Source organism: Nipponia nippon, unplaced genomic scaffold, assembly GCF_047370975.1.
Source record: "Nipponia nippon isolate SJK-2023a ecotype South Korea unplaced genomic scaffold, ASM4737097v1 scaffold_3, whole genome shotgun sequence".
In the NCBI taxonomy this organism is placed as follows: Eukaryota; Metazoa; Chordata; class Aves; order Pelecaniformes; family Threskiornithidae; genus Nipponia; species Nipponia nippon.
This window is the reverse complement of record NW_028262347.1, coordinates 94,266,467-94,410,645: the sequence shown is the minus strand read 5'-3', so window position 1 is coordinate 94,410,645 and position 144,179 is coordinate 94,266,467. Positions and strand designations below refer to the sequence as shown.

The 144,179-nt window shown below is 38.2% G+C and overlaps 1 protein-coding gene across 8 annotated transcripts; it reads right to left on the bottom strand.

Annotated features, from left to right (window-relative positions):
• Nucleotides 1–67,040: 67,040 nt before the first annotated feature.
• On the bottom strand, nucleotides 67,041–143,392 carry CCSER2 (coiled-coil serine rich protein 2). Of its 8 annotated transcripts, none has more exons than XM_087766269.1 (13): nucleotides 143,136–143,247; nucleotides 142,130–142,313; nucleotides 127,667–129,140; nucleotides 126,501–126,703; nucleotides 105,135–105,225; nucleotides 101,752–101,914; nucleotides 100,926–101,121; nucleotides 93,322–93,405; nucleotides 91,408–91,494; nucleotides 89,726–89,824; nucleotides 80,782–80,866; nucleotides 76,089–76,128; nucleotides 72,090–72,286 (listed from the first exon to the last, which is right to left on the bottom strand). In XM_087766269.1, the coding sequence occupies exons 3-13, from the start codon at nucleotides 129,099–129,101 to the stop codon at nucleotides 72,223–72,225; spliced, it is 2,547 nt and encodes an 848-aa protein (XP_087622395.1). In that variant the 5' UTR covers nucleotides 129,102–129,140; nucleotides 142,130–142,313; nucleotides 143,136–143,247; the 3' UTR covers nucleotides 72,090–72,222. The 8 variants fall into 8 exon arrangements, with proteins under 8 accessions (XP_087622390.1, XP_087622394.1, XP_087622393.1 ...); XM_087766270.1 differs by having other exon boundaries at nucleotides 126,501–126,700; XM_087766271.1 differs by lacking the exon at nucleotides 76,089–76,128 and having other exon boundaries at nucleotides 72,052–72,286.
• Nucleotides 143,393–144,179: the final 787 nt, after the last annotated feature.

Here is a 144,179-nt window from a genome sequence, read left to right as displayed (position 1 = left end):
GAAGCTGTGCTAAAGCTCTAATTAATATGTATTGTGCTGAGCAAAAAGCACACCAGCAAAACAGGCCTGTTTTAAGCCTATTTTTTAATCATATTACATTCAAGACATGCTCCCTCTGTTGTGTAGGCCCACACAGTCACTTAGGGCTTCCTGCCTGCTTCAATTGCTGGCTGTTTCCCAAGTTTTCACTCCCTTCTGTCTTATTCTATACCCATGAAGACAACAAATGAGCTATTTCCACCATCAAGAGAAGCTCCTTGCTGAGTCAAAAGAATGAGCCCTAGTTAGAGAGGAAAATACTCTCAGACACAGGTGTGGAAGTGACATCATAATTACAGTCACAATAGATGGCCTGCAAATTGCACAGCGTTTGTAATTAACAGTGCTCTATAACGAAGACCACTCTGTGTGTGATTGCAACCTAATAATGCTTCACAGCTGCATGAACAAAGCTTTATTTCACTGAGAAAATGTAGATCAAATATTCACAGAAGTAATCTACCCTAGAGTGTAAGATTCCCGAGTCACAGATGAAATTGTGGGTTATTTAAATACCAGTCAAATGAAATTTGTTCTTAAACACTTGTTTTCCACAGAACATGGAAATCTTGCTGTTGATTTAAAATCAGTACAGGGAGCATTTGATTTATATAATAATACAATAGCAATAAAAGAACTACTCACTGAAGGTGAATTTCAAATTCTGTCAATGTTTTCAGCATTCAGTTGGTTTTCAAGTAAAAGAAATCAAGGGGTTTTTTTCATAGCCCAATGTGATAAATTTGCCTCTTAACTGATTCACTCAGAGTGCTGCCAAAACTACCATTGTTTAGCAACAACCAGCCTCATGTTTGATGCATGCAAAACCATAATGTGCGACAAGAGTGTGTAACTGCCTCTCTAAATACATATATACCAACTTTCTGGTCACCTGAGATGCCAGGAGACATATTTCATTTACAAGGAATGAGCTAGGTCATCCTTATCCTCTACTTACCCCCTCAGACTTCCATTTTTTCTGCACATTGCTCCATTTGAGGGTTTGTTGGAAGCCATGCCTCTTATAGTCTGCATCAGCTGCTCTCATTCTGCCCCTGAAGAGCTGGAAAAACAGCTACAGCAAAGTCAGCAGTATTAAGTTGGTCATTTTTACCTAGCACCACACTATTAAACACATCTTCCAGATACATCTAGATTTCTAGATCCCATCATATTTAGTACATCTCCTTATTCACATACCACCAATTCTTTCCCCTTAAAATTCAGTGCATCAGTATTGATCAGTCTGACTCCCAGTTTTGACCGGCTGAGTGCTGCCAGCATGTGCTGGATGAACAGTCCCTTCAGCTGGCCCCTGGTGACACCAGGTATGACTACACTATATGATGGTGGTTTTCTGTAATTACTTTACAGCAGACTGATGGTTGAATTCTGCTCTGTGCCCAGCTCCAGGCCTTTGGTTTGCACCCTGGTTTCTGTTCTCACATACTGATTCTGAGACTGTATCTTGTTTCCAGCCCAGTCCTATCTGAACCGTTTTGGCCTGGATCCCTTGCAAACCAGCAGCTTATCCTATCCATTTATTCTCATTTATTATCTCAGGCAAGTCTAACCTTTTGTTTTTTCCACTAATATTGTGGGTAGCTCTGTCACTTTAGTTACTCTTTTGCACTATGCTTAATAGGAATAAGAAAAAAACCCTTTCCATTTACCATTTACAATAGTCCCTGTTTTCCAACAGAAAAATTAAATGTCAGGAAATTGAGCCCTGACAATAACAACAACATAAACTTGCAATTAAAGAGATTAATTTACAAGAATCTTGCAAAAGTAATGCCATATGTGTGCAAAAGACAAATTGCAGATGAGGTTTTTTGTTGATCAGATTAAGATTGTTGTTTGTTTTCACTTCAAACAGATGTGATTTTTTTCATATTCAGTGAAATAAGTCATAGAAACAAAAGCAGCAAATCTTTCAGGTGAGAAGGAAATTGGAGCAGTTTCTTTAAAATCATAAAACACCTTTACCACCAACTCTACCAACTCTGAACTGTTAATTTTCTAATCACTGTTATTTTCTTCATAGCTTTAGACAACGGCTAGCTTCTTGTTTCTCATAACCAAAAAAGAAACGTATTTCTCAAAACAACCCTCCTCTTTTGCTTTACAAAGTCAATTTTGGAGTTCAGAGTTTCTTTCAGATCCGTAGTGTCTTGAAGGCATTAACTAACCTCTATGCCTTAGAAAACATCAGATTTACTGAATATTTTCCATCAGGAATCTTTTCCTCTATCTCCAGTGCTTTGTAGGCTGTTCCCTGTTAAAACTGATAAAGAAAAATCTTAGTGAGTATAAGCAAAAATAAGATTAGAAAAGCTGACAAATTTTCTATTGCATCCTAGATATCAAAACAATGTTTCTTTGGTAAAAGGCAGCTTGCAGATCGGTTAATTCTCTGTTTAAGGACCTGATCATTTACCCTTGTCCTCTTTTTTTTTTTTTAAAAGGAAATCAGCTTCCCTTCCACCCCATGAAAGCATGCTTCACACTTTCCCTCATAGCATTTAGCTTTCCCTGTGTGCCAACTCTAGCTTAAACCTGACACGTATTCCTGGAGTGAACAAATGACTGAAGAACAACAACAGTCATGACAATCTGAGTTAAACATATTCCACACAGAATTCAACTCACTTTGGAAGACTTAAGCCTGAAATTACATTTATCAGTTGTTGATTTTCTCTGTGAAATAGTGAAGTCTGAAGACTTTGAACTCTGTCGTAATTTATAAATTGACTGATTTTACAGCATTAAGTTCAACAGAACAACTTTTTTGCGATGTACTTTCTACTAAAAATGTGCCTTTTGCTATGCATTTGTGTTCTGCTTCCTTCAACAAGAATCCTGTCCTTTCAGCAATACTAGTAAATGTCAGAGATTCTAAGCAATACTCTAGTCATTGTGCAGGGAAAAGATTCCTACTGAACAGGACCGTCAGAGATGTCCAAAGTAGAAAGACATCTAAATCTCTGAGAGGGTCCTCCTAGGCCAAAAAAAGAGAAAATCCAAACATTAAGGGAAAATAACCAAGATATATCTGAGGATACAAGCCTCCTCCCTTTGGCTCCTACAAAAGGTTGGAGGCATTTACTTTCAAATGATCCATTGTGCCCATGTCTTAGAAATTTGCATCCTCTGACCTTCTTGCAGCTTCTTAAACGCCTTCCTTTGATTCTGTCTACAACACTCCTCTTTAGTTTCAGCTGAATACTAAAACACTGACAAGTATTTTGTTAATATACTGACAGAGGATTAAGCATCTCCACCTCCCCACCACTGCAGCAACCACAAAGCGGAGTTTTCTTGTTAACAGTGACCGTGAACAGATGGGGCTAACAGTGCTATATACTCAAAAGACCTCAGTCAGTGTTGCTCAGTACAGGTTTTGAGCTTGTTTACAGGGACCCTAAAGTAAGTACCAGAGAATTCCTTATTCCTGAAGACAGAAAAGTTCTGCAGCAAGTTCCTCCTCTCCCTAACTCATCTCAGACTCAATCTTAAGGGTCTTTTCCAACCTAAATGATTCTATGATCTATGGCAGAAAGGACAAGAGGCAGAGTTGCAGCAGCCAGTGCAGGTTTTATCCCAGAGTTTACAAGTCACTTTGCAGAAAGTAGAAAGCACTTTAAGGTTCTGCTAGTGCCAGAAAGTCACCATTAACATCAGTTTTTAATACATCCAGGGTTAATAGAATTGAGGAAATTTCACTGTAAAGATGTTACATATTTGCTCGTTTCCAATTCAAATGTTATTCTGATGAGGTCAGGGCCTAATTGTACAAGGACACTGAGGCTTGCAGAACAATGATAAAAACATGACCTGATTTCTTAAGAAAAAATAACACCAATTAGCATTTGTATCGCACTTAGTGTCAAAGTATCCCTGAGCACTTTACAAAGCACATCTCTGGACTCTGCCCCATGATGGTTATTCAACAATCCTTGAGGTTAGCAGCACAACTGCATTATGCACCAGCCCTTCATCCTCTTTTAAAGGCAGCTACTCACAGAGCTGGACAGCGCTGGCAGAGCCAAGCAAATGAGACTAAGTGAGTAGCAAGCAATATTGTTGCATTTATGAAGCAAGCAAATCCAACAGCCTCTGAAAGCTGCTGGGGCTATCTGGCATTCTCCATACCTCCCACAGGAACAACTTCCTATCCCCTGTCCCTTCAGCAGTACAATACCCTTGCTGGAGCAAGAGAAGTCAGCTAGGTCTACAGAATGCCCTAGCCATAATCAGCTTTGCACAGCTCATTGTGAGAGAAAACAAAACACAACAGGGATGGAGGAAAAAAAGCTTGGCTTATCTACCTTGATTTTGGTGGTGTTCTGCCAATTCATGCCAACCTAAACCTTGGCCAAAATAGTTTTAAATGGTAGCACAAAGTTAAAAGGAAAATGTGGTGTCTGGTCACACTGAGGGATTAGTTTTGTCAGAACAAAGCCTGCTATTGCTGATTTAATGACTTGGCAAAAGCACTGTAAATAAAGGCAACACTGAATCTGCCAATTCCCAGCTTGTCAAGCTCCTCAACAACCAACAAACCACAAAAGTAATTACAGACAGTTAAAATACAAAGAGCAGGAGACCATTTTCTAAAAGGCACAATTACTGTGTCCCTAGAGGCTGGGTTTAAGTCTACACCCTGAATTAATTTCCATTCATTTCCATCTGAAATTTGTTTGGCTTTCCCAAGATGTAAGTTTGAGGTGTTTCCTATTTATCTGAGACTTCATCATGAAGGAACTTGCAGTATATATTTCAGTGACATGTTTAAGTCCCTCATTCCCATGAGATTTGGCAATGGGCAGCTTTCTGTGAGGCAGGCTTCTATCCAGCCCAAAATAAAGACCTTGTTTTCAGCATCTTAATTTATGGTGTGCAGTATCAATGCGTTTTGCTTTGTCTCCAAAAATTAACTCTTCATTTGCAGGGACATGTTGAGAATCCTATGAATCTGTGATCTACAGGGCCTGAAGATGCTCCTGTGAGCATCTAATCTTGTTTCCTGTATAAAAATACTATGAATTTCACCAAGTATCCACAAGTGCTTGTGTTCCTCAGAACATTTATTGATTTCTGAATAGAAGTACAAACACATGTTCAGCAGGGAACCAAGTTTGAATCCAGCTACCTATATTTTGTAACAATAACAGAGGGAAATGAATGAGATATCATAGCCCTTTCACATTGCTCATGCAGTGGAAAAAGTGTTGCGTTTATGGGAGCGCTCTTGTTCTCAGGAATTGTACACCAAAAGACAGGGAATGAGAAGAGATGAAAATCATCCAAAAATTATTAAAAATTAAAGAATGTAATAATTTCTAGCCATTTAATTGCTGGCTGGAAAGCCTACAATGGGAAACACTAGCTCCTGTCCAGATTTGCATGCAGCAACCTCTGCGTGTCCAGTTCCTCTCTGCCCCAATGCAACTCCTGGCTGCAGCCTCAGTGCAGCTGCCTGCTCAGCCACAACTGCCGTGCTGTACCTGTGCTGCTCAACACCCTGAATGCTGCTGACTGAGGGGCATTCACACCATTTAACTTTAGGCATTCCCAGTTTGATACCTCACCTCCATATACAACTACGGAGAGAGGCAGGTTCCTAAAATGGGTTCTCTGTATCACCCTCCAGAAGCCTCATTTTCTGCCGGGGTTCTTAGGAGCTATTCTAAGAACATCCTTTATTGTTCCACTTTTCTGACTCTTATGTAGAATACGTATCATTCTTTCACAGTGGATAATTTATTCAGAGGCATTTTCCAAGTCAGAGGAGCTACTCTCAGCCTCAGCTGAGCTTCTTGGTAAATTTGTCCTATGCAGAACAGCAAATACAAAGAGGACAAAGCTGAGAAGTGTTCGGCTGCAACAGTAAAGCACACTCTGGGGCTATACAAACTCCTCAGCCTCACTTGAACAAAAAGAGTTTAAATTTAGAGGGGGAGGGAGTCTTTTCTAAATCTGGGAACAGATGGTTCCTATGTGTACTGTACTTTCAGCTATGATTTTCCCAAGGCCAAAAGGAGCCCAGACAGATGCTGATTTGGAGAAGTCCAGACCATTTCTGCCATTCATTAACATGAACAAGTGCTGAACAGGGTAGCAACCACAGCCATGTTGTTTTCACCTCTGTACACAGGGAATGCACACATAACACACAAAATGCAGATGCTTATGTATTGTCTATAGAAATAACAAGGTCATTCTCAGGAATCACTAGGAATCACACTGCCAGCATTATACATCTTCACAGTGAAAACTGCTTTGAGCCCAGGCAACACCATGGATCATAACCAAGGCCAGCAATATTACAACACTTTCTTGTTTCCTACTCCAGCACACAGAAGTAACTGAAGTTTCTATAAGACCTGTCCTTTCCAGACATTCTCAAGACACAACCAGAAATCAAAAATTTCCAGTTTCTGTTTATGTCCTCGAGGTTCAATCCTGCTAGTGTATATCTGCATACTTCAGTAAAAAGCTCCATTAAAGCTAGGTAGATGTATGTCAGATGAGCGTATGACATGTTTCTTTCTTCCCCTTATGCATCCTTACCACAGACACACCAAGCACCTTTTTGAGAAACTTCTGTTTTGCATAACAGTTATAAACGACATTGCTAAAAAAGCAATCTTCATTATTCACAGAAGCCTATATAAATTACTAGGCTAGTCTTTCAGTTACCCGGTGTTATTTTCTGCAAAGAATATACAAGTTAATATGACCTTTTATGGCATCTACCCTTAAGATGTCTCCAAACTACGTTGGGATTACAGAATTTGATACCTGCTGAGGCAGATTAAACATTTCCTATTAGAATGACCTGCAAAATTTGGGATATGCCCAGGTGTTCCCTAGAAATTCTTGTTCAGTGGCTCCCAGCTTTTTTTCCCTCTCTGCTGATTTGCAGACCCTTAAGCACTTCCCTTTGGATCCTCCAGTGTCAGCATACTAGTAATATCCTTGCGTTTCTTAATTACCTTTCTCAGATCTCTTAGAAGCAGCTAATAGACCTCCAGGGATCCATAGAGCACAATCTGAAAATGATGAGTTAATAACCTTGTAAGGACAGACCCTTAAGTGATCGCCCTTCAAAGTAGAACATACTTTAATAACATTGGATGTATTATATACTAGTTGCCTATTCTTCTATCTTGCATAACAGAAATAACAACTGCAATCTCTGTAATCCTTTGAAACTACATTTGTTTAAACTGTCACAAAACCTGCCCAAAGCACATTGGGGAAGTCAGGGTCAGCAGAATGGTGAATCCCAGGCTCAGTAATTATACACAGCTACAGTATGCAAAATATACCTGATGGTAACATTTATTTTTATATGGCTTCCTTCATGAGGAGGGTTACAAAGCGTTTCATGCAGAGCCAGTCACTCATAGTTCAAGCAACCAGGGAGGGCACTGAATGAAACCTCATTTCAAAAGGAAAGTAATATAGATTTTAGTACTGGAAGTTTTAATGGTAATGCACACTAGAGAGAAATAGCACTTAGAAAAATGTACTAATGATACTGTCTTTTCAATAGAGACATCAGAGCAATGATTTCTATGGCACTTTTGATCCTGGACTCTGAAGGTGAAATTTTCTGTTCAGGAGCTGATGCATAAGTTTTTATGAGGCTCTCATTAGCCTTAGCTTGAAACTTTCAGTGGTGCACACGCTTTTGCTAGACACTATGTAGAGGTAAATTTGAGGCAGATGAAGTTTATTAAAAAACAACAACAAACTACAAAACCAACTCATCCACTCAGGAGTTTTTTATCTGAACTCTTATTTGATTATTCACAACTGTTCTCAAACCCAAAGGTACACTCACCTGGAACATCATGTGAAGTATGTTGCAGACACACAAAACTCTGGTTTGTAAAATGAAGTCTAGGCAACAGACTTGGCCAACAGGCAAAATCCAGGGTAGCTTTCTACACCATTGGGACACTGACTTGTGAGAAAGAAGCAAACGAGAATTCAAGACCACTTCTTGAGTGTGCAGAGAAACAGATTTTCAGGTGTTAATCCTCAACACCAGGTGCCCAATTAACAAGGTAATGGTCTGGTTGTGACTTTAGCACCTCAGCAAACAGCAAAAACAGTATTTGTGTTCTTTTAAGTCTTAGTCCTGCTTGTGGGGGCTGAAATCTTTAAAAAACGTGGTCCTTGCTGACTAAACGAATAAATTGTGTAATGTTGGCTATAATCTGCAGCAGAAATGTGTGTCTAAATTATACACAGAACAAACTCAAATGCCATCTATGTTTCAAATGGTTTTCAAGAAGGTATTTAAAGATTTCTATGAACAATTTGCAAAGTGAAAAAACCCAAACTTGTTTCAAAAGTTCTTTGATGCACACACCAGCTCTATCTCTACATTAAGTTTTCATACCTTGTCGTGGTTTAACCCCAGCTGGCAAGTAAGCACCACACAGCCCCTTGCTCACTCCCCTGCCATGGGATGGGGGAGAGAATCAGAAAAGCAAAAGTGAGAAAACTCGTGGGTTGAGATAAAGACAGTTTAATAGGTGAAGCAAAAGCCACCTGCACAAGCAAATCAAAACAAGGAATTAATTCACTATTTCCCACTGGCAGGCAGGTGTTCAGCCTGGAAAGCAGGGCTCCATCATGCATAACAGTTACTTGGGAAGACAAACGCCATCACTCCAATTGTTCCCACCTTCCTTCTTCTCTCCCCAGCTTTATATGCTGAACATGACATCATAGGGTACGGGATATCCCTTTGGTCAGTTGGGGTCAGCTGTCCCAGCTGTATCCCCTCCCAGCTTCTTGTGCCCCCCCAGCCTACTCACTGGTGGGGTGGGGTGAGAAGCAGAAAAGACCTTTATTCTGTGTAAGCACTGCTCAGCAGTAACTAAAACATCCCTGTATTATCAGCAGGCAGCACAAATCCAAAACATAGCCCCGTACTAGGTACTATGAAGAAAATGAACTCTATCCCAGCCAAAACCAGCACATACCTCCATACACAGAGAGAGAGAGCAGATGGCCAGTGCAGACAGAGTTTTCAGTAGGGGTGTCTCAGTCTCTCAGTCATAGGGTTATCTGAGCAGCATGTGCCATTCCCTGTTTTACAGAAACATCCAAAGCCCAAAGATCAGGATTGCTTAACTATTTCACATAAAAGATGAGGAAGAAACACAGACAATATAGGAGTTCATTGAATGATGCTGTTACTTGGCAAGAGCCGTCTGTCAACCTGCCACTGGGATGCCTGCTGAAGAGTAACGCAAAAACTGCACGTCAGCTGCTGGATCTAAATGACAGCAGGAGATGGTTTGGGTTTAGTTCTTCATGGAATAAACAAACCCAAAGTATTTAAACTTTTAGCATGCACTTTCAAACTGCTCTCTGGCCCCTTCCTTTCACAGCAGAGACTGTGTGGCAGCAATCATATAGTTTGTGATATGGTTCATCACCAAAAGGCTACTACCACCAAGGGCTCTCCCTCTTTAAACCAGCACAGTGGCTTCCCTCTTCACCTAGAGTTATGTAGTTGCTCTAGCTAAAGCTGCATTAGCACAGATGGTGAGAGTAAGAGATGAAGTGGAAGCACCTTCAATAGTAACTTTCAGCATTCACATCTGTGCTATTGCACCAGGGGTAGCTGAACAGAGGAATGATTTTGGAAAGCTGCCAGTCTAGGCAAGGCTATAATGAAGGGACACTCACCGTAGATGTTTCATTATGCAAGAGGTAATTTATCACGAGTTGGCTGCCATCACTGTCATGGTGATAGACAGGAACACAGAGGATCTCAGCTGTAATATGTTTTTCCCTTGCACTGAAGAATACCAGGCAGAGTAAATAAATATAAACCGTCCTTAGCTCAGGGGTATCTGCCATCTACCGTTGGTTCACAGCAATAATGCTTTCAAAGACATTCACGATTGTTATACTTGCCATTCCTTCCTGTCCATCAACCTGCATTTCTATTAAGCTTAAACGATAAGGAAAGTGGAAAAGGGATAATAAAAGAAGGGAAGGGGAAATTTTGAGCTTAAAGGCTGAGCCATTTTCCCCCAAATGACAGTCTCCATTCAGAATACTGAATGTCTCTGTGAACATGACACACAAGCATGTACATGCCATTTTGTGGGTAGCACACAAAACTATGCCAAAAGCTTCAGCTCCATAAACAGAGATTGATATTTAAGAATAAAAAAAATAAGCAGGTTCATCTGAGGAGTACTTTAGAGCAGGAAGGAAAGTACTTCCAATGGCTTCTCGGGCTATTCTGATGCCGGCAAAAGACCTGTTTTCACAGTCCTTCTGTGAAAACCTGAACACCATTTGTTCTGTGCTGCACATCATGTTAGAGAGCTTCTAGAGCTAAAAATAACACTTTTGCCTTTCAGATTTTTCAATTGGCTGAATTCTGACTTCCCAAGCATCACTTCTCTTTGCAAATTTAACTTGGTATAATGTAGATGGAAATAGCGCAGAAAGCTTCAAACCGCCTGGCTCTGAAGGAACTGAAAGAACTTAATCTTGGAGGTGGGAAAGGAGGGAAAAAGAAATGCTTTGTTGTAACAAACTCCTCCTTGTTCAAAAGACTGTACGACAGCTCAAAGTTTTGACAACACAGATGCATTTATATCTACTTGTGATGAGAGTTCCCATCAGCTCAAACCTGGCATTATGCCTGACTGGTAATTCATTACTTATTATAATGTAGAAGCACTTTTAAAATCATAGCAGTTCCTCTTTAATGTTATCTTTCCCATCTACCCTGAACATGCCAACCCGCTTATGTGCCTAAGTGGAGATGTGCACACTACTGAGCTCCAGGGCTGTATCCCCTAGCTGGTGAAAAGAAACAGCACGTTTATTCCAAATAGGCACCTGAGATAGGTGCTCTAAATTGTACTCTGAAGCAGCCTCTCTCCCCATCCACTACAGAGATAGCCAGGATACGTAAAATGAATAATGAAGGAACAAAAGCATAAAGCAGGGCTCCACTCAAGAATTAATGTGCTCATTTTAACTCAACAAGCTCGAGCTTCCCTATTTACAGCCTGAATTATCTCCTTTAACACTGAAACAATAGAGGGAGAATTCTGTCACTGCTTTCTTCATGGTAAGCAGACAGGTGTATGCTGCTTGTTGGAGGGAAAAATGAGTCTCCTAATGGGATAATATAGTTTGGATTATATTAGTTATGGAAAAATTGAGATGAGAAAGCCTCAAGGGCATAATTATCAGGAGACACAGGGCTGATTACTACAAAGTGCTGGGCATCTGCAGTTCCAGATGAAGTCACTGGGTGTTAAATATGCTTTATAATATGACCCCCACTGTCCTTTCAAAAGTAATGGACAAAAGGTAGATTTTCCTGCAGCTACACAAAGTTTCCTTCACTGAGTACTTTTTTAAATGTACATTTTAAAAACATGCAGTTCATAATTCTAGCCATTTAAACCTCTATGAGTACACAGAACAACAACAGTACAATTATTCATAATCCATATATAGAAAGCAGAAATTGCATGCACTACTGCATATTCATACAAAGCAACAATATTATGGATACATTCCTTGAATGAAGATCAATTCTCTTGAACAACACAATGGAAAGAAAATTAGAAGTAATGAAAAGATCAAACAACATTCAAAGACTTCCACGTATTTCTCAAATTAAAGATCAGAGGAAAAGCTCTTTTATGTCACTGGGATTTTCCAGTGTGTCTAAGGGACCAGAACACTCTGTACAATTTAGCGGGACCAGCGCTTTATTCTGATAGTAAGGTAAACAAAGGATCATACGGTACTAGCTGCACCTACCAGTGTGCTTGAAAACCTGTACTATTATCCTATAGTGAAAATAAAATTACTGCAGTGTAAAGGAACAAGATAAAATCTTGGTGATCAAGAGCATTCTTGAAAAACCTTTGCACCTGTGCCAAGGGAAGATCTCTGCTGGTATCATCCCAGATAGGAGCCCAGAGCAAACAGGATGAAGCGCAAAAGGCGGAAGTTCTAGCAGAAAGTCCATCAATGATACTTTAAGTGACTCAAACTGTGAGCCAAGAAATGAATAAATTATAACATCATCAAAGACTGCACTCATATAGGTGACAGGTTGCTAAATTAATACTTATTTTATGTTGGGGAAGCTCATTACCTACAGAAATGTTTATATGCTCTCTAGCAAAAAGATGCACTTTCTTTTTTTAAATTACTGTTATTGGCATTTCTACTGATGGGGAAAAAATACAGAACCACGCAAAACTGCCAAAATCACTACGTAACACTTCAATGTGTCCATCAGCTAATGCTAATCTATAATTGAACACTACGTAGGTACTCAGGAAATCCATTAATCTATATAGATTGTTCCTTCAGGATCAGCGCTTCAGGTTACTTTACATAAGGAAAGGCATTCAAGGTCTAGGACACTGTTAAAAAACCCATGGATTTTCAGAAATACTTACTAGGTATTCAAGAAAGACATCTGACAACTAGGATGCTTGGTAACTTCAGAAAGAATACACTCACTGAAGATGTCCACCATAGAAAAGACATAAAGGACTTGACTGATTTTCAAAATCAGTCAAAATTTGTTCAAAACTGTGATCCCAAGGTTTAGCTCTAGCCATTTCTTTTCTTTACACAGATGGTCCTTCTGTTCGACTGTGAAACAAATTTGGCGAGGAAGGCAAATATGTTAAAACTCCATATATGTTTTAACAGTTTTAATGTCATTTGCTAACTGTCTCTACTTACCAAAATGAAGTTGTAGGGTAATAAAATTGAGACAAAACCAAGAAAATCGCAATTGAAAACAAAAAAAGGAAATTTTATATCTAGAGTAGGGAGGTATTACTTTTGCTTCCTCTGAGTTGAAATGTTTTGCTCTGAAGCCCTACAACTCCTATCTACTTTTGAAACGAAACTCCCAGCATTCCCTGACAATAAGTAAAATTTCAGAACAGGTTCAGTGGTATGCCCAAATGACAAGCACAAGGGAATAGGGCACCATTGGTACAATTGGGAACAGATGGAAATGCTGTGCAACACAGCAGTAGTCCTTAAATTTATTGAAAAACACTTTTCTTTGCAATACTACGTTCTAAATCAATAGTTATCTTTCCCAAAGACTCCTAATTGACCAATGAGAGCATGAGCTTGGCAACATACGAGAGGAGAAAAACCTTGTTTGAGGACACAGAGAATCATGTGCATGTGTGACAGCAATCCAACAGAGATTTTATTAATGGCAACATACAGATTTATTGCTGTGCAGCTGAGAACAGAAAGTGCTCCAGTCTGTGTACACACATGGTAGTTGAGAAGAGTCTTTCTTAGCACGTCAGCCAGCGCTCACTGTGAATTGTGGCTTGCTTGTTACGATGGATGGTTCAGACTCACTAAGATAAGCACACTGGCTGGCCAACCCTACCTGGAGATTATCTAAACAACTATCCCAATATGTCTACTGTCATTGGAAAGAACTAGAGCAACCAAACTTCTGCCGCTTCCCTTGGATTAAGACTTCAAGAAAACTTTATGAAAACAGATTTCCAGTGTGAGCAAAAAGGTGATACCAAATGACTACCTGCCTCACAGATCTGCTGAGAACTTGGGGATGAGGACTGATAAGCAGACAGAGTTTATTTTCCTTATTAGCAGAAATAGGAAATAAGGCAAGATGGAAAGGCTATATGCCTTAAAAGGGAAACATGTTTACAATGCCTTGAGTACAGGCCCCATGAGAGCACTCAGAATTGGCACTCTGAGCTAAAGGAAACTCAAATTATTAGTCTGCTCTGAAAACAAAAACTTATGTGCTTTAGCCTAAAAAATTAAAATACTACATAGTCTGCAGGACAAAGCTGAAGTGTATCAGCTAATCTCTTACCTTCTTTATGACTCTTTAAAATCTTAAAATGCTTAAGAGTTAAAACTAACTGCTTATCCGATGCTTTACCTGAAGGAGACCTGCCATTTCATGAGACCTATGCATATTCCTATATATGTCTAACTAGTAGGACATCTCTAGAAAATACTATTTGTAATAGTTAGGAATGCTAGCGTTCATCTGTTCCTTGTTCCTTTTCTGCTTTGCAGTGTTTTCAATAGCAGACTATATCTGAATTTGATTTCCTACTTCCACTGGTCTGCTTGGTACTCAGAGAGTCAAAGTCACCACTGAAATCTTGGCAGAGGCCAAGCTTTAAGGTGGAGTAATTCATCAGTAATGCAACCCATTAGAATTGCAGATAAACTGCTTTAGTGCTGGATACGTTTATGCAAGTTGTATAAGAGAACTTTGTGTCATTGATTTATCCTTTGCCAACCAGTTAAGCCCTCTGGAACAAAACACGGACTTTCCAAAAGCTACTATCATTCCATTCAGCAACACAACACCTGTGAATGAGAGTGAATGCTGCTTTTACAGGTGTTCTTCCTTACCCTGAAAGGGAAAGGAATACAGATTATTTGTATTGAGAATTTTTACTATTTACTTTTATTTCATTTCTTGACTTCACAAAAGCATTAATTCATTGAATTTTTAAAGTCAAAAGCACTGATGAAAGGGTATCACCCTTTACTGTACTATAAAGTGCCGCCTGCCGCCCTCCAAAGGCACTGCTCCAAATTAAAAGATGATTAGACTCTCTAAGGTGACCTTATGCAACAGTAGTAACGTGTTTACTTTCTCTGCCTTCCAAAACAACCTTGCTCAATTTAGAAGTAAAGAAAGATGGCCCTGAAAACTCAAAACAGTTTTCTGAGACTCCAACTGAGTCTTTCAGGCTTGTGCATCAGCAACAACAGTAAAGATAGGGAAACAGTTAATGATTCTCAATGAAGATGGCAAATAGTTAATGATTCTAGGAGCTACCTGCAAGCAGAACAGACTCCAGCTCACTCATCCACAGCTGTGCTGAATGTGCAAGGCTGTCAAATAAAAAGCAGTAAAAGTTTATTTTTGTCACCGAAACGATCAGGCATAATTCACAACACACAGATACTTCAGAGCTGCTCTGCAAGAAAGTGACTTCTCTGCAGCTTAATTTCATACAGCAATAAACCAAAGATTTTCTCTGCCTTTTTCCTGAAATGGCACCCATTATAGGAGATATATGTTAGCACGGGCAATAACTCAAGAAATACTCTCTGGGATGTGAGGCCGATTGGTTTTATTTTAATGGAGTTCGACATGATCCCTAAAAGTTGGCTTCAGTCATGGCCAATGCAATTGGCTCCCTATACTTGGGAAAATCTTAAATTCCCCTCCAGAGCAAAAGACTAACCTGCATTCCCGGCAGGTTCACAAAAGATTACCAAGAATCAGCATTCTTCCACCTGAGAAAACAGAGCTAGAGGAACACGCTACTGAATCACTAGTTAATCTCCTACTGAGACAGGAGCAGAAGTAGTAGTTGTCAAACCTGCTTTTCTACCATTGAGGATCAACGCTTTTGCCATCACAAAACTCGTCCTAAGAGAACCTGGGTGAAACTGCAAAGTTGAAAATGCAGCATTGATTGGATTGCACTTCCAAATGCTGCTAGCAACCCCTGGGGACTCAGCACTTGCTGGACAATGGTAGCTGCCATTGTCCAGAATAAAACGTCTCTAAATTACAGCCATTTTTTATCTACACATCAAAAGTCACAGGAGTGTCTTTTCCATGACATCACTTATCTACTTTTGTGCCATGCTGCTCCTAGCAGCAGGAGACAAGCTTCCCCTCACAGTTTAGAAATAGCCACTGGAAAAGTGTGCTGCTGAACAGAAATTAAAACTCTAGTAGCCATTAAACTGGGAAAAAAATACATTAATTTTAAGAGATAAATATGACAGTGCTTATTCCACCTTTTTCTACACAACACTCATTTAGGTCCTCTTAACAAGATGCATGTTTCTTGCTCACACCCATACTCTTTGACATTCAGATACAACCCCAGCCTGACTCCAAACTGGTGCTTGCATCAGTGGGCTGTGGTGTATTTTGAGACTGGTCTTTAACCCAGCCCACTGAAGAGGGCATACACTCTACATTTCCATGTGCTGCATAGGTGGAAAAAAGCATTTCCAACAAAAGAAATCTATTCTTTTGCTTTTGTTGCTAATGTCTGAAACAAAAGGTCACATGGAACGCACCATGTGGAGCAAAATAAGGTATGTCAGCTTTATTTTTTCATTTTGGTAACTAGAACAAAACTCACACACACACCCCCACACCAGTTGTTTTTTTGTTTTTTTTTAATTAACTAACAATCTGCTCAATTTTAGAGGCGGCTACCAAAATTAACTATACTACCACTAATTACTTTCACATGGCATTCTCTTAAGCACAGGTGCGAGTCAGAAGCAGACCTGGACATTCATTTTCTTGTTATTTTCAGACAAGCAGGCCTACCTGCCTAACTTTATTCACCACCCTTGGGAGGTATTCCTGCTGCCTCAGTTTTAGGATGCCAAAAGGTAGCCCCTGTGAAGAGATTAATTTCCATGCAGATAAGGGAAAGAAAGAAGTTCTCCTAGAGGGTAGTTCAGAGCAGGACCTGTAACTAGGCCCTCAGAGTACTGCTTCTGATAAAGCTCTTTCCTCCCACTGAGTAATCAGGGAGAGTAGAAAGGCTAACTTCTTAAATTGTGTCCCTTAAATTAGGCAGTTTCAGTATCTTCTTATGGCTAAAATAGAACATTTTGGGTTTTGAAGCTTTTCCTGGATTTTTTATCCTTGAATTCAATCAAAACCAATCTATTTGCATAAAAAGCCCATTTGAAAATAACTAGCTAGAAGTGCCAATTGTCAGCCCTGGAGGTGAAGTATTTTTTATGAGCAGTATGGAGTTCTCATGAGCAGAGGCAATGGAAAACTGGCCACATAGTCACACTTTCAGTACACTTCATGCATGCCTGGCATGTAAAGACCACCTAAAGTGATGGGAGGGAAGGATTGATTTCAATACTCTTTGAAATTGTACCATCTCTGCTAAAAATGGTAAGATAGGTATGAATCTGTATCAGCATGGACTGTCCTTTATTAGGAACTAGGAAAAAAATATTTTTATTCATTTCCCATAGAATTTTAAATGGTAATTAGCTTCACAGATACCACAAGGTATGTAATGCAACTTCTGACTATTACCACCCTGTAGTAATCAGAATGTATAAGAAAAACAGGGAACTCTATGGTAGAAACTTTTATGTAAGTCATGGTTGGTTTTTTGATTGTCAGAGTGAAGAATAAATGCAGTAACTTAATGGGAAAATATAACAGCCATTATGTACTTAACAACAGCTCATGTGCAGTTTCAGACTTGAGAATATCCTCATCCCGCAAAAGCAATTAAATACATGCTTATCTTTAAGTAATCCCACTGGAATCCACTACATACCTAAAAAGTAAGCAGTAATCATGAAGCAAAATGTTACGCCTCATTCTGAAAGAATATTTCTATAACTGAATGTCGTAAATGAGGCAAAGGAAGAATTTCATTGTGCATGTTTCACTGTTGAAATTATTTGCCTAATCTTTGAACTATTAGTTTAAGTGAAGTGTGTGTGTATGTATCTACACGAAAGAGGACAAAAAACTGCCTTGCCTTCATCCTGGAACCCATTCGCTTACATGTTGAAAACCCCAGAGTTTCTGGAATGTGAAGCATGGATTACAAGAGACCTCTGAATGAGAACAAAATTAGGGGTAAGAGAAGTATTTTACAATTATCCTTCTCAAGTACATTCCTAATTCTGATTCTAGGTCATCTTAAAGTCCACTTACTGACACCCTTGGCTTTTCCTCGATATATCAACTCTTCTGAGAAACAACTGTTTTGTTGCACATTATCCTGTTCAGCTGTGGTTTGGTACAACCACTTCCCTTTCTCATAGCACAGCCAAGATAAACACCAAGCATCTCTCTAGCTTTTCTGTGATAGAATTACTGGATGAAGAACTGTGTGAACAGTGTGTGGACATCTTATTTAAATAATGGCTGAGGGAAGATCCCTATGATGGATGAGGTGCTCAGTGGACTAGCTTCTCTAATAACTCACTGAACCCAAACAGCTCGTGATTTTTTTTCCTCACAGAGCTCAGAAAACCATACATAATTCTGTCTTTCAGTTGCTTTGAGAATGAACCACTGGGGGGTTAACAGAGGGTGGTAAGTTGATGTTTCTCTCATAGGAGTTTTTTGATAACAGCAAGTGTAGAGAATACCCAGGATTACAGAAAGGTTTCTAGTCTGGGTTATATGAGATGATTACAGTCAGCATTTTTTATGCACTGAACAGATCGTTCACCTAGGCAGTAAAGTTTGGTGAGAACTGAAAGAATCATTCTTTTGACTGCTGCTTGGACACAGCTGAGGTCAGGGCTATAGCACAATGTCCACTTTGATGGCATAGTAACAACATTTATGTCCTTGCAAAACACGTACCTTCAACTCTGCATCACAAGACTCCTGCCTGCTGCATCTGGGCAGCCAATGTTGCTGTCTGTAACCTAGAGACAGTAGAGAACAGGGTCAGCACCATCAGCAGTGTGAAACAAAGAATGAATTTTTCATTATTCAGAAATTATATTTATAATAGAAAACTGAGAATCAGACTTGTGTAGATTCTAATGAGTCATAAATCAGGTCCAGAGTGTCACAGTCAGATGCTACCGTGGTGGTTTGATCTTGTAGGTGGGAATAGCAAGTTCATGACACTTGCTGCCTTCCCTATCTGTCCAGGCAACTTAAAACTCCTCTTTGAAAGGAAAGTGACAATTGTCTGATAACTAGCTTAGGATTTTGAGTTACTAGGAATCACACATACTGCTAACAAAAAAGACACAGGGTAACCACCTTAAAGACAAGGGTGCTTAGAGTTAAAGCTCCTCACATGTGCCAGACTTGTTTTTCCACTCCTGCTACAGCAACACACATCTTGGGGTTTCCCCCTCCCTCCCCCTTTTATCATATTTTAAAAGGTACTGAGTCTGTTAATTAGCATCGAAGAAACCATGCAAACTACCCAAAAGCAGCTTTTCTGCCACTGATCACTGACAAGCTATTAGGGCTGACATTTCCTTCAGCACAGTATTCCTTTGATTAATGCAGCTGCACAATTATTTTTTTCAAAATTTGTATAATACTCTCCCATGACAGGAATTGATTCTAAATATAAGACAAAGATTAAGAAACGGTGGACTTTCAGTATGGGGAAAAAAAGGTATAATGAGGTTCACAGTCACAGTCAGGGAGGCTGTTATACTGGCTGTGAATCTTGGACAGTTTATTACTGACTAAGGTAATAGCAAGTATCTCTTAAAAGGCGGAGGGGGTCAGCAGCACTTTCCTGTGATGAGGGCCTGTTGTTAAAAATGCTCAGAGGACAGGAGAAGCATTTCGCTTGTGGCAGACCACATGCAGCAGTTCTTCTTATCAACTGAACTAGGAGAAAATGGTAACTGGTATGGCAAATTCCTTGCGGGAACTAAGACAGTCAGAAAGCAGCAGGCGGTGCTGCACAGAATGCCTTGGGCTCACAACCCGCACCTAATGCACCCTTACTCCCTCTCCCCTCCGGTGTACTGCCATGTTTCTTTTCTCTCATCTTTTTCTCTCCCACCCCTACCAAATGCTAGGGTCCTGTAAGATCCGGGGTCCCTCTTTTTCTGATAGTTAAATCAGGTGTTCAAAAATAGCCACAGCTCTCTCTGAACCAGACTTCACATCAACCCTTAGGACACTGCCGTACAAACCATGTCTTTACGGGCCATATATTCACATCCCGTTTTGTCCTACTGCTGCCCTTCCAATGGCAAAGTGGGAGGAAAACAGCTGCCCTACCCACTGCAGTCATGCTACAACTCACAACACGATAAGGATTCTGGTTCCTTTCCCTCCCTGCTGAAGTTCTTTTCTCTCTTTTTCTTTTGCCTGTCTGACTTGGGCGCAGCATAAAAAGGCTGCCTCCTTGACTGATCCCTTGTACCATCTCCCAGCTCTCTCTTATGTGAGACTGCCAACACTTCTTCAAAGAACTTGCACAAAAATAAAGCACTTCTTCAGAGTTTCAACCTGAATTATTGAAAATAAGTTGCTATTTTTTTATTTATCTTGTTCTCTGCTGAGTCAAGCTGCCTCCAGCTGTCTATCCCAAAGCTCAACGAAAGCTCCAGCCTCCTTTGAACAAAACAGATTTTCTTGTCTTCATTCTTATATACACGAAATGTAACAGAAACTTCACAGTTATTCTGCACTTTGTATTTTCAAGTCTGAATGAATTTGCCGTATGAAACACTCAGCCAGAGGGGTTTGGTCTGGATATTTATTTTCAGCTTTTCTTTGGCAAAAAGATACCACCCTCTCTCCATGCAAACATGATCCCTTGTCCAAAATCATCAACTGGAGATGTTAGACTGAAAAGTGGAGCATTTGGTTGGTTGTTGTTTCCAAAGTTTCCTATATGGTTCATGGTAAAACCAAAACCCTCTGATGACTCTGCCTGGGATTCTTGAGGAAATATATCATACATGACCTTGCAGTATGTTTGTGTCCATCTGTCCTTCTGCTCTCATTCCTTCCTTTCCTCAAAGTGTATTTTTAATCCATTACCCGGTTTGAAATATAAGCAGTTCCAAAAAGTTGTATGAAAAAGGCAGCCACATAGAAGAGAGTCTTCTTAGCTGTAAAGTCCTAGACCCCAATGAATTTTTTTCTTCCCTACATGCTAAAGATATGCAAGCTATAAAATCCACTCACTGTTTAACACGCAGAAAATCCAATCCACACCAAGGATTGGCCATGGGACCCAATTTTAGAAGACTAAAATTTCAGAATACACTTCACTAGACCCACTGTTCATTGAGCTATCTGAGAAAGGCCATACTATGTCTGACACGCGGGCATGTCTAGCAACCTACTATGTCTACGGACAGGGATATTCCCTTGAGAGAGACAGCTTCAAATTCCTTTTCACTTCAGTCCTAAAAGTGAAACCTAGGACTTCCCTGTCCACACCAGGTAACCTTGCCACCAGGCTTCTAGCTACTGTTTTGTTACAGCGTCTGTCATTTTCATTTGCTTCTGGATCTGTGTAATTTCCTGGACACTAATGAATTTCCGTGAAAGGTTTCAGTTTCAATGAAACAGCTTTTTCTAATGAAAAATGACACTGACAGAAATTTTTCTGCCAGCTCTCACATTGGATAACCTTCAACAACTCAATTGACCTCTTTGTTTCTCCATCTTGAAACAGGGTAATAATACTGACCTCTTTCTTATAACCCTCTCTGAGATCTATGGACAAAAGCATCATGTAAGAGCAAAGTATCATTATTATTTATTATTCTAAGCATCACAGGGATGATGAAGGAAAAGCAAAACACTATGATATTCACTGAGGTAACAAAATAAAGCCTTTCCTCTGGCAACACTTTTTAACTGTTACAGCTCAGACTTTTGTTTTTTCCTTTGGATATCTATCTAAAGGGTTGTTATAATTCCCCAATATAAAAACTGAAAAAAAAAATACTTCATCCCTTAAAGTAGGCAAAACAAACAGGAAAAAAGAAGTATTATTTTGTAAGCATACAAACAGCCACTGATACTTTTGTCTCACAGCAAGATTTTTTGTTTCCAGCATTTTCTTGAGCACACAAAGAATCAGTCATGAAAAATATCTCCATATTGCAAACACCATATCCAGAATTTTACACTTTAGAGGTAAAATTCCTTGGTATCTCAGAATAAAACTTAAATTCTAGTAACAAAAGCAAACTAAGCACTCAGTATCCTGTCAGTCATCTATCATCAGCAAAAAATCCACACAGAACAATGTTTTATGGAATAAATTTCCATATCAATAAAGTATCTATGTACTTAAATATCATTCAGCAGAGATTACCACCCAAAGTTATTTCTCCCCACATTTCAGTGAGATTGTAAAATTTTACAAGGCACAGAAATGTTCAAGACACAAGAAAAATTCCACTCCCTTCTGCAGATAGCTCTGGAGGTACAAAAATACCACCTAGGCTAGTAGTGATGACACTTTCTAAACACCAGTCCCATCAGGCTGAAGGGCCTGTAGTCACACTGAAATTGAGAGCTTCTCTGTAGCACCACTCTGTTAGAAAAGGTTAGATTTCTCCATTACATAAAAGGAACTATTTTTTCCAGGAATTGTTCATCTACTGTGTTAAATTCTCTGGAAGATGAGCTCTGGCAAATGTTGTTGCAGTGGTTTAAGACAGACCCTCTTCTCACTGACTGTACCTGTCCTGGGATTGTAGTGTGACCCCAGAGATGCTCCTGTGTGGGAAACATCAGCACCAGCCCTGGCTGCTCCACTTGAAATCCAAACTGTTACCTGAAAACACCAACAAGGGCAGCTTTCCATTCAATGCCCAGACCATGAAGTGGACTGGAGAAGGCACAAGTGCAAGTCTCATCCTTGCCAACATGGCTATAGGAACTGGGACCTCTGGAAGAAAGGCAGTAGCAAAGTCACAAGAGTGTGGTGACATCTGAAGCCCTCACTGTTTGGTGACATCAAGATAGATCAACTAGCAAAGATTGAGGCTGAGTGCTGACAAGTCCATTCATTAGTTTGCGATACCAAAGAAAGCACACACCATCAAATCTCAAGAGAAAAGGCCTACTTTACTCAATACAATCCTGACTTCGCCTGGAACGGGACAGAGACTCCACCTTAGATTAGTACTTTATGTCATATTTTCTTGGTGTTTCATAATGATCAGGACTTAAACATATGAACTCTTACTTGTAAAACCTCTGCACAGAGATGGTGCCAAAAATGTCCCCAAATCCCTGCAAAAATAATAGGAATTTACATGTATCAAAATACATTTTGTAAGTGCAAAGTTCCAGCTTACATGTCAATATAAATATAGAAAGCAAGAACACCTAGCAAGTAAGGAAAGAACAGTATTATATTCACTGACATTCAGGCTGCTGCAGTAGGTTTCGTTCTGATCTTCCCTACAGTTCCACCGTTTTTAAATCAGCCAAGTACCAAAGTATAAAAACCCTTCTAGAATCAAGGGAAATAGGACAAATTATGTCTCCTTTGCTACCTACATCTTCCTTTGCTACATCTTCCATTTCCAGAGTCTTTTTCAATTAAAAGGCAGTATAGCATGACCGTAAAAATTATCACAGGCTCCTAAAAGATCCACTTGGCTTTGGAAAGAGCCTTTAAAATGTTCAATAATTTCTGTCAGAGTGTTCAGAAGTCATTTAAAACCTTTGGAAAAGATTCAAACTCTGTGCCTGAGAGAGATAGTTATTTCTGTAATTGAAGGAAGAACAGCAAAACACAAGTCCTGTAATAGCACATGGACTCTTGGGAGATTAAACAATCGGCTACCTTGTCAACTCAAAACATAAATCTGGGCTGCTTTTTTCTGCATTTGTTGGTTTCAAGGTGATAACTTCTTATTTAATAAAATACAATTAGAGCACTTTACGTAGGAAGTTCCAGATCCCTAAAAAGCTGTGTGTGGAAGCTGGTGAATCTTCACACAGAGATTAATTTGTAGAGAGGGGAAATGAAAGTTAGCCTTCCTGCCAGCCCGTAAGTAGTTTCATAGTATCTACAAACTGACTGCATCTACTTGTGCTGCACCGTGACTTACTTGCATACCTCAGGCACAGAGCAGTTCATTTAAAGAGACTTATTTCTTGCTACCTACCCTTTCGCCCTAAGATAGTTAAGTGGCTGCTTCATAGAGTAAAAAGCCACCCATAGAAAGAAAGGTATCTAAATGCAATGACCTTCCTAGCAAAAGATGTCTGTCACAGTAACAAAATAGGTCTCTGATGAGCAGCAGCATTAAGATGACATTATTGGGGCATCTATCTGGTCTTTCGATACCTTCAGATACTTTACTGAATTTCGTTTGTCAGAAAAGCCGTTTGTTTTCCAGCTCTCAAACACCTGTGCAACCCAGGTGGGTTAGTCTGTTCCATCACTTCCATTCCATTCCGGGCAGACAGCTAAATAAATGATGAATGAGAAACTGAATTTTTGCGAAGTTCAGAAGTAATTCAGGGTCAATTTCTATCCGTTTTAGTCATTGGGGAGGTTGTTTGTTTCCTTGTTTTGCCAGGGGGTTTTGTGTAGTGTTTATTGTTGGGTTTTTGTTTGCCTTTTTTTTGTTGCTGCTGTTGTTTTGTTTGGGTGGTTGTTGGGTTTTTTGTTCATTTGTTTGTTTGTTTTAAAATCTTGTTTAAGTTCGTTTATCCAGCCCTAAACAAATCAGCCCTAAACAAAAGTTTAGTCTGTCTCTTCTGGGTGTCTTTCTAGTGAATGTTCTCACTTTCTTTGGTAACTTACTGCAGCCTTCAGTCTATAATCAGGCATGCAAGCTGTTTTTTGTATATATAAACAGTTTCCGTTGACATTAACTGGAGCCATATTTGCGGAATCAAAGATGAAATGCAACCATTAGTGGCTTGCCTGGTTTTGCTGGTTATGCTCATTCACTGTTCGTCATCTGCAAGGCTGCTCTTGCATGATAGTGCTGATTCAGGGGGATCAAAGTGCTGCTTTTTTTTTTTTCCCCAAAAAATTCAGAGCTTGTTTAGTGCAGTTGCTCTATACAGTTTTTTATCCTGCAATATATCCCTGCACGACAGAGGCACAAATATTTGGAAGGTTTACAGGGCTGTATATGGTTGTTCATGTATAGCCAAATTCATTGAGCTGTGAAGTTTGGTGCCCTTTCTTCATTAACCAGCAAAAATGGGGAGAGATTAGTTAGTATAAAGAGACAAGCACGGCAGAAGTGACTAAAACAAAGTGCCTCATGCTGAGTCAAAGCTTATAGAAGGAAAGAGGGCAAAATTATAGCACAGTTAGGATAAACTACCACAAAGCTGTGAAAACCAGATAGAGGAAAAATATCGTGATCCAAAAGACTTGCTTCCACCACAGGGATATGTATCCTTAAGAGAGTGCTGCTGTCAACTACAGAGACTGTGACTTGGCTACATGTCTTTTATCATCACTTTTTGCATAATGTTCTGATTTTTCTCTCTTTCAAACCGGCAAGAAAAACTGTTCAAAGCTAACCACTGGTTTTTTTGGGGGTGGAGGGGAGTTCCTCCATGGCTGTGCTTTTGAGCATCTACAAATAGCATCTTCTCAATGGTTCTGAAGAGTGCAGTGACAGGGTATTCTCAGCCCTCACTTACCTCACTTTTTAAATCACAAAGTCAGAGAGTATTAAAAAGACTACTCCATGGCCACAATGTCCATGCAATGCAACTGCATTTCTGTTATAACCAAAAGGCCCTGAAAGTCATTGCTTCTTCTGAACTCTGCACTAATTTGCTACCATTAAAATTCAAACACAGGCAGTTTCAGATGCTTTATTTTTGTAGCCACCAAAGTACTCACTGACTGGTTTACTGTCCTCCCACAGGCTTCCCAACATAACTTCACTTGCATAAAAGCTCTGTATCATCAGTATCCACCATTGCTTCATAACATCAAGACCTAACACCTCTCTTCAGGCTGTAGAAACAAACTGTACTTGTCAGGCTATCTGGATAGATGGGTTTCATATACCCAAATGCCTTGTGGGGGGAAAAAGATTACTTTCTCTGCCCCCCTCATCTCTACGGTGCAATGAACAATGGACTTTGCTGACAAAGATGATGAATAAGGAGAGATAAAAACATGCCAGTGGTATACAGTCTCAAAAAGCAATCATGGAGATAACTACAGATTTCAAACTACTACTTTTTCAACATTTCTGTAAGTGACCTAATGTTTCCAAATATCAGAAGACATTCCAGGAAAGATTTATACACCTGTTGCCAGACAGTCTTAAAATATATACATGTATACACACACGTGTAGACAGATACATATACACACACATATGTGGACATGTATATGTACACACAACTTTCCCTACAAATTTGCCATCATTTTATCCTTTGCCCACCATAGCTACTTTTACAGAAAATATCATCTAAATTTGTTGTTTAGACATTGCATAATGTAAAAATAAGAAAAAAAGGCCAAACCGAAAAGCAACATCTATTCCGTATGCATGAAACACCATAGTTCCCAGGATACTTAGCATCTCTAACCCTTCGACTATCTCACAAAACTTCAAGGACACTACACAGTGTTGTAGAAGAATTTCAGAAAAGCTGAGAATCCCTGTCCTTAATCTACTTACAGAACTCAAGTAACATAACCATCACAAGGCCCAAGACTGTATCCAAACACCATGCAACATACTCTAAACTCCTACTGAAATAACCAAACAACAGCCTTAGACACAGCTAACACAACGACTAACCACACTGGGACTGACACTTGCCAATGTGAGAATCTGAATAATCTCTGTTATTAGGCTTTGAAGAATCTAGCTGATGATGGTTGCAGCTTTGAGAATCTAAAAATATAAAGGAGAAGCAGCATAGAGAGTCCTTGATTAATCAAATTGGCAGAGGGTTAGCAGTTGTGTTAGCTTCAGAATGAATCAGTAGCTTAATCCTTTACCTTGTCCTAGGGCTTTACAACATATATGACCCACAACATAGTGCTTGCAGAGCCGGTTCCGAATGTTCAGGTCTCATGAGCTTGGCTTAGTTGTTATGTTACTGCTGTATTACAGTAATTCTCAAGGTATTAACTTTTCTGGAAATGTCAATGTTCAGCTGCACTGCTATAGTTGTCTTTCTCCCATCTAACATTGATGGCCAGTAAGATCCAAACCTGTGATAAAAGTTGCAAGGAGAAGGGAGAGAAAAAAAAAAAAAAAAAAAAAAAAAAAAAAAAGAGTGGTGGAAATACTCACCAACATTTACAAGTGCTACTTAGAGTAGCCTTTTGCCTTTGAGAAGAGCAATCACACCTTTGAGAGCACCAAGTGAATAGTGCTGTATTTTGAAATGCCCCCTATTACATAGAATTGGTTTTAAGGCTGCTTTCAAAAGAAAGGAAGGGGTTTAAAGTGAAAAGGTAATATGAGAAGAGTAAAAGTCATAACAGAGAAAACTAGAGAGAATCTAATAGGAGAATTAGAACTAGAAATTAGAAGATAAATTAGAAATCTAATAGCTAAACTAGAAAAGAATCTAAAGAGGAAGGAAAAGAAGAATATACCAAAGGAAAGTAGGCAAAGAGATGGGCAATTTAGGGTTAGTAAAATATTCAGAAAGTGTTCATTTTTATCTTCAGTAAATTATGAGAAGATGCAAATGAGCCAGAATGTAGAAATGAAGGTAAATACATATGCAAAATATTGACTGGTAAAAAGCATACTATGTTACATAGCAAAAGCTGAGTGATATAGCTCTTGCTCATCAAGCACATGAACTAGCCTACCTGTATGTTACACCAATACATTATATTTTGATCTGCTGCACCCCAGGAAGAAACCTGCTACAAACAAAGAAATGATCCTCTTTGAATATTTTATCAGTGAAATATGAGCCTTTGGGGGACTTTCCATAACACTCACATTCAAATCTTAATTTCAAGTTTATTCTGGCTTTGATTCAAGTGCAGTGCCAGAGCACTTGCAAAACTATCACACATTAGCAACAACAAGGCTTCTGCCTACCAAAATCTCTGAGCAAGAAAGAATATTTTTTTAATGTAATAAACCACAGCCACCCCACAACCCTCTCTCATACTTCCTTCTTTAAGTGCAAGTGAAAAAGGGTGAGGCAGAGGATTATAAGGCCTGCTTTATCAGGAACATTTCTTCTGATCCTCTTTCTCAAAAGTCTTACTGTAATAATTTATTTCAATGAGAGCCTGTATTTTTTTTTATTCTTTGCAGAGATATATGTGGTACACAACTACAGGACCTGCATATGTACTTTGGCATTTGCCTGCTCTTTTTCTGTCTCCGTGATGTATGTGGCTCCACTGCTGAGGACACTGACAGCCCCCACTGATTGCCAAGTACTAATCTCCAGAACAAAACCAGTTACAGCAATAAGCAGGACTTGAAGCTTCTTGAGCACTTTTCTCTTTTACGTGGCTCTGGTCTTCATCTTTCCAGGCACAAACAGCCTGGCTCGATCTTCTTTACAGCCTACCTTCAGGTATTTGCACATATTTATGACATCCCCCGAGCCTTCTCTTCTCCAGGCTGAATAGTCCCAGCCCTTTCAGCCTTTCCTCATAGGAGAGGTGCTCCAGTCCCTTCACCATCTTCATCGCCCTTTGCTGGCACTCTCTCCATGTCTCTCTTGCAGTGGGAAGGCTGGAACTGGACACAGTACTCCAGGTGTGGCCTCACCAGTGCTGAGCAGAGGAGAAGAATCACCTTCCTCCACCTGCTGACAACACTCCTCCTAACACAGCCCAGGATACCGTTAGCCGCCTTTGCCACAAGGGTACATTCCTGGTTCATGTTCAACTTGGTCCACCAGGACCCCCAGGACCTTTTCTGCCAAGCTGCTTTCCAGCTGCTCAGTCCCCAGCACATACTGAAACCGAAAGTAACGCTTCTCAGGATTTGCCTGCAGATTATTATTACTGTTTAAAATTCAAGTCAATTTTCAGAGTGCTGAGTATTAGATTTGACAAGGTTTAATATTTTTGAACCTTTTCTGTGCAAACTGAATTTTCCATGTAAAACCAAGACCTTTTGTAGAGTTTCATAATTAGAGAAGCATATGCACTCTAGAAGAGTTAGTAAGAACAGGCAATATTATTTAGGATCCAAGTTCAAGTCTCTTCAGTCCTTACCACAGACTTTCGAACTTTTGGGTTGCTTACTGTCCAGGTGAAGGAGTCCTGATTGTTCTGCCTGATCTTTTCCCCTGACACAAGCACACACTTTCTCCCAAACTACACCAAACACAAGGAACCCACTCAAAGGTCCCTAAAACCCAACACATTCTTATGGAAGCTCTCCTAACCCACTCTAATCAGCACCACCTAAGATCCTGTCGGAATGATAATCAACAGTTTATTATTTACCATAACTACACAGTAGTTATGACCCAATGAAGTGAAAAGAATCCCCAATTGCAAATTACATTACAACACAATAAAATCCCCTATCAAAGTCATTATCTGAACTACTGATGCAGTCAAGTGCAAGATGCATCTGATCTGTCAAAGGAATTTGTTTATCCAGCAGGATTTCAAGTCTTTAAGAAAACAGCATCAACAAGAAGAATCTCGCAATTTAAATCCCAACGCAGAAGAATCTCAGATCCCAAGTAAACATTTTGCCAACAATTAGATTCAAAGAGGCAGGAATACTTAATGCATAGAACTCCAACCATTTTCCTGCCTGTTAATAACACAGAAAGAGTTTTTTCATTGCACTAAATTCAATCAAGTAATCTAATAGTTTAATTTTGACAGGCCCCATAAATGTAACCCTCATGAATGTACAGTTCCCATTCTCTCCTATGCCATTCAAAGCGGCACCAGATTTCAATGGAGATCTTTATGAAGCACTGAGATGCAGAGAGGAAAATATACTCGGCTTAAAAAGATAAATGCTTGTCAAAAGCAACTGCATTTTCTGTCCATTGTTCCCCCTATTTATTATGCTTATTGCTCTCATTTTATCAAAATATAAATTCTGTCACTGCACACGTAGTCCTAAATTCTACAGTTGCCAGACATGAAAACATGTCTTGTCAATATGTTAAACGTGTGTACACAATGCATTAAGAAACTTCAGCCAAGACACCAGGCTTTATGTTTCTTTGCTCATTCTTTCTCTGTAAAAAATGTGCTCTATAAAATTGAAGTGTAAATAAGGACGTGCAACTACCAACACCAGTAGTGATTTACAATAAATAGCAAAAACGAGATGTTCTCTCCACATTTGCATCCAGCAGATCTAACCACATAAGAAGAAATCTGTTGTGCTCCTAACAGATCAAGTGCAACCACAGGGAGGTCTACTTACAGGTTCTTGCATCATAAAATGATAAAAAAACCACAGAAAAGTACCTGGGTTTGGGAGTTTGATTAAAATATAATGGAAAGCATCTTTTTAAATACCTTTTTATTTTTAAATTAGGATCCCATACTTCCACACTAAAGATGGGTGAATTTTCCAGAAGTCTGTGTTTGACTTTCAGGTAATTGCTTATTTACCAGTACCAGAAGCAGAGAAAATATTGCATACATCTCCATGAAACCTATCATGGAAATCTCTCCATTGACCTTGGTTAACTTGGGCTTAAAACTTAAAAAATGTTGGATGCATTTCCATGCAGAGCACCGGATTCTCTGCTGGTCTTGAAGCCCTGAAGATGAGCATTTCAGCACCAGTTTTGCATGCTTTCCACTTCAGAACTGCTGCAGCAAGCTAATACACTCACTTGGAAATCTTCAAAACCATTTTCATCTTCAGATTGAAATATCTTGGTCTTATTTTTTTCAGCTAAAAAATAATAACTGAAAGGTGTTTGCACAAGTGGCTGCCTTTGCTCAGGACAACAGAAATGGGAAATTATCTGTGTGGCAAGTTAAGAGGGGGCGATGTTAGCACAGGTAGTGGAGGCCTGTGATTTGGCCAGGTTTCAGGCAAGGCTGCAAGTCAGGAAAGTCTACACAGCACCTGCCCCTTATAACAGAGTTGTCTACAGCAGCAGATGTGGTATCTCACTCTTTCAAGTTATAACTTCACCCACACATTTTTCAAAGTGAGTAAAATCAAGTATTTTATTGATGTAATACATGAGATAATGGTCTGAGAAATCCAATACACTATTGAAAGATGACTGTTATTGAAGATCCCAGCAGTTCAACTAGACACTTTTCAGAAATTATTCTTGAAACTGCTCATCCCCTGCCCCTTTATTCTTTAAGTGCCCATTGATTGAGATTATGACGTGCATCCTCAAGCACAAAGGGTTAATTACTGTGTACCACTATTACTTAAAATAATTCCAGTAGAAAAGGCAGCTGTAATAGCCTATTGTGTACTTACTTTCAAGAAGTCTGAGCACATTTTCTTTAGAAACCATAGCAATTTTAATGTTCCTGGCAAACAAAGAAATAATTACCCTTGCAGTCATTGGAATCAATGATGTGCACACGATGAAAAAAATCAACTAGAAAGAAAAGTATCCATTTCAGCCTGCTTAGATTGTAACAAATTCCCCAAACTTAAGGTATAGTCAACTTCAGCAACAAAACTTGACAATCCTTTCTCTCACTCCCTCTCTTTCTTTCATTTTATTCATTCTTTGGTAAAATATAGCTAAAATGTCTGTGAAAAAGCAAGGCCTTGTAAGTACATACAGACATTTTAAAAGCTACCTCTCCGTACATTCTACGAGCCAGAGCCAGGTAAAGAAAAACACAATAGGAAGCTAGAAAAACAGAGAAAATAGAGGAAAAATTAAAGACGGAAATCTTCTGAAATAAGCCTCTTCTCAGCACTTTCTATAAACCTGTTCATTGCTGGGTAGCTTGGAAAGCATTCCTGCTTGTTCACAGAAACAAGAAACCCCCTTACACATGGAATTAATTCTAATGAAATTCACAAATCCCACTGAGCAGCTCAGAGAAGACAGGGACAGGCTGTCCCTGTGGTAGGACAAATGTTTGCACAGTGTGGAAAGCAATGGTAATAATAATAGTAATAAATAATAATCATTCCCAGGTTTTCTTGGCTTTATTCTCTTGCTCTGCAAACTTTGAAATGCTGGAGAAAACAAATGGTTAGCTCTTCATTAATTCATTTGCAGTGATTCCTCCAGCCAAATCACAAAACATAAACTGAGACGACAGAGAACATAGTTGTCTCCCATAGAAATGCCAACAGCACAGAGCTATGAGTTCAGCAGAGAGAACTTGATATGTACTACTGAAATGTAGTGGAAAACCAGGCTTCTCCTACCACTGCAAATCTTCTGTTCAGTCAATGCCTCTCTCTGATGAGTATTTTCCCCAGTTTTACCTCAGACGACCTTCTCTGCTGAGGATGAAGAGCAACCATCCTGCCATGTTAGCAAAAATGCTGCTTAATAATGCCATGTTAGCAAAAATGCTGCTTAATAATGATATACAATAATAAATTGCTCCTTGGTCCCAACAGGATCAGATGGCAGTGAGGATCAAATATGCTTTGCTCGTATACAAGGTCAATGGTCAAGTGGACTGTTACCTCTGAAGTCATTGGTAAGTTAAAATCCAACACATACACAAGGCTTTTTATACAAAGGAGAAATGGGCTTGAAGAAGTGAACATCAATAAGAATAGAAATAATTTCTTTTCTTGGGGGAAGCAATTATGTGTAAATGATCTCCCTTGTACAATTAAACATTTTTTTTTTCTTAGCATGCTAATGTAAAAGGATGGACTACCTAACAAAATGGTTAGCAGAGGGAATGGGAAATAACACAGCTTATTGTATTTCAGATTAGCTATGCTTTCACAAAAAGTCTGCTCCAGCATGCTGAACAAAACACCATTCCCTTGTGGGTTTGATAGGAGAAATCACCTTTCCAGGTTTTAATTTTAAACTTAAATTTATGAAACACTAATCCATGCTCCATCAAAGATAGCATTTACCAGTACAGCCAGCAAAGCAAGAATGCTTACGAGCTTTCAGAAGTGTATTTTTTAAAGGAGAAAAATCATTGGAGTCAGCCTTTTCCATTGTTCACATAGTTCTCCATTCGGCAACACTCCAAAAAGGAATTGGCATAAGAAACTGTACAATCTGTTCTCCTTAAATCAGCCAGAGATTGCTTTTTTCTTATTCTTCAGTATATACGGACTTTTTTCAAGAGGAAGGGACAAAGTAGAAGTCAGAGCACTTCACTTCTTTTCCTTTTTTTTTTTTTTTATACATCCAGATATAACCATAGATCAGATCTACCAGATCTATCAGAAAGACCTACCATGTCCAGTAGTCCAACCCAGCCTGTCTGACAGTGGAGTACGTCACAGAAGAACAACTACACGGGCAGAACAAATGTAGTGTTATTTCCCCAAAATACCCTTTCAGTCTCCAGCGAATTGCAGTTCGAAGATTTCTGGACCAGAAGCATTGTCTTGATATTTACAAGTGCTCAGTGGATTTGTGCCATTGCTTTTCTGAACTCACATAAACTTTCAACATTCAGAACATTCTGCAAGTTGTGTGATCAACTACTGCTTTTTATCAGTGCTGAACTGACCACCTGCTGATTTCATTTGATATCCCTTAATTCTTATATTGGAGGAGAAAAAAAGTGAATAAACTGTTCCCTGTTTCTGCCTCTCTATTATATTTTCTCTCAGCCACCTCTTTTTTAGCCTGAAGAATCTCTCTCTCTATCATTGATTGTGCAGAAGTTTCAGGACCTCCTTAACACCCTCCCTATCTATCTTTTCCAGTTATACCCAGAAGCCTATTTCAATGTTGAGGAGAGAGAACCAGGAATAGGCACAGTATTCTGGATGGGTTCGATTTGCTCTATTTCTTTCATAATATATCTAGCATATCATTTGCTTTTTAGGATAGTAATGAGAATTAATATTTTCACCACACCACCTATCAGGATGCTACTATCTGATTCCTAATTGGAAACAGACAGCTCAGAAGCCATCATTTTATATGTAACAGATAGGATTATTTTTTTCTCTTATGTGCGTCGCTTTACATTTATCTACAGAGAGTTTCATCTGCCATTTCTTTCAGTCAATGTCTTCAGCTCATAAGATTTCTCTGCAATTCTTTGCAGTTGGTCTTTGTCATTAATATCTTGACATTCTTAGGACTGTCAATAAACCGTCACCTTTCTATTCACTCCATTTTCAAGATTATTTTGACTGTGATCATTTTCAAGATTATATGTTGATTAGCACTGACTCAAATACGAACTTCTCTCTAACGACATCAATACTTCTCCACTTTGAAAACTGATCATCCATTTCTATGTTCTTTCCACTTTTTAATCAATTATTTATCCATGCAAGGACAAGGATACGCAACTTAACTCAGTGGGCATCTTCATTCCTTAATGCCCTTTTAGTTAAGGTTAACTGTCAAGCAGCTTTTCAATATTAAGATAATCTGCATCATTAGGATTGCCCTTATCCACTTGCTTTTTGGCTACTCAAAAATAATTTGACAAGTTTGTGAGTCATAATTTCCCTTCACAAAAATTGTTAATTCTTCCTCCTTTTGAACCCATTTCTGCAGAGTGATCTCCTTTAGAGCCTTGTCAGTGCTTCTCCTGGTCAATGGTTGATGTGCACTTATACAGGTGCAGTTTGCTCATGAGACCCCAAGTAAAGAGCCACAAAACTAGGAAAGAGAAAACTGCAAGAATGTAAAGGGAAAAAACAAACAGCAATTACAGAGTCTTCCAAATGAAATACAAGGAAGAGGGAAGAAAAAAAAAAAAGGTAAATCAATAACGTTTTCTGTTTCTACTATAGCTTAAACCCAGCTCCACTTTTCTGTACTACACATTCATTAGTCATGACAAGTCTTTGATCTTAACTAACAGACAAAGGCATAGAATAGCAGTATTTAAAGGATCCAGTTGGCTTCCCTGTAGTAGTGGTAATGACATTTGTCCCTCTACTACCATAGAAACTGAGTCAACAACAGTAGTACTTGCAAATAATGTCTCAGCCAAATACACTGTATGCTATCAACAATCAATATTTGCAAAGTATCTGACAATGACCATCATGCTGGACAATTTCACAGGAACAAGAGGCTGGAGCAATTTACTCTTCCAAGATTGATACTTTAATGAGAACAGTCAGAATTACGTATTTATCTGCAAATGCATGTTTCTCAAACATGTCTAGAAATTATCTCTGTATTTTTATGACATGATTAAGTAGCCTCAGTTTGCTAGTACTTGCTCACAAGTCTTTGATGAACAGCTGTTCAAAGAACGTTTAGAGACGCTATTCTTCTCTTAACTATTGTAGTGGCATGGAAGTGGAACTGTAGAAGCAATTTTATTTATTTTGCTATTAGTTTTATATTATTTAACTGGTTAAGGATGATGCACCTTATTATCTCCCCCAAGCACTACAACCCCAGTTAAAGATTACATAAAAGGGGAAGTATCTACTTCAAGATGCAACAGAGAATACACAGAACAGATTGTTTGTGTCTCCATTTAATTACTGCTTAGATTTTTAACTCAATATATAACTCAAAATATTCATGCCTGCATATAAAAATTCAGAGAATTAGACAGTCCCAGACAAGATACATGGGTTTTGGTTTTTTTTTTTCTGGGGTACAATAGCAGCCAGATAAGGAACTCTGAAAAACTGATCGTTCTTCTTTCCCCCAAATACCAGAAAGAACATCTGAAGTCTCACTAGAGTTTTCTGATTTCTTTTAAAAGTTCTCTCTCACTTTTTTTCCACTTCTGAATAATTCAATCAATGTTTAAAATGTATCACTCATCTTTTTTTAATGGCACCAACTGAAGGATTCATATAAACTCTTGCAGAAGAGTCTTTGTAAAATAGATGCTGGAGAACAAGTGAGACACTCATAACGGTCTTATCTGAAGGGCTTGGAGTTTAGGTTGAGGTTTCAGCATACATTACCAGGTTAGCCAAATCACCCCATCTTACAGTTTGGGCTGCTGGACTGATACAGCTGCAAGGCACTTATCTTCTCGGTACCAGGATAGGAATGGTAGCCTTTGGCAATGGCGCAACATAGGCATTTGCTAAATAAACATATATCTGAGCTACAGTCATTAGTAAAAGTATGTCTCTAGCTTAGCTTAATTGGCTTTGGAAGTGAATCGAGACAAACTGAATTAAAGTTCTGTTAATTATATGCGAGAGTCTCCAGAAAAGAATTAATGTGAAGGTAACTACTCCACTCCAGAAGGTAATTCAATTTATTCGCTTTTGCTTGTACCCTCCCCATGTGAAGAAGCCGTTTATAAATCAACCACCCTATCCCTCACTCAGCTGGACTTTTAAGAATACATGGTTTAGAAACACAAATAATACCATCAACTCCAATAACCCCACCCACCTATGTGCTTAAAGGTGTTTGCCTCTAAATGAACTAAGTTAGGCCTTGTGCTTATTTTGCATACCTTTCTCCTCCCCTTGGCAACAGGAACTTCCACATTAGTATTCAAAGAAACTAGAGTAAGGTAGCTACATATTTAAGTGTTCCACTCTCGGGGACATTATTCACATCTTGTATTATTACCAGCATACACAAAAACCTGACTTTTTAAGAGAAATGCTCTAGTCAAGACAGAAATTATGGTTTCATGCAGAGATTACTAGGAGATATCCTTTGGTCTGTGTTGTGAGGTAGTCTGATCAGACCCTTGCAGCCTTCCCTTCCAGCCTCAAATCTCCAGGAAATCACTGGAAAGCAGTCACTGTTTTAATCACAAATTTCAAGTTAAATAATGAGCCAAACTTATGGTAGCTGCTGTCCACTAAGGATATAACCTTTCTTAAACTCTTCCATTAATAAAGTCCATTAGAAACCAGAGGAAGCAAGCACATGCATTTTGTGCAGCATTAAATTAGAAGTACCAAATTGTCTTCAGCTCCTTTTGGTTTTTCTTTTGCAAAGCTGCAGACCAAAGTTTGTCAAATATTCATACCTTTAAAACATATCTATTCAATGGGGAGTGTGAACCCAGAAAAAATTATAAGTGCCAAAGATCAGTTTTTTAATAAAAGAGAAATCAATCTGTCCAAACACTACTGGAAGACATATTGTTTTTAACAGTCCTGTGGCACATGGTAGCACTCTAATGGGTCTTCCAGTTGCCCATGTGTCAGCCCAACTTCCTAAGCTTTTGATCATCAGTCCCTCTGACTGGATTGATGCTCATCCTACATTGACAGCCCTCGGACTCCCCTGGAGCCTGAGTGTCTGAAGGCACAGGCTGAAGTTGCAGCTGTAATACTAGTATACTGTGAAACCATCTGTGCAGTCTCACAGCAACTGTTCATCTAAATGTCTTCAAAATGCAACACTGATGAGTCTTTTCACTTCTCAGTAGGTGATAAGAGAGTATTTTACCCCAAGCTGTGGCCCAGATGTATTGGACACTAAATGCATTACTTTTATTTTCATTTCATTTTAGAGTGAGAATTAATAAAATCTACGCTTTGCAATGGATCAGTTCACTCGTCTGTTAGCTGCCATGGCATTTACTGCGTAGCTCCTTCTAGTCACTCCCTGACACTAAGCTACTACAGGGTCATTCATAAACCTCCAAGGAATCTTCAGGCCACAGGTCACTTGGCTTATTTTAAGAGTGAATTTTCTGTCTGCATTGGAAAATACCTGTACTGTTCCCTGCCACTTCCTCTTCCCTCCTTCTCTCTGACCCTCCCAGCTTCCAAAGCTGACCTTGTTAATGTGCTATCTGGAAAAAAGAAAGCTTTCACAGGAAGTCACTGTTTCACTAGCTGACATCTCTGTTCTCTCCTTATATTGCCTGGACAATTTTATTCTCATGTACATACTTATCTTCCTATTGCATGTAATTGTGTGTCTATCTAAGTGGTTAATGCAAGTGTAATGATGCCAATTTCCAGCCTGTCAAAGTTATTCCAGTGATACAGGTCAGTGACTCTCCTATTCCTCCTCTTCACTGAGCTGATGGTTATAAACTCACCCTAGAGACTGTTAAGCTGGAGGAGAGCAAAGGTAAACCAGGCAGCAAGTAAACCAGAAACTATGGAGAACAAAAAGAGCTGTGAAGGCTGGCAAAGCAGTTCATATCATCACAAGCAGATGACTGGTTGCACAGTGAGACTCCATTTTACAAAATATTTTATTCACTCATTTTCACTCCACTTACTGTTCCTACTTACTCTAAACCTCAGTTTGCTCTGCTTCTTTGGTTTTCCTTTTAATTATGGAGTAGAAGGTAAGAAAGAAGTACATTGTTTGTGCAACTAGAGATAAATGGGTTATCTACCTGAACACTAGGAATTTGCAGTTTAAGCACCAGCAAAAGGACGCTATGTCTAGTTTCAGACTTCCTTCTTTATCTGGAAAGGTAGTAGAGGAGTGTTTTGCAGGATTTGGGCAGTAAACCCAAGAAAATCGGGCTACAGCAGCGTGAGGAATAGCAAGCTTGTAGAGTTCAGTGGCACGTGAAAAACTTCCAGGGAGCATTTACCTCATTTACATGATGTTTACCAACACTTCATGGAGCTTAGAAACTGCCAGTGTCATGGCTCCGACAACAGAGGTAATTTTCAGTGCAGAAAGGAATGACCATATGCCAGTGCACAGACTGAAAGGTAGATACATAAGGTAAGAGCTCAGACTGAGCGCTGGCAGCCATGGAGAATTCCAACTACTACCTAGTACTCATCTGTCAGCAGTTTAAGGGCAACTACCTGTCCAAATGAGAACAACCCATCCAGCTAGTTGAAGAAACATGTCCTTTTGTGACCAACCTGTTTAGACAGGCCTTCCTGCATTCCCCTGCCAGAGGGGGATGAAGAGACCTGAGGCAGAGCATTAGAGCTTTTTTTTTTATTTGCTTTTTTTTTTCCCCCTCTTGACCATCTCAGGAGTCTTTCTTTCAAAGGATTCCAAGGAATTCCTTCTGTAGATGAAACCCAGTGCTTTCTGACAAAAATCAAGCAATTCCTTGACTTGCACTGGAGATAGACACAGTACTGTCCTGCACTCAAAAGCTCAAAAAAGAGGACCAGAGGTAAAATAGAACAGCATTACAAAAACAGATTTGTAATTGAAATCTCCAAATACTAGTCTTAAACTTCTCTGCTCTCCTGTGGATACAAGAAGTCACACCAAGAGGAGAAATAAATAGCATTCTTCCTCAGCAAGGCAGTTCCAAGCACTTTCCCAGACCCTCATTATTCACTTTCCATCTGGAGAGTAATAACCTATAACAGTGCAAGGCTAAAACTCCATACATGGATCCATTTCTGGTAACCATATCATCAGAGCTGCAAAAGGAGAACCGGAACTTACAGTACGCTCCACCGATCCTTACTTTCTATTCAGATGACCTGTTTCATTAATACTCAGAGCTTGTTTCTCATCAGGTCTAAAGGTCCCAGCTAAAAGCAGAGCTTATTTGTGCTCAATAACGTGAAAATACCTAGCAAGATGTGCCAGTCAAGCATGATACCCCTCAGCAGGAATGGTTCACTCAATCAGAGAGGTTGAAGTATGCCAGCTACTCAAGTCAGGTGGTATGCAAGGGAGCAAAGTGGCTCTCATTCATATCTGGCACCCTTAACTGTTCAGGTCATGTAGAATCGTATAATAGTTTGGGTTGGAAGCGACCTTTAAAGGTCATCTAGTCCAACCCCCCTGCAGTGAGCAGGGTCATCTTCAAATAGATCAGGTTGCTCAGAGCCCCATCCAGCCTGTCCTTGAATGTTTCCAAGGATGGGGCTTCTACCACCTCTCTGGGCAACCTGTTCCAGGGTTTCACCACTCTCATCGTGAAAAATGTCTTCCTTATATCTAGTCTGAATCTACCCTCTTTTAGTTTAAAACCATTACCCCTTGTCTTATCACAAAGGCCCTACTAAAAGTCTGTCCCCATCTTTCTTATAAGCCCCCTTTAAGTATTAAAAGGCCGCAATCAGGTCTCCCCAAAACCTTCTCTTCTCCAGGTTGAACAACCCCAACTCTGTCAGCCTTTCCTCATAGCAGAGGTGTTCCATCACTCTGATCATTTTTGTGGCCCTCCTCTGGACCTGCTCCAACAGGTCCATATCCTTCCTGTGCTGAGAACTCCAGAGCTGGACACAGTACTCCAGGTGGGGTCTCACCAGAGCAGAGGGGCAGAATCACTTCCCTCAAACTGCTGGCCACGCTTCTTTTGATGCAGCCCAGGATACGGTTGGCTTTCTGGGCTGCAAGCGCACGTTGTCGCTCTATATAACTCTAGTAGCCTTTCACAGACGTGAAATTGCTTCGTGTTGGGGCAACTTACTCCAATGCTTCTGTCATGCTCCAAACTTTTTGATAAATTAAGTAGTCAAGAAAAAAAAAAGTTATCCTCACTAAAGCAATGAGGGCCAGGTGAAGTGATGTAATATATCACCATCACATCACACAGAGTCCACCAGAGATGTGGAAGCTGATTCCAGATTTCTGGGGGGCCCAATCCAGTGCCACACAGCATAGGACCCCTTTTCCCTCATAACAAGCTTTGGCCTGTGAATTGCAGCAAGTCACTGTAATTCCACACAAGGGGCAGAGTATGCGTAACTGATATATCAGGAAGTTATCATTAGGTTTTTGGAAGTCACTCAGAACAGAACTCAACACTATATAAACAATGCAGACTCGGATAATTTCCCTTAACCTAATAAATCGTTTCTGCAAGAGAGCACAAATGTGTACAGTGAATAAGAATGGGCCAAGCAAATTGCATTTGTTTTCCTCAGACTAAGATAGATAGAAGCGGAGTATTTAGAGCTTATTGTAGACCCTGGGTTAATCCGATGCCTGGGTGCAAGTTTATTGGCCAAACCACTTTGCTTCTCCTGGATACCAGAAGACCTTTGAGTCTACTCCTTTTCCAGTCAAGAATATCTAGAGAAAGGCATCATGATACATTTCTTTCCATGAATTGTGAAATGACATTTACCTCCTCTTGCAGTCTTGTAAAGTCCAAACAACCAATTATACCTGATATCAGAATTTAACCACAGGTGTGACAAAACCAGCTAGTCTCAAAGGCAAGAACACCTGAAGATGACAATCTGTTTCCAATTCCTGTTCAGATTTAATACACACGTTTTTTCATTTCCCCATGTGGAGTAAGATGCCACAGGGAAAAAAAAAAAGTCTCTCTCACATGCTATTTGAATTTAGGAATTGGAAGCTTGCCACATTTTCATTTGCACTAAGAGAAGTAACATCAAGATAACATCTAGCATGTTTCAGCAATTTTGGAAGATGCAGTAGGTAAGGAGATGTTTTGACTTTGGTCAGACATGAGAGTCTGGAAGCATAAACAACGATCATGTTTTTGAAGCTGAATGTTTTGACTTTCATTCCCCACTGTTGGTAAGATACTGCTTTATGACACACAATGTGTTAGAAAAGGCAACTCTTAGATACCTGTAGGGACTACAGGGACACAGAAAGAAGCATAATCAGGTCAAGTGTGAGAAGTTGTCTCCCTTTCTGGAGTGATGAATGGGATCACAGCCCTTGTTTTGGGATAGGGTAAAGGTTCTAAAGTCCATGTCCCAAAAGTTACCGCAATTCAGACTGAGAAAAAGTTCAGAGACATCACTCAGGTGCTCCTACCCTGGCCCAAAAGACAAAGCAGACCAATGTAATTCCTTTGTCTGCTGCTACCATTTCTAGCACTTTGCAAGAAAAGAACATGCCCCATCTGTATTCACTTACAGAAACAACAGAAATCATTACAAATGACAATGACAAGGTGCCCCAAACTACCAAGGAACATAGATACATAGATAACTAAGACCTAATGCCCACTGCCTAGCGCTCACCTTTTGTCAAAACACAGATTGCCATATTTTTTGAGCTTGCAGCCCCATGCAAGACACTGACTGGGAGAATACAGAAAAACACCTAAACTAATAGTTTCCTTCAAAACCAAAGATCCTATTAACATTCATGTAAAATGGCCAACAGACAACCAAAATCAGAGCACAGTAGCTATATCACGTGCTTTCTTGGATAAGCCTGTAAGAATGAGGGCAACATTACAGACAATATCATTAGAAGCAGAGTGCTAGGCACTCTGGCCCCTGGCCAACAGCGCAACTAAGCGATAGGCTGCGGTCTACTGTGAAACAATTAGGTTGAGTTTTATGGAGAACTGCCCCAGAGCGAAGCCTTTCCCACCCCAAGAAGAGAGACGGAGAATATACAATGGCTACACTAACTCTGGGGAAAGTGACACTGTGTTAATGAGTTTTGCTGAATTCAAATGAAACGGCAGGATAAATATGCTGAAAAAAAAAGTTATTCTGCTCTGGGCTGATAAGGGCTTAGTGATTTAAACGCTCATCAGAAGGACAACCACTGAGGTCTTCAACTGACTGCTTGGAAATAAGTTGAGGAAGCTGTGATTTACAGAGATCCCAAAACTTGACTATTTGGGGTTTGATTTTTTGTTTTGGTGGTTTGCTATTTTGGGTTGGGGTTTTTTTGTTTGTTTTTGTTGTTGTTGTTGTTTTGGTTTGGTTTTTTAAAGCTAGTAGGAATTTAGTTTTATTAATTATATTAAAATAATGCTTTGGGCTTTTTTTTTTTTTTAAATCTGATACTATGTGACTTTTTTGTTTGTTTATTTCTTTGATTGTGTTTATATCTTGCCTCCAAAACTACAGCCATACCTTATACTTTACACAGCCTTGTCTTGCAAACTAATATTTATGGCATTTATATCCTAACCTTTTATACCAGCAACTGTTGAGCTATATCTCTGCTCTTTACTTGGCTGTATTACATGCAGTGAGATCAGGGTGGATCATAGAGGTACAATACGCTCAGTAAAAAAAAAAAAACAAACACAGCCTTTGTGTTTGTCATGAGTCTCATTTCACATCTCATGTCACGTGCAATGATATTTCTTTTTTTTTTTTTTTCTTTTCAGAACTGCCTAAAGTCAATCCACTGCTGTTCCTCCCTACTACCAGATAATTATAGTCTAATGGGTCTGATACACAGAGCACATCTGCTGAGCACATTGATGTTCTTCACAGGGAAAAATGGTTTCTATGAGGTTAGTTTTCTAACTAAGGCGGGAAGAAGGAGGTAGCTATTCATTAGGCCAGGTATGTCATCAATCTGCCTCTCGCACAATAGCTTTACTAGAGACACAAGGTTTCAGGAAGACTCCACTGCACCTCCTGAAGGGACCTGGTCACTGAAACTTTAGCTTTGCACTGTTGCGGCTCAGAACACCACCTTCTTTCTGTTGGATGTGTCACAGTCATCACATGGAAGACAGCAAAGTGGCCAAAGAGACACTCTGAAAAGTACAAATACTTTGGTGATATGACCTTCCTTATCAGTAGAACTTAATAGACAGACTGTAACTGCCTGATTCCAAATGCCACTTGTACTAGCAGGAATAGGAAATAAATGGGATTTAACACTCTCGTAAGATTACATTTGCACATAAGTCTTGGCATGAGAGATAACTCAGTGGGGTTTTCTTTCTAAACTACATATGAACTTTGATTAAGCAAATGAAAATTTTAAATCTAAGCTTCTTTAAGAGCAAACTGGAAAATGGTTGACACAAGGAGCTACCAATAGAGTCACTGTTGCTAATGCATTAGCTGACAAAGCACCAGTGAGTGAGGGTGTCATCATAAATCATTTCTTAGAGCCATTTGCACAATGAAAGCACTAGACAGTGTTTTATAGAGTTTGGTTTTTTTCCCTGCTGTCATGAATTGCTGAATGGCTGCCACTTCAGGAAACCATTCCAAAATGGTTTACTCTTCTGAGTAAAGCCAGGCTACCACCAGGAAAATTTTCTTCCTTCTCTATTTCTCTTTTCTCCTCTTCTTCCTTCTCACTCATTGCTTTACCTCTTGCTATATGAAAACTATATTTTATGTTTTATTATTATAGACATTACCTGGAAAACTGCTAGATGGTGCTAAAATATATACATATGCACTACTATGCTAATACAGTGGTTTAGGCTACAATCCTTGTCCCTAGATTTAGTCCTCTGATGCTATCATCTTGTGATTGTTTGTTGTATATAAGCCAGAAAGCTGTGTCCAGGACAGCAGAGTTTTATTTCCTCATACGTTGGGGTGGGGGATGGAGTGCACACAAAGACTCACATCAGAGCCCAGGTCAAGGAGATGAACTGACCTGTACACTACTCAGTGAGAGTGTTCAGGTCACAATTCTACACACACATAAAGCAAGCATGCAACTGTATGAATTCTGTATTCCCAAGTGCAAGCCATCCTGCATTAAAAGAGCATCTTCCAGACACTGTTGTGTTCTTTCTCAATGCAAATATTCTTGGAAGAAGAAAAAAAGAGGAGGAAGTAGGAGTAGGGAAAAAACCCAAACAAACAACAAAACAAAACAGAAAAAAAATCTGCTCCAAAGCAGGTCTACAGCAAAAGATAATTTTGTCAACAGATATACCCAACTTGTCTGCGATTCGTGTTACCACTCTAACTGATGTTAGTGACTTTGGAGTGGTTTGTGTGGGGAAGTTAAACACTATCTATCACAAATATATGTGATGATTAGAAATGAGAGATGCAGTTAAAGAGAAGTACCGTAGCATACAGAGGAACACATAGAGTCACTCTGGAGCAATTGGGATTACATAGTACAGACTTTGCCCATAATATACTAGAGCTTTTATATGAAAAAAAAATAGACATTTAAAAATGGTATTAATATACTTGATTCTTAACACTAATGGGTAAGCACGTGGACACCAAGGGAAAAGAAAGCCCCAAGCAGACTAAACCCAGCTTTAATTACTGTTAATCTGCAGAGACGTTCACATCAGAAATATCACCCTGGCATTTTCCTGTTTACCAGCTGCAGATCAAGCTCTGTAACATTTAATCTTCGTAAGTACTTGCCCTTTGAAAACCTTGCTTTCCCTCATCTTTCTCTCAACAAGTCACCCCCTCTGCTCATACTGCACAGCAGTTTCTGCGAGCCTCTCCCTGACTAGTCCCCCACAGAGAGAGCTGGGGAGCTCTCCTTCCTAACCCCTCTTCCCACTTGCAGTTTTTCCTTCCTGGGCTCCCACACCAGTGTTGGGGATATCAGATTTACCCTGACAAACGAGAACCCTGGGAGGCCAGAGCAGCCAGGGACACCATCCTAGTGGTGGGCACTGTGTCTGGAAGGAAAAACAAAGAATTTGCCCTGCAGAATTGTATAACTGTCATTAAAGATAAAGTAAAGTGCCCAAAGAGCCGCTGAGATCAAAACAACATGTGGACCAGCCTAGGAGCACACAAGCCACTTCAGGAGATTTAGAGCTACTTTGTTCCTAGATAAAGGCAAAGTTAGCACCACCTCACTTTAATAAACCTACACTTAATCAGATGACAAGCACCACTAACCACAGGGGAACAATGTTTAACCTTTGGGCTAGCAACATCTAAGAAGACTAATACCTCTTCACATTCGATTTTGGCAAGCTTCTGTATCCAGTAAGTTTTAGGATACATTTATTTGTTTTCAGCTTCTTATGTATGGGAGAATCACACAAATACAAAAGAGTTGTTCAACAAAAAAATTCAGAGCATCAGGTGCCCCTGAAATCTTTCAGAATCAAAAGTAGAATAAGAACAGATAAAGCTAATTCACTTCTCAGAAATAACTGTCTTGATTAATTGTGCAAGATTAATCCTTTTTCTCCAGGAAAGTAAGCCTGTCATCTCGTACATCCTCTCTCTTATGCTCTTTCAGACCCATAGCTAACTGGAACTACCTCCAGAAGAGCGCTAGAAGTTTCAGCTATGCTTCATGCTTTCCAAGACCAAAATTACATGGAACCATTTTCCCTTGACCTCTCCTTTTCCAACATGCTATTTCTACATTTTTGAAGAAACCATGTATACTGATGATAAAAACATCTATTAATACCTGTTTCTATAGGTATTTCAACTTGAGATTTTTAGCAAGGCTGTGTGACATTTCCAAGGAGGAAAATCACTGGCACTGGATTTATCAACTTCTTTTTGTTCTTTCAATGTGAAGTATAAGAGAAGATTTTAATTTCCTGGGAAAAAGAAATAAAAGTCATTGTTGCCTTGTTGCTACTTAGACTGAGGTGAGCATTTGTTCTTCACACTAAACACAAAAAAAAACTGAATGGGGAGAAAAAGCCTGTAAGATTAGCATATTTTATCAAAAACCACAATTGCCAACAGAACTTCTGATCAAAAAGCATCTCAGGAGTATAACACCCTTATTAGCTTTATTGACACTGTGACATTATTATTATCTGCAAAACACCAATTAAGAAAGATTTTTAATTATTTTTCCTCTGTAAAGAAAAATAAAATCCATTTGTTCAAACAAGTCAAATTGAGGATTCAGGTCTTTATTTAGCAAAGCATTCAAACACATTTCCAGCTACTGCTCTTTACCTATAATTGTTTTTGCAGTAATGCTGTATCAGCCCATATCAGGCAATGTCTATTTCCCATAGCTACTTTGTAGATAAATGGCTGTACCCTGAGGGAGAAGCTCCTTTTAAATACAGCAGAGAGCACTTAAGTACCAATAAAACATGCAAATTCGGAGAACTACAGCCTCTGGATGGTCAACAGAACTTTCCAGAAACTATGAATCCCCAGGTCACACAGCTAATGAAATCAGCACTTCATTATCTGCTTTTCCAAAACAACAACCAAATCAGCGGAGGAAATTCAGGTGGCAGTGAGTAGAAGAAAATCAAGCTCATCTGGCACTCATCAAATGAAGACTCTGTTATTCCCAAAAGAGTCTTTGTATAAGGTTAATTCAGCATTAATGTCAACACATTCATATTTCACTCATTTTGGTCAATTCTGCCTGATATATATCATTACCTCAACATCAGCTAACACAACTTCTCTTGCTCCCACACATCTACATGCCCTGTGGCTATGGTTTGTTTTTTTTTCAGGTAATTAAAAATAGAGTAAAAAAATGATTTTTCCACAGATGAGTCTCTCTGTGTCCTGCTCCAGTCTATTCCTCCTTGCAGCTTCCAAGTGTAACATGGATTAAACAGCAGCACTAGGCTGTAAACATTATGCTCTGCTAGGCCCTACCTTTGCGCTCAGGCTCTGCTGGCTCAGAAGCTTACTGCCTTATAGAAGACAGGGTGCTTGCTTCATTGCACAAAGCAGGTCTCCCCACAAAGCTCTCTAGAACCGCATCATGAGCTGGGAGATGCTGACTTGCAGGCAGCAGAAAACTGGCTGCATCTTGTGGCACCAGGAGTTGGTGCTTAAATGGAGCTGCCTTATCAAGAATGCTTCTCCCAGGAGCTCTGGAGCTCATCAAAGGCTGGCATGGCCCTGTGCAAAGCAGTGGTTTCCTTGCCTGAACAAACACATGAGGAGTTCTGCTGAGTTTGGAACCCTTCTCTTCCTCCATCACAGTTTTAACACCAACTTCCCACTCTTTTCCAGACGATGCAAAGAAACTTGTTTTCTCAGGTCACCACCCTCTAAATCCTACCTCTCCACCCGCCCCCGGCAGACCCACTGGTAACAATTACTTATCACTGGGCAATATGTAACAATGGGTCTTTCAAGTATTTGACAAAAGCTGAAATATCCAAACATGAAGTTTGGCTATCTCTTGTTTTCCTGTGTGGAAACAGCATGTATTTTTCCCCACTGACAGTAGTAAAAAGACTAGGCAAGAAAGAATGTCACATATTTTAACTAAAATTGTCTTACTCCAGGGCTCTAGCCACAAATGTGCTTACTGCCTTATCTCTAAACCTTAGCTTGCTGACAAAAGTTTCCGTAACAGCCATAGGATACACAATGGGAAGTATATGGTCTGAATGGCAGCAGTTCCTAAAGGGTTACTGGAAGGCCAAACCATCTCCTTCAAGCACTGACTTGGAAATAAAGGCCTGAACTGCAGGAGGAATGCTGAAAAGATGGAGAAGCTCTGGGAGTATCCAAGGCTGGGAGGACATGCAGAGAGGTAACAGGGATACAGATACCAAGAGGAAGGGAAGGCTAAAAGCCGCTCATGGTGACAAAGAATAGTCTCCCTTGCACAGGAGAGAGATCCTACAAGGGCTCTGGGTTACCCCAAGAGGACAGGCCTGAATTACTCTACATCTCCTTACCATCAAAAGGAGGAAAAGTGTCTGGAGGCACACAGGCAGTGACCAGGATAGCTGCAAACTGGAGAGGAGCCCCAGTCCAGACATATGCAGTCCTCTGGGCCTGTGCAACTTGAGTCCTTTAGTTCTCTGGCAGGGAGGTATCACACAGTACTGGCATTGGCTTAATTCAGATGTGTCACACCAGGGTTACCAAAGAAAAGCACTAACTTACCATAATGCCCCCCTGCCACACACACCCCTATTCCCTCTCACTTGGGAAACTCATCAACACAGAAATTAATTTGACAGTAACCTTGAGAGAGTGAGTTAGTTCTTTTGCTTGCCTAATGACTACAGAGGGACTTTTTGCATTGGGATTTCACATAATCTAACTGTTTGCTATTTAAACAAAAAATAATCTTATAGAGCCTGCAACTACCTCAGACTGAGTTCCCTTGCAATTACAAAAGTGATTGTGTTTGAAGAGCTGGCTTTCTCCTTCACTGCTCTGCTTCTCTCCACTCTGGTGACTTCTACAGGGAAATCATCTTTTGGACATAATGGTTAACTGCTCCAGGAGTTATTGGGTTGTCAAAAACTCAGTATCTCAGCCTTAATGTTAGTTCTAGTAAGGGCAGAAGAGAAATGGACTGTTGCAAAGAAGGGCAGTTGTTTAGATACCTTTGAGAGCCCTTATGTATGCTGGACAAGTCTCCTTCTATCAGCACTTGTAACTAGGAGTCACTTAACCTTTGACTCTTTCACACAATCAAATTCCATGATTTATTGAGCTGCCACTGTAGAAATAATTAAGGAAGACAGTGTAGGAAATAGTAATTTACACTGGCATGTCTGCAATCCCAAGTTCTCAACGTGTTCTACAAGCGTTAATGAAAAATAGGCAAAAGACAATGGGGTATGTGTTTAAATAGGATTAATGTTACAGTCCTTCCCAGCACAGAAATGTCATGTAGGGAGGATGACATCACCAAAACTGAACAGAGAAGGGAGAATGCCTGGGGTACCAGAATGCACTTCTCTTGTTTACAGATGTTACTTGCTTAGTTTCACTTTAAACAGGAGCAAAAGGTATGAGGCTGTTATAATTTCATGCAAGCTTGCAAAGTTGAGTGTCCTTATAAAAAGAGCAATTATATGCACACTTTAAGCACGAAGCAGCACAATAATTAAATGAGTAATTACCTTCCCACTTTTAAGCTGTCATGCAATTAAACTTAATTAAACATTCTCTATACTTCACTAATCTTATACAAACAGAAGAAGGGAAGAAGGGTGTGGTAGAGAAAGGGCATTTGGCAGAAGGTTGAGCCTATTATTCTGCCTATAATAAAAAATAACACTGTACAGTCAGCACTAGATTCTCATGTAATTGCCTTGTTCCTAGTCAGAATATAACCTGGCCTGAGCTGCAAGACAAAGATTATACTGAGACAATACAATACCATTTAATTTTATGTAGCATTCTTATAAGTAACATTGCAAAATGCTCTTCAGAAGAGACAATTTCAAGGAAAGGAAAATGCTGGCATTTTAGAGCAGAGGGAGTAAAGAATTCCATATAGAAAGGCCAGTGCAACTGTGAAACAAAACCTTTAATGTAAACACACGTCCAAGGATTCTGTTTTCCCCAGTAGAGGAACATTTGCAGAGACACAACAGAGGAAGGGCCAAAATAAGACATGGGAATTTTCTTGATGGGGAGACAAGACAGCTATGGTGCAAGAACAATTGTGAACTTGCTCCTATCCTGGTCTGAAATTCAAATGAGGTTTGTAAGGGCACAGCCCACATACTTTTGCTAATTATTTGTTCATTCACAGATGGGCTGTATCACATATACTCTCTAGCTGCATGTTATTCTTATGTTAAGTGATAAAATTAAGACAAAAATAAATCCTCTCAAGTAACAAGAATTCCATCTTCCATCACTCCCTGAGGCAAAGGCCAAAAAAAGGTACCAACATGGGTACATCTAGAAGCAAAGACTGACCACACTCACTCTGCAAATATAATGTTTGTTAACTCCAGGTGTCCTCAGATTCTGGCCCACCCTCATACCTACATGCACGCACACACCTTTTTCCACTTTTTCTCTTCTACTGAGTCCTGGTTCTGAGTGCGACAGAAGCAATGTGTACATCTCAGATGTACATCTCAGCAAAATGTAGCTGGGAACAGTTTTGCCATTTTCCACCCTCATTTCTTCCAGCATCCAGAGCAGGTCCACAGAACTGAAACCTGTCATTAATATTAGCAGAAAGGACTTAAACATGGGTTGAGCCTATCAGCACAACGATGGGACAAAAGCAGGATGCTTGAAGATAAATGCTGTTGTCAAACAATGTTAGGTGTCATTATGAAAACAATGGGGGAGGGCAGAAATAACAATACTGAGCAGCATTCCAAAACACTGAGTGTGACTGAGTGCTGAGAAGCCTGAAAAACAGATGAAAAATACTGCGCTACACACCCACCCCTGCTGCCCCATACAAAAATAATTATTTATTTGCCACTGCCTGATGATAAACCACAAGTGTGGTTAAAATGTATCAAGTAAAGTTTAAAATTTTGTTTGGTTCTCATTCCACCTCCCACAGCAAATAAAAAGTTATAGTTTGATAAAGTCTAAAATACAAATTATCATTCACCTATTTGGACAAAAAAAAGCTTAGGGAGAACATGAAGCAAATGCTATTACAGTGTGTTCCCCCACCATGAAAATCTAAATAAATATGCAAAAGTGAAAGGTTTTCATCTGTTCCTCTTAGTATCAGCTTCAGTTCAAATCACAAGTAAGGGTATTTTCAGGATATCTAACAGCCAGAGGCTCTTAGCAGCATCCCAACATGATACCAATATACAATACCACTAGTATTGCCTATGCATTTCAAAGATATGTCACGTGGAAAAAGAGCACTACTAAACAAGGAAAGTTACATCAGAGCAGCAGAGATCAGAAAGTCTTTGAAACAACCCATAACCACACAGGACTTATCTCATTCCACTTTCAAAGCACCAAATTATTTCCAAATAATACTTCCTAGCACTGCCAGTAAAATAAATCACAAATTTAAAGCAACTGGTAGAGAAAGGTTTATGATATACCAACAAATAGTGCCTTCCATGATGTATTTCTCTCTGGAAGACAATACTGTTTCTTACGCACTGTAGGCCAAAATAAGTAAATAAACATGCTGAAAAACATTGGACGGGCAGCATTTAGGAAAAGACTAGTCTGTGTTTGTTTGCCAACAAGAATGACAGCCCAGGGAACACTTTTGGCTGCTTTGACCCTGCTGTCAGTCCTCTGTGCAGAGGTAGGCAATGCCATGCAGTCCCTGCCAGCTCCCTTGCTGCCTGGCTGATTTAGAAGCTGAGGACACTGGGTCCAGTCCCAGCTGCTGCACAACTGCAGGGAGCCTTCAGGAGCATCCAGCCTCAGCTGTTTAACCCAGCCTGACAAGTTCCAAAGGATATTTTATTTCCAGTCTGGGACATTGTATCATTTTGTTAATGGGCTGGGAGTCAACAGTCCTCTATAGCTGACAACGGTTAAGTGCTGTGTGATTTAAATTCAGAATCAGCAACATAGAAATGGTACTAAAGTTACAGTTTCTGCCTTATGATCCATTGACCCACCCATACCAGCATGTCCAGAAAGAAAGCCCAGCAGACCAGAACTCATCGACAACTAATATGGCCTTTGTTTTCTATGATTTAGGCTCTGGTTTGGAATTACTGGTTTTCACTTTTTTTTCCCCTGCTTGTTTTGTTTCCACATTTTACTGTTAGATTTGGTAATATTACCTTAACTCCTCCTGCTGCTGCTTTCTGACACAGATTCAGCACAGCTCCTTCCAGCCCCATGAGCATAGCTGTTATCTGCTACTGAGGAACTTTGTTCAGATGGACAGCTTACATGTCACCTTATCTGCAGGAGCAAAGGAAATAGTCATATGAAACAAACTTGCAAATAGGAACCCTCAAGGCAGTGCTGTCGAAAAGCATGGTGAACTAACCCACACCATTCTGTACTGCTTGTCATACCCAGCCCAACTCATTTAAAGTTAGTTTTAGCATACCTAGAAAGGATGCAAGAGAGATTGTTTCCATGCCATGGTTTCCTTTTTGCATGGTTTCCATGATGGTCCTGACATATTTTACTGCATATCTGCAAATATCAGAATACTCCTTCTGGACTTACAGTGTGAAATGAGATTGAGGCACAGGCAGCACAGGGTTGTGTTTAATGCTCTGGGGGCTGCCACAGGGATGTGTTTAACTTTATTGGGGCTGGTTGCCTCTTGATGGTAGCGGTTAAAAGTATGGTGGGACTTGTTATTTGCTGGGTTTCAAGGAGCACTTTGATTTATATCAGCAACCTTTGCACCACAACTAAAATGCTTACACAATGAACAGGTGGAGCCTGCTTACACTAGACTCAGCAGCAGGCCTCCCTCCCTGCGACAGCTGTTTCCTCAGGATTGCTCAGAAGGCATAAGCAGGCTTCATTAAAGATACCGGTGTTTTTCGTCAACTGGGCTTTTCATACTGGTTCTCCAAAAGGCACAGGAACTATCAATGTCTGGTTAGGTTGTATAGCATAACTGTGGGAAAGCTAGAAGCAAAAAAAAAATATATATATATATAGAAAAGGTTAGTTCAGGAGGAATCTAGAGCTCCTCTAGTGCAACCTCCCACTCAATGCAAGGTCCTCTAAGGTCAGGTTAGGTAGCTGAGCTTACGCTCAGGGTAACCTACTCCAATATTTCACCACTCTTATGATCAATTTTTCTTTCCTAATATCTAATGAGAATTTCCCTTGTTGCAGTTTGTCTCTGATGCCTCTCATCCCATCATTAAACACCTCCAGGAAGATGTTGGCTCTGTCCTTTGTACACTCTCCCTGACATTAGACTGCAATGCAATCTTCTCATAGCCTTCTCTTCTCTAGGCTGGAAAAACCCAGCTGTCTCAGCCTCTCCTGCTCCAGCCACCAACCAGCTTGATGGAAATTGTGGGCAGATGCTACAGTTTACCTCTGAGGAATACTGAATCCATGAACAGAGCAGGATCTCTGTGAGGCTTTGCTCACTCTTTGCTGAGTATAGCTCATAGCCTTTTTATCTGAAAACTTTTCTTAAGACTCTCCAGCTTTCAGATAATGAAGTCTTAGCTTCTTATTGAAAAACACTGTGCTTATGGGTTGAGTTCATAGCAAGACAGACCATAAGTGCAACAACCCACATTGCCACTTCCATCTTTAGGGTGTAACTGCTATTCCACCACAGTCATGCCTCTAATGTGTCTTTTTTCCATTGCACATGTTGGCAAGCCCTTGGACTGTGCTGTCCTTGTGACAGCTCAACAGACAACCTCAGTTCTAATCGCTAGCTAAAGAGCTACGATAATACATTACCTACCTTACACTGGAAAACCATTGCAACTTCACAATTAATAACTGCACTAAACATTAAGTGAGAAAATACACTGACACGGATATGCTCTGCTTGAAACAGTCTCCCTGCCACATTAACACGTAGAAAAACAGAGTAATAAAGACCCCTTCTGGCTTCACTCTGACAGAGTGACATGTGTATAAGCTGTTCTCACAATCTTTGTTACTGCAATAATAAATATGAACCTGAAAATGAGAAAGGGAAAAAAAAAATCCACTCAGCTCAGAGACTACTTCTTGGCAATCAATACACTCTGCATGACCTACAATATTGTGGCATAGAAGAGGTAGTCAGTCAAGTCCCAAGAGAATCAGGTATTCCTAAAAGAATTTCACTTTGTGTATTATTCCAATTCATAGTCAAATCAATATCTTGCTTGATGTTCCTACTAGTTTTTCTTAATTTCAGCATCCTTATGTCACTTCAAAAAAACTTTTCTCTTTGTCTGATGATAACACCTTCCACATATTTGTATGAGTTTACCCTTGGCTCCTTTCAGTGTGATATATGTATATATCCCTTTGAGAATGCACATATTCATACACTTGCACACAGTTCAGACTCCTGTCCCCTTAAATCTATTTAATCTGTATGTTCTTATGCAGGTATAAAGTAGCTTCCCAGAAGTGCGTGCGGGATCCTGGCCCCCAGTCTCTGGTATGACTCTGTCCTTCAAGGCCTGCTCAACTTTGTTTCCATTCTCTGAACTCCTTCCAATTTACTCTCTTGCTGCAATCTAACAGTGAAAAACGGGGACTTTGGCTGTGCTTCAGATGTAGTTCTCTCAGAGCAGGTATGCTTAACACAATCAGTAGAAGAGGAAGGATAACATAATACCATAATTGGCATTGGCCAGACTGTACAGGAAAATAACTGTAGCAGTGATTCTGCAGCCCTCCTTATACTTGATTCTGAAGGTCCCCAAATATGTTCCAAGATGAGACCCTGGCAACAAGCTCCATATAAAGCCCAGGAGGCAGCGAGTAATTTCATATTCTGCACAGGGGTTGAAAAGCGTGAGGTAAGCGAGACCTGAACTCTCAGTATTAAAGAAATGCTGAATTTTGTTCAGAGAGACTAGCCTTGCAGTGTCTCCACACCATAGAAAAAAACATGTGTGATCACTTAAACTACACAGGCAACCAACTACGGCAGCTTCCTAATTCTGAGTGCTCTGCATTGCAGTCTTAACAATGAGGGGAGGAAGTTACTGGGTTTATTTTAATTATTATTTTAGTAGGCTTTTCTCATTGCCAAGGAAATATATACATATATTTAAATCAAGGATTCCCTCCTCCACAAACGCATAGGTTCTTGTACTTAGAGTGGCAATCTCAGATACTTACAGGTAAAATGAAAGATCTGGAATCATTCAACATACTTAATGAGTTCAGGTTTTTCCCCCCTGGTTAGACAGGGACAGTAGGTCTAACACAGCTGCAAAGCCTCACTGGCTATTCATAGGGTCATGTAAAGCTCTGACCTATGGAAGCTGATAAAGGAAACTAGCTGCTTTGCTGTGTAAATCTTCACCATCAAAACAGAGCTCAAATTGACAGGTTCCAGTTGATTTCCCTCCCCAGTCTTGATTAACTACAAGGTCTTTTAATTACTACATGCACACAAGGGGTGGGAACAACTTAGCTGCTCCTCCAAGATTTAATTACAAAGCTCACAGCAGCAGTGACCGGGCTTGGCCCAGTGCAACAGGAGCTGCTCGCTCTCACAAAATTTCATTCACTAACACAGCCGGTCTCCAACACAGCAGCATTTTCCAGCTGCACTCAACCCAGGGAAGCAATTACTGGTGGAAGCAGGGAAAAGATCTCCTATCTGCCTTTTCCTCTTCCCATTCAAGCAAGAGGTAGGCACAGCTGGTCACCCACACAACTAGAGCGCTGTTGATGGCAAGGAAAATCTTTGCAACCTTCTGAATGGGCAATATCCATACTGATTCTCTCTCCCCCACTTCTCAGATTCTCTCCTTATAACTCCCCCAAAAGGTAGGGTACAATGTTCAAAAGACTCTCAAATGATTCATGTACGAGCCTGACTTCCAACAGCCTATTTTTTCCCCTCCTGAAATACACCCATGGCTGGTGTCTGAAGCGGACTTGGGCAAGAACAGAGACACTGATGGCAGCTCAAGACCCTGAAACCAGTTATGCTTGGGAGGGTGGCACACAGGAACCCATGCCATCTCCAGGCCAGCAGCCATTTTGCTATAGGTGATCGGGCCCAGAGCCCTGAAGCAGAATTAGTAGTCCTGGTGGGTCCAGCTGCCCTGACGCAACACACAGCCTATAAAACTGCTAAATAGTGGAAGAGGGGGACCAACTCAGTCCCCGCCAAACATAGCAATGCATCCAGAAACCAGAAACGATACAAATAATTTCATTTTCATCTTTACAGCATGCTCTTGCACACCCTGTGCTCTGCAAGACCAGCCAGCAATAATAACCCCGAAACAAAAGGCAGGGAATAATATGGATTGAAAAAGCAAGCCAACGCTGCTCAGCCCCTCTGAACAGCACATCCAGTCCAACTATTTTCTCTGTTGAGAAAATACTGCTCTGCATATGTTCAAAATGAGCTTCAGGTAGCAGCTTTACAGATCTCAAACTGCAGCATGATAAACAGCAGAAGCCACTACAGCCTATCAGGAAGGATATTAAGAACTTCTGGTAGAGGAACTTCAGCAAACATTTAGTCAGCCTGAATTTATGATCTGATCCTTCAGTTCTCTGCTCCAGAAGCGACTAGCCCTTGGCTTCTTCATACAAGCTGTGCTCATTCCTGAGTATGGTTTTTGGAAAAGACAGAAGGGAACTCAGCTGAGTACCAGCTCAAAATGCTTAGTTGCTGTTTTACTTACTGTTTTCTATTAATTCTTTACAAAAAATATTAATGCTAGCCTCCTGCATATGAGAGGAGAAGAACCAGCAATAAAGGCTGCTAAAAGAATAATTCGGAGCTGTGAACAGGGATCAATAAATAAACTGCAGATCTGTTCAGTCATCACCTCCCAGAGCTGAGGAGAATTAAAAAAACAATTAAAAAAACCACACATCTGTCTCCCAATCATTCAAATGGGAAACAAAGGACAATCATAGGGCAAAAGTTGTCGAGAGAAAGTGGATCTTCCTGGACCACATTTTATGGCCGATGGTTAATTAACTTACTTACAAATAAAATAACCCCAAAGTCACTATATTACAAACCATTGGTTCTGGTTTTACAAAGCAACAGACCCCTCTCCTCATTGATCATCTCAGCACAGTTAGCATTTGATTCATGAAGCCATGCCTGAGGTTGCTAAGAACAGAGCTGCTCCTTAATTAATAATAATAAGCACTAGCTTAGGAGCCTCACACTTATCAGACCCCAAAGGAGCACCAGCTGAAGCAGGAATCTCAGTGGGCAACTTTTATTCAGCCAGAAGCAGAAGCACAGAGAGATTAGTAAAAGATAGCGTTTACAAAAGATGCATTAATCATCTTTGATGTTCATCCATAACACCACCAGCATTGTCAAAAATAACATCTTTCTGGGTTTTCGCCAAGCATTTGGTACCACAGCCCATGAAGCTATCTGAAAGTGATTGCATCCATTAAGTTTAACAGCCACAACTTGGTAATAAGCTATCAGACAGTAGTGAGTTAGTTCACTGCAGCCAAGAAATAACATGCATTCGTTTTTCTGTGGCAGAATCTTGTGGGAAGGAGGAAAAAGTGAGGCCATTGCACTAGCAAATAACATGGTGCAAAAACATTTACACATAAATACAGAGTGAAAGTCCATTGAACATTGTCCTGGTTTCAGCTGGGATAGAGTTAATTTTCTTCTTAGTAGCTGGTACAGTGATGTGTTTTGGATTTAGTATGAGAATAATGTTGATAGCAACAACAAAAAGATCAGTGTGTTAAGTAGTGCTTACACTAGTCAGGGACTTTTCAGCTTTTCATGCCCTGCCAGCAAGAAGCTGGGAGGGGGCACAGCCAGGACAGCTGACCCAAGCTGGCCAAAGGGCTATTCCATACCGTATGATGTCATGCTCAGTATAGAAACTGAGTGGAGCTGGCCAGGGGGACAGCGACTGCTGCTCAGGAACTGGCTGGGCATCGGTTGATGAGTGGTAAGCAGTTGCATTGTGAATCACTTATTTTGTATGTTCTTTTATCATTATTATTATTTTCCCTTTCTTTACTGTCCTATTAAACTGTCTTTATCTCGACTTATGAATATTTTTTTTCCCCTCTGATTTTCTCCTCCATCCCACTGCAGGGGGGGAGTGAGAGAACAGCTGTGTGGTGTTTAGCTGCCTGCAGGGTTAAATCACAAAAAATGCAGGAATCATTCCACCTTCTGGTTTAGGACACCCAACATCAGCTGTATTGCATCCACCAGATCACTTGTTTACAGAGTTAAAGCCATTAAAGCACGGGTGGCTGATGCTGGCTTAGAGTTTTGTCTCCAGCTCCATGCCCAGAGATACACCAGCAAAAACTCCAAGTCTGCCACCGAGTCTGACAGTCAGCAGTCTGCTTGGCTCAAAGTGCTGGCACCCGAATAGGAAAAAGTAGCATCTTTTCATTAGGGCACTCATGTTGGTAAGCTCTTCAAGAGTCCGTAAGGTCCTATTTAGCTGGTGGTGAAATAAGTACAAATGTCACCTGAATGACCAATGCTGTTAAAAAGAAAACTGCGCTGGCTTCCATGGAGTATCTGAAGCACCAGGACAAGAAAATTAAAACCATTTTCTTTTTCAGAACGGAGCAACTTATTTTCATTCCCATTATTTAGAGAGGGAAAATAACAACAATTTAAATTACCAAGAAACCTTTTGTACCTTTCAAACCCTGCATGAATCACACCCTTGTACAATAACATACACTGCTAATCCTTTCCAAGCATCTGGCTGTCCTAGCCTGGTTCAACACCGGGTGCCTCAGCTGTACGTTTTAGCTTAAAAACCTCTGCACAAAGCACTGCACACCTTGAGACCATGGGCCTGCAGTAGCTCTTCCAGGAATCCCCAGGACCACCAGCAGCCATTTCTTTACAGCCCTTTCCACGGTGCAGGTGTGTTTCCCCAGTCGCCCCTTCTCTTGAGAGCCCTGAGACCTCTGACTCTGCCCCTCAGAAGCGCCCCAGCATACCACCCAGCTGTCTCAAATGGCAGATGGCGCACACCCAAAATGGCCACGGGGGCAGCGGTCATTCCCCACCTTTACGCTGCATTGAGGGCACGTGAGGGGCCCAGCCGGCTCCCCCGGTTCCGCCCCACCCTGTGGTGGAGCCCGGCTCTCCCAGCTGCCAACCGCACGGCCTGGCCCGGCCCAGCCAAGCTGGGAAGTTAAGACCGAAGCACAAGCTCCTTTTATCCCTGCCAGCCTCCCCACAGGCAGCTGGGAAGGTGAAACCCCCGGTCGGAGCACGTCTGGCTCCGTGCCAAGAGGGAGGTGGTTGGGGCCCAGCCTACCGATGACAATTCCCCTTCCAGAAATCTCCAGAGATGTGGAAATTTGCACCAGAACAGTGCTGCCTTGACCTCACTCTGATGAGCAGTTCCCTCTTCGTCTAACAAGGCCTAACGTGCTCCTAGGGATCACAGAAGTCTCAGGATTGCCTTAGGCAAAGCCACAGCCTCTGCAAAAGGCCCACAGACCACAACAAAGCATCATAGAAGCATAAAATTAAGAGAGACCCCTGGGCTGTGGCAGTGAGTTTCCTTAATCCCTGGCACTGCTGGTCACATTCAGCATCACAAGATTCATCAGGTGAATCGTGACAGATGGTCATTGCAACCAACAGAACGCCAAAGCACGAGCATGCATCCAACCTAAACCTAACAACTGCTGAACAGGCAAATAAGAAAGTCTGCAGGACATTCAACACCTGGGCAAACGGCCAGAGATTTCCATGTACCATCCATCATGGTAGGAAGGCACCTTCGCTTTGTGCAGAAAACAAAACAAAACAAAACAAGGAACCCCAAACCAATGAAACAAAACATGGCTGAATAAATGGTCCATTCTGGGAAATGGTCTGTTTGACCCATGGTCGTTACCTTCCAAAAAAAGAAAAAAAAAAAAAGCCATAGCTCTGCACATAGCTTCAGCAGCTGGGCCAGCTGCTATTGCCTTCAGGGCTGTGCATTTCCAGCAGAGCTCGCTCAGGTTCCCCACCATGGCAGCAGGCTTAGCTGCAGCTAGTCAGAACACAGGCAAGTGCCAAAGGTGTGATGAGAGATCATGCATGTTTAATGGAGCAAATTAAAGGAAGAAAACAGAGGTGGAATCCTTATCAAAGCTGCAGCTTTGAAGAAACTTATAAATAGCTGACTTAAAATGAATTCAGACAGTGTTTGTTTAATTTCTCCACAACACAACCCAAACCCCAAAGCTGAGGAGAATTAATTATTCCCATACCTTTGATGGCACAGAGGCTGAAAATATGGCTTTAGACAGCAAAGAAACATCTCTGAGGAGCAGACTCAGGACTGAAAAGTGATTTCCTTGCTTCCACTAGTAAGAGGTTAATTCAATGTCAGTCTGCACGCTGCTGTTGAAAGGCTTGTGTCCTCTGTTACACGACGAAAAGACAAACTCAGTAATGCCCGAGGGTCATTATGGAAGAGAGGAGCAAGGAAGGAGTTACCAATAATCAAATAAATATGTGCCAAGACCAAACATAATCTAGGACTGACAGGAAAAGCAGATAAAATGATGTGGAGATCAAAAGTTGGGCTAAGTAAATTGTCTGCAGACAGCTTTAAATAAGAGAGGAAGGGAAAAGATTCAGAGCGCTTTAAGTTACAGGGCTGGTACACTTATATATAATCACAAATAAAAGGGATCCACAAATGCAAACAGCTAGGGGGACTGTGCAGGCAAGAGTCTGTGTACATGTCTGAAAACATCCTAGGGGAAAAAAAGACAAAGGATAAAACTGGTATGGTCATGTCTGCAGCACTGCAGAATCCCAGCTGTTTCACTCCTCTGTTATCCCAACTGGGACAGGGCAGATCAGTGGATCAGCAGTGGAACTGGACATGTCAAAGGAGAAGCGACAGCCTTCTGGAAAAGGGGTCAAAATACTTCAGTAGATAGAACTGAAACTTTTCTTCCAGACTCTGCGCCAGTATGACTGAGTATGATACAGTTGGTAAGACAGAAAGTATTAAAATGAATCTTCCACCGGCCCATTTTCTTTTTTGTTAGAAAATACATACACATACATGCAGCAACATTCCAGCTTGGCTAGGTACAGTCTGCATCCGTGTGCTTCCTTTAGAAGTTCAGAAAGAACTGCTCTTGCGAGCTCTGCCCTGTTGTCTGTGACTCGTTTTGCAAGGGCAGAAAAGGGAAAATAGAGAGAAACATTTACTTGCAAGAGGCACATATATGCCAGAACATGATGTGGTTAACAGGTGCCTAAATTACCACCAACCTGAGCTGATTTATTTTTTTTAGCTACCATGCATTGTCATTTAGATGGGACAGGCATCGTTATTAACATTGCAAACCTTTTATCATGGCATAAGTCGGCACTACCTTCCTGTTCTTCATGCTTAAGTCGTACGTACCAACAATAACTCATGTTATGTCATCTATGGAACACAGGAGAAAAAGCCATTGTTACTTTTAAAAAAAGACCAAAAAAACTTCCTCTGCTGGATTCAGTCTGAAAAAATGAATTATTCTTCATAATGGTGCAAAGCACTACTATCCTGAGAAGATACCACAGATTTAGCAATAGAAACCATGTTTGCGAATATCATGTTGTATTTCTACAGAGCTTATACCCAAGGCATAAAGCATACCGTTAATTAACACACAATGTCATTTAAGAGTGATTTGTTTGCTGTCAGGCAAAATAAGAATACCAGTTTTTCAGAGAAGAGAGGCCAGAAAAAAATTCTGGATAACCACTAAAAAGCAAAAGTTGTAGGAAAATGTGGTGACAGGCTAACATGAGCCCAGTTTACTTGAGGGTTCAAAGGGAAATTTTCAAACAAGTTGCATTTCAGGAGTTAAGAATCTTTTCCTTGTGTACTGGAACATAACTGCTAGAAAAAAAAAAAATAAAAATGGTTGAGTCCAAGGTTTCCCTGAGCTACAAATCAAACAAACAAGCAAGTCACAATGTAAAGCCCCAGGTCTAATACATCACTAATTTAATTCCCTGAAAAATTGCTTGCTTGTATCAATCCTAATTCAGGACAGTAACATGAAATTCATAAATTCTTCTAACCTTAATTCATACTTGCACTACTTGCAGAAATGTTATCTTTAAATTAATATGATCACAACAGGCCTCATGTTTCATAAAAAGAAAATCCACATAATTAAGTTTCATCCACAAGTTTGTTCCACATTTAATATTCTCACTATTTCAGCACATTCTCAGTGGTAAGCAAAGCAAACCAAGTTCTCAAACATGTTCATATGTAAAAAACTCCTCTGCAGCATGGAAGCCTTACTGCAGCGGGGCTGTTCACTGCTGTAACCTCCACATATCAAAGTGCAAATCCTAACAAATCAGCAGACAACTGAGACTGCTGGGAAATGAAATATGGTAGTATAAGCATGCAAGACAAGTGATAGCTTCCATTGCTGAAGGTCTGATGAGGAAGCACTACCTACTGGATACTAAATTCAAGGAACCTTAGGAATGAGTAATTTTTTTTTTTTTAACATGTAACAAAAGTATGCTCAAGAAATCAGACTCATTTAAAGAGCACTGAAAACTGAGGACCCAATAGCAATAGTGATTTCTGATTATTTAATGCGCACTATATACACTAAAGTTTATGCACAATTAGGGAAGAAAACACATATATGCTCTCCATGAGTAATTTTCCAAAAGTGACCACCAGCACAGCAGATTGAAGAGAATACCTCTTCTCAGGCAGACAGGATTTTCTCTGCAGGCTGTGTTTGTACACTGAAAGAGCAGCTAAAGATTTCTACAGGGACTTGGAGTTGCAAACACATTTGCACGTTCCGTCTTTATCTCCCATATCCCTTGTGGATTTCCAACCTGAGCAGTCAGTGAGCTGAATGATAAATACAGCTGGCTGAAACAAGACAAGCCTGTCACAGAGACTGAGCAGGGAAAACAACTAAATTATTCCAACTCAAGTTATGCAGATGCTTCAGTTGAGGTTATCAATGTCTGTTGTACTTCCTCCACCTCCAAAGAGATGATTGCTCCTTTCAACTGAGCAATGTTGCTCCTGCTCACTGAAAATAATAAATCAGTATTGCTTAGTTTGGGGCTGGCCCATCAAAGCAAACGGGACAGGGTGAGGAGACGAATGGTCTGTATGCTGGTCAAAAAGACATAGCCCCACCTATGCCTAGGAAGGTGTTTTGACACAGAGAGAAATTACACACGCAGAAATGACACGGTTATAAACGTGCAGTCTTTCGGCTGCTTGCATTGCACTGCCCTCTGCTGTTTACAGGAGCAAAAGTCCAGCCTTCTGTCTGCGCTACAACGGGGTGGAGGAAGGGCAAGAACAGAAGTTTTTGCTATCGAAACAGATGAAAATATGAGTTCTCTTTTAAGCTGATCTGAAGAGGGAAAGGGGGTAGGTGGAAGTATTTTTCCACGTTTTTTTTCCCGGACGAAGCATGTCATCCTGCTTGCTCTTATCCACCTGCTTTCTATTCATTTACAATTGAAATAACAACGCTTAATTCTTGTCCTTTTCTGTCAGTAGAGCTCCAAGTGCTTTACCAAGAAAGTGCATACTATTCGACCTCGTTATTTACCCTGCAGACACTGACTAAACCACGTTTGCTAAGGCCTGTGCAACTGGTACTCAGTTTAGAGCAGTTAGCACGACGTGGAGACCCATGCTCTACCTTACAGTAACAGCTGAAAAGTCCTTCTATAACATTTATCCTGTGACCATTATTACTGTATTTCTAGCACCCCTCCTCAAATTTCTTTGTTTAGTTTGTACCTACATGAGTCACGTTCCAGGATAAGGCTCTAGAAAACATACAAAAGACAGGTGATGCAGTATTCTATGTCAGCAGTGTAAGAGAGGTAGTACCGCAGTGTGAAAATAACCTCCATGGCCCTTTTTCTCCTTTAAAAGAAAGGCATTTGCATGAAATCAGACAATATTACATAACAGAATAATAACTGTCAAAGATAATCCCTTGAGAAAACTAACACCCTCAAATCAGCTCAAAAATAAATGTCATTAGAAGCATATTTTAAAGGAAATACATATTTTGCATGTATAAACACAAACTGCAAATACACAGTATTTTTTCAGTACCCTGCATGTCCCAGAAATGCCACACACAGAGCTTTTGACAGTCGTTAATGTAATGCACACACGTAGACCTTAACTAACTCTTTTGAAGTAAGAAATTGAATGCTAGCATAAAGTGCACGGCAGTATTACTAGCAGAGAGCTGGTGTATCATTAAGCTTCCCTACATGGTAATACCAGACCTGCAACAGCTTATAAGCATATGGTTTGAACATCATAGACTTTCTAGAAACATAAGTTCAGATCCTGGCAGGATCAACTCAGCTTGACAACCTTCTGCTGTGTATCTTGCAGCAATAACTGCTTCGCCACTACTGTTTGATACAGCATCTCACACAAAGGGCTCTCACCTGTGATTGTGGGTTCAAGGTTGCTAGTGTAGTACAAAAAAATAACAGAGAAACAACCCACAGAAATTACAGAGCAGAACTTGAGAGGGTTTATAAACCAGGACTGAACTCAGTGTTGCCTGGAGTAGTCTGAATAAGCTAGAAGCTGGTTGTTCCAATCACTTTGCCAAAGGTAAGTGGAATTAAAAAAAAAAAAAAAATCCTACAAACTCACAACTCTTTGTATAAACATAACGTACACCTCTGGGATCCTCCAGGAAGATGGGAACACAGGTTCCTACTACCCCACGATGCTTCAGTGTACTGTTTGGGATACATATTCCCATGAGAACTTCCTTACAGGGCCTCAGAGAACTTGTCCCCTGCGCTGCATGTAACTCACATAGAGAAACTATTCCCTCTCGTTTATGCTTAAGGAATTCCTGCAAATAACTGCTGTGAAAACCTAATAAAATGGAAATTCATGGGATCTGGTAGTGATAAAATAGTTCCAATAAGGTCTATAAAACTTGCCCTGCAAGGAACTACTTTAAGAATTTTTTTTCATTTATTTTAAAGCTGACATTTGTATATAGCTCAGGCTTTTGAAGACTCCTAACCAAGCAAATGCAGGGAGATTAATATAATGTTCAAGAAAATAAGGGAGGATTTGTTTCCTCATGGAATTTTTATCATGCTGTCAGAATCTTGCTAGTCTTGACTTTGCTAACACCGGTATTACTCTCATTTTATATATGAGGAAACTAAGGCACAGAGATTAAAGGTAGCATGGGATACTTAGTATGGTTTGTTAAACACAATAGCAATTAAAATGGAGTAAATAATTGTAGGAATCACTGGACTTTTATATTACTAAGCACTAAAATTATCAGACTAAGTGATCCAAGTCTTTTAATGCTCATAGGTGTTATATGCACACACTTCTGATACAGCTAAATTAGTGGTATTGACCATCCCTAGACTTAGCACTGTTTGTGCACAGCAGCTATTCTATACCGATGATCATAAGGAAATGAGGGAAGTTTACACAGGCTGATTTTTAAGGGTGCCTCTCTTTCTAACTGTAGCACCCAAAATAATGACGATTCGTGTCTCTTCAGAATAAAATCTCAAAAATTGTTTTGATTGGAGAGGTATTAAGAGAACCACATTCTGTCAGAATGTGAAGCTCCACTGAGATCTAAATGTTTCTTCCAAATTGCTGCATTTCTATGGAATTTTCTGAGAAAAGAAAAAAAGCAAGTAAAATAACTGTTGGAGTGTCCCATCTCCACAACTGTTTTTAAATGCCTGCCAGTTTGGGCTATTTCATAGGCTTGCATTCTAATAGGCTTTAAAAGCCAACCTCTGTCATGAAATGCTTTCAGAAGTTGAAGTGATTTTTAGAGGCTGTGATGAAAGGAAGCATTTTATTTAAACATCTTTGAAGTTTTCAGATTTTGCTCTGCTTTGGAATAACCAAAGTCAAAATCGTTCTTAAAACACAGTTTCTGGTCTGTTACATAAGGCAATTACTTCTGCCTTTAGCTTCATACTAAGACCCCCACTATATTCAGTGAGGACTTTGAGCAAGCACACGGAATTACTCCATGTATTGTACTAGACCTGGGGACTCTTACTGCCTGTGGTTTCACAGAAAACAACTAGAACTCCGAACAGAAAATCCCTCTCTCACCTTTCAGACTGACTGATTAGCATTAAATACTTGAATAACTCATTTTTAGAGCTGTGGCATTTACGTTCAATGCCCTCTGCTAAAAGCCAATTCTCATTTGAAACAGCAGCCAATATTCATAACCTAGGGAAAACGGCAACCGCATTAATCTAGTTGATGTTATGTGTGCTTCAGTATTAACTGGTCTAACTAATTCAGCTGCATCCAGTTAAGCTCATAAAAAATAAACCATTCCTGTACAAGGAAAGGTGCAAAGGCTGTCAATTCTGGGTTGCAAAAGAAGGGAAACGTCAGAAATTTCTCATCATCTAACACTTTCTCCTCATGCGATATTCTGCCCCATGACAGTAAAGCGCATCTCTTCCAGTGTCAGGAGACCATTGCCGTCAGTCCAGTAAGCAGAACATCACTCACCACTGCCACAAGGCCTTTGCCTCTGGATGGGAGAGGGCAGAAAAGACAGGGAAGTTGTGCATTACAGCTTTTAGGAACACTATTTACATGTCATTACATCAGCTGTTTAACATCTGATGATCACACCGATAGGATTAGACATGACTGTATCACAGTCTTGTCCATCAAGTAACAAAGAGCACACTTACCCAGCAGAACTACAAGGCAGGAGGATCCACGATATGTAACTACCTTTTTGGGCTGCAGTTGAGGAAGGCACCTAAAACATGTGTTTGAACTTGGAAACCCTATGCAGGAGGTTCCCCCCACCCCCAAAACCTGTGAAAGTTTTCAAAGATTACCCTGAAGCTCAAAACAAAACCTTAGGTTAAGGATTACAAGTGTCTGTCTGCAGCATTTTTTAAAATGTTCTTTCTTCAAACTACAGGATTCCCCCTTTACAAATCCCCAAATTTTGATGGAAATTTCAAACTTGACCTATCTACTGAAAGAGGTCAGATGAAATTAGAGGAGCAGATTTCCTTTTCTCTCAAGAATAATAAAACATTTAAACCATGGGCAAAATACTGATACACAATTAGGAGCTTGTTATGAGTGTTTACATGTATGCATACATTGCATTGATTTGGACTCCTGTGGGGAAATAACTTTCTCAAAGTAATCTCTTATGACATAAGAAACCTCCATGAAATACTCTTCTCTCCTCAACTGTGCATTAGAGGTGAAATAACATACCTTTAAAAACTAGCCAGATCAGTCCTTGTTCATCTGCACACAATACATTAAAATGTTTAACTTTTCTATGTGTCTTTTTTTGGTTTTTCCTTTTCTTTTTTCTTTAGTAAAAAAGTCTCATGCTAAAAGCCTGCAAGTCTGTTGGAGAAAGACAATTTCATGAGAAAACATTGTAAGCATAAGCATAATCTCCTCCCAAATCTCCTGTCTAGAGTCCTATAATTCTACACAGTCAATGACTTAGAATAACCCATACATGAAGTGAACAGTCAGGAGAAATAGATACTTATTAGAATTATGACTTTTATTTTTATTCACTAGAGCAACATTGAGGAAAGAATTTTTACATAACAGGTCTTTAAATCAACTTTACAAGCAAATTCCAATATACAGTATTTACTCTGACCTGGGTTAAAAAAACAAAAACAACAAAGCAGATAGTAAGGGTACCTCTTGTTTTAGCTAGTATTGAATTTAAGATTTCACTGACACTGGAATTATATTGTTTTTATTGTGGTGCTTTTACAATTAAGTAGGCAGTGAGCAGCTTTACCACAACAGTGACTGAATTTCCTTGATAGCATAGTTGTAAGATTACTATACTGAGTCCTACCACCAGGGTCATGTATTAAATCCACTCTGCTCAGAAAAAGCCACTATAACGAGATAAGGAATAGCTACGGAACCCCAATTCAAGAATGGATTTCCATTTGTATGGCAAGAAAAATGTCCGCATTAAGAGGATCATGTCTTGTGCAAGAACAGAAATACTTCCCCCCCAACATGCAACCTACCCAAGTATGACACTTCAGAATGCGCATATGGTTGTGACATGCAAACAAAGTAAATCACGCAAATGGTATTCAGTTTTCTAGCATCGTTACAACAAATCAGCATTTAGATCAAGGATGAAATGAATTTTACTGACCTGTGATGCAGTCTAGTTGCTATGTCTAGTCTCACTGCTATGAGATTTAAGTTGAGGAACCCACTTTTTTTGGAACCGTATGAAGAATTCGGGGCCATTTTGGATTTTCAGGGCCTCTGTGATTATTTCAAGACAGCCTAAGAGATACTATTGCACTTCTTTTCTCAAACAAAAACATACGCTGGGAACGTTATTCTTTAAGGGCTATGCTAGTCCTAGGGAAGTTTTGCCATCGGCCTTGATTGGCAGTAGGAAGTGCCAGCTTCAGGGAAGGGGAAGGTAACAATCTGGCTGCATCATCAGAGTTAAAATTCCACAGTTAAATTAAAGTCATTGCACAACAAAAACTCAGTACACTATATGAATATTTTTAAACATGCTAGAGTGCATATCAATTCTGTGAAAGTGATGTGAAGATACCTTGGAAACGGCAACACTAGCAGGGAAATTAGTTTCAAACAAAAGCCACACACAGCAGGAGGCATCTAGATTATTTTAGGCACAACTCCAAGCAATAAAGCTCATTTAAAGTGCAATTCTGTTTTTGTCATTTGTGTTTATTCACTTGTTAAAATGCGTAATTGCCTCTGTACACACATACTGAACAGTAGTTTAATACTTTTGTGAATATTGCACAAAAGAATGAGAAATCAGAAACAAAAAAATGGCAATAAACTAGTTTTAGAAACCTAAAAAAACCCTGAAGGTATCAAATCCTTTAATTTATGCATTTAGGATAATCTGCACCAGTACTGATCATATATCTGCACCTTCCATAAGGCAGATAATGTTACCTGAAAATACTTAATCCCATTTGACAAGCTCTACACAGCACCCTCTTATCCATCTCCCCCCAACCCCCGTCCTTCACCAAAGTGAAGCTTCAAACTTCACTTCGCTACTTCTCTTTCAGTTGCCCATCTACTGATAGGCTTTGCTCATACTCTGGACTTAACTATACATGCAACAGAGCCTTCCCTGGTAAAGTCTGAAGAGCCAAAATATGTAGTTTTCTTTAGAGGGATGCGAGGTTAGCAGCTGAATACAAATTCAGGCTAGCATCTGTCTCATCTGTGATCAAATCCTGCTGTCTCCAGCTCAATGTCTCACTAATCTGTCAGAACAAAATGGGGAAATGATATAACAAAGAATATAATCTACTTATGCTCCTTTAACACAGAAAAAAATAACCCCACATAATAAATATATTTTTGTCCTTCTGGGGGAAAAAAAATTAAGAACTATCTTTTTTTATGAAAACCCTGATCATCTCTTTGCTACGTTCCTTAATTTTCAGTAAAGGTGCAGATAGATAGATATCTATACTTTTAAATGTAAACAGAAAAATTTTAACATCACTAAATCAGATTGGTGACACCTCCAGAATAAGAAGCAAAAGAACTCATGGTGAAATATCTCTGTCAATAGCGTTAAGTGAAAATCATCTTTTTATACAAAATCATATACAACTAAAAATAAAATCAGCTTCTCTTCAAGGAAAGTAAACTTAAAAAAAAAAAAAAAACACCTTCCATAGAAATCTATATGGACCAGAAAATGAACCAGGAATCTGATCTTTCGCTCAGCAGTTTTTAAACTCCTGAGAAACACAGTTAGCTGCCAGGAGCTAGTTTTGGGGAATATAAAAATTCAGTTTTATTTTCTTAACAAAAGTAAATGCTAACACTGAAGGCCATCTAATTCAATGCTTTTCAAGGAAAGAATGAATTTTTCCTGGAGAATAACTGTTACAGCAATCTTGAATTGTAGTTATTTTCATCCTATATCAAGTGTAACAATTAATGTTACTCTTGTTACTTCGTGCGTACATTGTCTTCGCCCCAGTTAACCGGAAGTCCTGCAGGTCTCTTACTTCAACTTGATATAAGCAGTTCTGAAATAGAGCCTCCCCCCTACCCATTTTTCTCCCAGCTTTTCATTTTTCCACCTCATTGTCAGTTAAAAGAATTTACAGCGTGACAAATCCAAAAAACTTTCTTGCGTATTAATTATGTACTGAGAAATTCAGGTGAGATGATTCTATTTTTTTCCTTCTCCCATCCAACTCAGGTATCCATCAGGATACCCCTAGTTAAATGGCTTATATTACAGAAGATGATTATTGATCTTATCTATGAAATGTCTACACCTATTCACTTTAATTCTCTCAAAATAATACTGTAATATGTCAATGTCCTATAGCCAAAGCCTAGAACAAACTATTACTATGTTTCATTTTACTGACATTATACGCTGTTCAGGGACAGATTTTGAGCAAAGTTATTCTAACAGCCTTCTGCTGATGATTTTAAAACCAATTCAAGAACAGAAAAAAAAAAACCCAACTGGTAACATCCAAGAGACAGTGATAGGAAAGAAGGGAAGAATTAGAGCTGTAACATAACATTACATTTCTGGAAAGCTTCACTGGATATGCGTATCTTTAACTCACAGTACATATGTCATGGCCCCATAGTAGCACCATGATGGGCATATATTTCTAGACCACTTTCAGAAAAAATACTTCTCCTAGAGAGCAGAAATTTTTTTTTTCTTTATTTCCCCAAAAAGCTCCTTCCCAGTTATCATGCACTACTTCAGAAGTTACAAAAAAAATTTACAGAAACCCCAAAAACAAAATACACATCTCTGAAAAACTCTTAAGAGTACCAGCTCTGGATTAGGACATAATAAGATTGCTCAAAGCAAGTAAGTGGGGTTAATTAATTATTTTTAAATAGTTGCTTTTTTTTAATACAAGTTTTATTCTGTAAAATAGTTTCAAATCCTTACATATATGGTAAAGTTTGTGCAAAATTTCAAGTCAGGTACTTTAGAGTCCTTCAATATTAAACAGAAATCAATAAATACAAGTAGTACAATAAAAGTTAAAAAATATTAATTAAAATGGATGTTGTGCAACCTCGACATAGGTGTTATGGACCCCTTATTCCCAGAGGCTCCCTACTTACCAATTCATAAGAGCCTGTATTGGAAGGTTTTTGCACAAGTATCCTTAGCACTGCGTTTCAAGAATCTACCCGGTAATGTGTCTATTCAACACAATAAAAACATACCACAATCTTTTAACAAATGATGATGTTTAAGAGAGAAGATTTGTTTCACCCTGTGAAATCTGCTTATTGTCTGTGAACAGTGAAAATGGGATAAATAAGGAACAGAGCAATTTCAGATTACAGCAAAACAAAACAACACAACCCACCCAACCCATCAGATTAAATAACATTAAATATGTCAGTCTTGAGATAATGATAAATACAAGGATTTTTGCATAGGCCTCTGGAATACAGAGTCAGAATTATGGCCAATAAAACATCTGCTACTAAGTCTAATTTTCCACCACTCTAACCCAGCGAGTACTCAGAACCAAGAAGTTAAACTTAATAGTAATTTCATTGTCTAATAACTCAAATCAACAGAGGTAAGAAATTATTTCTGCCATCCTGAAGCACATAGTGCAGCATTCTAGTATTTGTGGTCACCACAGACTTCAGTATTTGCTTAGTTACCAAGATCACCGGGCAATACAATCTTTAATACAGACCTATGATATAATAAAACACTCTCTCAAGAGAAGCTGCACAGCTCACAACATGAGCCTCAGAACATAACAGGATGGAGTATGCAAACACTAAAGAAAGATGCTATTTTTAATATCAACTCAGGATTTGCAGGCTGTAGATAAAGCAGCCTCAAAGGCAGTCAATACATAGGAAATAGTTGAATGTATGGCATCATTCAATGAGTTGTAGGTATGTCCTCAATGTGTCTTTGGTTTAGGGAGGCGGGAATGCCGATTAGCGGGCAAACTATCACCAGCATGCAAACTCGTATTCTGTGTTTGCGCATTTTCCTTTCTCTGTACCGGTGGCTTTGGGATGTTAGTCTTCAAACAGGTGTTTTGAGGCTCTGCAGATACTGGTGTGGATTTCTGACTGCTCATTTGCTTAGATTTAACAAAGGACATGGTTGGTGGGCGAAGTTTAGACACTTTCTGACTCTGTTTACCCTTTAGGTTATCCTGACCAGATGTTGGCTGTAGCTGAGTCGAACTACTTGATGGTAGAAGCTCAGGTTCCCTGGAAGCAGCGGAATGGTTTGCAGATCGTGCGAGAACGGCCATTGAAGGAGGCACTAAAGCATTTGGGGGCTTTGCGATTCTTAAAGTCTTTGGCTGAGAAGCCTGGTTTGTGAATGAGGGTTGACCTTTCACAGCTAATTCAGTCTGCACCTCTCTAGCATCAGCTCGTGGAGAGGTCTGAAAACAGGAACGAGATGGTAATGCACCTTCTTTATTACTAGCAACCTCGCCAGGGTCTTCAGAATTTTTATTTTTCAAATTTTCCAAATATGATATATTCTCATCTTTTATGTTTAACTGTATGCTCATTAAAGTGTTTACATCTTTCAGGCTATTTGTGAGAGAGGCATTTGCAGCATTTTGATTCTGATGATTGCTATTTTCATGCAGACCATGTTTAGGATATTCACTGTGGGCCTCGATATGTGGCATTTTTATTAATTTTCCCTGGGCGAGGTCTGTGGAACTGGGAAGGCTGCTGGAAGGCTGTAGTACTTGAGGCTGTTAAAGAGAAAAGAATACAATAATATATTAGGCAAAGATAACACCAGATAACATTCTGAATCCAATGTGCGCTGACGGGATGCTTGATAAGGGCTGTGTATCTGTTTTTTTTAAATCAAAACTTTGACTTTGGCAAAACAGGATGGTTCATGGGACATGTACAAATGTGACTTGTAACTTAAGTAGAAAAAAATATACTAGCACTGAAATACCCAACAACATAAAGATAAAAAAGAAACTGATTAGCTTAAAAAAGAAACATGAAAAAGGCATGGTTGATGGTTTTGCCTAAATCTGCAGGACCGCGTAAGGATGGCACATGAGTACTGATCAATTCCGATTCAAGTCCCTAATAAACAAATGCAATGGCTATCAGACTGTATCCATCTTAATTTCTGTTCACTGCATACTCAAGTTAACTATCCCAAACCTTTTATCAATGTTCCATACTGTACAGGCAGGAAAGGAGTTTAATGGACCACATGAACTTACATTGCATTTTCCTTGCCTTACTGAGGTCAGAAAAATTCGATACGGGTATGTTGTAATTAGGTTACTGACTGGACTTAGGTAACTGTTTTATCTTGAATGGATTTCAAATGGGCTGATAAAGAAACCATCTTCAACAAAGCAGTACAGCAAAGTACATGTGAAGTTAGAGATCATATACTACTACACTGATAACAAACAGATAAAGATAACTTAATTTTACATTTTTTCAGAAGATACAATCTGATCAGACATGTATCAGACAAGAGAACTGCCAGTACCTCTTCTGGGTCATTTCTATTTTCTCTTTGCTCTTCCCTGTAAAAAGACTTTAAAGATTAATATGTGCGCTATCTTCACAAACACATCCTAGACCTGCAACTTTTATAAAGAAGTTGGAAGAATTATTAAAAATTCTGCAATTCATGGCAAAACCCAAAACCTATAGTTTTAGCAAGTTTCATGTTTGGATGATTTTCTCATTTTCTTTATAAAGGAGGGGAACTGAACTACTACAAGCTAGTCTTATCCCTAAACTACTTGAATTCTTACCAATTGACCGATTGCCTGTACATAGTAAACAGGCTTATAATATTTGTTTACTAGCGTAATATAGTCAGTAAAAAAGAAGCAGTGTTTGTCTTTAAGAGATTTGACTAAAAATGTCACTTCAGTCACTCTCTTGAAATCTTCACAACTCCTAAATGAGAAAGCCAATTATTTGTCTGGTCTTTTTAGCTCTTCTTAGAATCAGCAGGAAGAATGTAATGATAGCTGTGCATGCCAGTCTTGTTACATTTCTACGACGACAGCACGTCTTGGGATTCTTCAAGCTTTTCATCTTTTCCCTGGCAGGATTACTACTGAAAACTGAATCCTCAAAATTCCTCATCAAGAAAAAAATTTAATGGTAATGAGAGAAATATCAAGGTTTCTCAGTTGAATTTTGGTTTACTAGTAGTTTTTCCCCCTTTAGAATATACCGGTTCTACCTGTAAGCAAAGGCAACATCTAAGCTGGACCAGTGACACCAGCAAGTGAGACACAGGTAAGTGCAAATATGTTGAGCAGTCTGAATACGATTGTTTTGGAAAGAGGGAGGAGGAGAATAAGGAAAAAAGCGCCTTCAAAATGGTGTCAAAATGAGTATCAAAACATTATTCCTAATGTGACCAAAACTAGCTTAACTTTGTGAATCCTTCTTAACCAAGCAATCCTACAGGAAAGAAGTACTAAACAAAATTAATAATTCAACACATAGAGAGTTACAGCTTAAAAAAAATTAATCCTCCAGATATTTTTGTCATTTTTCAGTGTTTATGTAATGGGTTACAGAAGTCATTATCCTTCCAGCTTACAAACTGACAGACAGATGTTAGCCAAAACGATTTATTGATTTGAGACCTCACCTGCAAAAACAAAACCGCTAAAAATGAGTGCAGAAACCAAAGCACTATATACCTGATTTCCATACAAATACTTCAACAAGTAATTCAAATTTTCTAATCCTACGTGAAGTAAAAAATTAGTACATTTATAGCAAAGAGTATTGTGTCAAATTCTAATATGTAAAAATAATTGTCAGAAAACTTTTTCCCCTCACCTAGAAAGGGTTTCTAAATGCCAGTCTTCAAAAATGCAGATAAATATCTAATCTGAGCATTACAAATCTAACTTTATACCAAATAATCTTAGTTATCAGCAAAATGAAAAATTTGTAAGTTACAGAAGAAACTAAATCTGTATGGAAAGTTGAGTTAAACACAAAACCATCTGAAATACAGCAAAGAAGCAAGCTTTTGATAATGCTATTTCGAGTTCTTTTGACAAAAACTAGGTATTATTTGAGCTTTTCCATTTGCACAATTTTGCATTTTTAAATATAAAAATAGCCAAATACCTATTTTACTCATTATCCTTCATAACCTAGAAAGGTCTCAGCAGCTTAATATCCAGAAAGTTAGCAATTCAAAGGTAGAAAACAGCTACATGCTCAGAATTATAAGAACACTAAAGCTATGGTATCGTCTTTGCTAAGTTGTTTTAAATACTGTACTGTTTTCTATTTTTGTGTTTCTACTTAGTCAAAGTCTGTCCAATTATCATAATTACAGATTTTAACCTCTTCAAATTGCTACATGCATTAACATTGAAGATGACGCTGAAAGCAGAAAAACACCACTTCCAAAATATGCAAGTAACAGTTCACAAGGTATCTAACACTGAAAAGTGCATTATCTTCATCCACAGCTTACATCTTTGCCTTATACACAAGTTTTTCTTTTATTAGGGAAGTCTTAATAAATTATGACCATGTTATTAGTCAAAAAAACAGCCAGCAGAAGGACTAGTACTTGGTGAATTCCATCACAAGAAGGAGGGGGAATAGAAAGATAAAGAAGCATTCCACCTTCTAGGCACAGTATTTTATTTCATGGAAGTCTTAAAAAAAAGTTTGTCATCTGCATTGCTTTGAGTGCACTTTCGGTAATATTTCGGGGTGGGATAGACCATGACTTGGTGTAGACTATTATGCTAACCAGACTTCTGGTTTTGTCCCATGAAGAAAATACTCAGGTGGACGAACACCTGCATTCCTATGGGATGCTCCTAAAACGTAAAGTTGGACTCTAAAACATTTCAAGTACAACGTAACTGAAGAAAATTAGTTCTCCCCAAATTGAGAGTACATTAGACAAAACGTTTTGTGCACATGCTTTTTTTTGCACAACAAAGAATTAGACTTTTCTGTAGCAGCAAAAACTTCAAAGACTTGTATGCATTGATGCACCAATCAAAATTATTAAATTGCAGTCCCTACCACATTAACTTAAGAGATTTTTCTCTTATTTCTCTCAGGTAGAACTGGCTGTTACATCATCCAGAGAAAAATGACAACATATCCACAAAGAGGATTACCATTACTACACAGTTATTGAACCACTGAGATAGCACTGGCTTTGTGTTGGAAAACTGAGACATGTTATACTGATAAAGAAGTTCAATCAATGTGGTCATGACAGTGATATTCATTGCAATATCACTACTTTAAAATTCCCTCCAGTTTTGTTTTGGTTATCCTGTATCTCTAACCTCAATCCCCATCTCAATTCTCTATATAATACCTCTGTAGAATGAAATAAAGGCATTTTGTCCCTGCAGTATTTTGAGAAACGAGGGAAGTGAAGCAATGAGAAATTTGAGAACTGCATGCACATCTCCGATAGACATGCATCATGCATAGGGTATAAAAACCAACAGTGAAAATGCGTGAGGAGGAGATGGGAAGAAATCTGAAGTTGTACTGTACCACGCTTTATCACAGAAGTAATGGACTAACTTCTCAACTCCTTGCCAATGGCATAATGGGAAAGCAGAGACAAGAAAAAGACAAGGACAATGATGTCAGAGGACCAAGACAAAACAATGAGCAATTGCCATGACAGAACTGCAACTTTTCACCATTTAAATTGCAATTACCATGTCCCCCATTGTTTTTTAATCCACCTTCCAGAAACAAAGGTAGCAATAGTGTTTAAGTAATGCAGTACAAACAATATTTATAGCAAGACCTGCATGGAATACCTTTGCTCTTATAACTTGAAATCTTTTAACACAGTTAATCTCTTACACTTCAAATATGTTTAGAGCTGTAACTAGAATTTGTGTGTATGATTACAACTGTATACATCAAAAATATTTGCATCCACGCACATACATGTTAGATATCTAACAATGAACAACAATGTTGTAAGATACACTGTATTACATATTTTGACCATGTTGCCCATACTGTTTAATAACCCATCTTCCTAGCAACTCACTCACGAGCTTGAAGAGACTCCAAACTACCAAGGTTTTTTGGTTTTGTTTTTTTTTTGGCTTTTTTTTTGTTCGTATTTTTGTTTGTTTGTTTTGGGGGGGGGGGTGGGAGGGGGACACAAACTCAGCTGCATAAGTTTTTCATTTTCTGATCAGTTCTGACATCCCTTATCTCACTGCCTTGGCACAGGATAAGCTGTCACTTCACAGGCCTTCATTTGAAGACACAGCCTTACCAAAAGCCTACACTAGGCAACTCTCATTTTCTACCTCTGGAAAACATCAAGATTTCACACCTTAAATCTGTAGCATTTGTCAATACCTTCATTTTAGATTTTTTTTTTCTCCCTTTTAGCTAGCTATATTAAACCCATATTTCAACATTGTAAAATAAAGATTCCACACTATGGAATATGACTTCAAATAATGATACAAAACAACCTTAATTTTTTTTTTTTTAAACCACCACTGATGGGGGGGGGTAGTAAAATAATTGGCAATATGGCATAGCATTATTCTTTTTCTGGATAGCCCATATAAAAACCCCAACTTAAAGAAAAATACTGTCTTTCTCAAAGAAAAATTACTGAAAGTAATATATAACTACATCAAGGCAGGCATTTCATCCATAAATACAGATATATGTGCAACAAACAGACAAATATGACCACACATAAAATTAAGTTTTGTTTGCAAATAGATACTTAGTTAGGTACAAGAGACATTCCTCTTGTAGTCCAATCTGCAACTACCTAACTTGGGAGAAGGGAGTTTTTCTTAAAAGACATTTCTTCCTGTAGCTGAACACTCATCTCAGAGCAAAAATACATATAAAGGACAGTAATCTAATGATTCCAGGACATTTTTAATAATTTGTCACTCTCTTAACATGAGTCATAGAACTTCCAAGATAATATTCTGAAGCAACTTTGTTCTGCTCGCAGCAACACTTTGTACACCCTACAGAGAACCCGAATCGGTCAATACAGGTTTGGAAACATTTCATAGTGTTAAGCAATGCACCCTTGTTTAAAAAAAAAAAAAAAAAAAAAAAAAGCATGAAAAAGCAAAGCCTGGACTGGACTCATAGTCAATGTGCATACAACAGCTTTCTTGCTGGTGATAAAAAGCTACATATCACCTGCTAGAATTGCCAACATTACCTTTATTTGCAATGCTTACACACAAGAAGTCTAAGTACTTTTTCCATGAAGTGCTTAGTAAGCAGAGATGTGAACAACTCCAATGCTTGGGTAACAAAACAGTTTTCACCTGTGTTTCTGTTTGGAGAAGTACTTGGGGCCAGAGGCCTAGAGAAAGTGGTATAGTATTCTTGTATTACAACAAGAGTTCGTACTTGGTTCACTGACAATGTGTATTCTAAATACTGTGTTTCTAGAGCTGCATCATTACAGCTCCAGAATAAAAATGCAAAAGTTTTAAATTGTACTGAAGAAAGTTTGCTATGTCATCAAATTATATCCTATAACCAAGAGAAAAATAAAGGACCATTACGTAAGAGTTGAGTTCAAGATACATGGGAGTTAGAGGAATAAAAACATACAATTTTGTTCATAAAATGACAAAAACCAATGTACTATTATGAAAGTGTTTATGAAATACAAAATGCTGAATTGTTTCCAAGGCTGTTGAAACAACATGAAGTTAATAAAAGTATTAAAAATTAATTCTCATTAAAAGTGCAAAACATACATCCAATTCTAAAGCATGTTAACGAAGTGCAGTGATAGGGTAAGTGCATAGGGCAAGTTAAGCAGTAGGTATGCTAACATTGTAACTGGTGCTAATAGAGAAGAACTGTCAGTATGATAGTATTGTAATATTACGTAGCAGCAGTAATTGTCATATTACCGTATAGCAGCAGTAAAATTATATTACAGTATACAAACAACTAAATATGAACAGTTTACAGATTTATACTCTCATAATCTGCAGTGCTTGTAAGTGATCTATGTATCCATCAGCTATCAACAACAGTGAAGAAACCTGAAGTATTCACAAGCGCAGATGATATTTTAGGTTTGGGATCCAGAAGTTAGAGAAGAAATGCTTGAATTCCAAGGTCTCCAGACAGAAAACACAGCCAAACAAAAACTGAGACTACTTCATGTTCCCATAGCCTTCTCTACACTATTGCAAAAGAACACTAACATTGATTTTAAGGCTGTTTTCCTATTCTCGGTGGTGACACCCAGCTCACTGCTTGCCTCGAAACCCCACATTTGGCATTCCGTACTAGCTCAAAAACCAGCAGACCTAAAACCACTGAACCAAGGGAAAAGGTAACGTGGGGAAAGAAGGATGCTAGTGATAATTCCAGTAATGTTCTACCTTATGGGACTCTTCACACAGTGATAAATCATTGATTTTGCAAGAGTGTCAGTAAAAATGTCCAAGAAACCTCCTAATTTATACTGTATTTTTATTCTCAGTATTTATCTTTTGATCAAACCTAAGGCCTTAAAGAAAAAGGCTAGGAACACTCACTTATAGGAAACATTTATTTTCCTAAGCAATAGGTTAATTATAGTTTAGGTTAATTAGTCAATGGCCGGTTTTCATCTACTTTATTTCCTTTACTAGTAATTCATAGAATTTAATGTATAAGATGTATACTAAAAAAATCCAACCTGCTTTAGTAACGGAAGTTCACTATGGGACCCCTGAATAAGAAGCTGCTGCCATTAGTGGAGGAACGAGGTGGGGGCTCAGAGAACTGCTAAAAGATTAGCAAAGTTTTCTTCTTCAGTTAAGCAGTCAATGGGAATGATGCGACACTAGAGGCACACATCTGGCAGCACAGACACCATCCTCCCATTCTGACTCTCCAATCAGTAAGCCCCAAAACCGTGACATTTATATCTTCCTCAGGTCTAAACTGAACTTTTTAAACTCAGACTCTCTGCTGACAGGACATCAAAATAGCCAGGCTGTGCTACTGCTGGCCCTCTACCCAGAAACAGAAGATGTGATGATCAGCTTTGGTGGTTCTGCGTTCATTACACACACACAAACACCACAGGAAAATGAAGCACATCCCTCCATTGCATAGAGAAAAGCCTATGAAACAGGCTGTGCGTTCCTGATGAGTTGTTTAAATGAACATTGTCACAGAAATGACAAGAGCGTATTTGAAACACAATTTACAAAATGCTTTACAAGATTTTTTTTTTTCCTTGTAATCGAAATAAGTTAGGATTATTGCAATCTGAAATATATTTAAGCTTAATTTTCCAAGGTGCAGCTTACACTTCAGATCTCCATTGGCCCTGGAAATTTTTCTTTGTTTCCATAACTTTACTTTTTCCTTTATTTTTTGTCCAAATACACTCTTGTAAACACACTGTAATTCTCAAATTACAGTACATTTTAAAAAATATAACTTTAGCTTTATGAACTAGTTATATTTCTTTGAACAATTATCTGTTTATAATGCAATACCAAAGCACAAAATAAGACTTACCATTTCTCTATGTCTACGTAAGCATACAGTTTTAAAATCAGCAATTGTCTTTTGTTTTGCAGATCCAAGCCAAGAGAACAAACGCATCTTATATCAGCCCACATTGTAGCTAGCACATAAGGAACGTTAATAAATCATGCAACTTTTGCAACAGCCACTTCAATGTATTAGAAGCCTTTTTACAACAAATACTGAGAGGAAAAAAAAAATTAGTTTCAAGGAAGCCGTTCTGAAAAGTTAAGAAAACTTCTCATGAGAGGCAATGAAAACGACACTTCCTCACCAACATTTTTATGTACATCCACAATGTATTTATGTAAATACATCCACATATGCACACGTGCAGACTTATGAGCAAACAGAACACATACACAAACAGGATAGTATATCACAGCCATGAAAAAGAAAGGGAAAATGCAGCAAGCAAGATTTATGTTAAGACAAGACTGGAAACAAGGGCCTACTCAAGTTTGCCTGAAGAACCGCTGAAGTAAATCAGCATTTAATAACTGTTATAAAGCTATAAGTTGTAGCTGCTTATACACTGGCTGAAGGAAGCATTTTGGTTAGCCACAGACTATTGTGTATGCCTGTAAATCTGCCTGAGAAAGGAGGATACTACGAGATGAACAGTGCGTGCAAAGGGAAGCTTCTACTGGAACACGGTGAGGGAGATGAGTGAGAGGTACAGACTCACTCTGTCTGCGGTGCGGTGGAACAGTCCGAGGGATGCCCTGGAATGAGCCCTGCCAGGGAGAGAAGGAGGGAGCAGAATACCCACCCTGTGCAGAAAGAGAGAGGGGGAGAAGTATAATAAAAAAAGAGAACAGGGAAAAACAAGACACCAAAAAGCCACACCATTCTTTTTCTTTTTCCCCCAGACAGGTATCATTATATTTCCCAGTTGTTCTACTTTGTAAAAGCAAACGCTACATGCTACTAAAGCCCAGAGGAAAAATGACATTATGATGCCCTAAACTAGTCAGAAATCTTACAAAATACCTCCATTTTTATTCAATATATACGCACACATTTCTGTTACAGGTGTTTTTAAGGGAAAAGTGTAGGAACTGAGCTTTTTGTGTTAAAAATACATGCTAAAAATTGTATTTTTACAGCTTTCAAAAATGTTTTAAAAATGCCTCACCAAGCAGTAAGTTGCTTAATACTAATCTACAGGAAAACCAGTCAGCTTTAGTTTACAACAAAAAATTTCTAACGCATAGAAACACATCTTCTAGCAATTCCTGGTGCTGTAGAGTCCACTTCGCTCATATTTTGATGGTATTATTAAATGTGAAAGAGGAGAGGTGACATATAACTGTTTTCCTTGCACTCTGCTCTTGGAGCTTGAGCCTTCCATTTCAGGATCAGAAAATTGCACATGTCAATGCCATGCAGGGTTTGCCTGTCAGATGGTTCAGATCACCACAGAAGTGACGCATTGTGGTTGCTGCATTCTCAAAACAAGAAAGTAATTTTATGCAGTCTATCTTTTTCTCTATACCCTTACCTTTAAAAGAAATCTATCCAAGCTGGAACTGCCATCTTAAATCTCGATTTTCTATTTCAGCAAGACAAGTTTAATTCTTTACAACCCCTTCACCATTCAGCAGCTGAAAACTTCTACTTTTATGAGTTCTGGGATGTTAGAGCTCACAGTAACGATTGCCATTGCCTCCTGGCTACCAGTAACCAGCAGATATCAACAGCAACCAGTTGTAGGTACTCTTTCAGACAGCAGACGTAAGATACCTGAACAAACATCTATATCAAAGAAAACAGGAACACAGTTTGCCCCTCCTCTCTAGTTTCTCTGCTGGCATATCTGCTGCAGATCATACTGCCAGGGCTGGACAAACAAAGTAGTATTTTATTTCCATGCTTCTTTTAAAAGAATGTTAAGCATCACATTATTTCTATAAAGAAATATTCTGCTTTTATTTATCCTAGCAGAATTTTAAACCTTTCTCTGACCTTCCAGTTATCCTGATCTAGTTAGATTTTATCCACCACTATTCCAAGTTTCAGTACTGCTAAGATGTAACTTAACGCATGCATTTAGTCAAGTCTTAGAATTCGCTAGCCAGAAGATTTTTAACCTAGAACAAGAAATAAAGAAAAAAAATCTGACAAGACTTCTTTCTTCTTCTTCAGAAGCTGAGATAAAACACTTATTGGAGCAAAATCCAAGGAAAAAATGGAAGAAGTTCTTTAATCTGATTATCTCTAGATAGAGATATTGACTACTTAACATGTTCTTACAGTCCTCCATCCGTAACCATTAACGTCAACACTGCTGCATGAAAGAACAAGAGTACTAGCTTCAGTCAAGCAACATGACAAAATAATATAGTATGTTGCATCAGCTGAATAGGTATTAAATACAGAAATATTCCCGGGAACAAGATTAATCAATCAGTGATTGATGAGACATTAACAAAAACTCTGGATTTTCACAACACTGTACAAAAGAATACTTAATTTTTCAGGCTTGTTCACATTTAATCCTAAATTGTGTCAGGGTAGTGGAACAACAACAACGGCAACAACAAATTCTTTCCATTTTCTAAACATAACTGATAGTAAAAAGCATAGTATCATCAGGCATAGGTCTCATCTTGTAGAGGTTTGAGTTGGCAATGGGCTTTTTCCAGACTGCTTTGAAATTTTTAATGCATTAAATTAAGAAGAGAGGCAAAAATTTTATATCCTCTCCCTTCCTCTCTCTAAAAAGAGAGATTAAGACAAGTACAAGCCAGCTGAGCTACCTAACAGTTATGATACTATTGTAAAAGCAAAGAAATATTTAGATGTCTTGATACATTCCAGTAATTTTTAAGCACCCATATTAGCACTTCAAAGCACAAAGTGCAGTCTTCTCAATAGCTCTTCATGGTATTTAATCATTACTCTGACTGGAGAAGTAAACGAAAAAAGTGCAAGTAACTTCCTTCAGTGTTTTGCCTGCTAAACCGAACAGGTCTCCAGGCATGGTTCAGCCCTCTTTTCCCAAATGCTAGAGAACATTCTATAATCTGAGAAGCAAAAGACCTAGCTCTTCCTCTGGCAGCAGTCTTGAGAGTTTACACCGCTCCACACAGGCAAATGTCAAATAAGTGTTGGATTTCTTATTTATAAAACAAGCATTTCTTAATTGTACATCAAATAAGGTAATTAAAATTAACATCAAATGAACCAAGTAAGGACCAGGAAATAGAGCACTGGGAATTTATTAAGAAGTATATTATGAATTACACTGATTTTACAAATAATAAAGGCTGTACCGATCCCATAGATATAGCATATTAAGAGATAATTATCTGCAAATAAGCCTGGCTTGTGAAAAGATGACTTTTCTTTTAGTAGTATTTTACAAAACTCCAGCAGATTTACAAAGCTTTCTCCTTTAAACAACAATGCACATCCATCCCCTTCTATTAGTCAAACGTGCGCTGATGTTCCCAAGAAATCCAAAGAACAGGAACAAGGAAACACACACTAATAAGCATGTCTCCTCAGATTATGCTACATATTCAAAATACACAGAAAACGTGACAGTTTCCCACTAAACACAGGGAAGAAGAAAAACCTGAATCACAGCTTATTTTATGCTTGATTATTAAAAAGCCTATAAAATTCATAAGCAAGCAATGCTAGAATTTAAAGATGAGAACATGACTTACCTCAGCTTCTATTTAAAAAAAAAAAAAAAAAAACAACCAAAACAAAACACAGAACATTTGATGGGATTCTTCTGGGTTCTGAAGCCTAGTCTGATGCAAGTCTTTCCACTTGTACTTTAATGTTAGACAACAGTCAGAACAGTTCCTCCCCCGAGCTGTTATGTGCATCCAGCCACTAAACTTAAGTCCCATTCCTCTCATTTCCCAGACACTGGAATTGTGAAATAGTAAAAGCATGCCAAAAGAGAAGTGATTCAGAATTTTAAACACCGGGCAAACCAGAAGACTCAGGAGTGGAAGAATAGGAGCAGCTGAAATAAAGCAGCCTACAAACCAGAACAAAATAATAAATGTTCTTCAGACATCCTGATGAATCGTACAATTGCTGCTAAACGCTTTATGAAGTTCTGACCCTAACTACACTGGAAAACCTGTGGGTTTTGTTTGTTTGTTTTTAAAAAAGGCTACTATGAGGATATTAAGGCCAGAGTTTTCCATTGTTATGAAGAAACCTCAACCTTAGAATAAGCAATCACATGAACAAAAGCAATTGCTTCTGCCAGAAAAGGACAAGAGAAGTATTTCTAACCTATTGCTGCATAGTAATTTTAGGCCAACAGCCAAATATTCCAGCTCTTTTCCCAAGGATACACCAACATGCAAAACTGCTACTACTTTTAAAAGTCTTTTCTGCAGAAACACAAATACAGGAAAGATCCATTTTTATTCATAGACCTGGAGCCTTTGAGTACTTCCTAGATGGTTTTTGCTGCGTCTCACCTAGCATTGCCAGTTGTCTCATACAAACTCAGAGCTCCACATCATGAACAAACCTAGAATGACATACTTCAAGTATCAACCCAAACAAAATGTCTTTGCAGCAGTCTCCTCTTGCTAGCCTAGCACCCAGAAAGAGATTATGAATGAGCAGTTCTGACATGCAATAGTCTTTCTGAAAGTATTCAGGTCAGGAAAAGAAAAAAAACCCAAAACCAAAACCAAAAACAGTCTTATGCACTGGTTTACACTAAACCAAGAAGAATTGCCTGTGAAAGGTTTAAAGGACCTCTCTTCTGTGCATGCACCTACATGTTATGCACTGCTACTGTAACAGAGCAAGAAACATGCAAAACAACTATATAGTCCAGCCATGGTCCTTTCTCACCAAGAATGTACATTATAATGGATCAGCAAGTGAACAGCAGAGTACTGGACAACAAGAGAAACCTGGGCCAAATGTGAGGATAAACACTAGTATAGTGACTAGGCTTCGAAACCTGTAAGTGTAAATTCATAGTTGCAGAGTCAAAGCATAGAGAGATTTTAAGGCTAAGGTGGAAGGAGATACTCAAAGACAACAGTACACAGACAGCCCAAGTACTATGAAGGTTCATCAAAACAATTGACGTGAAAGGCTTTGGAATGACAAACAGGAACAATACTCAAACGGAAGGCAAAGAATATATCTCAGCACAGAGGAAGAGAAGAGATGTAGCAGAGAACAAGGATATGTATGCTCCCAGGCAAACTGAAATTTTTGCTGTCATTTTACCAGAGACAAGAATGAATTTGTACACACATTTAAGAAGCAAAACTTATTCTCGTCACTGTGTACTATTCCAAGACCAAGGAGAAAAATCAGCTTTTCTTGTACACTATCAACTGTTGCAGGGCATGGAAGAGCACTAGGAGGAGTTGCATTATGCTAAGGAACTGGACCTCAGTGGCCAGAACCCTTTACAGACATCTTCATCCATATTCAGGCTTTGCAGTTTGCTTGCTTGTCTTTTACCACTCAGCATCTGCAAACAACCTTTCCAGTTCAAGAAGCCAAATAATTTGTCAACATAAACTTGACATCTAACCCCTTTACCCTCAAAATCTTAAAAAAAAATGTCAGTATTTAGTATTACAGAAGCAATGCTGAAAAGCCTGCAAGACAATTGTGGCAATGGATACTCGCATTTTTCTTCTTTGTAAGCTCTGTCCATCAATGTTAATTGCTTCGGGTAATTTTATGTTCAATACCTTCTTCCAGGTTTTGCGTTTGATTTTTTTTTTCCCCCATGATAATTAAATGATAGGCATAAATTAACTGGAAGTGAATTCAGTAGAAGAGATCTATGAGAAATCCTTCAGAAACTGCATGGTCCACCCTGTCAGTGAATACTTGTACAAGCCTTTATCCTGAGGATGGCTAACCCAAAATAATGTTTCCCTCCAAGTTATCATTGTCTATACAAACAGTCAGAAATTACATAATGTATTTCTGAGCATATTCTCAGGACACTGCTTACAAGAAACACCATGTAGTCGACACAGAGGATAGGCAATAGGTTAATTCTTAATATGCCCAATTTTCAAAACATTTATTTTCAGCCACTAGATTTTACTACATGGAGTACTAAGTTCCCAGGATTAACCGAAAGTTACATAGCTTCCATTTCTCTACATATTTACCTTTAAATAGCAAAAAATCCTAAAAGTACTTTCAAAAACTATGTGGTCTCTAAAGAGAATAACCCCAGACAAGTTTATAATCACATCAGGATGGGCCATTTTCTAGAAATATCTGGTAATAAAGAAAGAACAGATAAGAACATGACTTCCTAAAAATATGTCTAATGATATTCACTTGCCTATTTACTGGGAGAACAATGAAGTGATCAGAAATACTAGCTATTTCAAATGGACAGCAGAACTGCAATAAATTACTGTAATTCATATTGTCTTAAATTCCCAACTGAAATGTTTTAATAGCCAATTTCCATTCACTATTTCCTCGTTTATTCTAGCATCTATTCTTTATGAAACACTACATTAACAATGTTTGTTAAACACGTTTCTAGAAGCATTTAAAGTATTTCTTGAAACAGTAAATTACAGTGTGTTCCTAGACTGTTATTTATGCTTCAGGAATCGGCACATAGTATCATTTCTGCTAGAATTTGTAAACTGCCAGAATAATCTTGAAAGTTATGATAATCTAACTAAAGTAACTTCCTGATATTCACCATCATTTAAAGTGACTGACAGGTCAACAATTACAGGAAAAAATGAAATAGTTAAATATTCATCAACTTTGATAACTATTAACAAGCTTAAAGACGCATAAACTTATATGCCTCAAAGGAGTTGTACTCTTATTGCCAAGATTTCAATTATAATTTGTTTTTTAAAAAAAAAAAAGTAGTTTATACAAAAACTTCATAATTTCATAAACATTAACTACATTTCATGATTCATACCATGTTTAGGACCAATAAATCTGATTTCTCACAGCCTGCGCTCTCAGTTCAAGACCACTACATTAAACTGAACAGGAATGTTAATAAAGCAAAACAATTATTTTCTTTAAGACTTTTTTTTAGCGAGAATACATTTTACTCGGGTGTTTCCAGCTATTTCCATTTATCGTACTCCTGCCTCAAGAAATAGAGCCAATTGTCTCCCCTTTCTATTGCAAGTGACATTTTATGTCATTGGGTTCCAGATCAACAAGGATTCATGCCAAGGCTTTTTCTACGTTTATACTTCTATTAAGCCATGCAAGGAAGCATACAAATGCATGTTAGCAGAGGAACTATTAAACCAGAAAGTTGAGATCTGATCATTAGAACTGGAACTCGGCTACAAAAGCAAGACTATCATCCCCCTTTAAGAAATCCCACATTAAGGAGCTCATATCAATTTCTGTTTTCTTACAGAAAGCCTCCATATAACTTAGAAATACACAAAGATATTTAAACAAAAAAAAAAAAAAATCATTCTGCACAAAACTTTTCAGCTATCATTTACAAATAAAAGTTCCTGAAAAGCAGTGTATTTTGAAGATCTGTCAATACTTCATGAATTTTCCTAATTCGTTTATCAATTTTCATGAGAAAACTTTACATGTAAAGACAAAAATATCGAAGATGTTTATAATGCGCATCTAATGAGCATATGCCTACACACATATGTATGTGTATCATATATATATGTATACATATACCCACACACATACACACACCCAACCATGAATACAGCAGAGGTCCTTTTTTATTTTTTAAATTATATTCTCCCTTAACTCAAATTTCCTCATGACAAAAAAAAAAATATGTCTTTTTGAACAAAACTACTCAATAACTTAGAAGAAATATACTTCTACCTGAGCAAAACAGACAATTGGGCTAAATGACTACTTTTACCTATCTACTCCCAGATTATCGCTCTCTACAACTACCTGAAAGGAGACTGTAGTGAGGTGGGGGTCGGTCTCTTCTGCTGCGTAACAAGCAATAGGACAAGAGGAAATGGCCTCAAGTTGCGCCAGGGGAGGTTTAGATTAGACATTAGGAAAAATTTCTTCACCGAAAGGGTTATCAGGCACTCGAACAGGCTGCCCAGGGAAGTGGCTGAGTCCCCGTCCCTGGAGGCATTTAGAAGACGTGCAGATGTGGCGCTTAGGGACATGGTTTAGTGGTGGACTTGGCAGCACTAGGTTAACAGTTGGACTTGGTGATCTTGAAGGCCTTTTCCAACTTAAACGATTCTATGATATCAACTTAGATTACCCATCTTCTCCAATATCTTTGTCTTATCAATTAATACCACAGGTTGCTCAAACTAAAGCTTCTGTAGTTAGCAACTAACTTTGAATAGTTATTAATCTGTTTCTGAATTTATGTGGAAAATGATAGGGAGAAAAAAGGAACATGGAAACAATAGCCACTAACCTAATAATTGTACCAATGAAGAAAAACATCAAATGAACATAGGAAATTAAAATTTGGGAAAACTGAGACAATATAAGAGCTCAAAAGCTACAAAGTAACAGGAAAAGTGAAACAAATGGGATAAACATAAAAGACATTACACATACTTTCTGGAACAGAGGTGTCAGAGCAAACTAAAAGCTGCATAAGGTTATGATCTCTTTATACTGGGTTCTTATCAGACAGAAGACAGTTGGAAAGCATGGTCTCAACAGGATAAAGCTGTTTGCTAGCAACTGATGAACACACAGTGTGGTGGTATTTCTATCGTAGCACTATATATTTTAAAGAGTAATTTTAGAAGGATAGCAAGGGTGATTTGTCTTTACTACAATCTTACATCAAGTAACTCAAGGCAGGGTAAAAACAAAGAAACCAAAAATCTAACCATTTTTAATCTTTTAAAGAAATCTCTTAGGATTCTCTAGCTAGAGCAGTAGCTTCAAGATCCGAAGATTATTTGCTGATGACTGACAACAGCCCTGTTCATCATTCAAAGATAATTCCTTATTATTATTATATAATATCAAATGTGTTGTCTCTCCACCATCTGAAGTATTCTATTAGTGTTCCATGAAGAATGTAAGTTTTATATAATGGAAGCAAATGTGATCCATGCAACAACATATGGGAATGAAGATGCCCTTTGTCAAAGTGATTTTCACCCAATCATTTTCTGAATGAGCTAAGTTCTTCAAATAAATGATTAATAAAAAAAAAAAAAAAAACAACCAAACTTTTGTTGTTACACTTATGGACTGAAACTTAGAATGCACTGTTCTTTTTCCTCAACAAATGTCAGCATAGCAACAACGAAACTTTAACCAGGGGGGAAAAAAAAAAAAAAACAAACCAAATACAGATACCTATGACTTTAAAGTCAGGATATAGGAAAATATCTTACATATGATTAGATATACAGCTTGGGCTGACTGTAACTTAAATAGTGCAGAAGGCGACTATTTTAAGAAAAGACTTCTAAAGTTTAATTACTTATTTTAAAAGAAATGTTTGTAACAAATATTTAAATAAGAAAGTTGCAAAAGAACACAAGGGATGCACAGCAGGAAGGATACCACTTTCACATACAGCACAGAATCTCTTAAACAATGCCAACTTATATGACGGCAAATGTCATAGAATTGGGGAATGAAATGCAGAAAGTCATACCCAAGAAGGAAAGGCACGTTTTACTCACAGAACTCCTCCTCCAGGAGGTTTGTGTAAATTTATCAGCATACACGCACTTTGCTCCTGTAGGTTTTTGACTGTCTTTCTGGCAGTTACATCTAGTGGCCTTAATCACCCCCAAAAAGAGAAAGAGAAAGGAAAATTTGTTAGAAAATAACTAAGACACTTGAAAAGCACAGTCAAGGCCCAGTGTTCAAACATCATGCATTACTTAGCAGTATAGCACAACATGATTAAAATGTAGAAACTAGTATTTACAGTGCTGCACAACTGCTTCTTTTCCCAAAGTGTATTTAGAAATAATTCAGAATAAATGTTGACTTTTGGAAAGGGTGTTTGATTCACTGAAATTTCTGACGCACCACATTCTTTAAGTCACCTTTCAACAATTACAAATATAAGTTTTACCCCTCTTTACAGTACAGTTCCTTAGCTGCAACAAAGTTTTCAGTTACTACAGTAATTAGGTATACGGTCTACCAAGAAAGAGAGATTTCCTTGAAAAAAATCTTTGAAGGCTGATGGTAAGAGTGAGACTAAGCATACTGAAAAATCAACACAATGCAAAATACTAACAGACAAGACAATTTGTTTTAGTACCCTGTGATCTGAAATTCTGTTGTTTAAGCAAAGCAGAAAGCCACATCTTAACCTTTCCTTTTTGTTTTAAAAGGAATGATCACATGCTAGACACGGAGAAGATGAAGACCACAGGTCAGTTTCAGTGCACATATGCATAAAAGCACATGCTAAACATTTCATTAGAGAGTATAGTCACACAAGACTGTCTCCAGCCATGATAAATAAATATGGCATGCACCTCTTGGCATCTCATCTACCCTACTTTTAAGATCTTGCTGTGGCTTGAAATGGCTTGAAACCATAGGGTTATTTTACAAGAATTGTCACAGCAGGCAAGTTTACCAGAACCAAATGCAGAGATACACGTAACAAAATCCAAAGTTAACTTAGAACAAGAGCAAAAAGGCATATGTTACTTCTGCTTGAGGACTTATGTGTCTGCCTGAATCTGATTTATGACAAAAGTGCCCCCATAACTTTTATTTATTTGGCCAATTTAATCTTACTATTCAACATGCTTTGTTTTGTTTTGTTTTAAAAAAAAGAATCAACTTTGAATACTACCTTGCTCAGCTTTAAATTCTATGGTGGAATTCTTTATTAAACTAATGGACAGTAGGGAAAAGGAGATGGAGAAAAAAACAACAACAACAAAACTTCAAGCAGAATGATCGGCCTGATACTTTTTAATTTTTAAAATACTTTAAGCATAAAGTGCCTTATCTTTGCTCATTGTTATTTCTGAACAGCTTCTAGAATTTTATGTTCAAAGTGTTTGTTTTGGAAATGAAATATATTTAACAGTCATATAAACATCCTTGCTTAGTGCCACACATACAAATCATGACTGGCCTGCAGAACTAAAGAGCCCAGGTGTACAGTTGCAAACACACTAGAACACGTAGAATCAGTCTGCTACCTGAACCGTTACAGACTCATGAGTCAGGTGGGTCTAAACAGAACCCAAATCTACCTTTGTTATAATGAAAGCGTAGGAAAAAAATTAGATGTCTAGCCCTCTTAAAGCCTTCATAAGAATATACCTATTGAAGTTACACTCTGTAGTGCATACTTCAGATATTGCTAAACATTTAGCATTATACTTACAAGTTGATGCTCTAATTGGTTGATTGTTTCATCCTTTTTCTTCAGTTCATCTTTAAGCTGCCTGATCTCATTCAGCAGATCGTCCATCTGCAATAGAACAGTGGGCAATACGAGGTTTTCTATAAGGGCTACACAATCTACATGAACACCTCTACAGGACATATTATATCAGATGTTCATGGACGACTGGCAGTAACATTAGCACACACTTTCCTCCTCTTATTCGCATGGTGAGATGGGCTGTAGGCATAGAACCTAGAGAGTGAAGAAACTTGACTAGAAGTTTCTTTAAAAGACAAAGTTGAGCTGACACTAAGGTTTCAGGCTATGTAAGGAAACCAGCTGCATCTTTTATGCAGTAATTCACCTGTTGTACAAGCGACTGACATCATGGAGATGAGCATCCCCAGACATCAAATACTACCTATACTCCTCCTTATACAACAGCAAAAAATACTGAAGCTTAAAGGTTAAGTGAACTTATTAAAATAAAATGATGGAAACAAGAAAAAATCATTTAGAAACATAAGCATAACTACGTTTAGTGAATGCAAAGAGCACAACCGATTTAAATACATCATACTAAAACCTGAAGACTTAATTATGCAAAGTTCAGAGACTAAAAAAATTGGTAAATATGCAAGAATGATTTTTTTTTTAAATAATTTTTCATCACAAGGTAATTTTAATATATTTTATAACTGTACCATTATAGCTAGGCCATAAATTAAGGAGCATACTTCCAGTTAGTAGCATACATCCACTATTTGAGTTTCACTGAAGATGTTATTAGTTACTGCTTTAGGACAACACCCAGACTGATTTGTTGTGCAATTTTTCAAACCACATGACGGTATCAGGTAAAGAAGTGGCAATTCAACATTACCACTTTTTTTTTATTATGAAGTTAAAAAGCAAGACTTTTTTCTCTAGGAATTAAGACTAAGATTTTGAGGGAGATGATTGTAGAAGGACAAGCACAACAAATACATCAGACAGCAATTAAAGAAAAAAGAAGGCCTAAATGTTAACAACATAGAAACCAGGGTTGCTAAAGAATGATGCATATGGATCTACAGCTTTGCCAAACCTCTTAAACCCTGAAACCAGGATTTGGACAGATGACCTTCAAACAGGAATAAGATTGCAAGTGTTCTTCCCTTTCAAGAAGTATTTCTAATTTCATTATATCTTCAGCAAGTATTGTTCCCCTACCCAAAGTGCAGGATTAGTGATCTTTCAGTATTGATTTTACAATAAGAGCCTCAAGCAATGCTATAAAACCTTAGCATTGTAGAAAGCACAACATTACAAATCTGTGACCATAAAAGATGATCCTTTTTGGAATATCCATTGTGATTGCTTCTTCCTTTAATATCCATTCTAAAACAATAAACACATCTTTGACTTTGTGGGGTTCACATTGTTTTTAAGTTACGTCTGCAATACCTGCATTATCTCAGGGAAAACTTACTTTAGATGAAAGAATTTTAAACTGAAGTCAACAATAAATGTAATGAAAGAGGAAGTATCTGAATAAGTATGGTAGGATTACACTTTGAAGCGAAAATTGTCTTTTCAAATTCTAACACTTATCAAGCAGGCAGCAAAATTTTGAAAGAAGTTACTCTACAGCTGTTACTTCCCACATGCCTGCTACAAATACCAAAAGGCAAAGTTATTTCAATTATTTAAACTGTGCTAGCATTTGTAAGTATGTATTTTAAAAGGTCAAATAAACCCTTCCATTTTAACAAAGCTGAAAAGACGAAGTATATAAACATTTGCCAGGTTTGCATTTAAATAGATGAAAGAAGCAAGAAGCACTACTTCACAGTGATACAGCAGTCTGAGTTTTTTAAAAACAAACAGGCTTGTATCTCTTATTCTTTAGAGTAAATCAGTGTCATTTACCTTAAAAGTTGACACAGGTTCTTGTGGTTCTGGACTTGATGGAACTGAGAGTGGGATGTCCTGGAGTGACACGTTTTCATCGTTCTATCAGAGAACAAAAACAAGAACTCAAACTACTTGCTGAAACAACTCCCTTGTGAACTTGAGCAGCAATTAGAATCATAGAATCATTTACAGATTAACAGATTACATTTTATATTCTATTTTATATTTATCTTATATTCTACAACTAACAGATTTCATCAATATTTGTTACTTTAAACAACTATTCAAGCAAATACACAAACTGAGAAGAAAAGCTGCATCAGATGGTCACAGTTGTAATTGTGAAGGAGTAATCATGGGAATGGAAAACACACAAACCAAGACAAATTATTTCAAGCAAAAGTATCCTGCATGGCTTTTAAAAGCTCTATCAGTGATACCTCTGGTATATCTTTTATTCCCATTAAAATGCATACAAGTAGAGCAACAAAACATTCTACAAGAGCAGATTAAGACCTAATTGCAAAGAAAGTTAGTATGTCACATATTCTCTGGTGATTGAAATCAAGTACTCCAGCCCTATGCTTTACCTGACTAATATTCACTAGCAAAGCAAGAACTAAGTTCATTTGCATCAATTCCCTTACCACTGTCTTAATTATCTTAATACATATAATGAACACAGGGCAACTGAAAAAAAAATTCAGTTCTAACACCATTAGCAGGAACTTAAGCATCCCATTGTGAACATACGCTAGGATTAATCTATGAAACTTTTCTTGTTTTGCTTTTTCTTTCTTGCTCATCATATTGCTAAAATAAAATTGGGGAAGAGGGAATCAGTGGAATAAGGCTATCCATGTACAAAAAAGAGATCAGAACTAGCCAAAAGACAATAGAATTAGCAAAACAAATGCAAATTGGTATATGCACGTTATTTTTGGTAGCCTAGAAATTATATGCTAAGATATCATCAAATTTCAGAAATTTGGAGAGAACGTATACTTTTTACCTTTAGTTAAAATTACAATAAACTTTATAAAGGTATCATCACATTGCAATAGGCAATACAAAAAACTGCTACCTCTTGGTTTTTACCTGACTAACATTTTTACAATAGCAGAATACATTATTTATTATAGTATAATCACATCTTCTGAACAGTTGCACTAGCCTCGTTTTTGACAAATGTAAAAGATGCTTGCAAAAACAAGAACTCGGGATAGTTTGTTAGCCATATCAAAAACAAATACTTATCAAATGCACTTAAAAATAAGTACTACTTATAAACATAAGCAGCAACAAAACATTTTAATCTCATTTCCTTAGCAGAAGATTGCTTTTGAAAAACAGCAGCATTAGAAGGAAAAACAGTTGTTAATATTTGCAACTATTTCCTAAGTTTAAACCGTTGCAACAACCAACTCAAACCTCACACATTTTGGCAATCCTGGTACGGTTATTTTTAAACATTACTGGCAGTTTAGGCATGAAAATAACCTGCAGTATGTAAACTGACAGAGGACTAATGCTGCAGACATTCTCATTTGATTAGTTATGTAGGGATAATCTTCAATTATAGATTGATTATTTTAACTCAATATAAATTCATACATATATATTTGCATGCAATGTTTAATCAAGAATATGCTCATGTAAGAAACAATGAAGTAATACGACAGTGACTGATCATTTCGCAGTCCGTTTCTTGTTACTATGAGTATCAGCAACCCATTTGAATCACTACCTGTCTACACTGATTTTCAACTCAACCACATTTACTGGAAACTTTTTGCTGGACTTAAAGTCAACAGCATACAATTCAGCTTTTGGCCAGTTTTGGGTGGTCCTTATGTAATAAACTGAGGTAATCACATGCCTCAATATACATTTTAAACTGGCTTATAAAATTACAGCAAACCTGGAGTCAGAAACCATTACAAAATACCCCAGCAAGACTTAGAAAATCATGCTAAATTTACTAATAGCTACATAAAGGGAACAGGTGGCTGTGGTGGAAAAAAGAATCCACACACAAATTCGCTTCGAACACTTTTAGACTGCTCAAAGACTAAAAGGTTGCTCTGAAAAAAAAAACTTTACGCTAACTTTTTGAAGACAAGTGTGAAGAGATGTAATTCACCACCTCTCTAACAACATTTTAGCATTTATCAGCATAGTGCCTATACAACAAATCCAGATGAATGTCTAAAGCTTTACAATCATGACTATCAAAGTAGCCTGATTTCATGCTGAATATTATTTCTGCTTCATATTCCTTTGCAAAGGCTATCTGCTGAGAAAATTAATACCATCTTAGTTTTCTACAAACCAGTTGATTTTATTGTTTTAGGACAAGCTCAGTGAGAGTTAGATACGATTTTACGTGTACATGGAGGTAAAATATGTAACAAACCTTTCTTCCCTGAATGTTAACGCCATCATGCACCTTATTTCTCTGGATAATTAATTTTCTACACGTCGAACATTTTTACATACCCACTACGACATGTTACAGTCTAACTGAAGCACTTCATTATATTCTCAAGTCTGCATCTGTAATTTTTAATCCATCCGAAGAACAGGAGCTAAAGGTTCTGGGAATAACCCTCCATCATGGCTGTCACAGGTAAACCACAATTCACCCAAAGAGCCACAAATTGAAACCTGTATTTTTGAGTGGCTGTACCTAACATGCTCTCATGCCAATATTTTATAAAAGTGTGAAATTTTTAGTACGAATGACACAAATCCCTGTGTTTGCTTCACGTTACAAATTCCCAAAAAGCTGACTTATTGCTTTTGGTAAACAGAATACTAAACATTAATTTTTATTTAGTGACCAATTATTTATGAAGAAGTATATCAGATACAAGTATTTAGTCAAGAATGGCCTAATAAAGGGCCTCACTACCTTTCTAACCTACTGTGTTGATTATACACAGCAGCAGTTTACCTACTACAGATTGTTGGGCTTTGAGCACCACAGTATTTCTGCTGATAAACAGTTCAGCAGCTCAAAACTACCACATTTGCTTATATTGTCTCCTATCCTCTCAGCAGTGCATCTATTTTAAAAAGAAAAAAATGCAACCAAAAGAAAAGTCAAGCTCCATGACTAAATACACCATAATAGTCCCCAGAACATATTTCAATATTATAAACATACACCTTCTATACAGCATACAGACGGTGCAGCTGTTCTCACTGTCTATTCTTTCCATCTTCTCTTTTCCCCTTGCTTTCTTTGGGTGATATTACTTGCAGGCTTTAGTTAAAAGTACATGTAAAATAAAGAAAAACTGCCGAAATTCTAGAAGAAGAGACAAGATAAAGGGTATTCTCTCTCAGAAGAAATCTCCCATATTGCCTCAGAGGAAGATACAAAGATCAAAGCTTAGAGACAATAGCTGTTTTCATTATACTAATGTATTTTAAATTTTTCTAATACAAAAAAATCAAGCCATTAGAAGCAAACGCATTTTCAGCAATTATCTTGTGGTTCCCTAACAGCATAAGCTGCCTTTTAACACACATGGTTTTAAAAGAATATATACTGCTAATAGTATACTAACAATTTCATTTTGAGAATTCTTTCAAGATTCTAACATCTACAGTTCATTAAGAAGTTGAAAAATGCTAAACAAACATTTCTAAAGTTTATCAAAGTTTATTAAAGTTTTATCAAGGTCTAGCCTTTGATTCCCAATTCAAAGTTTTCTTCCGTACAAATTACTCATTTGAGTAGTCTCCTTTGCTAGCAGCATTTTTATAAAGATGCAAACAGAAAATTCATTAAGTGTCCCTCAAGCAGAGGGTGCTATTCACCTGCTGACTACTTGGCATTTTGAGCTTAGTTTCATTCAAATATCACTACAAATGAGTGTCATACAGTTTCCATTGCCCACTGTTAAACACTGTTATAATGACAGTCCAACAGCTAACCAACTGTTTAAACTTAAAATTTGCCAATTTTATTTGCTATTTTGTTGATTTCTTTGGTTCTGTTTCAAGCACAGTTAAGTCCCTGAGGTGAACTATTTTGTGGCTGAAAAAAAAAGTAAAAATTGTAGGTGCAATTTATACAACTAATATATTGTATACAATTTATACAACAATACATGACACAAAGAAACCTTTGTATTTCATGAATTAAATCTGTTTATTCCTTGTCTTCAGGCTTCTTATAACAAAGATAAATATGTCTGACAGATCTCACCAGATGCAAAAAGAACACAATGAATATGTACTTCAAAGGTACCCAAGTGACTTACTTATCTAAAGCCTCAGCAAAAATATATTGGGGCATTTAACAATTCTGCACTACAGGCTTCATTTTTTCATTCATACCTTTCTTCATACAAATGGGCTAGTCATTTCTGGTAAGTTACAATGAAGATTTGTGCTTGAAAAAAAGAATTTCTTTTCCATTCATGAAAGGTAAGTTGAAAAGAAACATTTTTTATAAAACTTGCCTCCCCCAGAAAAAAGGGCTTCACAGATCTCAGTTCTGTGAACTGCTTCATGTTTCAGTCCTCCTTAAAATATCAGTAAGTGCTTATCTGAGATAAGACAGGGTGGTTGCGAATCATTGCTGCCAGTCTTGAGAGGAAGTTACTACAGAGGATGGTCAATTCTTCCCTCGATCAAAGGCTCCACGGAATCAGAAATAGTATAATTCTTATTTAAATAAGGATGTTCTAACACATTAGCTCCGTAGCCTTAACCTAGAGTAGCAAGTTTAAGAAATTAATTGAGGAGGAGGAGGAAGAAGGAAGAAATTTTTAAGATCAGAAGAAAACTTCATTACTATTAAGCATGCAAATGAAGTACCTTAGTCAATGTTTGAGACATTAACATTTAATGTCAATTATTATTAGAGTTAGACTTCCAAAGCATTTTCTTCTTACAATACAAAGTTAGTGCTCCAGTTAAGCATTAAGTGAGAACATTCACCAGTAGTTCAGTATTTCCCTGTAAGTAATTACAACTTCATTTACTGCAAGAACAATCTATGTTTTTCACTCCATAGAAGCAAGTATAACATTACTGCAAAGTCAGAGAAGGTTATACTTACTACAGTGAAAATTTTCAAAAAATCTGCATGAGGCAAGACTCCTATTCCTGATTTCACCATTTGAAGACACAGAAAGATGGCAGTATGTGAAGAATAAGCAGACAGCACGTGCACTGCTGGCATTGTTAACCTGGTCACACAGAGTTCAGCAAAGGCTAGACTACTCAAGTGACTACTTATTTTTCCAAGCAGAACTGGGAACACAACACCAAACCCATGCTGTTGCAGCTATGTTGCTAGTAATATTCAAGATAATTTATATATAGTTATGTGAGCTACAGTCACAGCAATGAATCCAGTAGAACACATTAAGTTTTCCTTGGAATCTGCTAGGTATACTGTAGAGCATAGCACGCAAGGGATGCAAGTCACACTACAGTTGATTAGATAATTGTATAAAATTGAATTTAATTACTATATCTTACTATCTTACTACAACTGTTCCTGTGAGACCTCATGCCTAAGACCTGGCTACAGCTCTATTTCTACCTATCTAAATTAAATAATATTGCTAAAAGTCATAACTGGAAAAAAAGTAACACTTATGCATTTAAATGTGTAATATAGGTGAAGTAACGATAAGACCTTCTGCTTTCTTTACTAAAGCTAGTGTTTGAAAGAAGCTGACTGTATCTTGCTTTTTCACATTTTGTAAGAAGAGGCCTGTCATACGACCCGGACTGAGATCATGTCCTAGTTCAGTGTTCAGACTGCTGAAGTTCATGTAATTGTTTTCAAAATTATATTTCTGTTCTTTACAATAAGGAAAAAAAGAATTGCTATATTTTTACTGATTTCTGTTAGTATAAAGCTCTGCATTTTCAGGAAAGGTTTAACACTTAAAAATAAGGAAAAAATATTTCATACAAGTTTTACTCTAATTGTTTAGTAAATACAGGTAGTACAGGCCTAAAGTTTTCCCTTCTGTAGCAGGTTAATTTACTTTGCTATTGATATTGTTTGATTAAAAGGCTGGATAATACACAGGAGAATAGAATAAACATTCAGAACTCCAGTGATGAGTTTGGAAGCAGTGAGTTAAAATGGGGCGGTTAGGTCAGGAAAATACAAAGAAGGTGGCTTGACAAAATTTGAAGAGAAGAATAATACTTGTTATTACAAAACTCGCTATTACAGGGAGGGAGAGGGAGAAGATCAAGCTTTTGGCAAGAGAAGCAGCAAATTTTGATGAATGTACATATTAGGAGTAACTGTTTCTTCTGAGAGTTTAAGTTTTTTTAAAAACTTAATCCAAGCTTCTTGAGGCAAGGTTTGTGTTCTGTAACCCTTCAGAAAAGTATGGCTGTTATAAACTAGGTCAAGATTTAAAATACAATATTCTGCAGGGCCACAAACTTTGGCTATAACATGCACGCCTTTACACAATGAACTACACATACACAGATCATCTGTCTAGTTGTTTAATTGTCCTTGTGTTAAAGGCATTAAAAGCTTTGGATAGAGTTCCCTGCTATCTCATGTACTAATTGCATACTTGAGGCTGTTAGGAAGCACAGTTTCTGCAGCCCACTGCTCAGACATTAGGCCTCTAAGAACACATCTTCCCTCTCTGACACTACATTATTTTTGTTACAATTGTATTTCTGATTTTGTCAGTGGAAAAATATCTCCAGTATTCTTGGTCACCATCGGAAGCAAATGGTCACATTTCTAAAAGGCACAGTCACACCCTTGAATTAGCCTCAAGGTTGATTTGCTTTTTGTTTTGCTGTGTTTTGTTTTAGTGTCTTACTTTTAGGGCACAAACTTATTTCCATTACATTATCCTCTTAGAAAAGAACAGCAGTAAATCTACTATTAAAGAGAACATCATCCAGATACTTTTCAATGCTAATCTGTATATGTCTCTAAAGAAGGTCTCATGGACTCTTCTTTTTTTAAGGTAGCAAAAGAATTTTTGTAGCCGAAATGCCATGCTTCTGCTGAGTCATCCAGCAATTTACCAGCTCTCACAATTTGCAAAATTTTGAGCTGAAATGAAAAAGCTCCTAAAAGCTTCTGACAATTCAGTGATTTCATACACTAGAAAGGTTGAATTTCAGCACTTCCAATAGAGATGACCCAGTAGGATTTGCTAAGCTTCTTGTCAAAACACACAAAAAAGATGAAAAGATGAAGAAAACAAAGCCTTAAGGAAAAGCTATTACCACTGACTTGCTGAATGCAGGTTTGATCAATGGGATCGATTTTCATATTTTTTAATTTTTTTTTTTTTACTCCCACCTTTTTAGGATCTTATTAAATAAAAGCTTGTCTTCACATCCACTGATATTTTTTTAATTTAGCATTATTTCCTCAGAGAAGCAGTATAACAATATTAAATATTTTTTGCAGTCAGTAAAGCGCTGAAAAAGCAGAAAAAGTATATTTTAAATAGCAATAAAAAGTGCACACTTTCTTGAACACTAAGTCAATGTATAAAGGAAATGACAATAGCCTAATAAGGCCAAACAGAACATTAGCCCATCTAGGCTCACTCTCCAATATACTTTACTGCTTTTGTTCCATTTAAACAGCTCACCTGGTGCAGTAATCTCTTCAGTTTCAATAACTGAGTTTTTACAGCTGTGCAGTCTTGGACCATGTGCCGAAGTGTCATTTCATCAAGCATCACAGTATTCTCCGGTAAGCCCACCAGCTGTCTAGGAGCCTGGTAAAAATTTGGTGCTCCATAGCTTTCAAAGTGACCAACAGGAGATTCTAGGTAGTTTGATCCCCTAAAAAAAATAAAAAACCCCACAGTGATGACAACCTAGACCTAGAGAGCATTTAGTAAAAAAGTGTTATGCAACGTGGGCTATATTCACATACTGTGGCATACAGCAGAAAATAAATAAAGCAGAAAATGTCAATCCTATTTCACTTAAATGCTGGGCTTTCCTTCCCACTGGCATAAATTTCTTGCAGACTAACAACTACAGTACCCTAAAACCAGTTTACTCATCAAGATTTCTATAAACTGTCATTCAAGCTAGCCTATAAGAACTACAGGATTACATTTAATTTAAAAACAAATAAGTAAAAAGCTGTCCAAGCTTAGAAAATGCAAGTAATAAGAGAGTGCAATGTTTTTCCATGGAACACATATGGTAATTTAATCAAGCATTTATAGTATCATATAAATACAAGTAACACATTTTTGGATTAAAAACCATGACAGAAACAAAAGTTTTGAAAAGAAATCGTTACAAATCTCAGAGATGCTCCCACTTAGACATGCTATTTACAGACATACAACTATTCTGAAAATTTCTTGTACTCAGTATCACTTGAGACCCTTTAATGCCAAAAGAGATTTCTCATCACAGTATTTTAACTGTTTGGGAGAAAAGAGACAAGTCCTTTACCTGTTCAAATCATTTTTACTATGGATATAGTGATCGGTATGGCCAAGATGATAGTGATCCTGTGTATTCCATCGCTGTTGTGGTGCTCTTTTCCAGAACCCTTCCTGATGTTGCCGAGCATTTCTGTCTTGTCTATCATAACGGCTCATATTTTCACATTCCTCTACAGAGAGCAGAAGTTTAAAAAAAAAAAAAATTATAAAATTTGTTCCTAAGACCTTGTAAATAAAATATTTAGTATGTGTTGGTAATAGATACAGTGTATCATCTGTGGGCTTTTATTTTTTTCAAACTGATCCAAAAAAAGTACGCATTTTAGGACTTCAAGCAGACTTCTGTAATGATGTCACATTTTTACTAGCATATAAAAAAGAGTAACCTGTAGCAGAAACTACAGAATTCAGTCTTAACAGTATTTCAGGTTTAAGCAGAAAATCATTTGGAGGAGGTAGGGCTATGGGTAAGAAAAAAATAATTCAGAAGTAACATTTTTCCTGTCTTTCTTACTGACAGGATCTTCAGGCCTTTAAAAAGTTCAAACAACATACGAACAGAGAAAGACAACATTTTAGAAAAAGGCCAGTACTTCATTCCAAAAGAGAACAGTTTCATTACTTAAAATACATATATATCTCATCCTATTCATCTTGTTTGTTTTTCAACTTGAGAGACATTTAATCTTTATTTACCGGGATGACAGCATGATTTAAAACAAGCAAACAAAACAATCTCTTTAAAACACTAACTTCTGCAAAGCAAAGCAGATTCCACAGACTTCTTAAGGGAACAAAAACTATATTTGGCAACAGCTTGTAAACCACTAGAAACAAAGCCAAAACAACTGCTATCCGTGCAGTCAGACGCAGCAAAAAAAGTCATAAATTGCTATTCTGCCATCACACTTTCTCCTTCACTTACCCAAGGAGTTTTTCCTCACATTGTCAGTCTTTTGCTAGGAGAATAACTCTACACAAGAGAACATTGTTTTATTCGGCTGCCTACTCAAACATAGTTGCGCATAAGACGCTCATAAACAGGCCTTCCTTCCTGCTTAGTTCCCAGCCTGCGTGTTGTTGGGAAGTGAGCCCAGTTTTACCCTGTGATTTAAAACTGCCATCCTCACTCACTGCATACTTGTTGAGTTAGAACTGTTTCTATAAATAGTGTCCAAGCGGCATCCCAGGCTCCCAAGTGAAACAAGGAGAGTTGCTGTAGACCTGGAAAGTCTTAAGAGGCTGACGTCAGTGCAGTCACACATAATTAAGAAAAAAGTGTTGGTAAAAAGTGCTGTTAAATATTACTGTAACAAATACTCATATCGACAATTCAGTTTTTATCACCTAGTTCAATAACCAAAAAATTAGGTAAGAAAATAAAGTTGTTCACCTAAAGTAACAGAAAATTTGTTTCCCTTTAGAAGCATCCTTCTACAGCTCATAAAACATGAAAATTCAAGTGGGTCTATTCAAAATAAGCCCTCAATAAGTTTATAAGTAATTTTATTATGATGATTTTCAGCTTTGGAAAATGAAATTGAGACATTGAGTAAAGACAGAAGGATATTAACAAAAAACAAATTTTGCTTTTTCAGGGAGTCACGTTTACTTAAGGGAAAGTCTGGAGGTGGATTTTGAATTCTTCTTTTCAGATCCTCTTTGCTAAAAATTCAGTGATTTCACTATAAGAAGCAACTATAGCAGAGATACCCAGTTTATGCCACATTAATTTTATATGGAAACCCAACTTTTTAAAAAATGCCAAAAATAATAGTAAATAGCTAGTATTGATCTTAAACAGTAAGTTTCTTCTCCTGAATCAGCAGCTTACACAGCAGATTGTCATAGTCACAAAACATATTCCAGCTACACAAACATTATTGATACTTAGCTGTAGAAATGGGAGTAGATTTAAGCTTATTATATTGATGCAATTAAGAAAGCAGTGAATTAAAAATCGTATTTCATTTGTGTCTAGATTAAATGGCAAACATTAACTTTTTATGTTTTTGTGGCAAACATTGACCTTTAAAATGAATGTATTTTTAACAGTTTTTAAATTAATAATTTGAAATGGAATTACTGATGCCAATGCAGCGCATGTTTTATAAACAAGGAAACTTATGAGAAATTGATCTACGCTTTAAAATTGCTTCTTAGTTTTTCCCAACAGAATTAGAATTACCCTTATTGAAAGAACATCCCCTAGGCTTGGATTGTTATCCATTCTGGTAAATTAAAAAATACAAAAATAAAAATTGTACACCTGTCTGGGCTGAAAAAAGTTGAATACTAGCACTATTGTCAATAAGCACCTTTCACACAAGTACTTTGGAAAACTTATTCTGAGATTTAAAAGATTAAGTACTGCATTTCATATGTATACACTGTTACAACATGACATGCCACCCTTCTGGTAGATGGAAGACTATGTATTTATTTACTGTTAATTTGGCTTCATATCTAATATATATGCAGGAGTCTTCACACAAAGAACCTGAGTTTCCCCAAACTTCAGTAGGCAGCTGAACAGCACACAAAATAAGGAAAGCCTTTTTTCTTTCAGTGTTTGTTTGTACAGGGTAGGGCATTACAGTGCTCCACATTCAATGGTTTTGTTCATTTGAAGATATATTTGCCTCCACTGAACTTGGAGGTAAAGCTAATACCCATATTCACATGACGGTGACAATTCTTATAAGTAGGTCAGGAATGACCAAAAGCGTATTCCTCAAACTTTTCCAGGCCAGGATTTGAGAAAGTGTGGCAATCACTTGCCTTATCCAGTTCATTCTAGTCTAGATTTGTATTATTTTAGTGGCATCTAGGTACCACTAACCTCCTTGTGAAAAGTTTGCCAGCATCCTCACTGACAATAAGAGTGCATAAAAGACATCTTGAAAAGAACACATCTTAAATCTGAAGGCTTTTGTTATCCTGAATTGTATAAAATATATTAAGACATATTGTCATTTTGTAGAAGAAAACAAATAATTATCTCAAAAAGAAGTACATTGTCATTCACCAAAGCTGAAAAAAATGCTTTTCCAACATTTTCAAATATAGCTGAAGCATGAGATTGAAGGACTAACTTAAAAGTTTGAAATTAATTCTACTAAAATAATTTAAAGAAACAGTGTGCAACAAGGTTGCATTTTTATAAAAGGCAGTAAATGTCTAATTTTAGAATTCTTCAAAGGCAAGAGTTGTATTTGGGGGAACAGAAACATCACACTTCCTATATTTCAGAAGAGAGTTGTTACTTAAAGAAAAAACAAATTTGAAGAGTGCGTTGGCTTATTAGAGCACAAGTCAGAACAATGTAACTCAGGTCTCTTAAGCCTATAATGCAGTTTCACAATAAGATTGCTTGGCTAATTTACTAACCTTTGTCATGAGGTGGGTCCTCAGGCAGGTCCACATCAAGCATGAGATCATCATCTTCAAGATCACATGAATCAAGATTATTCAAGATATCCTGCAAGAAAGAAAATGTGAGATACAGCTGCTATCATATTTCATTTACCGTACTGTCATAAAAAGTTTATTTCAAAGCTTTGTCACATTTGTATTGTACACTTATCCAATGTTGTCAGCAGCCTCCTCTCTTCAGAGGCGAAGATCAACCTTACTTGAGACCTCCTATACAAACAGTCATCACACTTCTCGTAATATGATACAATAACAGTGCTAGATGAAACAAAGATGGATTAAAACATTTTTCTGCCTGATGCCTATGGAATACTCCAAAGATTTTTCTGTTCATTAATATCCTGCCTTCTTCCCACTTGGAAGCATTTTAAAACTAAATTAATTTGCTCACTTAGAATTCAAAAACAGCTTTGTGAAGAGAAGATGTTAAATCATCTTATTTTAGCTCTCATACTATCATAATCTCATTGAAAGGAAGAGAGGGAAATCTGTGTTATCTTGACTTTTTAGGCCAACAAAACTTAAAATATGCTATTATCAACACTAAGCTCTGCTGCCTTTTGTCTTTAAGATTGTGGTTCATATAAAGCTGTTTCTAAAGTGACTAACAAACTGTCATGTTGCATGGGTGTGCTAATAGAAGAAAAATGCAATAAAGTGTTAGTACTAAATGGAATCATACATATTATATATAGTCAGTCAGGTATATTAAAGAAAAAGGATTGTAGTGCAGGCAAGTCAAGTCAGTGTTAAAAAGACAGAAACTGACCCCTCTTTCTTTAAGAATACCAACAGTACAAAAAACTCACGAGGTCAAGGCTGTAGAATATTCAGCTTATTGAGCAGGCAGATGCTGCTAGCACCATGCTCCTGAAAAGCTGCATCAGGCAACGCAGTACTTGATCTGAGAACCCAGACTCCATTTTACTTTGTTATTCAAAGAAAGCTAAACTTATTAATATCAAGTGATTATAATACAAAGTAGGTCTAAGGAAACTGTTAATGGTTATACAGCTCAAACTCTTGAGCTCTATTTTTCCATATCCCACAAATAAAAGCTGTAGCTTTAAGGCCCAAGATCAGACTCGGGCACTTCACATCTACCTCTTTTCTAAGAGCAGAAATACGGATTTTTCTTAGGTTTAACGGCTACACCCAAAGATGATTCATGGGACCAATATTGAAAAAATGTACCAAATATTAAGTAAAATAAGTGTTTTACTAATTATTTCTCACTGGATAATAAAGTGATCATTAAATACTTAAGTGAATACTTGCATGAAGACTATCAATACACTGCAAAACAATATTCATTTAGAAAGCTATCCCTTTGCTGGCTACCATTTATTAGATTCGCTTTGTCAGAGATGTATAGGTGAAAAGGAAAACCATTAATAGGTATTTGTCTAAACTGTTGCTCCAACTGTTCTTCAGCAGTCTTCCTATAGTGTTGACAAAGGACTACTGTATTTTATTACAAATGGTGGAAAGAGCTAAGTATATTTTAAGATTTTTTTTTTTTTGTGACACAGAACATTAAACATTCTACATTTCTGCAGGGGAAGTTATTTATTGACTTAGGAAGGAGAGTATGAGATGAAAATAGTTAATACGCACTCTGTAAAACATGAGCAACAAAGGAAAGATGAAATACTTGAGACAGAACCATCTGGGTTTTTTTATATTTCAAAATCCTACCTGAATTATTTTGCTCACATACAGTATTCTAAGTATTTACAGGAAAAAACAGAAAAACCTACATATCAGGGCATTGTGAATGATAATAAAACCAACTATGGAAAAGCTTCACAGGGAAATGGAAGCCATTTAAAGGAAATGTGGATTTAACATTTGGGAGAACAAACTGCCTGTATGTATTTACTTCTTTTTGTTTCCATTAATTTACATTTTTCTAAGAACTAGAAGATTTTTAACTAACATGTATTTTTTAAACAACTCTACAAAATGTAGGTGTGTTTGAGAGGCAGCTTTGGTTTGTTGGTAAATTGTTTCTATGCCATGCTTTGATCTTCCAAATTAGTATGAACAAGCCTTATTTTCTTCTACTGCAGGAACCTTAATGAGAATGACAAATGAATTACAAACAGTTGCCACAAACATATAAGAAAGTTGAAAACGTTTGCCATTGCTGTGCAAAAGCATTAAAAAAAAGCACAATATAAAAACGTAGTATGTCAGAGTGCTAACTAATAAACCTAGATAAGCCACTTTACTATCTTTATATCAAAACTTCAGAAGTCTAATGATGTCAGAGGTCAGCATTTGAGATGCCAAACATACTTTTCTGTCAACAGCACATTTCATTATCCTTCCCTAATTATACATTCCTGCACCACATTGAGGCAACTCCATACTAGAAAATACAACTGTGAATATGAAGTCTTTGTAATAGCTGGGCCACGCATGAATTCACCTTGAGTATTTCCCAATGCTATCTACTTGGGAAACATAATATAAAAGTAGATGTTAGCAACGTCATCTTGAAATAGCTGTAAGATAAAGTGCAGGTTTCATCAACACATTATTACACATAAAACCTATATTTACAGACTTCCATTGTTATTCTTACTACTGTACAACGAATTGAAGTTAGCTACATGGCAATAACGTTGTTAATAATGTGTGCTTAACAGAGATTATCATCATGAAGTGGTTCTGGGCAACAAGCTCAAACAAAACAGGAAATAAAAAATTCTTCAAAAGTGCATCAGCTCCAACCCTACAGAATATTACATGTTTCAGCAATTATTAAAAGTTATAGTAAGAGAAGAGTCCTCTTTTATTTGTATAGTTGAAAAAAATAGCGCATATTAAAAGGAGCACGTAACTTCACAAGGCTGATTTAGCACTAGATTTTTCAAGATGGTACAACCTAGAAAGAGATTAAGTTTGGGACTGCGAAATCCCAAGCCCAACTACAGTGCTGTCCTTAAGCTCTCCGTCCAGAAAGGTTTTCAACTGAACACAGGCAGCAGTGCTTTGTTCTCTTACTGCAATAGAACATGAAAAGCATTAGGTGAGAAACAGATCATTTATGGCTACTGGTATAAGCACTGAGTAAGCTGAGAACTCCAACAGCAGAGAGCACTCACATTGCATAAGGAGATGAGAAAAGACTAAATAGAGAGGCAAGGGTAAGGCTGGTGAACAATTACACCACATTTAGCAAGTTTACTTCAATATTCTGCAAATTCTTTCTATAGTGATTGCCCTTAGGTGCTATGTCTTACCAAAGGTTAATCAAGCACACATCAACAGCTCGCCTGCAACAGCTTGGGGTTTTTTTGCCTAATTTGTTGGATACATAGAGTTCAGACTCTCTTTCTCAAGAGGCATAACAATATTAAGTTCTCAAGGCCAATGCTTTGAAGATTGGGCTACTGTAGAGCAGCTACTTTTGCTGAAGCTGAACAAGTTTAAAGTTCAATATAAATTCATGTCCGTCATAATGAACTGGAGAAGCAAAATATTCTTTTTAAGAAGTTCAGTTTCTAAAAACTCCTCAGGTTACATACATCGTAAGCTCTCTTCCACTGAAGAGCAGTATTTTTCAGTCCACCAACTTAAGTTCAATTTAGCTCAACAGTTAGACCTAGGCAAGAGGCCTCATTCTCATCCTTCCCACTTCTTGAGCTACGTATATAATGCAACTAAAAATAAATTACAGTGTGCCCAAACTAGAAGCATAGGTATCTGCATTTCCTCCCTATTAAATGTAAAAGATGCGGACCAGTGAAAGCTTATGATATGATGTATATTACACTGGAATTAAAAAAAAAAAAAAAAAAAAAAAGAACAAAAAGGAAGAAGTCGAGCATTGGGGTTAATACAGAAATACAAAGCAATTCCAGATAAGTGACCCTCAAACAAATAATTTCAGAGAGTGTTCACAGAACTGAAAAGAGCCTGAGCTCGAAATACCAATTCAGTACCCTTCTTTTCATGCCAAGGTATGCTATCTTACTTGAAAAGCAATTGCACTGAGGTAGTCATGAACTGTTGGTGACTATTAGGAACAATGTTTTACCTTTTTCCACAATTCAAGATCTCAGACCTCATTCTTTTGTTCTACCTTTAGAAAGTAGGCTGTTAAAGGAAAATAACTAATTATTTTTGTTACTGATTTAGTAAGTTAGGTCTTGATTCCAGTAATAATCATACACTTCTAAAGTTTGCAGAAAACGGAAGTAAAAGCTCACATGCAATTCAAGTACTCCATAGTGATTACTTAAATTGAATACACATACAAATTTCTTCAGTTTGATTTGCTCTACATCCTGATTTTTTTAAGCCTATATGCACAAGTTCTTTGATCTTTTACTTTCTCACTCAAAAAAGACCATACGAGCAATGCACATAGATCATTTAATACAAAAGAGAACTTCAAATAACAAAAATATTAAAGGACAGCTATGACACTTTGGGGAGAAAAATGAAACTATAGAAAGCATGTCTACAAGCTCAAAATTCGGCAGCAAAAGATCATGTGTCATCTACAGCATCAGTACGTAAATACCTTTCTGGCATGCCTACTTTTGATGGTAGTATTCACATAATACTTTCCCAGGTTACTGAAAATGCATTTACAGAAGCTTTATCTGATGTGAACGTAATCTAATTTAGTAAAAACTTTACTGTTAAATCTGGTTGGATGTTATGAAAGATAAACATGCTAGGCTATTTCCAGTGTGTATTTTCAAAGCTGTTTACTTAAAGAATGCAGTGGTGATTACAGGTCACTTTGTTGAATGACAACACGTAATAGCACGTTCCATTTCTTTAGTCATACTTTAATCTCTTTGTACAAACAAATCAGTACATTAGAATCAGACTTCAAACTTGTAGTTAGTTATTCCTACAATACCATTCTTTTGATGAAAACGTATTATAGCAAGTATCAGTAATAACCACTATGAAATCAAGGTTATTTTATGACTTCCATTAGCTAAAGGTGCTTTACTTATTTTGAATGTTGTTAGTCTTTACGGCCAAATTTTAGGCTCAATTTTTCTATGTCTACCTCAAGCTGACTTCCAGTTTTCAGTAAGAGAGTAAACAGTCTCTCAGAAACTGATGAAAGATGAAGCAAAGTCATTCGTCCACATAAAATTTTTTCTTCAGTTCTTATGTTAAAAAGATCTCATAGACACATACTAGAAGAAATCTTGACATTTAAATTTCTCTGCCAGTTCTCTGAAATTGAGATCGCTGTTTGGGCCAAATTTGGGCATGGATAACAAACTTAGAAGCTTCTGAAAAACTAATTAACATATCAGAGCAATTTAAGCAATGGCTTAAAGAATTACATTTAAATCATCCTAAAAATAAATAAAAAAAAATATGTATAAGAAGCCCTCTGAATAGAACTCTATCAGAATCTCCAAAATACCATAATTACTTTTATAGGTTTTTTGGATAATTACTACAAGAAAAACATCTTAAAAACAGAATTTTACATAAAAAAACAAGTCTTAGAAGAACTAGCATCTCTGTATTACAACATACTTCTCTGTAAACTTAGAAAAGCAGTTGTCAAAGTCACTAAATCATTTAAAGCAGACACATGTCCTTGTGACATTCCATTAAAAAAAAAAAAAAAAAAGAAAAAAGTCAAACATCCTGCTCAGATGTCACCTTCATTCTTTTTCTACTACCGAAGAGACCTTATTTAAATAAAACATTTGGTGTCTATGTTAGCATGACAATGAAGCCCTGATACTGTGTTTAACATGAGTCTGATGCTATGGCAATGAATATATTACTAGAAGTTTAGCAATACTGATTTCACCTGATACCACACAGGAGAAGAGAGTAATCATAAAGTAGAGTCCTCCAAAGGAAAAAAAAAAAAAAAAAAAGCCTCTTGAAACAACAGAGGATGTAGGGGTTGACATTGGGATAGAAAGTTTAATTTCTAGTCCAATGGTTAAGGCTCTAAGAAGCACCCGATAGTTTCAAGCCAGTTATTCAGTTGATTCACCCAGCAGTGGGAGTCTTCACGCTTGCAGCATCAAAAGGACAGAACAATCCCTGTATGGAGGGACAACGCAACACACCCTTCTAATGCACAAGAGGACCCTTTAGAACAGGACTATGGTAGTGCGTTGTACCACTAGTTGTATTTTTTATTGCAACAAACTCAGTTTCAGAAATTCCCCATCCTATTACTTAGCAACAAAAAGGCAAGGCGCTTTTTGAGATCACGTTATTCACAAAAATGTTGATAAGAGAGCTGAACAGACATTGTGCCTTTTGCCAAAAATTTCCTCCAGTTCAACAGTCTTAAGAATTACAGAGTAAGCAAAGCTTCTACTTTATTTCTGAAGTTAAGAAAAACATCATGATACAACCTTGATACACACCTCAGCAGCCCAACTGCATAGTAAAGTCCTGTCACTATGAAGCCGCAAAGATGGAGCTGAATAGGAGGCCAGCTACAAGATACCTAGCTTCCAGGATTTACTGGGAAAAAGTATTAAAGAGAGCATGAAGATTACAAAAACATCAAATAGAAATTGATTCATAGGATACTAGTTCTGGACAACAGAAAAACACCACAAAATAACGGACAGCTTTCAAAACAGTTTTGTGAAGAGAAACCTGGGTATGTCTCCTTAGAACATCAAAAAAAACCCTACTCTCAAACTGAACCTGCCTTATATGCTTTTATTTTGTATAAACTGGAGGGTTTAGCTGTGATGCATGAGAAGGGCAAGTACTCCAAAAATCTGAGGAGAACTAAAGCCTTTGCAACCGTTCCTCCACAATTTGAGTTCTTGTTTACAAAAAGCATCACCGGAAAATGTGAAAAGTTCTCTTTTCCTCATACATAAAAATATACACTAGAGTTCTTTTCTTTCAGTTATAATACAACAGCTTTTCTTAGATCACATTTTCATTACGTACAACAGTGTATCTAAGTATTTTTATTAAAATAAAAAAAATCCATCAATAATCCTGCCAGTATGGCAGAAATACCCACAAAGAAATCTTACATTAATGTAAAGAACACTATTTAAAACCTTTATATTATTCATACTGATTCTCTTTGTATGATCTGTTGGTAACATGAAAAAAGTATTAAGGCATCAGAGTATCCCAGATGAAGCAGACTACTATTTTTTCATTAGTGATCATGTCTCTGCAGTTGTTAAGATCTCCCACCTGGATGCTTCTGGTGTGACATTTGAACATTACAACCAACACATGGTTGTACGTTCAAAACATAATGCCTTTTATTGTCTACAAGAGTTCATTCACCTGACTGAAAGTAGGGATCATTGCAGTGAGTTGGCACAATTTTGGAGGAACAACAAAAATATACTGTGTTTATGATTCTCTGTGCTTTAATATTTGAAATGAGAAGAAGTTGTACTATTTTGCATCTGAAAGTGATTCATGTCTCCTTAGTGTCAAAGTGTTACAAGTCTTACACTATACTAAGAGAAGGGCATTGTTTCTTATTTCAAACATTCTTTTTCAAATAAAATGTAGGTGTGCTTTATGCTTAGAAAAACTAGCAGCTTTAGATGCATGAAATTCCACAGACATTTTCACGCTCGTTTTCTATGCAGCTGCACATGCCACATCTCTTCTGGCGAGATGCTACAAATAAAAGATTTTGGATATTACATAAAAAAAGATATTGAGGAGGGAAAAAAAAAAGGATGAAAAAACACCAGAGAAAAAAAGTTCAACAAGCAGAAGATAAGCATGAGTAAAGGGAAAGAACTATGGAAGAACCCCTCCAAAAAACTCAAGGGAAGTGAAGAGTTTAAGAGTAGTACAGAAATTAAAGTATCATTTCAAGTAGTTGAAGAATGAAAAAAGGAAGTAGCTTTTAAAAACAAACACTAAACAGAGTGGGTAAATCAGTTATCTGGAGGGCAGCTAAAGGATAACCACAAAAGTCAAATAGGATTCAAGGCTGACAGCAGAGGGAGACTTCCAAGGTCTTTTTCAATGCTATTTTCAGCATTTGACAACACCCCAGATAGATATAGAGAAGAGATAAAGAAATAGAAATCCAATACAAGTCTCCAAAAAGGCAACATTAAATAAGAACTCAACAGAACTGTTATAGTGAAGGCAGAACACAGAGACAGAAGATAAAGACACAGGAGGGCACATGCCATACTACAGGGCTGAAGAGAAAAACCCACTGTAAACAAAGTCCTAAGAACAGAGGAAACCACACAGGGCAGAGAAAGGATAGGACTCTGCAGGATACCAAAAATAGGATAGGAAGGGAGTTATTTTAAACGCTGTACATTGCGAGTCACATTAAAGATAATTAAGCCCAAAAACCAAACAACTATTTCAACATTTTGTTCGTGCTTTGCAACAGAAGGTTGCCATAACAACAAATGCAACAAGAACTTTGTTCTGAAAATCCAAGACATTTTATGTTTAACTATCAGATATAATAGTCTTAAATAAAGATTTACTATTCTTGAAAACATTTTTAGAGTGGCATTGTATGTTCTGCCTAGGTTTACTGAAAGTATATAAGAAGTAATTATTAGGTTAAGTTATTACCCACTATATCTCAAGAAGCACCTATGCTTGCTGCTTTTTTTTTTTTTTTAAACTATAAAATGAGATGTCAGACCACATAAGAAATCTGAAATTCAGTAGTATGATGAAAGGAGAGAAAGAAGAAAACCAGAAATGTCAACCATTCTGTTGAGACTTCATCAACTAGTTCATAAGCAACAGCACTTTCCAAACACGCAGCACAAGTTAAATCCCACAGCCACAAAAAGCATTCCTCGACTGCCATCTAGCCTCCAGTAATGAACCTACAAAAAAGAAACTGAACGGGGGGGAAGCATTTTGACCATCTTTCTGCAGAATTCCAGCAAAATTTAAGAACGTTTTCTAATTTTTTTTTTTAAATAGGCAGATGCTTTTAAGTAGAAAGTTTCCATTTTACTATCGAGCACAATGACAGAAAGCCACCAGCAGTAAGCATAAATAGTAACACAGAAGTAGCAGAGGCTGAGGAAAAGCAGTCCTTTCTACTCATTGCTTTCAGTCTGTTTTCAGAAACAGTCTACCAATATCAGAAGTTCAACGTTACCTTTTACAGCTTACCTACAAATAATGGAGCATTTTACACTATAAAGCAATATGTAATTGCTACAGATGGTCTTAACTGGCAAACATAATTTTGAATGGTTCTCACTCCACTGACTTGCACTTGTATTAGCAGTGTGAGGTTCAGCTTAAAGGAAAATAGGGAGGCTTCAAATAACTCCCAGCTGAGAAAGGTGCCAACCCATAACCTCAAAATTCAGAGGAACACCATGGGCAGCGCTGCTACCAGGCGATCAATTAAGTTTCCTCGGTGTAGTAAGTTTTAATTATACCCTAGCTAGATTTTTGGGGTAATCTGAATACAACTTGTTACACAGCATTAATGTGTTCCATTATTATACAGTCAACTTAATATACTTGTTTCTAATTAAAAACAAAACAATCCTCAAATACCTCCTAACTATTTTCAAATAATTCTGTTTTGACCAATCTCTAAATGAACTGCTAATGACACAGGATGCTTTTCGTCACTTACTTGCACTGTCGCAAAAGTATCTTCTCACTACATTATAATGATATGATTCATCATTGTGAACCAAGAACACAAAAACTGAAATGCTGTTTACTCAGAACCACCTTATATGTGGAAAAATGGTGCTTTGTTAAATTTCCAGTCTTCAATGAGGATGACAACTAGAGTTATAAGGTGACATCAGATTGCAGTTGGTATCAATATGGCCTGAATGCAATGTTAAGTGTTCTTGAAAAGAAAAGATGTTAAAGCGCATCCCATATTTAGAACTGTGGGGACAGTAAGACTGAAATTGGGTGTACACATTTCATCCAGAAGTACCAACGCTGTGTGTACTACAAGAACAATAGACCCCAACACGTCTAAGACTGCCCCCCCCTAAATTTCTGATGCTTTGCACCAGAAAATAATTTGGACAAGGATTCAATACCAATGTTCCTATAACTTATTAGGACACAATTTTAAGTAAAAAGGAAAAGAAAACTGCGTGCCAACCTAGGTGTTTTTAAGCAAGTTACCTGTAAAATGTTCAGAAACTCAGTTAGATGGATTAGATGTATGTCTCAATTTGTTTTAAAGATTTTTTTTTTTTGAAAATGCTTTTCTTATTGTCATGGTTTAACCCCAGCCAGCAACTATGCACCACACATCCGCTTGCCCACTCCCCCCCGGTGGGATGGGGGAGAGAATCAGAAGAGAAAAAGTGAGAACAGTCATGGGTTGAGATAAAGACAGTTTAATAGGTAAAGCAAAAGCCATGCGCACAAGCAAAGCAAAGCAAGGAATTCATTCACTGCTTCCCATTGGCAGGCAGGTGTTCAGCCATCCTCAGGAAAGCAGGGCTCCATCACACGTAACCGGTTACTTGGGAAGACAAACGCCATCACTCTGAATGTCCCCCCCCTTTCCTTCTTCTTCCCCCAGCTTATATACTGAGCATGATGTCATATGGTGTGGAATAGCCCCTTGGCCAGTCTGGGTCAGCTGTCCTGGCTGTGCCCCCTCCCAGCTTCTTATGCACCTGGCAGAACACCAGAAGCTGAAAAGTCCTTGGCTAGTGTAAACTCTAGTCAGCAAGAACCAAAACATCAGTCTGTTATCAACATTATCGTCATCCTAAATCCAAAACACATCACTATACCAGCTACTAAGAAGAAAATTAACTCTATCCCAGCTGAAACCAGGACAGTATCCACCCCTTATTCCATACCATTTACATCATGCTCAGGTCCCACATTATCCAATACATCCTTATTAACCACCACCCCTACTCACTATGGTTTGAAGATTTCCTAGGAATAAGGAAAACAACCTGTGAGACCTAAAAATTCAGCAATACAGTTAGATGAAGTACACTAGAGTAATTCTGAAGTCCTTCTGTTATTGAAAAGTGATGCTACTTGGTAGAATAAAGAAAAAAATGGAAAAGGAATAGCTATAAACTCCCACTAAAATGTAACACCGGATATGCAGTTACCAACTCATACAGGAAACATCACTTACGAGCTTATGAAATAAAAGAAGTGCTAATTTCTACCAGTATTTATTCTCATATTTCACACAACAACATATCAGCTGCTGCTCTCTCTCTCTCTCCCATACAAATTCAAAGCTGTCATTAGTGGCTACCACAAATGAAATGCAAGAGTACAAGTGAAGTTGCCTTACTTGATTTTGCCAGCCAAAGTAGCACGAGAAGATTTACTGTGTCAGTTCTGAATCAAGCAGCTCTCAAAGGCATACATGCTTTCCCATCCCAAAGGAAAAAAGGTAATTTGCCATAAAAGCTTGTTCACAAAATGTCATGCATCTCAAACCACCATCACAAGAGGTTTGTGCACTGTAATATAGTCATATAACCTCTTAATAATATTTGACAGCAGGGACACGTACATCACACAAGACACAGACAGAAATGCCATCTCATTAAGTAATTCAGTTTCTCACTACCTCCCGTTGCTGTAACAGTTAAACTCTGAAGTTGACGACTAGAGCTGTGGTGGGAGGGTAGATGGTGGCTATTTTCACTCTCAAGGCAGTACCTCTGAAATCAGTCTCTACTTTTATAACATTTCCTTTCTCAGCCATGAGCAGAAAACCGTCTGCCAGCAAACTCTGCTGAAAGGATGGTTGAGGAACCCTGCTAACACAACATACTTAAACAAGTTTGTACTCTTAGTTCTGTATTAGGACAAGTAATAATACAGACTGAGTTTTACATAGCAGTTGCACACAGTTTTCTATTAAAAGCTTAACTGCGGACATGTTAATCAAGGATATTCTCCCACTAATTTAATATGCCCACAAATATTATCTCTTCATAACGAAGACTAAATGCAAAAAGGTGACGCTGACTTCTGAGGTTTTGAAACCAGAAACAAGCAGTCTAATGGTTTTCCAAATATAATTTTTTAGGCATAACTCAAAGTTTTTTTCAAAACTGAGGATATAAAAAACAAATGCCAGAGGTTTCTATACTTGTAATATTGGAAAAATGAAAGCAAGTATATCGACCCAATGAAAACTATGAGGTTAGAACAGTACAATTCAAGTGAGTCAGCGTCATTTTTGTCAGATTCTGGAACACAGCATGAAGATGTCGGGACAAAAGTGTGGAACTTGGACATGAGCTTATGAGCTTAAACAGAGGTTACCAGCAACACCAGCTTCAGATAAGTGGCACACAGATGCATGCCAATGAAAAAACACCTTTCAAGGCTGACATCTATATTAGATTCCAATCCCAGAATCCCTGAATTTCTGAGCAGGGAGTTTGAACCACTTTATACATTTTAGAAAACAGAGCAAGACAAAGCTCTTCCACACAGACATCCTAAGCAGAAATGGCAGTTTAGCAAGATAATGTATTTCCAAGAAATCTTTTTATAATCGCAAGTAAAATTCAGACATGGTGCTTGGTATTTTCTAGAATGCATCAGTAACAGCTAAAGACTTCCTGGGCTACTCTGATGTCTCTTGCCAAAAAAAATATTGGCCTACAAACCCAGAAGTCAGGCTTTCAGGTAAAGGAGTGTGAAGGACCAATGAATTATTCAATCTGTCCTGCAGGACAGGATTTCTTTGGTGATGAATGCAACAAATGAAAATTCTCTGAGCAGAAGCAGAAAACAGAAATCCACACTGCCATTCCACATTAGTGATGCTATGTGCTATACAGCTCTCTTCATAAAATCAGTCTCCAGTATGCTGGGCACAGAGGGAAATGTAGAAGGAGATACAACACAAATTACAAAGTATCTGACGGCCTCTGGGTTTGCTCTTAGTCACTTCCCAGGAGATTCACAGATACTTTTTTGTTTTCTACAGTGTGTCCACACACAATTAGACAGATATGCCACTGACAATTTTAATTATTGCCCATACAGATCTACACATCTGCATCAGATGATTTCTGAAGTGCCTTTATCAGTGGTTTGTTTGAATACTTTCTAGGTAACGGGTAGATAAAATTATCTCCCCTTACACTGGTACCACATTCTCACAGTCTTATTAGTCTGACATACTAATGAATTCTAATATTGATTCACACACCTATAGGGAGAGATTACCCAGTTTCTTCCTCTGTGGTCCAGTTATGTCACAACAGTGGCCAGATAAACTTGGCAGCAGCAAGAAAGACTAAAATGTCTGGCGTCTCACAGGCTTGTTAGGCAGCATCTTCAGGTGCCAAAAAAGGACCAGCTACTTCAAAATCCAAATTACTCTAACATATATATGACAAGATCTCCCAAGACTAGAGCCATGATACATAATTAAATATTGTTATATCACAAGAATAATGTCTTCTCCTTCCTTTCAACCTGACTCCCTCACTAAAGTACTGGGCACCTAGTCATGTAATTAGTTGTCACTGTACCAAATTCTCTAGCAAAGAAACAAATTTAAAAAAAAAATCTAATCACAAACGAAATTAGAAGTATGTATTTATTAATGTCATAATGAATTCAAGTCAGAATGACGCTGACTGAGGTAAAACCATCTTTTGGTTTCAGGCACAGAAGAAATTCAGACCCTTCTTAAGCAAGTGCCCAATTGAAGTACACAAACTACTTTAAGGAAGCATCATAGAAGCACAAAATACAATTAATTCTCTGTATTAGCTTAACCTTTTGTTAGCCAAGAGACATGTATTCTAACAAAGGAGGAAATGCAATTAGTCAACACTGTTCATCTGAGTACAGACTGTCAAAAATATACAAGTGGTTTTTTTTAATGCTGTCTTCTGATCTTTATTGTTCTTTGCTGAACCAAATTTATCAATAATGTAATACATACTGATGATAACACCAAGTATTATGATTCATTTTTAATTCATCCATCATTCTAAAAATAGACAGATAAGACAGACTCCATAAGACTCAGTCAAGGTCACAAAGCGTGGCAGATCAGCATCTGAGATATCTTTACTCATAGATCATTGAACTATTTTCCATACTAACAGCAAGTACACTCAATCTACTGGTGAACAAAAATTATTTGGTTGATTCTGTCTCTTACTGGGAAAAAAAGAAGGAGCTGAATGGCGTGCAAGTCTCTCCTGACTGGAACGTCTTTGCTAATGGAAGATTTTAATATCAACTTGCAGACAGAAAAGCAAATACAAGAATGGGGAGAAAAAAGCTGTTGGAAATCTAGGAGTTTCAGTAATGGCTTATGTAAGGACACCATGAAAATCTAAATAAATTTAAGAGTCTTTGCTTCAATAATAAAATTATGTGTATATATATTATTCCGTATGAAAATGAAGGTTTTACATCAAAGCAGGTTTTTTTTTAGCTTTTCTCTTATATTTACCTTCAGCATCTTAAAATCTTAACATACTTGCAACATGAAAAGCAGAAAAAAAAAAATCAAATTTCAACTAGCTCATTAGATGGAAACTGCTTTTTACATGTGCTTCTCGTAACTAGATTGCACCTTAAGGGCTCATTCTGGCAGCCAGGAGGGCCAACCGTGTCCTGGGGTGCATCAAGCACTGTATCGCTAGCTGTTCGAGGGAGGCGATTGTCCTGCTCTAGTCCGCACTGGTGCGGCCTCATCTTGGGTACTGTGTGCAGTTTTGGGCACCACAGTATAAAAAGGATACAAAACTACTAGAGAGTGTTCAGAGGAAAGCCACGAAGATGGTGAAAGGTTTAGAGGGGAAGCCGTACGAGGAGCAGCTGAAGTCACTTGGTCTGTTCAGCCTGGAGAAGAGGAGACTGAGGGGAGACCTCATCGCAGTCTACAGCTTCCTCACAAGGGGAAAAGGAGGGGCAGGCATTGATCTCTTCTCCCTGACTACCAACGATAAGACCCGAGGGAACGGCAGGAAGATATGCCAGGGGAGGTTTAGGTTGGACGTTAGGAAAAGGTTCTTCACCCAGAGGGTGGTGGAGCACTGGAACAGGCTCCCCAGGAGGTAGTCACAGTGCCAAGCCCGACAATATTCAAGAAGCGTTTGGAGAATGCTCTTAGACATATAGTGTGAATTTTGAGATTGTCCTATGCAGGGACAGGAGTTGGACTCAATGATCCTTGTAGGTCCCTTCCAATTCAGGACATTCTATGATTCTCATTTCAATGCTGCTCTTTTTAGAAAGTTATAGCAAAAAAAGAAATGTCTGTGTTGAGAAAAGATACATACTTAGTTTCACTACACCCTGTTAAATGGATGAAAATGCAGCACAAGACCTTCTGAATACTCTGTACTGAATGCCTCAATAAATCAAACACTGCTTCTTATGAAAACCTGCACAAGAATGGAACTCATTTTCAGTATGCTGCTTAAATTGCAGTCTGTAAACTAAAAGTCTGTAACATTGCTTTTAATTCAGAAAGCTTTTGTGCTGAAAATGCTTCCAATGGCTGTTATACAGTGCTGCTAGCACAATATGGAGACTCAGTATTTACCTGTTTGGAATTAGCATTGGACTGTTTCCAAAATAATTTCAGCACTTCTATCATAGTATTACATAGTTCCATCAAAAAACCACACTGGGCAAGAGATATCATATCTCAAATGGTAACCTCTAAGGGATTCACACTTCATAAAAGTCTCCTAAATACTACTTTAAAAACAATCCTTGTATATCTGAATAGCTGTTTTATTCCATACTTTTACATTATTTTAAGCTTACTTGCACTTACAAGAACTATGGCTTTGACAGGCTTCTCCTGAAGAATGTACAACTAAAGGAAGATGGGTAGAAGACAATACCTAGAACACTTCATTCTACAGAAGTAAATGTATTAGAAATACATACATTACAAGTCTGAGTTCAGATAATAAATGACTCATTTGAGAAATCAAACTGGCAATTTAAAGTTTACTATAGAGTCATTTTGAGAAGTGAATTATTTAAAAAATTAAGGTAATTTACACTAAATTTCTCGTAAATAACTAAATTACTGTAAGAAATTAGTGATTGAACTAAACAATCCTATTTTAGCAACCTTATTTTCTAAGAAGTAGAGCATATTTCAGCATATTTCACTGTAAGTACCTGTGCCTCCCAAAAAAGAAAATATTCTGCCCAGTCTCAACAACTAATTCAGAATTGCCCTTTCCCAAGTTTCAAGCACAAAGGGAAAATTTAATATAACAAGACAAAAAAGAAATCTTACGAGATGTCAAAAATTACCTAGGAAGAAGAGAAAAATGTAACTATTTCACACTCTGGCTAAAATTCTGGCCACATGTCAATAAATAACAAAACAGATTCATTCCAATGAGAACCAGATTTCATCCCAAGAGCAATTAAATTCTCAGCAAAGCAGCTAAAACCCATCTGTCTCTTCAAGCCAGATTTCAACTATTATTCCATAATCCTGTAGCCTTATAATTACATTGATGCTCACTCTGTATATACCCAAAATACTGGCTTTATTTATTTCAGTAAAAGTTAACATAGCACAAGCATATTGTTACTAGAGCCTACAGTAAAAAGGGGTCAGAGGACTCAATCTCTTTTTTCTTTTCCTAAGATAAGTCTTGATAATACAGAGAACACTCATAGAATTTTCCTGTCTAAACCTATTTGCCCAAATGAAATTGCTTTAAAAGAAAAAAAAAACAAAAAAAAAACCAAACCACACCACAATAACTTGTTCTCTAGAGAATATTAAAGAAGCCAAAGCTAGTGGAGTATTTTCAGTTTGGAATTTTACTTCTTGCAGACTATTATGCACTAGAATATCACAGTGTCTTTAAAAAAAGCACATAACTCAGAACAATACACACAACTGTATGATCTATCCTATTCTTAATGTAAATAAGAACTTTGACTTTCCAAAAATATTCAAAGCTTCACTCTGAACAAACACATATTAAAGCCTGTGTTTCTCATGTGTCTACTTAATACAATGGACAGGAGAAAACAGAATAGCTCAAACCTTGCTACAGCAAGAGCGTGCTTCATTATGGGTTAAGCAAAGGAGCGATGAGCCTCCAGTTAAGATGCATGTTTAGGCTACATTGCTTACATGTATGTTGAACACTATCTCCAGACAAAAATTAATGAAAGCAAAAGTATAGCAAGGTTGATATGCTATAGTCCAAGTTCTCATTCCAAGAAATACGAAAAAAAAAAAATCTGTATTTCCTGCACTCTGAAGTAAAATTACTTCAGTCCTAAGCACCTATTTCAAAGATTATTGTAGAAATCAGACATTCAGTCCTTCAGATGTGTAACTACCAGACTTCTACTGAGGGAATGCTCTCTCAGCTGCTGACTGAACAGGCACAAACAAGCAAAATACTAATACAATCTCCCCCTCCAAAGAAACAGAATTCATCTATAGGAACTAAGAACTCTTAAAAATCTTGGTTTCAGCTTGGCTCTGTAAATTGGGAATTTTTTTGGTTTAATGAAGACAGTTACAATCATGAGCACAATTCAAACCTAGAGACATAGCACATGTGTAGATGCACATTAAGGTTTGTTGGGGTTTTTTTGTTTGTTTTGTTTGTTTGTTTATTTGTTTTGGGGTTGTTTTTTTTTTTCCCCTTTCTTTTTGTAATCTATTTTGTTTGCAAGGCTTTCTTGTTTTTAAATAATTGTAATCTAAGATTCATTTATAACTACTCAGTGGCAATGAAATGAAGAGACATTTTAATTATAACCCTTAACTTGGTCCCTGACCTAAAGCTAGCTAGCAACAGAATTGATGAAAGCCTGTATTTAAAAAACAAACAAACAAAAAACCCAAACAAAAAACCACAAACAAAACACAGCACAAGTTGTACCTCACATTGTTGAGCAGCTTTCTGCCATGAAACAGTAAAGCACCTAGGTGTTGAAGTAGGTAGCTGAAACACATGACATGAGCAAACAGTACAGCTGAACCTTAAATGAGAATACATATAGACAAATATTGTCCATGTTGCTAGTTTACAGAGCCATCACAACTGCTCTGCTAAGCATCAGTCTTCTCACACAGCATTGAGCAGAAATAGCATCAGTGATTTTGTGCTTAGCAGCAAAGACCAATTGTTGAAAGGAGTATAAGGAATACCAATGAAATGAATGCTTAAAAACTTGAAGGGAGTTCAATTCTTAGAATGTTAACCAATTGATTTGTTGCCTTCAAAACTGGAAATGAAACAAAAGTAGGGATAGTGATAGGATAAATTATTTTCTGTTACACATTTAGAGAATAAAAACATTTTCATCCTGACAAGGTCTCAAAAAAACACATGTCCTACTTAGCTGTAAGTCCCAATGGCATCGTCTTATGTGAGGTTATTAAGATTTGTGTAACTTTTAAACCTCCAACACTGGATTGCACATTTTCCTCCATAGCTGTTGCCTCAGTTAGCGAAGAACAGACACGCTGTCCTAAAAGAGGCCAATTTTTTTTTTTCCCCCCTATGTCCTTAAAACCAAGCTCTACTGAGACTAGCACAGATATCTGCTTTTGTTCTCCCATAATAGGAACAAGAAGATTGAGTAGCCACCAAGCTCCTTCCATTGTCTCCCTATTCTGGTTGCCATTCCAGAAGCCTAGTTAAAATCCCTTCTGCAAAAGCTGCCTTTTCAAAGATGGTCAAAACACTTCTAATCTAAGATTACCCAATAGGAGCTGCACTGCCATCTCTAGAAAAGTTTAGGAAAAGCATATCATACTTGTCAATACTAAGGATGATATGGCTTAAAACACTAACAATACAACAGCAGGATGGAAATTAAAAAAAAAAAAAAAAAGGTGAATTTTGCACTAAACACTATCAATTACTCACCATCTAATTACCTGAATTGTTATTCAGCTACATTGCTTCTACTCACCACAGCCTGATGCCATGGAAACTCCAGAACCAACTATCTGCTTTGGAGATTTCCCTGGAAATATTAATTCCAAGGGGCAGTCAGGCTGGCATCAGCTCAAGCACTCAAAATTCTTAAATATGACTCTTATAAATTGGACTTTGACACACAGATATTAACAACTTTTACCCTCACCACACTAGAGGATAGAAACAGCTTAATTTGATCATATATCTCACAGCAATCAAAACATCTGATGTGCTGACTAATCACAATAATTATTCTCAGCGTCTTCAGTTCTATTTTTTTTCTAACCTGTCTTTATACTCATTGCCTACAGAGAAAAGGGAAAACATGGAACAAAAGCTTACATTAACCTACCCAAGAAGATAATTCTTCAGAAATAATGAAAAACTGTATCAGAAATTCTTCTGTATCTTCAGATTAAAAATGATCAATGTTTAATCTTTAGGCTAAAGAAATCAAATATATCATGCTTTCTACCAAAAACAACAAGCACAGGGAGAAAAACACAAAAAAACACCACTAAAAGGCAGTTCAACAAACATTTCAGAGCTACTATTTCACCTCAAAACCCAAGCTGATTGAAAATACATTTCTGCCTTGTAAAAATAAAAGATGTATTATTGATGTTTCTCTCATTTAAGATAAAAATTCATAGTACAGTAAGCACTGTAATTCTGGAACAGCACTAACAGGATAAATATCAAAATGGTGAAAAACACAGGAGTTTTTACAGTAAGTCTTACTTACAACCTCCTCCTTTCTCCACTTCCTCAAAATCTAGTAATTTCGTTCTTCCATTAAGTCCTCTCTAAAAGCTACTTACTTTCAATAAAGGAAGAAATAAACCAAAGTAGCGAACAAAGATATCAAAAGCTTCTAATGAACCTCTGGTCCGCAGGACTTACAACCGCTTCTGTCAATCAGAACACTGATTGACTATCAATTCATACACATGCACAAATTAACGTGTAGAGGTCACATGTATAAAAAAACCTAGATACATAGTCTAAAAGCATGGGAAAGTAGTGTCTTTCATATGTTTGATAAATTACACTGTATATATCAAAAATATCTATATTTAAAATTTATGAAGGACAAAGTTCAAAAACTTCCTTTTTTCCCTGGCATGTGCATGCATGTGCCTGGGGAAAACAGTGTTTGTTTTTGCAGTGGCCTACATTAAACTTTTTTGTCCCCTATAAACATCAATAAAGCTACAAAGCTCATACCAGAAAAGTCTCAAACTGCTTTTCCAAGCTGGCCACAATTACCACGAAAAGTTAATAACCATTTCTAAACTCTTAAGCACTACATCCTAACACCATAATTTAAGACAGAAAGCAAACAATATCACAAGCAGCTGAAAACTTATCAGGAATTTGTATGTAGTTACACATAAAAATATAATTACATAGCTATGCCCAATCTTCAGGAGAAGTCTCTGCTGTTTTGCTCTTGGGCTAGAGCAGACAATCCTAATAAAATTACAAATCCAAGTCTGAGTAGGTGCCACAAACCCTGTTCAAGTCCAAAACTGGTATCTACATTACTAAATTGGTAGTGGTGACACAGTATCTAACACGCCCGAAACACATGAAGCGTGGCACACTGATTATAACAAATTTCTCTTTGTTAGAAGTTCTGATTGTTAGTATCATGTTAATAAAATCTGAGTTGCTTAATTCAAAGGACTGTTCAATAAATGAATATGAAATGAAAAGGGATGAAGGGCAGACAGACAATATTTTCCTCAAGCCCACCAAAATCCCAAGGTTGGCTCCCTGACCTCAACTGGAGGGTCCAGCACTGCACTGCAACAACTCTCCATCCATTCTTTAGACTGAATGACGTTTCTTGCAGATCAGTTTTAAGTTTAGCAATAAGAAGAAAGTTGTTATGCATCTTGTGTATCGCATTCGAGACATACAAAGAGTCCTGCTACAGTGAGCTACAGTCAGGTATCTACCTTGAAGATTCTATGCTTGAACAAACTGAGAAAGCAAAATAAACTTTGATTCAAAAGGTTCCTACACATATACAATACAGAAACAAGACAATGGAAGAAGTCAGATAGGTGATAGCTATTTTCTTGCTTTTTTACTCCTAGGTTTAGAGATTGGTAGGAGATATTTAACCTATCATTTGCAGAAATTAATTCCTTTATTCTTTGTGAGTGCTACCATGAGACTGCATAAGGACCAACCTGTTCTGTCCTGACTTGAGAATAAGGAAAAAAAGTATGGAAACAGCCTAATCAAGGTCACCTGTCCAGAAACAGGAGTTCCTAAACAAGAAGTTTCAAAAAGCTATCATGTACAGAGGAAAGAGGAAGCAATTATCAAGTAAAAAATACATTAATTCTGTTTTTAAAATAGACTTAATAAGCAATAAACTCAAAACACTATAATTATGCAAGTTATGTATATAAATACATACTATGCTGTTCATTTCTGAAGATTCATAACTTCCACATGGATGGACACTTCCAATAGGTTCCAACCCTTCTTCATCCCACATATATGTGCCATCAGAGCTGTCAGATGGAGAAAGCTCAAAAGAGGACCCAGCTCTGTAATTCATCTCTGGAGAAATCACATTCTCGCCGGTATGCTTTGTGCTTTCACTGTTGTCATCCACTGCTTAAAGAAAACAGGAATAGTCAAGATTCCAAAAACAATCCAATATGCCAGATATAAAAATTAAGATGTGTATTATTGGTGCATTAACTTTTCCGAAACTGTACTGTAACAGAAATATCTGAAAGCATTCTACAGTGTTGTTCACTCATCTTAGATGGGAAAAAAGCTCAAGCTGATTTAGCAGCTATAACTAAGTATCTTTCCAACCTGCATCTTTGCTAGCCTTTTACACTGCACTAACTCACTCATCATGAAAGCTACTTCCTAGAATTTTATATCTTTTTAACATATTAGAAGGTGGGTCCAAGATTAGATCCTTTGGATCCAATCTTTCAACTGTAACTTTTCTTAAAACAAGCATGTACTATGAGAAGCCCATCAGAGACTTGAAAACATGGCTTTTAAAAACATCTTCTGTCTCTTCCACTAATTTTTAAAGAATTAATATAGCATGTCTCTGGAAAACAAAAAAACCAGTGACATTCATATTTATAATTTAACTGATTTAATTAGGCACCCTACACTTATTCCCACCACTTAGGAGTGGTTACAGCTGTTCTTTACCTACAGAGGTGGGGTACCTACAGAGGTGGGGTGAAGGGGTGGGGGGGGGGAGGGGCTGCGGCATGCAGGGAAATAAATTTTCTTAAAAGATCACCAGTCCAGAGAAATGAATGGCAAAGCAAGGGTATGAGGAATCACACAACCCTACCACAAGCATGGTTAAAGGAGGTATCATTCATTCCTATCCCAAAGAAAAAGAGCTCTTCAAAGTCATGCCTAGGGAAGATAACTATCATGCAGAAGAAGCACTGTAAGAAAATAAATGGGCCAGCATAGAGCCAAGTTTCATTCTGAAACAATTCACAAGCAATGGGTAATTATATAAAACAACTTAATTACAGTTATTAGAATCCTGATTTAGTACCTAAAATTTCAAATAGAACATAACAAAGTATTTACCAGACACGTTTATATCAAGCCAGTCATCAGCATTACAGCAAGATCCTCCACTTCCCTTGAGAGAAGTGAATGGCTCGATGGATGTTATGCTCCCGTGTTTTAATTCTTGAAGACAGCTCTCCTTTTGCTGTATTTGTATAGTTCTGTTTGGGTCTTCTATGTCTATGAAATCATCACTGAAGTCTTCACTCAAATCATTTTTTTCAGAGGATGACAAAGAAGATATAGATATTTCATCTCCATCATCGCTCATACACATGACTTTTGATCCTTGTTTTCCCATACTTTCATGCAGGCCCTCATCAGATTCTGTTCTTTGAGCATTGCTCTCTATAATACTGTTTTTCTCAATTGCTCTATTTATATTTGTTGAAATTTCAGAGTTCTCCACGATGCATGTGTCAGGAGTTGTACCTGTGCTGCCATCCACAATATTTCCAGCAAATCGCTGCCTGGTAGGCTTCAGCAGAGAAGGCCGACTTAATCTGTATCCAAAAGAAGGTCCTGACCCAGATCCATTTGACAGTGGGGGCTTCTTTGAACAAGGAGCTGACATACCAGAGTAGGGCCTGGTAAATCCATACTTCATAGGCTCATTTCCATTCGGTACATCCAACTGATGTGCATTTCTTGACAACAAAGTCGACCTCTGAGATGTCCTGGCAGCTAGATTTTGACTATGATAAGGCCTTGTAAGATCCACAGCTTTGTTAAAGGAATGTGACCTGGTTAAAGATGCAGTGGGAAGGAAAGAATTCTGAATGGAATGTGAAAAACTTTGTGATCTTACCATTTTTTCACAGGAAAAAGCCTTGCTACTGTCTGTGGATTGTGCCAGGCTTTCTCCTGAACTTGTCCTTGTGGCACTGGAATTAGCTCTAGGTCTCTGCAAACCTCCCACCGGCCTATTTCCATAAAATCCATTTAAATGTGATTTTGGAGCACTGAGTCCAGAATAAGAGGTCCTTCCTGACAGGGTACCTTTGGCGAATTTTGCTGAACTAGAAAGTCCAGGCAAAGACTTTGGGTTTAATTCGTCAGTAGAAGATACAAACATATTGGTTTGCTTTGCTGCTTTTGATGCAACCGAAGCAGTACTGTTCAAACCCACCCTGAGCACATCATTACCCAATGCTCCTTGAGATTGAGAATACTTCTCAGAACTGATTAATTTTTCATTACAGTTATGTTTAGAGTTGGTCTCTCTCCCATTTTGATCATTAAGTTGATATTTATTTGATTTTTTCCAGTTGAAAGAAAAGGAAGACATGCGAACAGTGCCATTGTGCTTGCCAAAATTTTTGCCACCATTATTCCCTGCTAAACTAACAGCCGTCCCATTTGGCATAGGTTGCAAGACACTTCCTAAAGCTTTCGTTCCATATTTGGGTAGCCTGGAAACCAAGGATGTCCTGATTTGACTTTTTTCTTCCATGAGCTATTGGGTACATTGGTCCTTATAGGGTGCTTGAACCTAAGGAAAAGAAAGAATATATTAGATCTGAATCAACAACACATTAATCAACATAATTTTATATACATTTGTATCTATGTTTACTACATTCCTGTGCCTAATTATAATATGATGCTACAAAGTAACTCACACAAATTTTGTGAGCTCCAGAGAAATACCCATCATCAGCAGTTATTTGGCAGCAATACGTTATTCAGGTCACACCTCCATCCCTCAACTTTCATTCTCTAGATAAACTGCCTTTTTTTTTTTCCCCCTTTCTTTTGAAATCTATAAAGTAAGCTTTGAAAAGGGTTGGGCTTTTTATTTTTCCATTTACCTATTCTGAGCAGCAAACTGAATTTTTCAACTGCGTTACAATTATTAAATTACATACTTAAGACTTTACATTTAAAAAAATCCCACAAATTGAACATAGCACAAACCTGTGGTCACCAATGTAAAACTGCAAAAACTATAATGTAAAATCTGACGAAAAGCTAATTTTTTGAAATTCTTTTCAGTTTCCCCAATGTCTATGTTATGAGATACAAAATAAACACTCATCATCCACCTTCACCACAGCATTTTTTTTTCCCAGATCTTATTGATATCCCCAATTCAAGATGAAAATTCCTAGCCATTTTTTTTCCCCTCTTTGTATGGAAACTGTAGTCTATTTTGGTCATCAACTTGTTCATGTACAAGACTTAAGGTACAGGGCAACAGTTGCATAAGGTCAGTGTTAGTAAGTGAATTCAAAAGTTTTACTTCTGCGCAGTGATACATGAACATGGTAACCCTAGCTACAAAAGTATGAGATAAACAGACGTATCTTTGCCTCAAAATTTTTTGCCTTGAGAATTCCAATCTCCTTGCTTTGATACGCTGCTTTTTGTTTCTTCCACACTCATCCACATATCCATCCTACTATTTGGACAACTAATTATGACAACTAATTATGTCTGTATCACCCTTTTGCTCAGCATTTAGTCTGTTGTTTTGCCTGGCTATACAATATGGACAACTTGCCTCAATGCTATTGTTAAAGACTTGCAGTTCAGACAATAAGACCTTGAGAAGTCTCCAAGTTTCAATATTGCATCTTAAGACAAGGTTTAGTCCAGTGTTAAAATTTGGTATTTGCAAGACCAGGTTTCTGTTTTTTCAAGACAGTTGTAAAAAGATATCTTCCTTTTGCTAGCCTGGATTTTATGTTTTCATCAGTTCCCCCTGCTGGTCTTACAATGGTGTCAGGACACAGAATTTCACTTGTTTGTATGTTATTCCCTGAAACTATTATCCACGTTTCTCTTTTCACAGACCTACACCCATCGGGCAGGACTGAAAAAACCCATGAAAATTTTTAAACCATGACGATCATGATGAGAATCAACACATAGCAAGCAACGTTATACTTATTCAAGGTACAGGAAATATCTTGTGTAACCACAGCAAGCATTAGCTTAAAGGGAGTCACTCCCCAAGTTGCAAGACCTCACCAAGAAACACCGAGATAAAATCAAATTGGCATTGAATTCATGCAAACTGAAGTACCCTTAGGATTTTGTAAATGAATAGGATGCCCCAGAGCTGTACTTCTGGAAGTAGATTTACATTAAAAAGATAGAAAGAGAACCAAACTGAGACGGTGGCTTTTTAGAGGCTCCCAACCTAGTGAAAATATCAGAATGCACATCCTACAACTGGTAGAGCGCATTTCTATTTAGAAACACACAAATCCAGAGTTTTTAAATACTAAGTGAATTCTTGTGCACCAGAGACTAATCCTTACCTAGGCATACAAAGAAGCCCACAAGTATTTCTCCCTGGCAACAGCAAAACATTTAACTCCTTATGCATAACATGTGCCCATACGTGGATTTAGGTGTCTAATGTTAGACATCTCAAAAACACTGTATGACCAACATCTTCTACCAAGAAAAGCATTCACAGCATCTCATTCATGTACCTGTACCCATAAAAAAGAAACATGCCTACAGAGTACCTGTAAACCTTGCAAATGAAAAAATCATTATGCCTTAAAATCAAATGTCAACCTCAAAGATACTTAATGTCAAACATATACAGTAAAGGCAATAAAGTACACTTTTTAAAAAAAAAACTCCATGCATAAAAAATGCCCTTTAACATCATGATGCATTCATTGACAGCAAGCATCATACTGCAGACCATCAAAACATATCCTAACTCTAACAAAAAGACTCAAGTCTTGTAAAGAAATCTTCCAAATTAAAAAAGTTGAATTAGAAAGCTGCTAATTTAGCTTTCATGCTTTATGGATAATTCCCTTTTCACATCTGTCTACCATCTCTTAGGTGACTGCAAAATTTAAATGAGGCCATTTAATGAGATTACTTTAATCCTCCACCAAGTGCTGCAAATTAAACTTGAAAAGAAGACCTTTCAGTTCTCTAGGAAGGCTGTTTGCTCATTTATCCTTAATTAGGGAAAGACGAAACATTATCTTTAAGAAAACTGTACTGATTGCTTAAAACACTTCAGATAATTAAATTAAAAGACTGCCTACAAGCAATACTTGCCTGTGTTTTGTTAGCTATGTAACTGTAACTACTGTGTTACCTTTTCAATTTTCGGTTGCATTTGGTTGAAATACAAAGCTGTCAAAAAACCCCCAAACAACAGTATTATGTTTGGCAGATGTTACTTTTCCCAGAAAATGGAAAATTTTCTCATGAAGTTCTCTTAAACATCCTTAATCTTGACATATATTTACTACTAGAAATTACATTACCCTAAAAATGAAATTCCCTTTTCAAGAAGCATAGTACCTCCAAGTTATAGTATGATTTCTGCATCCCATGAAACTCGGACTCAATACAATTTAAGTCATATTCTGCTGTATTATAAAGCAATTCAAAGTATTTTTAGACTTCTTCAATCTATGGATTTTTTTAAAACAGACATTGGGGCAAACTAGCCTTATATGCTTTGCCTTGGGAAATACATTATCTAGTGCACACAAGCCTAATCGGGGATTAAACTAATTATAAAGAGCCTAGTCTTACATAATGATCCAGGGAAAAGGAATTAAAACTTACAAACCCTCTCTGAAGTATAATCTGAATTAACTGAAAAGCTGCTACATCCTTACCTTCAAGGATATTCAAGATCCTGGTGATAAGCAAAAGGATATTCATTCTCACTCTCCTTTGTGCTTTCTGTATAGGATTACTTACACCTCAACCAGATCCTCCGATGTTACTTTCAACTAGCAAACACAACATTCGCTTTTATTTCATTCACAGTCTGTTTCAGTAACACCAGGAAGACAGTTGCCTAGGTATTCGCTTCTCAGCAAAGTTTGGTTTTGCATCTGAGACTCCACCCTACATGTTGTGGAATGATTATTACAGCAGAAGACAGCTTAAGGTTCATACATTTCAATGTTTGGGCACCTTTAAAATATTGCAATCCCTACGATCTGTGCCGTCAGAGAGCTAACAGCATTTTCAAGTTCCAAACAGATTACTACGAGTGGGACCAAATTCCCCTCCTACTGTCATAGCAGTGTGGAATAAACAGCTGCCAGATGAAACATATCTGACAGACTGGTGACAGATGAGAGCAATTCTACAGAACTATTGCTATGCCAAGAGTTTCAGATGTTCCATTTTTCTCAATTTTAAGACCACCTAAATAAGAAACAGAAATATTGAGTAGCTAACTTAAGATGCTTTTCTTAGAACAATTTCCTTCCCAACATAAAGAATTTTTTTCTTGAGGCAGAGATAAACATAAGTTTGTGTAACAGGATTGTGCTGGAAAACCAAGATAGTCAACATCTCCTTGCTGCTTCTGGATAACAGAAATGGTACTTTCCTGTAGGTCTGTAAGAAGCTGGCAGCTACAGAGGTACACAAGCTTCCTCACCTACCTGGAAATATTATGTCCGTCAGTGTTCGTATATCAGCAAACACCAATTATTAATCAGTCAATTTTTTTTTGCTATTTGGCGTGGGCAGACTGACAGAACAACTGCTATGAAGCTCTGTGAATAAATGAATTATTCATATTTCAGCCATCATGTGCTGGATGTTAGTGAAGCCAATGAAGTTTAATGACCATGTTTGCCAAGCCAGACCTTATACTCCTATTATTTGCCTTCTGCAGAATTAAGATACTATCTAATTCTACTTGTTTGGCTCAGTGACAGGTGATCTGAAGCAGCAGTTCACCAATATTCATGCATATTTATCTTGCCAACTCCACGGTGCTAAAATTTCCATGGACCTTCATTCTTTCGCCTAGAAAACAAAAGCACATTTCCACTATACAAAAAGCATGGACGGGAAGGTGAGAATGTTCCTCCTATGGTAACCTAAATTATCTCCTCTAGTGAAAAGCTTACTTGGCCACAGCATTACATTAGGGCAGAGAAAAGAACTGTTAACTACTGCCCAGGCAGTGCAGAAAATGAGTGAAGCGTGCCCTTGGGAACTGAAGACCAAATGGCAGTCAATGAATGGATGGCTTGAGGCAGGCACAATCTACTACCTTAAGTAACAATTATATCCTCTTTTCTGCACCACACTTCTAACAGGAGAGCCCTGCTGAAATCTGCGACACAAGACCAGCTCTTCAAGGTGCTATGGACATGCTTCAGGATAGCGGCTCCTAACTTCCCACTGACTTTCACGATAACTAAGACGCCCTCCACACACACAAAAAAAGATACAAACTTGACAATTTGAAAAAGATTGTAGTTTACTTCTAATTATCACCTGCTGAATCTAGATATACCACATGGCCTTTGTGAATTTAAGTGCACGTGTATTCCAACTCTGTTCACTGCGCGTGGCTTATAAAAACAACCTCTGCACACCTCTGAGCTTTAACACCGGTGTAGGGAGGTACTGAAAGACATAAGAAAAAAATCAGGGAGGCCCCTGCAACAGATGCAGCAAAAGGCTTCTTTAGCAAGTACTTAGGAACAATGTGGGATGGGTAGCATGGTTCAAGTCACTTTTTAGCTTTAAGAGGACCACGGGAGCTTAACAGAATGAAAGAAACTGGCAGGAGATCTAGCTAGCAAACACCTGCTCTGAGCAGGACAAGGCCTGAGGAATTAAAGATGATGAATGCTGAAGAAATTGTGCATGTTGTATGAATCAAATTAAATCAGAATACAACTAGACATTCTGATGGCTCTGAGACTGAACTTCTCAGTGTTTACAACTGTCTTATATTCTTTTGTGTTATTTATCCTGCACAGACTGGCTCCAGCTCAATTAAAAAAGCCTTCTCTCAACTCCAAGATTCAATAAGATTTATCAGCTCAGCAGTAAAATCCTTCAAGCCTTCCTTCCTTCTCCTGTCCTCAATGTCTCCGAAACACCTCTGTTCTTGAATCAATTCCCAATGCTTCATGAAGGCATCCATGAATTTTAGTATCTCTCCCTTTACTGTGTCCAAACTGCACAGTGATTAATACTAGCATCCCTGACAGTCTACCTTTTGAAGGTACCACAGTCTTAAAGTATGGTAAGAAATTCCAAGACACTTAATGCTTATTGTTCTGCTTCTCTGAAATCATTTTATTGTTCTGTGTTGGAAGTTGTGAGACTCTGTTCCCAGATCTCAGAGAGCTTAGAGGTAAGTTCTTTTCTATTCTTCCTCCCTCACACTGAGGTATGCTGATCTATCCACTTGTGAAGTTTGAGCTATCAAACACCAAGCAAACGAGTTACCCAAGCTGCTGTTATGCTGAATTTTATTTACTGTCCATCAGAATGCACTAGGTGAAGGAATACAAGCAGAGCATGATAATGAAGAGAGAGAAAGGTAGAAGAGAACAAGAAACACATCCTGAAGAGATCAGGGCTTCTGTATTTCTAACATTGAACAGTATCTTTAGTCAATACAGCAAAAAGATATGACATTCCTTGCAGTCTTTAAAAGCTCTGAAGTTATCCATCTGAATACGGTTTCTTAATGCTTTGTAAGGCTAGAGGACACAAGCACTTAGTGGAGAAAAAGAAGTAGGGAAGTGCAGCTCTATTTTGTAGAAGAAAGCTATCAGAATACTTTTAGAACTAAAAACTCCATTCACATCCCTTAGGGCCACACTCTCAATTCACTCTGCCATTAATGCTATTTACATTGAATATCAGGCACCTCAAGGAATTAAAAAAGGACTAAGTGCTATCTGCCCAGAAATGGATGCTTTGTAATAGGTTGCCCGCTTGTACTTTGAATATTAGTAAAATAGAGACTATGCATTTTAAACTCCAAATTTTTACATCAAACCTTACCAAAAGGTTGAAACAAAACAGTATTTGAGTTATCACAAAACCCTTAAGATTTGATTGAAAAAAAAGTCATGCAAATTTTAACTAAAAGAAAGACCTTTGCTAAGGTTTCTCAAATAGGTAAATTTGCCCTGATTTTTGGCATTCTTACAACATAGCTAATAAGGCAGAGGGCAGCCAAAGTCCAGGTGCTTAGCCAGCTGCAGCAAGAGAGCAGCTTCAGGACAAAGAAAAGAAGATGGAAGGAGATACTTGAGAGTAGGGATATATTACTCCCAATAAAGAGAATATCAGAGCCTGAAAAAAGGAAGAAACAGACTTGAAATAGTGCACTTTCACATTGCTCTTAAATGTTAATACGGGTTATCATAGTTCTTTCATAAATGAGACGTAAAATGCAGTGACACTTCTCTTTTCTGCATTAGTGCTGATAGCCTAACTGTTCTCAGGGACAGCAGTCAGCTAGCAAGTGGAATAAAGCATTGCAGAGGCACAACTCCTCTCTGAAGCTGCCAATCATCTCATGCATCCTCTTAGAGGAAGTCATCAATTCCGTTCTTCAAAAGATCCACTCTTCTTGCCACAGCAGAGATAAAACATAGGTCTATTCTGACCTTGTCAAAATTCTGGAAAATGCCTTTATTAAGAACTAAAGGTGGTTCAGACACTGACAGACATTGGGTTTTTCCTTAAGTTTGCTTCTGTGCACTCTTCCAATCACTCATCCAAATGCAGCAGTCGTACCTTGTTAAATCTGAAGTAGCGGTCAACTCTGTACCTGAAGATATAAACACCATGCACTTCCTGCATAACCAACTCTTCAAAACACAAGATCCAGAACATCGTAAGGCTTTCACTGGAAATCCAGACAACACAAGGGGCAGCTGATAAAAACACTACATTAAGCGTGCTGACCCCAAGAACAGCTGTGAAAGCATTGTAAGAGGCGGATGGGATACACTGTAATAAATCAGATGCAGAAACAATTGACATAATCATGACTGATACACCTAGCTCCAATGCAGAAACACTCCTGCTGGAAGGAATTAAATTATGTGGATTACTTCATTTGTTATGTTACATGAGAAACAGCCTTCTGTGAACAGAACAAATTCAATAGATTCAACCTTACTGAGCAAGTCAGGTAGACCAAGCTTCTACATCAGGGTAGCTTAACAGCTCTTAAACTGCAAAAGATGTATTGTTCTCAGAATTTTTGGTGGTGAAGAGATACAAAGAGTCTTCATTTGCTTCAATTCTTTGATGACATTATTCAGTTTAAATTGTTATGAAATTTGCAAAGATAATAAACAGAAAGGGGAAAACCACATGAGGAAGAGACATACAGTATCTGTTTGCCTTACAGATCTAATACTCTGCAACATAAAGACAAAGTCGTACAGCTACAGAGAAGAAAAGAACTAAACTATCATATTACTCAAGCATTATTTCACACACACACGAAAGTACCGCAACTATACAGCACATCTATATCTAGGTTACTCTCTTGTGCTGTCTTAACACTTGCTTGCATTTGGCAAGATTTCTACCCTGGAAGATAATCCATAATTGTGTACAGGTATATGTGCATGTACATACATATTCGAAAAACTCTGATCTTTCCCATTTGATACAAATAGCTGTCTTTCAGAAAAGTTTTAAAGCTGACATCACTGTTTATATCATAAAGGCAAATTAAATTTTATGCTGTAGTTAAGATTGACTGAATAATCCCAAACATCAATCGCAGTCTAGAATCCAAGCTTTCTAGAAGTGAAATGGCGGATCGCAATCTCTCCTTTCAAAAATTTTGTGATTATGTCAGCATCAAAGCAACTGACAGCAGAAACAGGGCGCTGCTTTTGCTGATGGTATTATTCCTTCAGCAACTGCATTTCATGTTGATAATTTCAATTTTTCTGAATTTATTCTTACAAAACAGATGAATCTGTCTCCAAGTTCAGACATAAAAGCAATTTCATTCTGCAAACAAGTAGCAATTACCTGCTATTGTCCAGCAAATACTTCACCTAAAAACAGAGGTGCCTCCCTTTTTCCTCAGAACTATCCACTGTCAGCAAATGATTCAAAAACGCCACTCCTGTCTCTAACTCCAGTAGGAGAGACTTACTTCACCATTGCTTTAGTAACAAATTAAAGAGTCAGCTTCCAGTTACTGTTTTCTGCTACTTTAGTAATGCATGCTACCTGGGAGCAGGATTTTCTTGCTGATGAGAACAGGCAGGCTAGAAGCCAAGGGAAACTTTGAATACAACTGATCATAAATGGAAATATCCCTTTTTAGACTACTACCTTGTCCATCCTAGCCCTCTAGTTTGTTTATTCATCTGATGCATCTTCTCCATATAAGAATAGTGAGTTGTCTGGAGCTAAAACCCCCTTATGGTGGTACAAACAGGTATCGTTCAATATATCTTAAGATTAATCTTAAGAACTCCCATTAGTTTAAATCTGCAACAAGGCTGGGCTTGCCACCAATACACAAGATACCCCCCGCCGCCAGTCATCCTCATTCTTTCTACTGCTGCCTGAATAAGAATACTAGTTATAGGTTAAGCTGAATGACAAGCAGAGATAATTGAAGGAGACTGCATGTAATTCATAGACTCACCAGTACCGAGATATCCTCAGTAAGCCTGAAGAGGTTCACAGGTGATAACTGAGCAAGACTAGACAAGATGAAGCAGTAGGAAGACAAAAGAAAATAGTTTTGGGAACTTCTTTTCTACATATTGTCAATGCTATTTTAACGCAGTTTAGTTTTTGTCAGAAGATCATGACCTTCAGACAAGAACATGTCAAACCATCGCTATTGATTTTTTAAAAAAATCATATTGTTAAGTCAGCCACTGCTGGACTTAAAAAAAGAAAAAAGATTAGAAAAAGGACTGACAAAGAAAATCTTTAAAACTTTTCTCATGAAAGAGAGCAAGTGAACCCTAGATAAATTTGAAATATTATATAAATCGTAATATTCCCCTGGGTTTGGATCATGGCAATTCAGCTGTCCAGATTCAATTCTCCAGCTCAGCCATACAGTTCCAGCAGTCAATCTTATTTTAAAGGCAATGAATGAAGAGTCACATTGTCTCCTGTGGCAGCCTTAAAAATCACACTGGGAAGAGGATGAACAGGGCAAGCACAGAATGTGACTTTTTCAACCTTCAGCTACTTTTAATTCATAGGATTTCATGAATTCGATGTAGTTTGTTTAGGAACCCTTCACAGATCTCTCCTCCACTATCCTGTCCAACCTGTCCTTGAGCCCCCAAAACTTCTTCCATCCACGACTGCCTTAAGCAAGGAGTTCCAGAGCCCTCCTAATAATTCTTTTAAAGATTATTTCATTGCCTTGCACAGATTCCTGAGGAAAACTACTTGTAAACTCCCTACATTGGGAGTACTGGCCACTGATTTCTGCTCTCCTTGCTATCAAACATACCAGTTAGATATGAAAAAAACTGATCAATATATGTGCTTTCAAGAAGATGCTGGATTACTTGTATTCTTTGAAGCTTGACTTCTCTTCAACATCCACCCTTAACCAAAAATACTGCAGCCATATATTGGCTTACTATAGCTTTCAGTTGAAACTTGCTTATTTTTGAACTACGTCTTCAAAGCGCCACTTTTCTTGCTATTGAATTTCATTTCACTAGTGCTGAACACTTACAGCTTCTGTCTGTCTATGATTTGATGGCTATAAATCAGTTTCCAATCTCAAAACCAAACTCTCTAAAAATATTCCAGTACCAAACAACTTTGCAAGTTTGCCACAGCATAACAAGTATCAACATGTTTTTAACCACAGACTGGCAGCCTTCTCTAAGTATTTTAAAGTGTGTTCTCTATTTTCTTACTGATTTTCTGATACATGAACATAAACAGTTATATCTGAACGAACCTATCAAGATCAGTTTTCTACAATGTAGAGGACAGACAGTTGTTACATCTTCATGCATTTGCAATGAAAAAAAGAAATATTCTCAAAGAAACTGACGTGTAGCTTCAGTTACGAGTGACAGTTTGTCCACAGGATCAGTTTCTCCCACATTAGCTTACAGAATTACACAGAGACAGTCATCTATGCTCACATTTTACTTGAATTTAAAGGAAGCTGATACTTCTAATTTGGGTTTTTTTTGGTTTTTGTTTTTTAATCAAGATCTCCAATTTAGTCATGGTAAAGTGTTATTTTTATAAACTACCATTTCAGAGAGCTTTCATAACTGAATGATTTACAGAGAGGGATTAGGATGTTTTTTGGTTTGAACTCTGTTTACTGATGGACAAGGCTATGCAGGATGAAAGATTCTGCTCCTTTCAAGTCTCCTGCTACTAACAGCAGTAGCTTTGGCCTTGCCAAGTTTCCACCTATGCAAGTTTGCCTTACTGCAATGAAGGTCAGTTAAAAGCCGTAGCTTCCCCCAAATTATCAAAAATACTGATCAACAAGTCTATGTAATACTTTCATCGTATAAGACCAGAAAAAAATGCATTTAAGTAAAACCTATCTTTAATATGATTCACAAAAAGAACAGGAGTTGAAGTATCATACAAATTCACACCGTAGTGAGAATCTCTGTATCTATCTAGAATAGATGAATCTCATCTCAAAGTATACAATATTATTGAGTCAACAGAACCCAGGATATTCAGTTCTCCCATGATGTGCCGCTTAACTTGTGCTGCGTGTGTCACAAGCCATCTGGGCTAATTAGGCTAAAAGCATAGGAGTTCTTTTGCTTCAGGGAACAAATTCAGAAATTGTTTGCAATTTAAGGGTTATTCCAGATCTATAACTTGTTCAACCACCACATAAAAGTAAAACCTTATCAGCTATTTTCCTCTGGCTGAGAAGCCAAGACTCCTTGCAGTGAGAACCTTGCCAACATTAACCATCCTTCTGCTTCAATCAAAGCCATTAAAATGCACTCTGCAGAAGACTACCTCAACTCATCACGGACTAAGTGCTCATGACAATCCCAACAATCTGTAGTGAAAAAGGCATTTTACTGAGAACTTGTGACACCAGTTCCCCATGTGACCAGGGATAAGCATCCCCCACCCTGAGAAGACTTTCTTGCTTTACTTACTGTAGGATATTATCAGCAGAACTGCTCCAGCTGAATCCTCCCTTTAGAATAGATAGAGAACAGCTAGCGAGCAAAGTCCAGATCTCTGCAAATCAAGCTACCTTTGATCAAGGAGGACACAACATTCTCATAATGTCTTCCAAAATGCACCTATTCGATAGAAGTTTAAGGGTGACCTGGAGTATGTGTCCCAGAGGTACAAAGGAATGCAAAGACCTACACTGACTAGCTAAACTTCATCTTCAGAATAATTATTTTAATGCTGTTGGGATTTTATTGTAACATACATGTGTTCACGTATCCAGAGATTTACATAAGCTTTTTTTATTGCTCCAATTGAAACACAATACAGGATTTTAAACCTAATTATTGAAAGCACCATTAGTATTTTGATCTTCTTAGTATCCCTGTTGGCAAGGAATTTAACCCTGCTTGAAAGCTTCTAATTAAGATGATGGTGCTGCTGTTTACACTTCCAAATAGTGGCTAAAAGAGAACATCACAACCATTGCTGCAACTGGCTACCTTTTACTCCTTCATCTCTCTTCCATTTTCAGAGATATGCACTTTCTAACAACTTCAGGCAAGCAAGGTTCATCTGAAGACTGATAGCATGATGGCTTTCTATCTAGAGCCAGTGCCAACATGCCTTTGTAACTGGTTTATTCCAAATAACCAATCCCTCTTAAAGGATGATCAGGTCCAAAAGTAATAGGTTTTACTCCAGTGAGCTTTTACATGAACAGTTCCATTAAACAGGATTACTCATTAGTATAACAATACATTAAATGAGATCATTTGTTAATTGAAATCATTACTATTCATTTTTTTTTTTCCATATTCATATATATTACTACTTCAGTTCAAAAACACAAGGTGTTATAGCGGTCAAAAATATCAAATACAGAAATCTTCTAAGCCTGAAACACTTCTACTGCTTAAATAGCTTTACAATTAGAAGACAATACTCAGCAGTTTTTAGAGGCCAAACATTGAGATATCTATAATGAAAAGTACTAACTGTGAGCAAAGATTAAACTATGACTTTAAAAACAATTTTTCTACTGCAAGTCGTATATTCAGGTAGATTCTTGGTTAACGTTTAGGCAGCTGGTTATTACTAATGTTCCATTTGTTAGGCATTCACCTCTTCAGACTGGAGGCATTAAATTCAAAATGGGCCCACAGAATTTAGACTTATGTGATCATTATATATGTGGAAAAAATATCCACCAAATTGCATTCAGTATCACCAAAAAACATAAACATTTACTGTCTCATACTACTATGATGAAGAGTTTTGTATTTTCAACTACTCCAGAAGAGATATTTTTGAAGTTTCAGAGAACACTTAAAGTGGTTCTCAGTTACAAGACTATAACAAAATGAGACCTTAGATCCAATTTCATTTAGTTTTTAGTACCTTCATAACAAAAAAATTCTATTCTGCATCAAATCGAGGCTCAAAGCCCACAAACACCAGAAACAAACCTGCTATGAATATGAAGCACCAATCGTACAAGTTGAACCAATTCCCCTGAAAAATGGTAAACATCTTTATATGACGTACCAGATGGAGTACCAGATCTACAGTCATTACCTTAATTTGTTGTCTGGCCTGGACACTAATGCTCTGCTACCGCATAAAGTTCCCATTCACTTTTGCTTTCTTTAACTGAAGATAAACAGCTCGACTTCCTCCAACTCCAAGTTAAAGGCTGAAGTTGCCTACGTTTCATTGTGTATCAAAGTACATTTGACAGAACACGATGTTACAGCGGGCTCTGGATGATGAAAGCAAAATCTTAGTGTCATTAAAGCAAAATCATCGTAACGTACCTAACATTCCCTTTTTGTTATAAGCAAAATCTGAACAGATTATAGCTAGAGTAGATATTCCACTTTTTTTTTTTTTTTAAACTGTTGTCTTTGAACAACGACATACTGGATGCTTTTCCTTCTTCCCCTTTTTGGAGCTACAAAGCCCTTTGCGACCAGGGCCTTCAGCAGCTGTTTCCTAATGTACCTGCAGGTACGTCTCAACAAACAGAGAGTTAAAAGACGCATAAACCACTGCAAAGCAGGAACCGAGGGAGGGACACAGCGACAGGCCTGCCACGCCAGATTGCCTTTCACCCCCCGGAGCAGCGCAGCTGACTCAGGCGAGGCAAGCCCCGGACACCGCCAGCCAAGCTGGCACCGCTGCAAGCGCCCTGCCAGCCGGGGAAGGCCACACCTGTGGCACGGCTCGCAGCCAGCGGCGCTGCGGGAGCCCCGGCTGACATTCAGGCCGCCCCAAAGGTGAAGGCTGCACCCGGCAGGGACGCGCAGGAGGCTGCTGCTGCTGCCCCACCCGCCCGGCCCGGCCCGCCCCTCCGCCGCCCTTCCCCAGCCTCCCGCGGCCTGCCTGGCCGCTGATGCCCAGCATCCCCCGCCCGAGGCGGCGACCCCAGCCCCGGCGGGAGGGCGGCGCGGCGTAGGGAAGGGGCAACGGCCGCTCCCCCCTCGCCGCCAGCAAGGAGACCCCCAGGAGCGCGGCCCACGGCGAGGGGAAGGGGGAGAGCGAGGGGCTGGCGGCACCGCCCCCCCGCCGCCGCCGCACTCACCGCCGGGCCGGGCGCAGGCCGGCGCTGTCCCCTCCTCGGGCAGGGCCGCGCCGCTCTGCGCCCTCAGGTGCCGGCCGCCAGCCGCCCCGCCCGGCCCGGCCCGCGGTGGGAGGGCCGGCGCGCGCAGCCCCGCCGCGCATGCCCCGGGCACGGCGCCGGCCGCCTCCCCACGCCCCTCCGCGCCCCTCGGCTCACCCTGACGTCAGCGCGACCGCCGCGCGCCTGAGCTGTGGGCCCCGCCCCGCCTGCCGCCCGTTAGGCGCCGTGCGCGCGCGTTCTCCTGCCAACGGCTCCTCTCGGGCGGCGGCGGGCTGGGAGGGGGCGGGCGGGAGCGCGCACGGCGGCGGCCCGGCCGATTTCTCCCGCCGCCCGTTCTCCCGCTGCTCGTTCGTGGCGCGGCACAGGCCGGCGCCGTGCTCCGCTAACGACATGGCGTCCCAGCCGCGCCCGTCGGCCTGGCTGGCTGCAGGGCTGCCTTGGCACCGTGTCATGCCAGGCTCTCAAGGCCGTGAGGCCTGCAGGCCCACTGGCCAGATCTTCCAGTCTGCCCTAACGATTAGTGAGCCCGATGACCGATGCAAATAGCAATTTAGTTGTTAAAAGCGTGACGGAAATAGGCCTGCGAGTGTCATGGCTCAGGGACATAGTTGTCACAGGGGAAAGAGGCCTGACAAATGTCCCAGCTGCATGAAAGGCCTGGAAGGGCTCTTGCAGTCAACAGTGAGATGCGAATCTGCAGGAGACCAGGCTTTCTCCATGCTGGTGCTCACAGAAGGACTTGCAAGTTCCCTCAGATTTTCTGCCTGTGCCAGGAATCTGAAGGCACTGACAGAATACCAAAAACCTCTGCAGGGTGCAGGAAGTTACTGCTGTGGTTACGTGAGATGGTGCAGGGTCATTTCACAGACTCAGTATTTGTACCCCGATGCTCTTCCTAGCTGCCTGTGCACTTGTTTGGGGCCTGTGTTTCTGCATCTCCTGTGCTTTGGGATCTTCATGCGTGTGTTGTCATCTCAGCACCTGTATTGCTGTGCTTCAACTTCA

What these genes read in the sequence shown, in the direction of transcription:
- CCSER2 (XM_087766267.1), bottom strand. Translation starts at nt 129,101, where the DNA reads ATGGAAGAAAAAAGTCAAATCAGGACATCCTTGGTTTCCAGGCTACCC. An exon ending in GGACCCACCTCATGACAAAG is followed by an intron (nt 101,915 to 105,134) that starts GTTAGTAAATTA and finishes TGCTCTCTGTAG; the next exon opens with AGGAATGTGAAAATATGAGC. An exon ending in ACCAATTAGAGCATCAACTT is followed by an intron (nt 89,825 to 91,407) that starts GTAAGTATAATG and finishes GGGGTGATTAAG; the next exon opens with GCCACTAGATGTAACTGCCA.